We start from the raw sequence: 144,179 nt of genomic DNA on the forward strand, positions 1-144,179 counted from the left end.
GAAACATAATAAAAATCCAAAGGACATGAAAATAACACCAGTAGAACATATCCATACTCGCGTGCACAACTAAGGACGAGAGAGATGTTCTGGATTTTTAGATTAAATACCCTAACTCCGTTTGGTCTGAACGAGGTTTTAGAGAAATTTTGATATTTATTTTTTATTAGTAACTGTTAATTATTTTTTCCCATCACCATCTGTTTTATATTTTTAGAATGAAGTTTAAGGTATCTATCCCCCTCTTTTAGATAAGGTATTATGGTTGTATTTATTCTTTTATTGGCATCGGGCCCATTTTTAGGTGTTTCTTCTATTATTCCTTCTTGATTAATTGAATTAGTATTCACATTACTCATAATGTATTTTTTAATTAACAATAACATCATTTATAATATTTAATATTATTTATCATTGATGTATATATAGTTGGTTGTTTGAAGTAATATAATTTTACCATATAGTATTCTATCTTGGTATCAACATCCCCAATTAATCGATTTAGATCTAATTTTAGCATAATTAATTCGATATAATTGTACCATTCTCTTTGGAGGTCGGAGTCCCCTTCTTTTTGATATCAGATCGGGAGTTACACTTCGAGCGTGCCTTCCCTTCTAGAATTACGGAGTTTACGTTTAGTATCAGCGCACTTTTACGCTGGAACACCCTCTCCGTTACACAGCTATGACATCTAGATACCGCGCCAGAGCGACACGGTACGGAGGTGCGCGCCAAGCACCTGGAACTCTCACCTCCAAAAAGGTAAGACATGCTATTTAAATGTTGCACTTTAATCGCTTTGTATACTTGAGAAAGGCGTTTGTAGAACGCTGAAACGCGTTGTATAACTATCGCTGCAAGATTTTCACTTGCATGCAATCTTTTATTTGGAAATAAATTTATGATTAATTTATACAAATACTGTCCGCCACGACAGTTTATTTTGTCCAAAGAGGAGCTCCAGCAGGAGCGCGGAAAGAGCTTTTTCTATTTTTGAAGCTTGCTTGTGGCAGAGAAGAATGATTTGTCTTCTATATGTTCTCAATGGGGTCGGCGCTGCTGCCGCCGGCCCCATTGAGCGCATATAGAGAAGAGAACAGGAATCGCAGATCGCAGATAGGTGCGATCTGCGATTTCTGACTATGGCCTAAGAAGGACCGTTGGGGTTCTTGAAGCCTAAAATAACTCCTAACGCTCTCCCTATAGCAGCTCCGGCACCAGCAGCACTTTCCCTGAACTATGTCAGAATGCATCTGTGGCGAGCCGCGGGCGGGCAGATTTTAATACTCGGGTGACACCTGATCTCGCCAGCCACTCACTGCAGGGGGGTGGTATAGGGCTTGAACGTCGCAGTGGGAAGTTGTAATGCCTTCCCTGTCTTTCTATTGGCCAGAAAAGCGCGCTAACGTCTCAGAGATGAAAGTGAAAGTAACTCGAACATCGCGTGGTACTCGTTACGAGTAACGAGCATCTCGAACACCCTAATACTCGAACGAGTATCAAGCTCGGACGAGTACGCTCACTCATCTCTATTGGAAAATATCACAGCTCGCTCTGCTTAAACTATTAGAAGGCCTTCTGAGGATTTCTGTTGACTGAAGAATTTCTGCACAGCAGCGTATATTTTCCCGCACTTCGCCCGTGTGAATGGATGAGAAAATGCTATTTAAGCTTGCAGCTATCCTTCATTAATGCGATTTTACGGCACATGTGGGTGGCCATAAAAACGCACGTGCTCGTGTGAATGAGGCCCAACTGGGGATTTTGATGCAGAATTTCTGGGAGGATTAAGTTATTTTCAATTTCGGGTCAAAACCCACACCTTGGCAGAACGGATTTTGGGGCTAAATATTCTGCAGGACGGTATACTCTGCAATGTTGTTGCGGAATATTCTGTCCCACGTAAAAGCCCCTTAGAGTGCTTTCACCATTAGGCCCCCTTCATACAAGTGAGGCCTTAGTCAGACGGGCGGTTTTTGCCGCGATTTGCGCATGCGCATGTGTCCGGCGATTTTATAAAACCATTGCTTTGCAATGGTATCGGACACATGAGCGCTTTTTATGTGCTCGTCCGATAAATTATAGAACAGAAATCGCAGATCGCACCTATCTGCGATCTGCGATTCCTGTTCTCTTCTGTATATGCGCTCAATGGGGCCGGCGGCAGCAGCGCCGACCCCATTGAGAACATATAGAAGACAAATCATTCTTCTCTGCCACAGCTGTAACATCTGTGACAGAGAAGAACGATGTTTGCCCATTGAATTCAATGGAGCCGGCAATACAGCCGCTCCATTGAAAGCAATGGGCTGCCGGCGTGCGCGGGGTGAATTGTCGGGAAGGGCTTAAATATATAAGCCCTTCCCTGCAATTCATCCTAAAATGTGTTAAAATAAAAAAAAATTGTATACTCACCTTTCCGCTGCAGCCGGAATCCAGCCGCGGCCGCTGTCAGTTCTCCTGAACTGCTTCTCGGCACTATTCAGCCGGCGGGGCTTTAAAATCCCCGCCTGCTGAATGATCTGCCTCTGATTGGTCACAGCCCTGACCAATCAGAGGCAGGTTTCACTCACACACCCATTCATGAATTCATGAATGGGTGAGTGACTGCTGCCTCTCAGCGCTGAGCCAATCAGGGGCAGGTCTGACTCACATCCATTCATGAATTCATGAATGGGTGTGAGTGAGACATGCCTCTGATTGGCTCAGCGCTGAGCCAATCAGGGGGCAGGTCTGACTCACACCCCCTTCACACCCACTGCAGGACGGCCGCGCGGAGCTCCGGCTGCCGGGAGAAGGTGAGTATATATATATTTTTTATTTTTACACATTTTAGGATGAATTGCAGGGAAGGTCTTATATATTTAAGCCCTTCCCGACAATTCATCCCGGGCTCGCCCACAGCGCATTGCTTTAAATGGAGCCGGCTGTATTGCCGTCTCCATTGAATGCAATGCGCTGGACAGCTCCGGCCCGTTTCTAATGAAACGCGGCTAGGAGCAGATTTTCGGGCGATTTGCGGGCGACTTGCGCGCACCGGTCACGCGATTTGCGGATGCGCATCCGTCATGCGATCCGCAAATCGCGTGAAAAAACGCCCGTGGGACTAAGGCCTGAAGGTGTATTTGAGTGGTCCTGAGCGCTGCATGTTTGCAGAATGAACGATGCTTTTTGCGCACGCATCAGTATATTTTACTGTATTTTTTGCGCCTAAAAGCCATGTTCATTTGCTTGCGGCATCAATTGAAATGGCTAATTACTCTACTGAGATCCAGGTGTGTTCTTTTTCCTGCGCAAGTACACAATGTTTCAAGCCTCTCCTAGCGTGTTTTGTGCGCCTTTGCTTATCCCCATTGACTTCTATGCGGACCTTTCGTGCGCAAATGTGCAGAAAAATAGAGCATGCTGCGTTTTCTTTCACTACCAAAATGTGCGAGAAAATGACACATGTGAACAACCCCATAGTAATCAATGGGTTCTATTCGCTGAGTATTGTGTGTGCAAATTTCTTGTGCGCAAATATGACTGTGCGAAAGGGGCTTAGGGTGCTTTCACATGGGACACAATTTTTCAGTATTCTGCACCCAAATCCGCAGCTTATTCTGCTGCTGCGATTTCTGCATTTTTGATGCAGAATTGTAGGCTTGCTTAAACCATTTCAATTCCACATCATAATCCGCATAGAGACACGCAATGTTATGAGGAAATAAAAAAAAAACACCAGGGACTGCACTGATGTGAACAGTCCCCAATAGCGCAAAAAGCAAAGTAAAATGCGCATAAGGTTATGCTATCACATGCATTTTTGCGCATACGCAAACACCACTCTAAATCTGCAAGTTTCATTGTGGATTTTAGGCTTAATTGACGGCAGAAGTAGGCTATTTTCATTCTGCATTAAAATGTGTCCAGAGCCACTGCTTGCTGTGCGCAATTCAGAAAATTCTACCCGTGCGTAAGGGCCCTTACAGAACCACAGGAACCGTACTCCCTCCAAATTCCGGCGTGCAGTTGAAGATGTCAATTCTTTTTCTACACATTCTATATAAATATAATAAAATGAGATATGCAGCAAAGTACAATATGGGCCCATAACAGTCGTGTGCGACTGCTCTACTATGGATTTGTACAATATGGAGCTATACAACACGAATCATAGGAATATGATGTCAAATTGGGAAGAAACGGTCCAACATTTCGAGGCTTTGGCTTATATGTGTTTATGAACTAACAAATAAGACAAAAACAAGTCAATCTTCCAGCTAACTCTTGGAATCTGGAAGCTGCTTCACTTCTCGGTCTTCTTGGGGCGTCCGCCCTTTTGACAGTCTTGTATTCTATTGGCATGCAGTGATTTCAATTTCAACTTCAAAGATCCTGGCATGCTGGGATGGGGTCCTTACAGGGTCTGCAATGGATTTCCCTGTTTGGAATGTTGTTATTATACGTATTGCAAAATATTTAGCAATCTTAAGGAATGCAGTGGAATCATCGGCAATTACCAAGCCAACATCAACGAACACTAAAGCCTTAGACCGGCTTCACACGGGCGAGAAAGTTGTTCGATTTGCAGAATTATGAAACCAATGATTTTCAATTGTTTCCTTTAGGCCTCATGTCCACGGGGAAAATCAGGCTCGCTATGGATTCTCCATGGAGAATCCGCAGCGGGTCCCTCTTGCCCCGCGGACATGGGCTCTGAAAATAAGAATAAACTCACCTCTCGCATGCTCCAGATCTTCCCTTCTTCGCGGCTTCATCTTCTCTCCGTTGCGGCCGGATCTTCTTTCTTCGGCCCGGCGGATGTGCACAGCACGTCGGTTGCGTGCCCCGCGCATGCGCCGGCCCGAAGAAAAAAAATCCGGCCGCGACGGAGAGAAGATGAAGCCGCGAAGAAGGGAAGATCCGGAGCAGGTGAGTAAATTCCTATTTTGGTCTCCCGCGGATCCAGACGGCTTCTATAGGCCGCAATAGAAGCCCGCGGGAGCCGTCCCCGCAGGAGACCCGCACGAAAATGGAGCATGGTCCAGATTTTTTCATGCTCCATTTAAAAAAAAAAACACTTTTATTGACCATCCGCGGGTATTTATCTACCCGCGGGTGGTCAATGCATCCCTATGGGATGCGGATCCGCATGCGGGTGACCCACTGTGAATTCTAAATCCTATTTTGCCCGTGGACATGAAGCCTTACATTTGTGATTTTTTTTTCACTCATGCGATGTTGCAAGAAAAAACAATTGCGGCATGTTCTATCTTTTTGCGATATCAACCATTGTATTCAATGGGGCAAGCGGGCAGCAGCACCAGCCCCATTGAAAGCAATGGGAGAACTCCGTGATCCTCTGCCTTGGCTGTGACATTTGCTGCAAGGAAATCCCTACAGCAGTGTCTGGGGAAATCCCTTGAGCTACGGCTGGGGGAATTCCTCCAGTAGCATCTGAAGGAATTCCTTCAGCAGCGTTTGGGGGAATTCCTTCAGTGGCACTTGGGGGAATTTCTTCAATAGCGGCTGGGGGAATTTTTGCAGCGGCGGCTGGGGGAATTTTTGCAGCGGTGGCTGGGGGAATTCCTTCAGAGGCGGATGGGGGAATCCCTTCATCCCCGCCAGTATGAATTGATTCCCCATAGCCGTTGACCCTGCTTACCTGCTTTCTTCTTATTTTATCTGCACTGCGGATAGTCTGGCCATCACGCATGTGCAGTTTAGATTTTCCCGTGTCGTCACTAGGCGCTGCCGCAGGTCCCGCAACCTTTCCATGGAAGCAGTCCGTGCGGGGCCCGCAGAAAAATGACGCATGCTGCAATTTTTCCTCTGCAAGCAGAAATCACATTTGATTTCCGCATGTGGGTATGAAAAATCACCTTGCCATAGCATACTATGGCGGGTTATTGCTGCGGAACCCAGAGGCAGACGTCCGCCCCGGATTCTGCAGCAAAAATCCACCTGTGCGCATGAGACCTTAGACTGAAATCACACTGGCGTATATGTTTTTGCGCATGCACTTGCATCATGTTTTCGCATCACGGTCCCATAGATTGAAATGATTAATTAGTGTAATTAGCTTCATCCCATTTCCCTTCTTTAGAGGCACGCAAAAGACTCGCTCCTAACTGCTTGAAACAGCGCAGGATTTCCAGCTCTCAAGTCCTGAAGTGAAATTGCCCGTTCACATGATTGGAGGTGCGGGTTACCCAGCTCCCATAGGAGTCTATGGAAAGCACACACCAAGGAAAGGTCAGGTCCTATCTTTTCACGCACCGCGAACCTTAGTCACATGCCCTATATTTGTTTGGTGCGAGGATTTTGAGCACCTAAAATTCCTTCTTCTGAACATTTCTATGGGAAACCATTGGTTCTAATAAAAGCGCTTTCTTTGTGCGCCTCTAATGCGCTAAAAGCACACTCATCTAAACGAGGCCTAAGGGGGCTTTCATTCGGCAGTGTGCCACTACATGCAGCAGTAAAACTGCAGCAGTGTATTTCAGTGTTGTTTCATTAGACTTCATTTGCTATCGGGGTAAAATAACGCGTTGAATTTATTATATTGGCTACACCATATGTATGCCTATCATTGAAATAATGCTTTATACATTTGATATGCTAAGCATTCCTGGCAACACATCATGTGAAACTACGGCTCCCAGTATGACCTGAGCTATAGTATGAATATGCTGAGAGTCGTAGTTTCACAAACTAGAATGCTGCAGACCGCGCATGTGAACACAATAGTGATGTGGCGCCATCAAAGACAGCATACACAATGACCCTGAGTGACTCACAGATGACACTCTTTGGACTCCCTCCTTTTCTTCTCCACCTGCTCCAGACATTCATAACCTCTTCTGCTAATTCTTGCCTCTGGAGTTTGCAGCCCAGACTTTGAAAAATATAGCGCCACACGCTGTGTCACCTTAAACATAAGACTACTCACTGAGCCCCTGAAATTACAATACACTGCACCCCTAGAAATAAATTATAATACACTGTGCCCCCTGAAGTTAATATTATTTTCTTCTCTAGCCGGGTGCAGACTGCCAAGAAGACATCTTCCAGCCACAACTCGATAATCCTCTCAATATCTATGCACAGTAAGGCCGGGCTCAAACGGCTGTAAGCGTTTTACAGCTGTGGAGCCAACCTTGACCTTGCGTCTGGCGGCAAAATTGTACCGCGCATAACTGCGTACTCACGCAGGCAGTCATGTGCAGTATAACAGGTTTTTTTGCTTATATTTCTCACGCCGTCGCTTAGTGATGACATGAAAAATGCCTTCCATTGGCATTAAAAATGCACGTTGGCAAGCGTGATATCGGGTCGAGAAAATATCGCTCAGCCCTGTGTGAATATAGTCTTAGGCCTTAGTCACACGGGCGCATCGGCACCCGTACACCGGCGCCGATGCGCCCGTCTGACTGTCAGTGAGAAGACGGACGTACCTGCAGACGGCCGTCTCTCTGCAGCGGTGGAGGAAAGAACACATGACCGGCAATGGAGCCGGTCACATGTTCTTTCCTCCAGCGCTGCAGAGAGACGGCCGTCTGCAGGTACGTCCGTCTTCTCACTGACAGTCAGACGGGCGCATCGGCGCCGGTGTACGGGTGCCGATGCGCCCGTGTGACTAAGGCCTTAAGGCAAACTCATATGGGTATATGAATTTTTGTGCATGCCTCAGCACAACTTATTTGCACTATGGATGAGGCTTTTTTGCATTCGTATTGGCGTACATCACTGTACTCCATGTGCCCACAAGGCATGGGGTTTTTTTTGTGCATTGGACTCAACCACAGTTGTTCTTTTTTTCATGGAATTGCGCAGTGTTTCATGCATCTTGGTGTGCAAATGCACGCAAAAATAGAGCAGGTTCTTGTGCGTGCAAAAAAACTATCTTATGAATGAGCCTATTAAAATCAATGGGTTCTATTCTCTGCCTATTTCGTACACAAATTTCGAAGCCACCCTAAGAATGCTAAAAAAGTAGTGTATGTGTTTGTTTTCAATCCTTCAGAATCACAATTTAACTGCAGTTTGCTTTAATAATATATTTAGGGTGGTGGCATAGGAATATTTAGTGCCAGGGTGGTCAATAGTCAGAAGTTAAGAAAAAAAAAAAGTTCTGTCGAAGGACATGGATCCTTGTCTGCTGCTAGACTGTGTGAGCCAGAGGGATGTGCATTGCACCCCAGAATTGGATGTCACTGTCTGCCGTACACTGGAATAATTGATTGTTGAGGTAGCAGTCAATCTGCTGCTCTGCCAACAAGAGGTGCAGAGCTCCATCACATGGTATCTTTTACAATCCATAGAGGAAGCCTGTGACATGCAGCAGAAGCTAGCAGAATTGGCTGAAGTCCACTTTTCACTATTGGTAGCTACCAGCCTGCTGTCCCCATTGGTGAAAAGCCCATTATATCAGTGTCTTTCAATTGTCTGCAGGGGAGTTCCCCTATATCATTATCAGGCAAGGTGGTGAGTTATCCATCAATGGAAGTCTTCCAACAGAGGCTGGACAGACATCTGTCTGGGATGATTTAGTGAATCCTGCACTGAGCAGGGGGTTGGACCCGATGACCCTGGAAGTCCCTTCCAATTCTACGATTCTATGACGTTGAAGGTCCTTTCCAACTCTTTGATTCTATGACCTTGGAGGTCCCTTCCAACTCTACAATTCTATGACCTTGGAGGTCCCTTCCAACTCTACGATTCTATGACCCTGAATGTCCCTTCCAACTCTACAATTCTATGAACTTGGAGGTCCCTTCCAACTTTACGATTCTATAACTTTGGAGGTCCCTTCTAACTCTATGATTCTATGACCTTAAAGGTCCCTTCCAACACTACAATCCTATGAACTTGGAGGTCCCTTCCAACTCTACGATTCTATGACCTTAAAGGTCCCTTCCAACACTACAATCCTATGAACTTGGAGGTCCCTTCCAACTTTACGATTATATGACCCTTGAGGTCCTTTCCAACGCTACGATTCTATGACTCTATACTTACAGTCATATATTCTTTTTGCAAATGTAATTGTTCTCATTTTCTACCTGTAGATTATGGGAAATCCCTCCCCTAGATCCATCACTGCAAGAGCTCTGTAATACAGGATAGAAGTAATCTCTTTATCTCTGGCAGCACAGGATTCTCAACCACTGAGAGTCTTTAGCATGTATGTTTAATAGCAATGTTAGGAAAGTATAACAAGATGGAAATCTTTTAAACTTTGTTTAAATAAGTCTTCCAGCCCACCTCTTAGTGTTATGACTCGGTCTCTAGAGGGGAAGTGCCATTCAACTCAACATGAAGTTAAATCAATGGTGTAGGGTAGGGAAATGACTTTCTACCTTTCCAAACTTTTAAGGAAAACCCTTCACACTTCGTTCAGCTTGAGTGCACACATCAGCATTTTTCTCTGTGCTTTCAGATGAAGAATTGAGCAGCAATTGTGACACTTTGACAAAGAGAAGACCAGATGCAGTCTATTGTGCTATTGTTACATAAATGAATAATCCTAAAGTTACCTGGAGGACCTTGCGGCTGGAAGAACTGTGACAGTGCAAGAGCAAACTTTTTTTTTTAAACATTTTAATAGTAAATGTCAGCAATTATATAGACAGCAATCAAATAAATATACTTTTCTTGGGATGTATAGTCCAAGTTACAGGAATATGAAACATATGACTAGTGACAAGAAAATTGCACTCTATTAAATAGGAAATTAACCAGTAAAGCACTAAGCTCCCCCCCCCCCCCCCCCCTCTGGCCTAAGATCCAGCTAGGCAAAGGGAGGAACTGTCAGAGGGGCCGGGGGCATTTGTTACAAGCACCTCTCTCCTGCCAATGCAGCATTAGGGTGGGGAAGAGGTTAAAAGAGACACTATGGAGTGCTAGAAGAAAGCCTCCCACTCCCCCATGACATCTGGTACCACACACTGCCCCTTCCCAGCCTAGAAGCTGCTGGTAATTTCGGGGGGGGGGGGGGGGGGCAGCAGCAACCTAATAAAGGTCTGTGTTGCATCACAGGGCTGGTAGAGTGATGGCAGAAGTGGGCAGAGTAGAGCAGTGTGCAGCGCCAGAGGTCAGACAGCAGTACAACTGGCAGAGTCTTGGTGGTGGCTGCCATTGAGGAGGTGCTACACAGTGGATAGTTACCCATGCTGAGGAGCTACCCATTGAGAGAGTCCAAAGGACCCTGATGACCTAGAGGCTGAAGAGGCAAGCACAAAAGCGATGCCCAGTGGAGGAACAGATGGACCATCAGGGTGAAGGGCATGGAAGGCAAGAAAGTCTCCCACAGCACAATTTTCCGGATAACACTGCACAGTGAAACCAGAGGACGGCACTGCAGATGGCCATAAGAGTGACTGCTGCCTCTCATTGGCTCAGCGCAGGGACCAATCTGATTGGTCCCACTGAGCCAATGAGAGGCAGCAGTCACTCACTCATTCATAAATTCATGAATGGGTGTGTGAGTGAGAGCTGCCTCTGATTGGTCAGGCTGTGACCAATTAGAGGCAGCTCATTCAGCAGGCGGGGATTTTAAAGCCCCGGCTGCTGAATACTATAGAGAAGCAGTGCAGGAGAACTGCCGGCGGCCGCCGATGAACTCCGGCTGCAGCGGAAAGGTGGGTATACATTTTTTTTTTTTTTTACACATTTCTGGATGAATTGCAGGGAAGGGCTTATATATTTAAGCCCTTCCCGACAATTCATCCCTCGCTCGCCCGCAGCGCATTGCTTTCAATGGAGCCGGCTGTATTGCCGACTCCATTGAATTCAATGCGCCAGACAGCTCCGGCCCGTTTCTAATGAAACGTGGCTAGGAGCAGATTTTTCGGGCGATTTTTTATTTTTTTTGGCCCCGGTCACGCGATTTGCGGATGCGCATCCGTCATGCGATCCGCAAATCGCGCGAAAAAACGCCCGTGTGACTAAGGCCTGAATGTGAAGGTAGTCATGTGGAAAAAATGATAATTACCTGCATTTCTCCTAGAGGTGAAAAAGATGCCATACTAAGAACCATACAGAAAGCCTATAGGTCCATCATACAGACCTAGGACTCTGTATTCTGCCCTACTTTGTCAGAGTCCACATGGCCTTGCTGTGCATATGTGTCCTCATAAAAATGGAATCTAGGATGAATTCTTAATCACAAATTATAGAAATATTGTCATGTTGTACATAAACAGACTTCTCTTTGCCTACTTTTGTGCATGTTTGCTTTTAACTATGACAGCAAAATAACATATGCAGAGAACTCATACTTTAAAGGGCCATTTTGATGAAAAAGATTTTTCCATCACTGCCCCCCTTTACTGATTGCCTGTCACACTCTGGAGGTCTCCTCTGTGTATTTCAGTCACTTCCATGCAGTGTCTAATAAGCATCATCCTGATGGTGAGATTTTTTGGTTTCACTTTCACATCAATCCCATTATACATCAGCACAGCTTTCGCTAGAGGCTATAATATTTCCGCCTCTTGGGAGGACAGTTTAATTATCATTATCTTCTATATTTGCCTAAATAAGCTACAGACCATAAGTATACAGTCAAGAGGATGATCTCCTCTATTATAACTGTGTGACAGGAGTTGCATAATCATCATCAGTAACTGTGATAGGAGCATCTGTGTTCCCCTTTAGGAAATTTTGTGATAAGGTTCATGTAACAGCATCACTCAGACTGAGAAATTGACTAGTTTCCGACAGCATAACCCCAAGTAAATCTAAGCTGGTCAGAATTAAGATCACATGACCATCTGAGGAACCAAAGACCAGGAGTTTCAGGTAGAAAGAAATAAAACCGCATCCACACAGGCGACAGGATTTCAATGTGAGAAAAGCGCAGAGATATTGCATTGGTGGGATATCACTGTGCAACTTTGTAGCACCATGTGCTAAGATTTTGGTGTGGCTTGAAATATAAGCCCTTCTCCAAAAATAATACCTCACCTAAGAGGCGCTGTCATCTCTCCGCGCGTCTTCTCCTCTTCACCTCCGGCACTTGTCTTCAGTCCTCAGCCAACCCTTCCTGGTTTGGTAAATCAAAATCCCTACTTCCAGGAAGGGCTGGCTGTGATTAGTTCATGAGCACTGTGGCTCAGCCAATTAGAGCCGGCGCTTGATGAACCAATCACAGCCATCCATTGATTCATTAAATGGCTGTGATTGGTTCATCGAGCACTGACTCTGATTGGCTGAGCCTTAGGCTCTATTCACACAGCTGTCCTATGGTCTATTGGCAGCCCCAGCAGATTTCACTGGAATAATGGCACTTCATGAAGTTCTATTCTCTGGTCAAAATGACAGACGCCACAGTGAAATGCAAAGAACTCCATTGGTGGAGTATGCTCAATGATTCCAGCAAGGCCTTATAAATGGGACAACACATTGACAAGTAATAGTAAAAATACAACATTCTAATCTTTTTTCCCCCCCCAAAAATGGGATATTATTAGGGACATTTTTGGTTGCTCTTATACACATTAAATAGTCTCAGATCCTTTTATGATCCCCTCAAAAATGCTTTTATATCTGTGATGGGAATTCGGGGAGCAGGAAAGGGGAATCCCCTTACCAAAACTGTCCATCTTATGACGGAACCGAACAGTGCCAAGTAGACCCATTGACTATAATGGGGTCTTTTCGGTTTCCGTTCAGCTGCCCGGCATTTTACCGGAAGAAAAAGTGCTGCATGCAGAGCTATTTCCTCTGGCATTTTGTGCCAGATCTGCAACGGAAACTCCAAACGGGGGTTCCTGATGCAGATGTGAAGGCGGCCCAATGTTCTCCGCTGTATTGTAGCACTGGATAGATATCCTTAAATGTCTGTTGCACTGAATTCAAGACTGAGATGATGTCACGACAACCTGTTCTACCAGTAATAACCTTATTAATAAACTTCAAAAGCATACTTGTGACTCACAGATTTTAATTAAATACTTTATTATGGGTTGCTGAGGATGTACCAAATCTACAGGCATGTCAAATTTTGAAACCTAGGATTGTGTTCAAGACAAGTACAACAAGGTCCCTTTTGACATTTTTCAGTCTACTTGTTCTACTCTTAAAGCAGATCTGTCAACCTAATTTGCTTCCTCAAATACAATTCCAGCTACAGGTTCATATTCCTAAAGTGCCAAAACAGCACTTTGGCTTCTAGGAGCACTAAAAGAATTCAGAAGACTCAGGTATCAGTTCAGTGTATTTATAAGAAAAGTGTTTCCCATCTCCCCCACCCTCGCGGGGGCGTAGCTAAAGGCTCATGGGCCCAGGTGCAAAAGTGTATCTTGGGGCCCCCCAACTTCTCTTAACCCTTTAATGCGGAGGCATAACTTGAAGCTCCCGGGCGACAATACAAAATCTGTAACAGGGCCCTCAACTATAATGCTTTATTCATAGTACTGGGCTCCCTATATGGAGCAGATGGGCCTTATGGGCCCCCTAAGCTCCTGGGCCCAGGTGCAACAGCATTCCCTATAGTTACGCCAGTGCCTCAGGGTACTATGCGGATACAGCAAACAGGATTCAATGTGAAGAGATAGTCGTCTAGTCACTGTTTAATGTTTGTTACCCTCATAGGTATCACCCCTTGTAATTTTTTTCCTTAAAGGGAACCTGTGTCTCACTATAAGCGCCATAAAGATTCTTCATTCAGTTGCTGCAAGCATTTACACAGCCCGATCATCTTTCAGATTCGCATGATCTAGCAAGGATCTAAACGATGATCGGGCCGTGTAAAAAGGCCCTTAGTAATGTAAAATTAAGTAACCCGATAAGGAACATGCAACGTAAATTTTCGACGCTGGGATTTTATCTCACGCCATAGTAAAAATAGGGCATGGGATTAAAGTTCCTGCTCCTCAGTCTAGCAGGAGTAAGTCAGGTTCCTGGCTATTAGTCACAGGTGAGGACTAGGAGGAAAAGGCAGAAGTGTTTTTTAACCACTTCTGCCTTCTTTCTTGTGACCTACGGAGCTCTCAATGAGCACTATGTAGAAAATGGAGAAAGTGGAAGTAATCGCCAGCTGCAGAATCTTAGTAAACTAGAGTTGAGGGAACGTACTCTGGCGAGCTTGATGCTTGTTCGAGTATTAGCGTAGTCAATGGTGCTTGTTACCCGCAGTGACGTGCCTGTTTTGGCCCCTCCCCACCGCGACGCTGCGAGCGTCATTTGAAAATTTTTTAGTCTGGCGGGAAGGGGAAGGGGGGAGGGAGAGAGAGAAACATGAACCAAGGAAAAAACAAATCAAAAGCTCGGGACCCGGCGTTCCACATACAAAAATGCTTGCGTCTCCCATTGTAGTCAGTGGGGTTCGTTACTCGAGTAGAGCTCTGGAATTTTACGAAAAGCTCGATTCGAATAACGCGGACCTGAGCATTTGGGTGCTCGCTCATCTCTATAGTAAACTCAGACCGGCTCTGCCAGTGACTACTGTCACTACAAGGGGATGTTTTTTCCTGTAACTGGGGCTCCTAAGGATGACCCATTGACAGTAAAAAAGTGTAACATTTAAAAAAAAAAGACAATGAGAATGACCCCCAGAGTTTATTTTTTCCGTCATGGAGGACATAGATGCTAAACAATAAGTTACAAAAATAATCACAGAATAAAATGGGAAATAACTAATATATATATAAATATATATATATATATATATATATATATATATATATGTAAAAATGAACAACTATAAATTTAAATAAATATATATTTTTCAGCTTCTTTACCCCTATTAAAAAAAAATGGAAAAAAAAATCAGTGAAAAAAGATATTAAAAAATAACCCTATAGGTCACTGGAAAAAAAGTGCACCAAAAATAATTTTGGTAGTTGAAGAAAAAAAAGATAGGGCCATAAAAACCATCACATGAGTAAAATCCCTAAAAAGTATCTTGTCCTTTAGGACTGAAACACTATGGATCCTTAAGGGGTTAAAGATTATAACTAGTAAGTAATGTGAAGATAACAATTACCCAAATTTGTCCATAAACATGATTGACATAGTTACAGGAAGATAGTCTGTAGCAGTGCACACTGACACAGTGATGATGTAACTAGGAAGACAAGACATCTCAGCGTTTTCTGGGAAGGGACTTAGTAAAATGTACAGTATCCTTCGAATACAAACTTTGCTTTGTCGAAAACGTATTGGATCAAAGAATTTTTCTAACAGATTTTTCGTTGGCCCATTAGGAAAACATTATCTGTTTAATCTATTTAAATGCTGCAATTTGGGCTGGAGATAATTGAGAACAAATGTATATTTAAGATTTCAGCACTACCCCGGTATATACAATACATCTGCATTTTAGTAATTAGGCAGACATTTAGTGGACAAATCTGTGTCTGGAGGCCATAACTTGGTAGGCTCTTAATCTGTTCAGAATCTTACATTTCATGCCATTTTTTTCATCAAGTCAGTCAGTTAATCAAAGTCCAAGTATGGTCAAGCCGAAGTCATAAGACATTTAATGTTTGCCACTGGGCTTATCTGGGGAAATGGCTCTCTTTATTTAGATTAAGATTGCAATGTAATTAAAAATCATGTTTTGAACTAAGTCAGCACATATAATTGTAAGTGATTCAAATCAGCTTCAGGGTGTTCCTTGAATGACTTGCATTTCATTTTCATTTAGTGCTCTTAGTAAACAGTACTGTACTGCACATTTCACTAGACAGAGAATACAATGGTGGAATCCCCCTGCCTTCCTCCAGAAAATCCATGAATGTTCTCAGTCAAGAAGGATGTCAACAGGAATAGTCGTCGCACCCTCTGGGTCACAGTTAGGGAACTTGTCTCCTTATAATTAAAAAGTCGGTATTGGGTAATTAAAACTTTTTTTTTCTATTAATTAGATTTTTTTATTCAGTTTTTTTTTAGTTTAAAGAAAATAATACAGTAAAAAAAAAAGTAATAACCGTGAGGAAATGTGAGATTGGTGGGATCAAAGCAATAATCATCTTTTTCTTGAGTGCTCAACCTTCCTTGGTTCCTGACCATATTGTAGGATCCTGTTATTTGAAGGGGAGCAACACGCATGTACAGGAAGCCTGTTTGTGTTCTGGTAAATTAAAATAAAAGTGTAACATGTATCACAGAAGGGGAAATATAAAAAAAATTAAAAACAGTCATAGAAAATGGCCGTTACTTACTGAGTGAGGAGTACATATAGATGCATCCTCCTCTCACCATGCAGGTAGCTGACTACCAAATGGAGGAGCCAATAACACCTGTGCAGGACACTGATGAGACAGCCACTCACACTGCCTTCTGATAATGAGGGGGGTGGATGCTTGGTGTACACTCCCACACATAGTGGATACAAAGTGCCAGACCATTCTGATATATGTAGTGCACCATGCAGACCAGCAACCTATTAATGACGCCATGATAATTCAGCGGGTTGCCCTGCACTTCCATCAGCGAACCACATTGGTACTGCCACCCTGGGCTCCCCCTGGGGTCTTAAAGCCACGCTGCATGTGAAAGATAGATAATAAATGCAAGGCATTGGTTGGATTTTGGCCAAGATACATGAGCCCAGTAACCACTTCACGGTTCCTTGCGTTGTAGTGGGTCCCTACACTAATATAAATGCATCACAGAAGGGGAAATATAAAAAAAATTAAAAACAGTCACAGAAAACGGCCATTACTTACTGAGTAAGGAGTGCATATAGATGCATCCTCTCACCATGCAGGTAGCTGACTACCAAATGGGGGATCGAATTACAATGTGGTTCACTAATGGAAGTGCAGGGCAACCCGCCGAATTATCATGGCGTCATTAATAGGTTGCTGGTCTGCATGGTGAACTACATATATCAGAATGGTCTGGCACTTTGTATCCACTATGTGTGGGAGTATAATCCAAGCATCCACCCCCCTCATTATCAAGAGGCAGTGTGAGTGGCTGTCTCATCGGTGTCCTGCACAGGTGTAATTCGCTCCCCCATTTGGTAGTCAACTACCTGCATGGTGAGAGGATGCATCTATATGCACTACTTACTCAGTAAGTAACGGCCGTTTTCTGTGACTGTTTTTAAAATAAATGTTTACAACTATACACTGGAGCTGTAAGGAAGATAAAACTAAATGGTGACATGAGGCATTTAACTGGAAAAGCACTGCTCCCTTTTTGGGCTGTAAAAATGGGCAAATTCAACATTTGACATTTACGGCTTACAGCCACTTGGTCAGTTAAAGGCGTTGTTCCACAAAAAAATATTGCTTCTGGTTAAATCCAGCACCTAATTACAATTTTTTTTGTATTTACACTTATTAAAGAAATTGTTTATATTGTTTATCCTCAGTTATTCCAGGACTGATAGTGCCATCTGCTGTTTCTATTCAGTGTCCACCTCAGTAATTGCTCCAAGGTGGTCGCACATGCTCAGTCTTGCTTCTCTCTCTGCTCCACTGGATTTGAGGAGGCGTCCTTGATGTGGTGAAGCTTTAGTGTCTTTTCTGGTGTTAGAAAATCTGCCAAGCAATTACAATTGCAATAACAATGTCAAATGCTGCATCTAGACTAAAATTGTTCAATCAAACAAAACTGAATGATAATTGTTTAGTTTAAACGCAGCCACCGGCTCAATGATGAATGAGAAAATGCTCACTACACTAGGGATCCCTCCACACACCTAGTAGAACCAAGAGAGAAGCAAGACTGAGCATGTTTGCCTACCCTGGAACATTTACCCTGATGTACACAGTGTAGAAACACCAGGTGGCACTATTCTATATATATTAGCCCTGGAATATCTAGTAAATTATCTTTTTAATAAGTCTATATACAAATAGAAATCACAGTGGTATTTCAAATCTATATAATCATAGGACTGCCCTTCACAGATATAGATAAAATTAAAAATGAATCTTTTATTAATGAATTATTTAAAATTAGGGCCACATAAATCATATAACAAACACTAACGGACATGGACTAACAACATGGATCACTATGTGTGACTCAGTGACCAGATGGAGTGAGGGTCTTAGTACCGGCCGCTCACCATCAGAGCCGCAGGCACTATACCTCTTCTCCTCTCTTTCTCCCGCAACTTACCTCCCCTTACTTGTAGGGCTGCGCAGCCCTGTGCGGCATCTGGGGCAGCACTACCTACTCATTTTTTGGGCGCCTGGGAGGATTGATCTAACCCTATTTGACAATAATTTACAGGCTTAGGCCGCAATAGGGTATTGATCCAGGACCTATAGACTTGAGCATACGGGTCTATTCGTCTAGCTCTATATATCTTGGGGCTGGACGCATATTGCGCCTTTGAAGGAATTGTCCCCGGAGATTCCCTCTGTGAATGGGGAGCTGAGATATCTAATTTTCTCTTACTTGCCGTGAGACCTATATATGCTAATTGGTCTCAGTGCAATTAGTAAAACTGCTAGCCATATATCTATAGGCTACCATTGGTCCGTCTGCTATTGTACCTAGCAAAGTGACCTTTTACGCTAAGTCTCTGAACCGAGACGGGAGAAGCAATAGGAGGAGAACCTTGTCTTATTTCCTTTTTATAAAATCTGGGACTACAAACAAGGGTCTTATTTACTATAATAGGATTCATAGGGATTATTACACAGATTGTAGGGCTATCTTCAGCCCCGCTCCTGAAGAACCGCCCCGAATAGGGACGGAGAAACGCGTTGAGCCAACACCCTATCCCTATAGGAAATTAACTTCGCAATAGAGCTAACATCTGAACGAAGAGCCACCGTAGTGATCACTCACTTCTGAAGCGACTATCTCGCTACGTTCAGCTGATGAACGCTTAAGTGATCACTGAGTGACTATTCGAAATATGTACACTAAATACTTGAGCAGTCACTCACTGTGTGATATCAATACACAACTCTGAGCTAATACGTTAAAAAGTGTTGATACACCGAAAAACACCCCAGTAGCCACCTACCTGCTAATGAATGCTGGAGTGTGTACTTGACTACTCGGTTACTAACGTTGGAACACTTACATGAATATCTGAGTGTTTACTCACTGAGGGGAATTATTCCTCCAATATGAACGTTGAAATATACGTACCATGAGTGACGAGTCACTCACTGTGTGATATCAATACACAACTCTGAACTAATACGTTAAAAAGTGTTGAAACACCGAAAAACACTCCAGTAGCCACCTACCTGCTAATGAATGCTGGAGTGTGTACTTGACTACCCGGTTACTAACGTTGGAACACTTATATGAATATCTGAGTGTTTACTCACTGAGGGGAATTATTCCTCCAACATGAACGTTGAAATATACGTACCATGAGTGACGCTTTATCCAGTATGGTGTAACATATACCTATGATCAACCATATAATCCTTATTTAGCGATAATAATGGTCGAGGGGTTTCCAACTATGAAGTATTGACAGATACGTTTGACCTGAAACCTAAGATCTCTCTGACCTATTTCTTACTGTGACATTTTGCTATTAACCAGTGACCCAGTCCCCTAATTTTGTCAATAGGGGTTAACCCGACTGGACACTCGAGGGGTACTAAGACCCTCACTCCATCTGGTCACTGAGTCACACATAGTGATCCATGTTGTTAGTCCATGTCCGTTAGTGTTTGTTATATGATTTATGTGGCCCTAATTTTAAATAATTCATTAATAAAAGATTCATTTTTAATTTTATCTATATCTGTGAAGGGCAGTCTATATACAAATACATTTTTATAAATATGGTCAGGATGTAACAATAAACAAGATTTTTCAAGGGGCAACACCATTAAAAGAGCAAGTGATTTGATTGCCTAAATAAAGTGTATCATAGCTTTACTGTTCTTAAAGTGCCCTTAGCAGCTTCTAGGACATTAGAGCTCTGATTCAATACTTGATCATAGATTCAACAAATAGAAATGACAAGCAGACTGGTCAACTCACTATGGTCACACATCAGCATGTAGCTTTCTATTCTATATACTGTACACAGTAATTGTCTGATTGTCTCTGCTGGGTCTGTACCCAACATTTAGAAAACATAATATCTGTCACGATGAGGTGCAGGATTGGAGCCTCTTGTTGCAACCAGTATGGGCCAGTAGCATTGTCAGGGGGAAGCCAGAAGTCAGTATATGGATAGTCTCAGTTGCAGTTCAAAGGAGCAGACAGGTAGCGTAGTCAGGGTTGACAGTCGGTACATGGGTAGTATCAGTTGCAGTACAAAGGAGCAGACAGGTAGCATAGTCAGGGTGAAGCCAGTGGTCAGTATACAAGTAGTATCGGTTGCAGTACAAAGGAGCAGAGAGGTAGTGTAGTCAGGATGAAGCAAGAGGTTGGTACACAGGTAGTATCGATTGCAGTACAATAGGAGCAGACAGGTAGCATAGTCAGGGAAAACCAAAGGTCGGTACAGAAGTCTATCTGTTTGCAGTATGGAGAAGCAGGCAAGTGGTGGAGCTTGACTACAGGCTTGGGAGCACAACAATCATGCAAGGATGGGAGGTGCTAGACCAGATTATATAGGGTGTGCAATCAGGGAGACAGGGTGGAGCAATCAAGGAAACAGGGACTGGATTTAAAGCTAGGAACAAGGGACAAGAACAAGGGTTAGGAGGGGAGCTTGTTAGAGGGCTGGATGGCTCAACCACCTGGAACACAGGAGCTCCTGGGTTTGACCCCTGATAATGTCCATCCAGCCAAGTGCTGCATAGAAAGTTGTTGCATGTCCACATTGGATACAATATGCAATATTAATGGAGAAAGCATGCAGCAGCAAGTCCACTAATACAATAGTAAATGTTAAGGAAATAGAATAAGAAACATCAAACAAAAAGTGTTTTCGATTTACTATTCCTAAAGATCGAATATATAACTGACTAAAATGAAATTTTGTAAAATAATATTCACTCAGAACTCAGAGATTAAATTCTTTCTTTAATGACATTAAGTACCAAAAAATGCAATGTTCTGTAAGGGCTTGTTCAGATTTAGAGATGCTGCACCACATTTCAAAAACCCAGGTAACAATTGCATGATAGTAGCATTTCTTTCTTAAAGGGGTTGTCCCGCGCCGAAACGGGTTTTTTTTTTTCAATAGCCCCCCCCCCCTTCCCGTTCGGCGCGAGACAAACCCGATGCAGGGGTTTAAAAAAACCAAAACGGATAGTACTTACCCGAATCCCCGCGCTGCGGCGACTTCTTACTTACCTTACTAAGATGGCCGCCGGGACCTTCATCCACGATGCACCGCGGGTCTTCTCCCATGGTGCACCGTGGGCTCTGTGCGTTCCATTGCCGATTCCAGCCTCCTGATTGGCTGGAATCGGCACACGTGACGGGGCGGAGCTACGAGGAGCAGCTCTCTGGCACGAGCGGCCCCATTCAGAAGGGAGAAGACCGGACTGCGCAAGCGCGACTAATCGGGCGATTAGACGCTGAAAATTAGACGGCACCATGGAGACGAGGACGCCAGCAACGGAGCAGGTAAGTGAATAACTTCTGTATGGCTCATATTTAATGCACGATGTACGTTACAAAGTGCATTAATATGGCCATACAGAAGTGTATAACCCCACTTGCTTTCGCGAGACAACCCCTTTAAAGTAATAGTTCAACAAATGTTTGGGCAAACAATATAAAAGTGTGAAATGTAAAAAAAGATGTCTGCAGTATTTAGAAATGACTGTGGGAAACTGGAGGATATACTCTTCTATATAGCAGGGGCGAAGGAGGCGTTAGGCAGACAATGGAGTGTTAGCAAGATGATGACACTATTAATCCTTATTCACTGGTCTTCCCGGACGTGCGGGAGCTTGTATACAATATAATGTACTGTACAATGCAGCTGCAGGTGTGTGTCTTATCCTAATGACTCATTTAACGAGAGGAGTGGTTTGGAGTTATTGTGTATTGTGTATAGCGGCACACTATTTAACTGCTATGTGTTGATTAACAAGAGGTTATTTTTAATTAGATATATTAATTAGATAGGAGTGCTGCTAGCAGGATCTAGAAGGGTCCCATGCTGGCAGTGAGTGATTGGAAAAGCACAAAGAGACCGTGGATGATTTAAATTGCAAAAAAAAATCTACAACTACTCTAAAAATTCAATTAAAACATCAAAATATATAGTGGAAATACCATAGATTTGAGTGAAAGTTGGAAATCTAGCGAGTTTCTAATATTAATAGACTGTTGGGATACCACCTCCACTAATAGATCCAGCCGCTTCACTAATATAAAGACACATTCCAATGACAGAAGTTATACAGCATGGTGGAAATGGCTGCAGATGTAGTGATAACCTAATAGGGGGATTGGATTCTATACAGTTGCAATCAAAATTATTCAACCCCGAAACCTGCGAAAATCCAATCAAGCAGGAACAAGATAAATAGCTCAACGCGACTAATAGAACAAGGGATTTAACCGATTTCAATACAGCCAGATTCACATTTTTCCTTTTTTGTATTTAAAGACACATTAAAAAACACCTACAAAAACATCAACTATTTTCAAGGTATTTCTAAGACAATGTCAGTAACATTTTGTAAATGATGCCTTTTGCACAGAACATATGATTCTTGATGTCATTTATAAAGCATAGAAAGAAATTGATGCCGTTAACACTATCATTTCTCAAACATGCTATGAATGTTAGAAAAAATGCCCATAAAAGGATCTGAAAAATTCCCAATCTCCTGCCAAATTAGTCTACGGCTACAAGGCAACTTTGTCCACTGTCTGCATTTGGGTCCCAGTTCTATACACTAATTTTCAGAGGTCTATTACTTTTTTTTTTGCAATTTGGAGCTGATTATTTCAGATCCCTGACAATTCAGAAGCTAGATAGAGAAGCGATAAATAGATAGATAGATATGAGATAGATTGATATAGATAGATAGGAAATAGATGGATGGATGGATGGATAGATAGATAAATAGATAGGAAATAGATAAATAGATGGATAGATAGATAGATATGAGATAGATAGAGAGATAGATTGATATGCGAGATAGATAGATGAATATCAGATAGCTAGATATATATGAGATAGATAGACAGATATGAGATAAAAAGACATATATGATAAAGATAGATATGAGATAGATAGATAGATAAATAGATAGGAGACAGATAGATAGATAGATAGGAGACAGATAGATAGATATGAGATTGATAGATTGATATGCGAGATAGATATGAGACAGATGGAGAGATATGAGATAGATAATAGACAGATAGATATGAGATACATACATAGATAGATAGATAAATAGACATATATGAGATAGATAAATAGATAGATATGAGATAGATAGATAGATAGAGATATGAAATATAGTGATATGAGATAGATGAATAGATAGATAGATAGATAGATATGAGATAGATAGATAGATAGATTTATTTTATCTTTCATTTTTACTTGCTTTAGTATAATTTATTCCTAGGGCAGAATAGTTACATTGTCCTTTCTTCCTTAACCTTTAAAAAGCATTATTTTCAATTTACTGATTTATTTACTTTTAAACATATTTATTAAAGGGGTTGTGACACGAATCAGATTTTTATGCTTTAGCAGCCATTGTTCCCTGGTCTGCCTAATGGACACAGGGAATACGATTAATGGCATGCTAAAGCATAAAAACCTTATACTTACCATTTTTCCTGTTGTTGTTGTGCAGCGGGGTCATCTCCCAGCAGGCTCTTCTTCTTCCTCCGATGAGCCGCCACCCTCCGGTAATCCGCGCATGTGCAGAAGACAGGTGCCCTCTGACAGCAGTCAGGATGGGCCGCCTCTCCACTGCGCACGCGCAGAGCCCGGAGTTCAGCCAGGATGGACTGCTTGTGACGTGGCGCCCGTCCGTTCACCCCGGAAGTGGCTCACGGACGGAACAGAGCAGGAAGCAGTCATTTTGACTGCTCCAGCTCTGCTTCTAGAAGCCACAGAAGAAGATGCCCGACGGAGCGGACATGCCTGACGATTGGTCCTGGCCAGGCAAGGTAAGTAAAAAATGTTTTTTTTCATGTCAGAACCCCTTTAAGGTTTCATCCATTAAATCCAAGCAGTAGGACAAATACACATACTAAGAAGGAGTGACGCTTCCATCTAGAACGTCCAATAACCTTAGAACATTATACTCTACCAGTAATCTATCCTAAAATACTAAACTAAGGTAAATCCAATCAGAAGTCGCTGTCTTAGAATCACAAAGCACTTAACACTATTTAGTAAATAGCATGATTCTTCCCGTACACAGAGTTTCTGTCTGCCTTTCCTCACCTTAATTCCATTGTACTTACAAGGCACATAAAAGGTAAGTGAGGTTATGAAGAGGCATGCTGAGAAAGGATGATGCAGACTCCTCCAGACAGTGGAATTACTCATTTCTTGTCTTGTGTTCTAGAATGAAGAATGTCTCAACCAAACAACCACAAGGTTGTTTCCTTACAAAATCTTTCACCTTAAACAATCTGTTGAGTTACACACCCTGTTAAATCAGATCCATGAAATGACACCATCCCCAAGCACCTACTAGCTGCTACATGCGATAAGCCTACGAAGAGGCTTGTTTCCTTTATAAGACATAATTCATGAGATCGCCTCTGCCCAGACAAACTTGAAGTATCTTGTCAAGATCATGCGCAACATTGTTGTGGCATTAAGCAGGTGCTGTGTAATGTAGGCATTGTCTCGTTACATATACGGTGTGCTTTACTTTGATAATGTATCACTTAATTGGTGCAGCTTCTATTCTGACTTGTGTTTTTATTACTTTGTACTCCTATTTCATACTCCATGACGGGCAAAACTTACACCTTTGAATACGCTGTCATTGTTACGACGGCAGTGTTTAGATGTTGAGTTGGACTATTAATGGATTACAGCATTGTTTTATTTCATTCTTTGGAGATAATAATCTGTATTAGGCGGAATGAGTCATTCATAATGAGAAAGGGTTGCATTAGGCTTTTCAAACAATGGATGGGGGGGATGTGAACAGGTTCTGCGTGCACAAAAAGTACAGTACTATGCACCGATATGAATGCAAATCTACCTCATCAATTAGCGCCAATGCTTTGAACTGAAGCATGCTCAATTGCACATGTGTGTCTGAATCTGCACTCAGGGCTTAGTCATACGGGCGTCTTTTTGTGCGATTTTTTTTTTTTTTTTGTGCGCAAAACTGATGTGCACAAAAAATTGCGTGACCAAAGCCAGCGTCACGGCTGAAAAAAACGCTGCTAGCAGCATTTATCAGCCCAAAGGGCTCGGTCACATGGGCGCTGCCCGCTATCCTCTGCCACAGCTGTGCCATAGTTGTGGCAGAGGAGAACGATGTTTGCCCATTGAATTCAATGGAGCCGGCAATACAGCCGTGTCCATTGAAAGCAATGGGCTGCCGGCAAGCGCTGTATTCATTTTTGGGGAAGGGCTTCAAATATAAGCCCTTCCCTGAAAACCATCCACAAAAAGTATAAAAAATAAAAAAATATATATATATACTCACCTTTTTACAGCTGCAGCTGAATTCATGAATGGGTGAGTGAGAGCTGCCTCTGATTGGCTGAGGGCTGTGACCAATCAGAGTCAGCCCATTCAGCAGGCGGGGATTTTAAATCCCTGCTGCTGAATACTACAGAAAGCAGTTCAGGAGAAGAGCTGGCTGGATGCGGCTGATCTCCGGCAGCTGCAAAAAGGTGAGTATATATTTGGATGGTTTTCAGGGAAGGCCTTATATTTGAAGCCCTTCCCCGAAAATTAGTACAGCGCTTGCCGGCAGCCCATTGCTTTCAATGGAGCCGGCTGTATTGCCGACTCCATTGAATTCAATGGGAGAACACCGTTCTTCTCTGCCACAGCTGTTGCAGCTGTGGCAGAGGAGAACGATCTTTAGTATATGTTCTCAATGGGGTCGGCGCTGCTGCCGCCGGCCCCATTGAGCGCACATACAAGAACACCGATTTGCGCAGAACACAGTTACATGCTTTCTGTGAATCGTTGTGTTATATAACTTTTGGCACATCCGCATAAAAAACGGCCATGTGACCGACCCCATTGCAAAGCATTGGGTATATATATTTGCAGATCGCAAGCGCATCTGCAAATTGAGCAAAAAAACGCCCGTGTGACTGAGCCCTCAGGGTGTGATGTTGGGTGACTATTTTTTGAGTAGATAGGCACATGGCGACAGGCACACAGAAAATTCAACATTCAGAACCAGAGATAAACACAACTTTTTATAAGGCCTTCACACTCAATGAGTTGACTGCTGCTCTACAACTAAAGTGCAGTACGGGGATGGTTTCGATGGTGTAGAGGACCACATTGCCTTCCTTACTTTAGCAATCAGAATCTTATCCTGATTTTCTTCCAAACCCGCCACAAGGACAAAAAAACATTTCCCTAACATATATCTTCTGGTTATATTGGCCCAATAGCCGTCAGGGGCCCCCAAGCTAGAATCAGCATGTACATTTCCTAGTAAAACATCTGTGATTGGCCAATTACTTCTTCCTGCGCTTTCTTTCCATTTTCATATATCATTTTATTATGAAGCAGAAGTATTTCTTGTACAAACTTTATATGCTTCCTGCTATCTGATTAGCATCAACCATGGCAGAATAGCATAGCATGCATAGGTAGTCCTTTGTGTACCCGATAGAATAACTACCTGTGATACATACATATTAAAATGGGGATTACCTATACAAAAGATTGCAAATTGTTTTTCTATAAGTACTCCTTCTGGTTTTGAGCCTGGCTCTGGTCCTGACTATGTCTTTGCTTCACCAGCTGCCTTACCTGACACTTTACATTTCTATTTGTTTAGCCGAACTTCCAGGGTAAATAGTGGACCCCATGCAGAAAATACAGAAAAGTAGTGGAATCCATTGCAGATCATTAGCGTACAGTGAAAATATTAAATCTGGAATTTGATAAGTTCATATGGGCAACTGTTCTGTTGTCCAATTATCTAATGAAGGTGCTGGCAGTTATGTTCTGCCCATATTTTCCAAGATTGTGAGAGTCTAGAGGAGGTTAGTTGCAGTCTGGAGGGATCAACCCTATTCTCATTTGCACAAGAAAAGACTAGAAGCAATGGGATGAAACTGAAAGGGAGGAGACACAGATTAGATATTAGACAGTGAGGGGGATCAGTGAGTGGAAAAGGTTACCACAGGAGGTGGTGAGTTTTCCTTCAATGGAAGTCTTCAGTGGCTGGACAGACATCTGTCTGGGAGGATTTAGTGACTCCTGCACTGAGCAGGGGGTTGGACCCGATGACCCTGGAGGTCCCTTCCAACTCTACCACTCTAGGATTCAATCTGGGTTGGAGGTTGATGGTCTAGTTGCCCAGTTATTCATTGACATTTCACTCAAATGACTACAAACAGATAATAATTCACTCAATTTTAATAGCAAACATTTTTATAGTATAATAATACAAATGTCTGATATCCAGCACTTTTTTTCCAGTACTACACTATGATAATGTGAACTTTCACATGACGTGAATAGAGAACCCATTTGGGAGGTTATTATTAGAGATGAGCGAACGTACTCTGTCGAGCTTGATGCTCGTTCGAGTATTAGCGTACTCGATGGTGCTCGTTACTCGAACAAGCATCACACCGTGTTTGACCCCGCCCCAGTTTTTAGCTCCTCCCCTCTGTGATGTGCCTGTTTTGGCCCCTTCCTGCCGCGACGCAGCGTGCGTCATTGGTAATTTTTTTGTCTGGCAGGGAGGAGAGAGAGAGATATTTTTTTATCTTTCATTTTTACTTACTTTAGTATAATTTATTCCTAGGGCAGAATAGTTACATTGTCCGTTTTTCCTACTATCAGCCATAGCATAATTAATACTTCTTAACCTTTAAAAAGCATCATTTTCAATTTACTGATTTATTTACTTTTAAACACATTTATTAAAGGGGTTCTGACATGAATAATTTTTTTATGCTTTAGCAGCGATTGTTCCCTGGTCGGCCGAATGGACACAGGGAACCCACGATTAATGGCTGTTAAAGCATAAAAACTAATACTTACCTTTTTTCCTGTTGTTGTTTTTGTGCAGCGGGGGTCATCTACCAGGAGGCTCTTCTCTTCCTCCGACGAGCCGCCCGGAGAGGGGAACCTAGAAAAAAAAAAAGGTCGGGACCCAGCACCCCACATACAAAAATGCTCGAGTCTCCCATTGTAGTCAATGGGGTTCGTTACTCGAGTAGAGCTTGCTCATCTCTAGTTATTATCATTATTATTACTTTTTCTTTTTCAGCACTATTATTTACTAGGAGATTTGTGGTTTCAGCCTGAATTTCAGTTAGTTAGTTTCATATACATTTTTAATGGCTGTCTGAAAATCCACATATTTAATCATCTGGCACAAAGAGGCAAAAACTATATTCACACACGACGTCTGAGCTGCGGAAATTCTGCTGCAGAATTTCTGTTGCTTTTCTGCAGATGTCCGGAGTTAGTGTGCAGATTTTATTGTGGATTTTGTATATGTACTTGTGTTTTTATGTGCGGATTTTCTACTGTGGAATGTGTTGCTGTTTTGTGATTTGATAGTGGTAGTTCCTGTATTAAGTTCACACCGGCAAACTTTATTTTCAAACATCAACATATGCAGATTTCCAAGCAGATGCAGTGTACTTCCACAATGGAAATGCTTCAAAATCCGCAACAAAAGTCTATTTGCGTATAATGGTGCTTATTATATGTTCTCCATTGATCTCTATGGTGAAAATCGGCTGCATTTCCATGTAGTTTTCACAACATAGACAGACATACTGCGGATTACGAATCCACAGCGCTTTTCAAATTTTTGCATATCCGCAGTAGAAAATTTCCACTACATGTGAAGGAGATTTGTGAAATCTCATTGAAATGGAATTTACGGGACATTTGGGGGAATTTGTTTCTTGGAACTATTATTCCCAATGCATCAGTGCTTTATCCATTGAACTATTGTTCATAAGGGCGCATGTATTTGTGGGCTTGGCCTAATATTTCAGATAGGTGAATCCAGTTTAGATTGGTACAGACTTTTGTGATTGACATATGACTATAACAGTCTTTTATCTCCCAAGACTTTACTGACTTGGCCTTAATCCTGGTCCCAGATGATATTTAATGCTTCTGTTTCTCCCATTCACCATTAAGACTATTGCAGGGATTACTAGGGTCAGGTTGGTAACCAGGGTCACCCTTTTTAGGGCAGATGCTCCATCTAGGTAGGTTGACACTAGGGTGTTTGTAGGGTCATGTGTTAAACTAACTTATGGTGCTTATGGGTTAGGTGATGGGAAGTCCATAGACATGTGTTTCATACTCACTTGGATACCCGTTCTTGCCGTGTCTCCTAGCACAGTTAGCGCATGCACAGCAGTTTGACTCTTTTCGGAAGGCTGTACATGTACTACCATTCATCTCTGTGGAAGAACACATGCACAGCCCCCTGAAAAGAGTCAAGTTTCTGTGTGTGTGTGCCAACTTCAAAGAGGGACACTGCAAAAATGGGGATCGGATAAGTATGGGACACAGCTCCCCAGACCCCCATCACCTAAACTATCAGCACTAGAGATGAGCGAACACGTTCGGCCCCGCCCATTTTTCGCCCGAACACCGAACTTTGCGAACACCTCGGTGTTCGGGCGAAAAAGTTCGGGGGCCGCCGTGGCAGCGCGGGGGGGTGCGGCGGGGAGTGGGGGGGAGAGGGAGAGAGAGAGGGCTCCCCCCTGTTCCCCGCTACTGCCGCCCGCGCCGCCGCGCATCTCCCCGCCCCCCGGCGGCACCCGGACACTTACGCGCGAACACTGCAGTGTTCGCTAAAGCCGGTGTCCGGGTGCGGATGTGTCCGTAACGGACACGTTCGCTCATCTCTAATCAGCACCATATTTTAGTTTATGGTGCTTATAGTTGATGACAGGTTCCTTTTAAGACTACGAGGGAGTGTCAACAAATGTAGATTTTCTGTTGAGAGTTTTGAAGCTGCACAGATTAGCAAGAATAATAGCCACAGCCCTGACCACACCACAAGTCCTATCTGGTCACGTTTTCATGCATTGTTAATGATGCAACATATATTTTGCCATTGTAATACCTACTGTTGACAAACATCCTTTTTTTTCAATTTCTACTGGATCCCTAATTGGAATTTTGCATTACCAAAACCGTTTCACTGGTCAAAATCAGCAGTTATTGATGTGTTTACTTTTAGTTAAAAAAAAGTAGATCAAAAGGGAAAAATAAGTCTTTATATGTTTTTTCTCATGTTTGATTTACAGTAGTCCTGGAATTTCGGGAATCAAAGAAATTACATTAAAAACTGCATGCAAACTGTGCAAACACAGTCTTGGGAATTGAAAACCAAGCCAGAATCCAAGAGTATGGATTCTGGCTTGGTTTTTAATTCCCAATCATTTCTCTACAGATCAGTAGAAAGAGTCAAGCATTGATTTCACGGAATAGCTGCCATCCAATAGGTGGCGCTGCAGAGGTATTGTTTCATCTTCCTTATTTGCATATTACCCAGAGGAGCATGGATGACCTCAAGAGTCTCCTCACTCACCTTCTTGGTGCTTTCCCTGAGGCTTTGTTCCCACGAGCGCATATCGGCCGCCGTTTTTATGGCCGGCCGATATACGCTACATTGGGAGAGATAAAACCAGTAAACGGGCGCACAGATCAAACGTTTGTGCGCCCATTCAGACGGCATGGGTCCTGGTGCATATACGCTGCAACTACCATGCCGTCACCCCTTTTCCCTCCCTCCCCATCGCAGGCTCACCTCTGTTCTCCTCCCTGCTTGCTCTTTGCAATGGGAGGGGGCGGAGCTACACACTGACCCGTCCCGCCTCTTCAAATTGATGGCTATGGACAAGGGGCAGGGAGAGGGCAGGAGCTTAGCTCCATTCACATCCCATCCCTTGTACACAGCCAGAAATGGGAGGAGGCAGGATGGGCCATCGCTAAGCCCTGCCTCCTTCCCACCCCCTCCCATTGCAAAGAGCCAGTGGGGAGAAGAACAGAGGTGAGCCTGCACAGGGGGAGGAGGGCAGAGGGAGGGAGTTTAGCAGCCAAGCTGCTAAACTCCCTCCGACCTCCGACAGATGCCATGTGCCCCCATAGGAGCCCATGCAGCGGCCGATGTATTCCATCCAAAAGATAGTTCCAGGATATCTTTTGGGCCCGACGTAAAAATGCCCGACGCTATATTAGCTTGGCCGGGTGCTTTTACGTCCCAAGAATACGGCCATGTGATCTGATGCATTGGGATCCAATGCATCAGATCACAGCATATATCAGCCGGCCGTGAAAACGGCCGTCTGATATACATTCATGGGAAAGAGCCCTTAGGAGAAATGTTACCCCTCCTGAATACCTAACGTTACAGGCAAATTGGTAAAGAAAAATATTAGGCAGCTTTCACATGTGGTGGAAAATTAAGTCTGCACCAAAAACCGCACGTTCGGCATGCATACTGTGACACTGATATGCAGTGAAATTACTGCAAATTTCACCTTCAGCAAATCTCTTGCAAAATTTGCATGCAAATTTTGGTGCAAATTTGCTCATGGTGTAATTTTCCATCGCCCTTATAGTATTATTTTTCTGTCCGATTTTCGAGTTGAACAGGTAGAATAATATGATATTTCTTCCTTAGTTCCATTTGGTACTTAACTCTCATCAAATCAAATCACCAAACATGGATAACCATTAGGCATTGTATGAAATGCAGATATTCATTATCAATATGAACACTCCAGTTATTTCACTGAAATCATTAAAGGAAACTAGGCTTCCTTCCCTGATTATTGTTGGTTTCACTTAGCTTTTTTTTTGTACCTATGATTGCTTTCATACGGGCTTGATTTACAAAACCCATTTTATATCAAATGGGAGATTACAGAAAGTAGACGAGACAGGCTGCAATGCTCTCCAATTAAAATAATTACATTCACTGATCTGTTTTTATTTCCTTCCTCTTTAATTTTGTGTCATAATGTTAAAATTGGCCTTGCATGTTATCCTGTATGCGCTTCATCCTTTTATCCTTAGTTCTTATTCCATGATGTCAATTGTTGCTAACACAATATCTATTTAAGGACGTCGAGAAACACATCCTAACGGATTGAAATTTGCACTAATGGTGTATTATAATTCATTTTAATCCCGTTCAACAATAAAACATCAAAGTAATCAAAGTCATTCCAGAAATAAAGGCATGAGCACACAATGAAAGACTTGAGCAGATGTACTGAGTCTATTGCCATGCCACCCCATTAATAAAATGTGTGAGAGATTTAGAATATTTCCAAAGCTGGTTCTATATGAATAGAAATATATAATACAATGAATAGCTATCTGTTTCAGCAACAGAATTGGTGACTAATATTTCTATAAGTCATACATGGGTGGAAACGTATCTCATAAAAAAGCAAGAAAACAGAAATGTACATAGCACTAAAATATGATCTTTGAATGAAAAGAATAGGGACTGGTATATTAACATGTTACTGTCCACTAGCCAAATTATAGGTAAGAACTAGAGATGAGCGAACGTACTCGTCCGAGCTTGATATTCGTGCGAATATTAGGGTGTTCGGGATGCTCGTTACTCTAAACTCGGGTAACTTTCAGTTTCCTCTCTGAGACGTTAGCGCGCTTTTCTGGCCAATTGAAAGACAGGGAAGGCATTACAACTTCCCCCTGTGACGTTCAAGCCCTATACCACCCCCCTGCTGTGAGTGGCTGGGGAGATCAGATGTCACCCGAGTATAAAAGTCGGCCCCTCCCGCGGCTCGCCTCAGATGTCTTGTGAGTTAGCTGAGGGACAGTGCTGCTGGTGCCGGAGCTGCTGTAGGGAGAGTGTTAGTAGTGAGTGTAGGCTTCAAGAACCCCAACGGTCCTTCTCAGGGCCACATCTATCCGTGTGCAGTACTGTGGAGGGTGCTGTTAGCAGTGTTGCACAATTTTTTTTTTCCAAAATCGGCGGTCAGCAGAGCATTGCGCCTTGCAGTAATACTACCCAGACAGAAGTGGTGGTTAGGTAGGGAGAGTGTTAGGAGTGAGTGTAGGCTTCAAGAACCCCAACGGTCCTTCTTAGGGCCACATCTATCCGTGTGCAGTACTGTGCAGGCTGCTGTTAGCAGTGTTGCATATTTTTTTCTTTTCAAAATCGGCTGTCTGCAGAGCATTGCGCCTTCCAGTAATACTACAGGGAGAGAATTGTGTAGGCAGGGCCAGAAGACATATATTATTGATTGAATATAGTCAGTGGGCCCTCCGTTTCCAAAAAAGGGAAAAATTGTATTTGTCCTGCAGTCTTGCGCCAATTTATTTCCTGCCTGGGAAAAGTAACTGCTCTGCTGCACTTCATATAACTGCATTTCTGTGCAACACATATCTTATCTGATTGAATATAGTCAGTGGGCCCTCCGTTTCCCAAAAAGGGAAAAATTGTATTTGTCCTGCAGGCTTGCGCCAATTTATTTCCTGCCTGTGAAAAGTCTCCGCTCTGCTGCACTTCATATAACTGCATTTCTGTGCAACACATATCTTATCTGATTGAATATAGTCAGTGGGCCCTCCGTTTCCCAAAAAGGGAAAAATTGTATTTGTCCTGCAGGCTTGCGCCAATTTATTTGCTGCCTGTGAAAAGTCTCCGCTCTGCTGCACTTCATATAACTGCATTTCTGTGCAACACATATCTTATCTGATTGAATATAGTCAGTGGTCCCTCCGTTTCCAAAAAAGGGAAAAATTGTATTTGTCCTGCAGTCTTGCGCCAATTTATTTGCTGCCTGTGAAAAGTCTCCGCTCTGCTGCACTTCATATGACTGCATTTCTGTGCAACACATATCTTATCTGATTGAATATAGTCAGTGGGCCCTCCGTTTCCCAAAAAGGGAAAAATTGTATTTGTCCTGCAGGCTTGCGCCAATTTATTTGCTGCCTGTGAAAAGTCTCCGCTCTGCTGCACTTCATATAACTGCATTTCTGTGCAACACATATCTTATCTGATTGAATATAGTCAGTGGGCCCTCCGTTTCCCAAAAAGGGAAAAATTGTATTTGTCCTGCAGTCTTGCGCCAATTTATTTGCTGCCTGTGAAAAGTCTCCGCTCTGCTGCACTTCATATGACTGCATTTCTGTGCAACACATATCTTATCTGATTGAATATAGTCAGTGGGCCCTCCGTTTCCCAAAAAGGGAAAAATTGTATTTGTCCTGCAGGCTTGCGCCAATTTATTTGCTGCCTGTGAAAAGTCTCCGCTCTGCTGCACTTCATATGACTGCATTTCTGTGCAACACATATCTTATCTGATTGAATATAGTCAGTGGGTCCTCCGTTTCCCAAAAAGGGAAAAATTGTATTTGTCCTGCAGGCTTGCGCCAATTTATTTCCTGCCTGGGAAATCACTGGTAATACAGCATGCTGAGGGGTAGGGGTAAGCCTAGAGGACGTGGACGTGGCCGAGGACGCGTAGGCCCAAGTGAGGGTGTGGGCACAGGGCGAGCTCCTGATCAAGGTGTATCGCAGCCGACTGCTGCGCGATTAGGAGAGAGGCACGTTTCTGGCGTCCCCACATTCATCGCCCAATTAATGGGTCCACGCGGTAGACCTTTATTAGAAAATGAGCAGTGTGAGCAGGTCCTGTCGTGGATGGCAGAAAGTGCTTCGAGCAAGCTATCATCCATCCACAGTTCTGCGCCGTCCAGTGCTGCAAATCCAAATCCTCTGGCTGCTGCTCCTCCTTCCTCCCAGCCTCCTCACTCCACTACAATGACACATGCTCAGGAGCGGGCAGACTCCCAGGAACTGTTCTCGGGCCCCTGCTCAGATTGGGCAGCAGTGGTTCCTCTCCAAGCAGAGGAGTTTATCGTCACTGATGCCCAACCATTCGAAAGTTCCCGGGGTCCGGGGGATGAGGCTGGGGACTTCCGGCAACTGTCTCAAGACCTTTCAGTGGGTGAGGAGGACGATGACGATGAGACACAGTTGTCTTGCAGTGAGGTAGTAGTAAGGGCAGTAAGTCCGAGGGAGGAGCGCACAGAGGATTCGGAGGAAGAGCAGCAGGACGATGAGGTGACTGACCCCACCTGGTGTGCAACGCCTACACAGGACAGGTCTTCAGAGGGGGAGGCACGGGCAGCAGCAGGGCAGGTTGCAAGAGGCAGTGCGGTGTCCAGGGGTAGAGGCAGGGCCAGACCGAATAATCCACCAAGTGTTTCCCAAAGCACACCCTCGCGCCATGCCACCCTGCAGAGGCCGAGGTGCTCTAAGGTCTGGCAGTTTTTCACAGAGACGCCTGATGACCGACGAACAGTGGTGTGCAACCTTTGTCGCGCCAAGAGCAGCCGGGGAGCCACCACCAACAGCCTCACCACCACCAGCATGCGCAGACATATGATGGCCAAGCACCCCACAAGGTGGGACGAAGGCCGTTCACCGCCTCCGGTTTGCACCGCTGCCTCTCCCACTGTGCCCCAACCTGCCACTGAGATCCAACCCCGCTCTGAGGACACAGGCACTACCGTCTCCTGGCCTGCACCCACACCCTCACCTCCGCTATCCTCGGCCCCATCCACCAATGTCTCGCACCGCACCGTCCAGCCGTCGCTAGCGCAAGTGTTTGAGCGCAAGCGCAAGTACGCCGCCACGCACCCGCACGCTCAAGCGTTAACCGTCCACATAGCCAAATTTATCAGCCTTGAGATGCTGCCGTATAGGGTTGTGGAAACGGAGTCCTTCAAAAGTATGATGGAGGCGGCGGCCCCGCGCTACTCAGTTCCCAGTCGCCACTACTTTTCCCGATGTGCCGTCCCAGCCCTGCACGACCACGTCTCCCGCAACATTGTACGCACCCTCACCAACGCGGTTACTGCCAAGGTCCACTTAACAACGGACACGTGGACAAGCACAGGCGGCCAGGGCCACTACATCTCCCTGACGGCACATTGGGTGAATTTAGTGGAGGCTGGGACAGAGTCAGAGCCTGGGACCGCTCACGTCCTACCCACCCCCAGAATTGCGGGCCCCAGCTCGGTGCTGGTATCTGCGGCGGTGTATGCTTCCTCCACTAAAGCACCCTCCTCCTCCTCCTCCTCCTCCTCCGCAACCTCTGTCTCGCAATCAAGATGTGTCAGCAGCAGCAGCACATCGCCAGCAGTCGGTGTCGCGCGGCGTGGCAGCACAGCGGTGGGCAAGCGTCAGCAGGCCCTGCTGAAACTACTCAGCTTAGGAGATAAGAGGCACACGGCTCACGAACTGCTGCAGGGTCTGACAGAGCAGCCCGACCGCTGGCTTGCGCCGCTGAGCCTCCAACCGGGCATGGTCGTGTGTGACAACGGCCGTAACCTGGTGGCGGCTCTGCAGCTCGGCAGCCTCACGCACGTGCCATGCCTGGCCCACGTCTTTAATTTGGTGGTTCAGCGCTTTCTGAAAAGCTACCCACGCTTGTCAGACCTGCTCGTAAAGGTGCGCCGGCTCTGCGCACATTTCCGCAAGTCCCACATGGACGCTGCCACCCTGCGCACCCTGCAACATCGCTTTAATCTGCCAGTGCACCGACTGCTGTGCGACGTGCCCACACGGTGGAACTCTACGCTCCACATGTTGGCCAGGCTCTATGAGCAGCGTAGAGCTATAGTGGAATACCAACTCCAACATGGGCGGCGCAGTGGGAGTCAGCCTCCTCAATTATTTTCAGAAGAGTGGGCCTGGTTGGCAGACATCTGCCAGGTCCTTGGAAACTTTGAGCAGTCTACCCAGGTGGTGAGCGGCGATGCTGCAATCATTAGCGTCACCATTCCTCTGCTATGCATCTTGAGAAGTTCCCTGCAAAGCATAAAGGCAGATGCTTTGCGCTCGGAAACGGAGGCGGGGGAAGACAGTATGTCGCTGGATAGTCAGAGCACCCTCCTGTCTATATCTCAGCGCATTCAGGAGGAGGAGGAGGAGGAGCATGAGGAGGATGAAGAGGAGGGGGGAGAGACAGCTTGGCCCACTGCTGACGGTGCCCCTGCTGCTTGCCTATCATCCTTTCAGCGTGTATGGCCTGAGGAGGAGGAGGAGGAGGAGGATCCTGAAAGTGATCTTCCTAGTGAAGACAGCCAAGTGTTGCGTACAGGTACCCTGGCACACATGGCTGACTTCATGTTAGGATGCCTTTCTCGTGACCCTCGCGTTACACGCATTCTGGCCACTACGGATTACTGGGTGTACACACTGCTCGACCCACGCTATAAGGAGAACCTTCCCACTCTCATTCCCGAAGAGGAAAGGGGTTCGAGAGTGTTGCTATACCACAGGACCCTGGCGGACAAGCTGATGGTAAAATTCCCATCCGACAGCGCTAGTGGCAGAAGGCGCAGTTCCGAGGGCCAGGTAGCAGGGGAGGTGCGGAGATCGAGCAGCATGTACAGCCCAGGCAGTGCAACAGTCTTTAAGGGCCTGGACAGCTTTATGGCTCCCCACCAAGACTGTGTCACCGCTCCCCAGTCAAGGCTGAGTCGGCGGGAGCACTGTAAAAGGATGGTGAGGGAGTACGTAGCCGATCGCACGACCGTCCTCCGTGACGCCTCTGCCACCTACAACTACTGGGTGTCGAAGCTGGACACGTGGCCTGAACTAGCGCTGTATGCCCTGGAGGTGCTTGCTTGTCCTGCGGCTAGCGTCTTGTCGGAGAGGGTGTTTAGTGCGGCTGGGGGAATCATCACAGATAAGCGTACCCGCCTGTCAACCGACAGTGCCGACAGGCTAACACTCATCAAGATGAACAAAGCCTGGATTTCCCCAGACTTCTCTTCTCCACCAGCGGACAGCAGCGATACCTAAGCAATACGTAGGCTGCACCCGCAGATGGAAGCATCGTTCTCTCTCACCATCCAAAACGGGGACATTTCTGCTTCATCAATCTGTGTATAATATTCCTCCTCCTCCTCCTGCTCCTCCTCCTGAAACCTCATGTAATCACGCTGAACGGGCAATTTTTCTTAGGGCCACAAGGCTCACTCATATAATTTTTCGAAAAAATTTTTATACGTTTCAATGCTCTTAAAAGCGTTGGAACTTTAACTTGAAACAATTTTTCGTTAAACTGGGCTGCCTCCAGGCCTAGTTACCACTTAAGCCACATTAACCAAAGCGATTAATGGGTTTCACCTGCCATCTTGGTTGGGCATGGCCAATTTTTACTGAGGTACATTAGTACTGTTGGTACACCAATTTTTTTGGGCCCTCACCTACAGTGTAATCATAGCAATTTCTATGTTCTTCGCCTGCACTCATGGTACAGAAAGGTGTGTGGGGTTGGCCTACACTTTAGCTACATAAATGTAACTTGGTCCTTGGCTATACTGCAGCTACTGAAATGGAACTAAGACTGCGCTCCCACTATACTGCTGCTTCGGAATTGTTCCTGGGGCCTGTGTAGGCTGCTACTATTACGTAAATGGAACTTAGACTATGCTCCTCCTATACTGCTGCTTCGGAATTGTTACTGGGGCCTGTCTTGAGTGCTACTATTACTGAAATGGAATGAAGACTGCGCTCCCACTATACTGCTGCTTCGGAATTGTTACTGGTGCCTGTCTTGAGTGCTACTATTACTGAAATGGAACGAAGACTGCGCTCCCACTATACTGCTGCTTCGGAATTGTTACTGGGGCCTGTCTTGAGTGCTACTATTACTGAAATGGAACTAATACTGTGCTCCCCCTATAATGCTGCTAGTGATATGTTAGTGGGGCCTGTCCTAATGCTACGGCTGAAATATTACGAATTATGGGCTCTGCCTATACCGCTGCTAATGGTATGTCTCTGGGGTGTGGAAACAGAGGCTTCCCAAAGACATGATGGCGGCGAGGCCATTTTCCACCAACGCGGTTACTGTTAAGGTGCATATAACCACGGACACGTGGAGAGGACACGTAGTGCCTCAAAAACATCCCCCTCCTCCTCCAACAATGAAAACATTCTTGGCAAATGCCTTTGCATTGGTTCGTCTGGTGGCAGTCCAAGAATTTCACCTTTACCGACACAACAAGAGAGCCCCCCCCACCATCCCCCCGCCACGGCCCACTTAATCCTGGCCACATTCCGAAAACCAACAAAATAAAACCGCGCTACTAGGTCCCCAGTCACCACCACATTACCACCAACGCGGTTACTGTTAAGGTGCATATAACCACGGACACGTGGAAAGTACACGTAGTGCCTCAAAAACATCCCCCGCCACGGCCAACTTAATCCTGGCCACATTCCGAAAACCAACAAAATACAACCGCGCTACTAGGTCCGCAGTCACCACCACATTACCACCAACGCGGTTACTGTTTAAGGTGCATATAACCACGGACACGTGGAGAGGACACGTAGTGCCTCAAAAAATCCCCCGCCACGGCCAACTTAATCCTGGCCACATTCCGAAAACCAACAAAATACAACCGCGCTACTAGGTCCGCAGTCACCACCACATTACCACCAACGCAGTTACTGTTAAGGTGCATATAACCACGGACACGTGGAGAGGACACGTAGTGCCTCAAAAACATCCCCCGCCACGGCCAACTTAATCCTGGCCACATTCCGAAAACCAACAAAATACAACCGCGCTACTAGGTCCGCAGTCACCACCACATTACCACCAACGCGGTTACTGTTAAGGTACATATTACCAGTCTGACTGGGGCATGCAGACACCTTGACAGAATGAATAGTGTGTGGCACATAGGTTCCCCATTGCTATGCCCACGTGTGCAGCTCCTGATGGCGGTGGCACAGGATTATATTTCTCATTGCTGCTGTACAGCATTGTGGGCTATCGCCCCCCCACTTTTAAAGAGGGTCGCTGCCTAGCCGTGCCAACCCTCTGCAGTGTGTGCCTGCAGTTCCTCCTCATGGCAGACGCACTTATAAATAGACATGAGGGTGGTGTGGCATGAGGGCAGCTGAAGGCTGTGCAGGGACAGTTTGGTGTGCGCTGTGGACACTGCGTCGTGCAGGGGGGAGGGGGGTTGGGCAGCATGTAACCCAGGAGAAGTGGCAGCAGAGTGTCATGCAGGCAGTGATTGTGCTTTGTTGTAGGTAGTGTGGTGCTTAGCTAAGGTATGCCATGCTAATGAGGGCTTTTCAGAAGTAAAAGTTGTTGGGAGGGGGGGGGGGCCCACTCTTGCCGGTATTGTGGCTTAATAGTGGGACCTGTGAACTTGAGATGCAGCCCAACATGTAGCCCCTTGCCTGCCCTATCCGTTGCTGTGTCGTTCCCATCACTTTCTTGAATTGCCCAGATTTTCACACATGGAAACCTTAGCGAGCATCGGCGAAATACAAAAATGCTCGGGTCGCCCATTGACTTCAATGGGGTTCGTTATTCGAAACGAACCCTCGAGCATTGCGAAAATTTCGTCCCGAGTAACGAGCACCCGAGCATTTTGGTGAAATAGGTAGAGGAACCTGGGAAGGGCGTTCATTTTAATCGTGTTAATCTTGCCAAACCATGACAGGTTGAGCGTTCGCCATCTCCCCAGGTCCCTCTTCAACGACGAGCAAAGGGGCCCGTGGTTGAGGATAAACAGATCCTCTAGTTTGGAGGGGATATGGACTCCCAGATATTTAATATGGTCAATTTTCCACCGCCGCCGGGGAGAGGGAGGGGATTGAGAGGAAGAGTAGGGAAATAGGCATAGCAGAGGTAGTAGGGTGACAGAATTATAGGAATCTGTCCGTCCAGGGGTAGAGTCCCAGACTATTACAAGTAGGTGCTTGCCTGGTGTGAACCAGAGATTAGACGGCACGTAGTGGCGTCTAGCCTACTGAGGGAAGTGGGTAGAGACTCGTCCGCGAGCCTCCCGCTTCATCCACCATGTAACTGAACTTAATTGAAATGCCCCCCCGTGGGGCAACTGTGTAGAACTCTTTACTAAAACAACTATTCAAACTGCAGACAGCCTTTTCATGACTTGTACAGTTTCAAGAGCTTTTCTCGGCTCGTTTGGTGTCGCTCCAATGTGGGTACCGGGCAGAGTGGAAGTATTTAGGTGGGGAGGGATGGCGGGAAAATGGAGATGGAGGGGGGGGGGGGGGGAGGAACACAAAAAAAAAGAAAAGGGAGAGGACAAGGGGGTGATGGATACAGGGGTGGGATGAGCGATTTGTTCATCATTTAGTGTCTTCACGTGTAGTCCAAGTCTTGTGGGGCGTCTTCCAGTGCTTCCGCGCTGCAACTGGCAGTGATGGTAAAGTGGGCCAGTCTGGTATCGACACCATAGGGAGCTCCAGAGTCCCCAGGAATCTTGGTAGGTCCACTGGATTTTTAAATGTAGCTGTTTTGCCATTCTTGGAGGCTGTCAGTTGGAATGGGTAGCCCCATCTGTATGGAATGCTTCGTTCTCGCAGAGCATTAAGGATTGGTCTCTTTGTCTTTTTTTTTATGTGGGGCGCCCAGAACTGAACACAGTATTCCAGATGAGGTCTGACTAAGGAAGAGTAGAGGGATAATTATTACCTCACGTTATCTAGACTCTGTGCTTCTCTTAATACATCCCAGAATTGTGTTTGCCTTTTTGTCTGCTGCATCACACTGTTGACTCCTGTTCAGTCTGTTATCTATTAATATATCCAAGTCTTTTTCACATGTGCTGCTGTTTAGCCCAATTCCTCCCATTCTGTATGTGCTTTTTTCATTTTTCTTGCCCAGATAAAGGACTTTGCATTTCTCCTTGTTAAATGCCATTCTGTTACTCTCTATCCATTGTTTACATTTGTCTAGATCCTCTCTCTCTCTTCTTTAGTGTTAGCTATCCCTCCTGGCTTTGTGTCGTTGGCAAACTTGAACAGTTTCTCCTTAATTCCCTCCTCTAGATCATTTATATAAATGTTGAACAACACTAGGCCTATGAGAGAGCCTTGTGGTACCCTACTTGAGACATTCTTCCATTTGCAGCCATTTATAACCACTCTTTGAGTATGATCACTCAGCCAGTTTATGGTCTATTAGTATAGCCAAGTCTTTTCCACTTGTGCTGCTGCTTAGCCCAATTTCTCCCATTCTATATGTGCTTTTTTCATTTTTCTTGCCCAGATGTAGGACTTTGTGTTTCTCCTTGTTAAATACCATTCTGTTAGTCACCGCCCACTGTTCAAGCTTTTCTAGATCTTTTTGGATACTCTCTCTCTTCCCTAGTGTTAGCCATCCCTCCTTACTTTGTGTCGTCTGCAAATTTGATCAGTTTCCCATCAGTTCCCTACTCCAGATCATTTATAAAAATGTTGAACAACACTGGGCTCAAGACAGAGCCTTGTGGTACCCCAAGTGATTCATTCTTCCACTTGGATGTGCAGCTATTTATGACCACTCTTTGAGTACAATCACTCAGCCAGTAGTGAATCCACCTAACAGTTGCCTTGTCAATCCCATATTTGGTCATTTTTTTAATAAGTATAGTATGAGATACTTTATCAAATGCTTTACTGAAGTCAAGATATGCTATATCCACTGCATTTCCCTGATCAACGCAGTCGGTGATTCTATCATAGAAGGAAATTAAATTATTATGGCATGACTTGTTTGTTACAAACCCATGCTGGCTCTGGTTAATTACTCCATTTTTATCCAAGTACTTGCATACATGCTGTTTAATAATTTGTTCAAAGATCTTTCCCGGTATAGAAGTCAGGCTCACAGGCCTGTAGTTTCCTGGGTACACTGTCTTCCTTTTTTTGCAGATAGGGACAGCATTTGCCCTTCTCTAATCTTCTGGGACTTCTCCTGTTCTCCAGGAATTTTCAAAGATGATGAGTGGTTCAGCAATTACATCTGCTGCTTCCTGTGATATCCTAGGAAGTAATTCACCTGGACCTGGAGACTTGAATTTATTTAAATTAGCTAAGTATTCCCTCTCGATATCTTTGCTTATAGATAGCATGCATTCTTTCATTCCTTCAGTAGCACACGGAAGATCAGTTGATGTTGCATCTACCTTCTGAGAGAAAACATATACAAAATAGGAATTTAAAAGTTCGACCTTCTTAACATCATTCTTAACCAATTCACCATTTTCATCCTGTAAACATCCTATAGCATCTTTGAATTTTCTTTTGCTTTTGACATACCCCAAAATCCTTTTTATTGATTTTGGCATTTGCAAGCCTCAATTCATTATTAGCTTTAGCTTTTCTGACACTTGTCCTACAGTTTCTGCAGACCACATTATATTCTTCTTTAGATATCCCCCCCCCTCTTTCCATTTGCTAAACATATTTTTCCTCCTTTTTAGCATGTATTTAAGTTTTGTGTTCATTTATCCTGATCTCTTTAAATGTTTTCCATTCTTTCTTCTTGTAGGGATGGTTAAAGATTGTGTTTTGAGAATCTCATTTCACAATATGTCCCAAGCTTCTTGGACTTTTATGTCCTTAAGAGCATCCAGCTATTGGATCCTTCCTACTCTCTATCTGAGTATAATAAAATCTGCCTTTCTGAAATCCAACCTTGACATTTTAATCTTCTCAGGTCTTCCTCCCCTTGTTATTCAAAATTTAATGATAGCATGATCATTGCCTCCTAAGGTCTCAGCCACATGTGCTTCCTTAATCATTCCCTTCCTGTTGGTAAGAATTAGGTCCAAGATAGCAGATCCCCTTGTTTTCTCTTCTACCTTTTTGGAAGATAAAATTGTCAGCAAAAGTGGAAAATAATTTGTTGGATCCATTACTTTTGCTTGAGAGAGATTCCCAACAAATGACTGGATAGTTAAACTCTTCCATGATCACTATGTCAGGCTTTTTTGACAACTTGGCCATCCATATCTTCTGCTTATCCAGGCAGCCTATAGTAAATGCCTACAATGATGTACTTTCTGTTGTTCTCTCCTTATACTCTCACCCGAACAGTTACTACAGAGCTACTATTCTCTAAAGCTTGAATCTCTGTGGAGATGTATGCTTTCCTAACATACAACACAACACCTCCTCCCCTTTTATTAAGTTTGTTACTTATAAATAAGTTGTTTCCTTCAAGCCTTGTAGTCCAATCATGTGCATCATCCCACCAAGTTTCCGTGATGCCTATGACATCATATTTCTCTTCCTGTGTTAGGAGCCCTAATTCTCCTTGTTTGCTTCCCATGCTCTGTGCATTTGTGTAAAAACTAGAGATGAGCGAGTACCAAAATGCTCGGGTGCTCGTTATTCGAGTCGAGCTTTTCGTAATATTTGAGAGGTCTATTCGAATAACGAACCCCATTGAAGTCAATGGGAGACTCGAGCATTTTTGTATTGGACCCGCCTGGTGCCGAGTTCTTTTCTTTTTCTTTCTCTCTCTTTCTCTCTCTCTTCCTCCACCCCCCCCCCCCCCCCCCCCCCCCCCCCGCCAGCCAGCCAGCCACATACTGCTGTGGACATATTGTTCTTGTTCAAGCTCTTATGATGAGTGTGGAAAGGCGCCTGCCAAATTAATGCTTACCTGTCTTTGTAAAGTACAACCCATCTTTAGCAAGGAGTCCATCATATAGGTAATTCACTCCATGGTCTAGAAATCCAAATCTTTGCTGACGGCTCCATTGACTTAGCCAGTTGTTCACCTCTAGAATCCTGTTCCATCCCCATATTTTATGGCCATCCACTGGAAGGATAAATGAGAAGACTAACTGCTCCTAGTTCATTGACTTTCCTGCCAAGGTCTTCAAAGTCTTTGCAGATAGTTGCAAGGTCCTTTTTTGCACTGTCATTTGTTCCTACATGTATCAGTAGCAATGGGTACTGGTCTGTAGAACTAAAGAGTGTGGATTGCCTTGATAGTCTTGATAGCCTCTCTCGATGGCTTTGTTTAATCTGTGGTGTAAACAGCCTACCTAGAACATTGGTGGAATCGTTGGTTTTAATTAAAGAAATACTGATGTGTCCTCCCCTAATGCTTCTCTTGACTTGACATATCCTAAGAAGACATAGGCTCCCATGCTTAATATAAAAAAATTATACCTGTGAGGCTACCATTTGCTCAGATAGCATTTTTGGCCTTCACTTAACAAGTATATGGGGATGAGCTCCTGACCTATATATGTTAAAAGGAGGTTTTAACAGGTGCCTAACAGTGGTATTAGTCACTTAATACTAAAATGTCATCCATTTAATATGTACGTCATGAGCAGGGGTAAATCTAGACTTTTCTACTGCCTGAGGTCAACTTTGAAATGCTGTCCCTTTCCACTAGATGAAACTTCACTATCACATGTCACACCGGATCAGATTTACATGGTGTAAAGGGGTTATCCAAAGTTCAAAGTGGAAAACCAAACATGTAAACTAGCAATGATTTATAGACTAAATACTAGTGTCATAAATTTCTTTGAGTGCTCTGTAGAGGCTGCATGGATTTCTTCCTATCTATGCTCTCTGATTGTCTACTCTGTTCCCTGTTTTCAGGTTGCTCATTGTGTCCTTCTCACAGTTCGCAGTATTTTCAGAAGCCACCCAGGGGCAGAAATTCTTACTAGAGCTATACATAGATTTAATTGCTTCTCCCTGTAGTGGTTCTACGTACATATAGCACACAATGAGCAGCAACTTCCTGAACTCCCCAGCACTGTTATGTGATTGCATGGGAGGTGCAGGGCACCGATATTCCAAACTATCTGCACCAAGAAGAGCCAAAGCATTGAACAGCAATGACTGTAAACTGAAGGGATGCTGTAGCGTTCTGAAGCATTGTTAAAGGAAAACTGTCATCAACTATAAGCACTAGAGATGAGCGAGCACCAAAATGCTCGGGTGCTCGTTGCTTGAGTCGAACTTCCTGCGATGCTCGAGGGTTCCTTTCGAGTAACGAACCCCATTGAAGTCAATGGGCGACTCGAGCATTTTTGTATATCGCCGATGCTCACTAAGGTTTTCATTTGTGAAAATCTGGGAAATTCCAGAAAGCGATGGGAACGACACAGAAACGGATAGGGCAGGTGAGGGGCTACATGGTGGGCTGCATCTCAAGTTCCCAGGTCCCACTATTAAGCCACAATAGCGGCAAGAGTACCCCCCCTCCAAACAATTTTTACTTCTGAAAAACCCTCATTAGCAAGGCATACCTTAGCTAAGCACCACACTAGCTCCAACAAAGCACAATCACTGCCTGCATGACACTCCGCTGCCACTTCTCCTGGGTTACATGCTGCCCAACCCCCCCCCCCCCCCGCACGACCCAGTGTCCACAGCGCACACCAAAGTGTCCCTGCGCTTCCTTCAGCTGCCCTTATGCCACACGCTGGCCTCATAGCCACACCACCCTCATGTCTATTTATAAGTGCGTCTGCCATGAGGAGGAACCAGAGGCACACACTGCAGAGGGTTGGCAGGGCCAGGCAGCGACCCTCTTTAAAAGGGGCGGGGCGATAGCCCACAATGCTGTACAGAAGCAATGAGAACTCCAATCCTGTGCCACCTCCGTCAGGAGCTGCAAACGTGGGCATAGCAATGGGAAATCCATGTGCCACACAGTATTCATTCTGTCAAGGTGTCGCATAGCTCAATCCACACTGCAAGGGGAAAGCCGGCTGCGCTCTGCCCCCTACCCAAGTCAGTCAGTGCCTTTGTGCCAGACAGGTCAAACACTGCAATGGGAACTAAGTTTGCACCAACAGCATAGGTGGGTCCTAGGAAACCCAAGACATGAACAAAAAATTGATCTGAGCGGCCAAACATGGCAGACTTGCACCGCGCCCACAGCATAGGCCTCGGCCCACAGATTCAGCAATCCTAGGCTGGAAGCGGACTTTCACTGCACCCAGGATATAGGCCTCTGCACAAACCCTCAGCATTCGCGTGCCTACAGCGGACTCCAATGCTAGCGTAGCTGTGCACGTCTCATTAGCGCTGTATTGCTCCTGTAGTTTGTCCCAATGCAGTGCCCCGGATAGTAGAGCTAACGTCATATTAAATACAGGTGGGCTTCGGCCCACACTGCATGCCCCAGTCAGACCGGGATTTTTTTAAAATACTCACAGGCAGGTACAACTCCGCAATGGGAATTCCGTGTGCACCCACAGCATGGGTGGCTCCCTGGAACCCACCGGCGGTACATAAACAAATCCCATTGCAGTGCCCAGCACAGCTGAGGTAACGTCAGGTTTAATGCAGGTGGGCTTCGGCCCACACTGCATGCCCCAGTCAGACTGGGGTTCTTTATAAGTAGACACATGCATTTACAACTCCGTGTGGACCGACAGCATAGGTTGGTCCCAGGAAGCCACCGGCGGTACATAAATAAATCCCATTGCAGTGCCCTGCACAGCTGAGCTAACGTCAGATAAAATACAGGTGGGCTTCGGCCCACACTGCATGCCCCAGTCAGACCGCGGTTTTTTATAAATAGTCACAGGCAGGTACAACTTTGCAATGGGAATTCCGTGTGCACCCACAGCATGGGTGGCTCCCTGGAACCCACCGGCGGTACATAAATAAATCCCATTGCATTGCCCAGCACAGCTGAGGTAACGTCCGATTAAATGCAGGTGGGCTTTGGCCCACACTGCATGCCCCAGTCTGACCGGGGTTTTTAATACATAGACACTGGCAGGTACAAATCCCTAATGTGAAGTCCCTGTGGACCTACAGCATGGGTGGCTCCCTGGAACCCATTGGCGGTACATAAATCTATCCCATTGCAGAGCCCTGCTCAGCAGAGCTAACGTCAGATACAATACAGGTGGGCTTCGGCCCACAGTGCATGCCCCAGTCAGACTGGTAATATGTACCTTAACAGTAACCGCGTTGGTGGGAATGTGGTGGCAACTGCGGACCTAGTAGCGCGGTTTTATTTAGTTGGTTTTCGGAATGTGGCCAGGATTAAGTGGGCCATGGCGGGGGGGGGGGGGGGGCTCTCTTGTTGTGTCATTAAAGGTGAAATTCTTGGACTGCCACCAGACGGACCAATGCAAAGGTATTTGCCAAGAATGTTTTCATTGTTGGAGGGGGATGTTTTTGAGGCACTACGTGTCCTCTCCACATGTCCGTGGTTATATGCACCTTAATAGTAACCACGTTGGTGGGAAATGGCCTCGCCGCCATCATGTCTTTAGGAAGCCTCCGTTTCCACACCCCAGTGACATAGCATTAGCAGCGGTATAGGCAGAGCCCAGAATTAGTAACATTTCAGCGGTAGCATTAGGGACAGGCCCCAGTAACATATCACTAGCAGCATTATAGGGGAGCACAGTATTAGTTCCATTTCAGTAATAGTAGCAGTCCAGACAGGCCCCAGTAACAATTCCGAAGCAGCAGTATAGGGGGAGCGCAGTCTTAGTTCCATTTCAGTAATAGTAGCACTCAAGACAGGCCCCAGTAACAATTCTGAAGCAGCAGTATAGGGGGAGCACAGTCTTAGTTCCATTTCAGTAATAGTAGCACTCAAGACAGGCCCCGGTCTACCATGTGGACCCAATAATTGTGAGATGAATCTGGGGACCCCAGAAACTTGCCTCTCTCCAAATCCCGCAGCAGTCGGCTGAGATACACCTGTATCAGGAGCTCGGCCTGTTGCCACACCCTGACTTGGGCCTCCGCGTCCTCGCCCCCGTCCACGTCCTCTAGGCCTACCCCTACCCCTCAGCATGGTGTATTACTAGATTAGCAGAAACAGAAAGCTGTAATTAAATGTGCCGCTTATTGGCCTGTGGTTGGAGGCTGACTTCGCGTACGGAACGCACAGCAGAGCCAGGAAACAATTATGCGCAAGGCTGGGTATTAATCACCAACTACTACCCCCAGCAGAGACGCAGTAAACTGAAGGCAGTGACAGGCAGGCCAAATATAGTATATTTTTAAACTTTTTGGGAACAACCACACTGCCTCTGATATACACTGTATTTCGATTTCCCTGTTGGAGGCTGACTTTGCGTACGGAACGCACAGCAGAGCCAGGAAACAATTATGAGCAAGGCTGGGTATTAATCACCAACTACTACCCCCAGCAGAGACGCAGTTAACTGAAGGCAGTGACAGGCAGGCCAAATATAGTATATTTTTAAACTTTTTGGGAACAACCACACTGCCTCTGATCTACACTGTATTTCGATTTCCCTGTTGGAGGCTGACATCGCGTACGGAACGCACAGCAGAGCCAGGAAACAATTATGCGCAAGGCTGGGTATTAATCACCAACTACTACCCCCAGCAGAGACGCAGTAAACTGACGGCAGTGACAGGCAGGCCAAATATAGTATATTTTTAAACTTTTTGGGAACAACCACACTGCCTCTGATATACACTGTATTTCGATTTCCCTGTTGGAGGCTGACTTCGCGTACGGAACGCACAGCAGAGCCAGGAAACAATTATGCGCAAGGCTGGGTATTAATCACCAACTACTACCCCCAGCAGAGACGCAGTAAACTGAAGGCAGTGACAGGCAGGCCAAATATAGTATATTTTTAAACTTTTTGGGAACGACCACACTACCTCTGATATACACTGTATTTTGATTTCCCTGTTGGAGGCTGACTTCGAGTACGGAACGCACAGCAGAGCCAGGAAACAATTATGCGCAAGGCTGGGTATTAATCACCAACTACTACCCCCAGCAGAGACGCAGTAAACTGAAGGCAGTGACAGGCAGGCCAAATATAGTATATTTTTAAACTTTGTGGGAACAACCACACTGCCTGTGATATACACTGTATTTCGATTTCCCTCTTGGAGGCTGACTTCGCGTACGGAACGCACAGCAGAGCCAGGAAACAATTATGCGCAAAGCTGGGTATTAATCCCCAACTACTACCCCCAGCAGAGACGCAGTAAACTGAAGGCAGTGACAGGCAGCCCAAATATAGTATATTTTTCCACTTTTGGGGAAAAAGACCACTGCCTATATAGCCTGTATACCTCTTTGCCTGCCTCATACTCTGTAAAATGACTGCAGACTGAGGACGCTATGGTCTGCACGCCCGATATACAAAAAAAACAAAATTGTGCAACACTGCTAAAAGCAGCCTCAACAGTACTGCACACGGTCAGATGTGGCCCTAAGAAGGACCGTTGGGGTTCTTGAAGATGAATATAACACCTAACGCTCTCCCTATAGCAACTACAGCAAGACAGCACTTTCCCTGATCTCTGTCAGCATGCATGTGTGGCGAGCCGCGGGCGGGGCAGATTTAAATACTCGGGTGTCATCTGATCTCCCCAGCCACTCACTGCAGGGGGGTGGGATAGGGCTGGAATGTCACAGGAGGAAGTTGTAATGCCTTCCCTGTCTTTCTTTTGGCCAGAAAAGCGCGCAAATTTCTCAGGGAACGAAATGTAATGGAGTCGAGCACCGCGTGGTACTCGTCTCGAGTAACGAGCATCTCGAACACCCTAATACTCGAACGAGTATCAAGCTCGGACGAGTATGCTTGCTCATCTCTAATAAGCACCATTACAAAGAATTTATTACGTTTTTCAAAAAAGGTGCAAAACACATCGATGTTACCTTATTGTAGACATAAGGTAACCAAAAATAGAAAAAAAGTACTGTGGGCTGTTTATCAGTATTTTGCACCTGCGCTACCTCTCCCATATAGCATTTTGCCTTTCTGCATGCTGCTAGGAACTGGTGTTTGTACTTGCCCATATACATTTGCATCAGTAAATATGGCATTTTCAGTGATTTCTTTATGTTCTACCACCCCATATAGCATTTTGCCTTTCTGCATGCTGCTGGGAATTGGTGCTTGTTTAGTTGTGTTTGTACCTACCTACCCTGTTTCCTTGAAAATAAGACATACGCTGAAAATACGAAATAGCACAATTTTCCAGAATTTGTGAGGATGCAAAATGATTTTTAGGCTTTTTGAGGATGCTTGAAATATAAGCCCTACTCCAAAATTAAGCCCTGCTAACAGTTAATTTAAAAAGTCTATTTAAATAGTGTCCAGGCAGCTATACATGTAAAAAAGTTAAACCTTTTTGAACAAAAATTAATATAAGACACTGTCTTATTTTCAGGGAAACGTAGTATGTACCTTTGTATCAGTAAGTACAGTTAGCTAGGTGTCCAGTAAGTATACACATGATCATGCACGACGTACAATGGTAAAAAAAAGAGCTTTGCCACTAGAAGTATAAATGAGGTCTTAATTCTTCCTCTGGACCCATACTAGTAAACATTTGGTGCAACTTGCGTGCAAGGAGAGGGGCATATTACCATGTGGCTATGAAGAGTATTTGATTTATTCGAGATTCTTTTTGCATTGTGGGTTGCAGATTCCTAAACATGACCTAATTTGTTTGGCTTTCTACCTAAAAATACTTGTCGGTATGTAAATCTGGAGTATCGCATTCAAATTGGGATGCACAAACTTCAGAGTTCTTTAGTGAGTTATTAAGGGTAAAAGTATGAAAATATAACCAAAATGTGTTTTTCTGGTTTGTGTTACAAGGCTGTTGTTTTGTTTTCAGCTCTTGGAACATAGAGTCACTGCAAGTTTTCAAGAATGTGCATGACGCATATAAATCTCTCGGTTGTCACTCAGCTAATGTTGACTTAATTGTTTCCAATGAGACCAGAGACAACCTGGAAATGTTACTGAGGACTTAAAACTAAGATGCAACGAAGACATTTTAGAACATTTTACAGTTTCTCCTGGATTTTTCTTTATAATTTCACTCTTCAAAACTCTATATAATTTTTTAGTACAGTAAAATACAAATTGAAACGAGAATTTGAAGTTACGAACAACATCACATTGTTGCTTTACAACCCCGTCTTTTTAAATAGTCTAAATTAAAGACTATAGTCCCCAGTGAGAGTACCATAAGATGATGCCTGTTACACTGATTACAGTGATTTATCTGCTGCATGTATCTGTGCAGTAGTTTGGGAGAAACTTGAATTTATTAGTAGCACCAAGACACAGAACTAGTCTTACATATTCATGAACTGCAGGCTAGCCACACCCACCCAGCCACCCCAAAATTAAAACCTAAATGGATTGGGATACCAGAATGTGTTGCATAGCACAAATAGTACCCTGCACCCCTGGCAAAAAGATGATTTTGAATGATGGAACAGTGGCCAGCCAGACATTTCCCTGAAATTTATTGGAATGTATAGATATATATATATTCACATTTCACAGCAATTAACATTGTGATGGAAATCTGTTGGGCTGAAACCTCAGGCTATAATCTTTTCATTGCTGGAAATGTGACATGTGTATCTCACACAGCAGTAAGGGCAATTTGGAGCTTAAGGGATATTCATTATAAATATTTGGGGGTCACTGAGCCCTGTAGCAGGTATAGCACATATAACAGCACTGTTGGGGGCACAATACATACTGAGCCCACAAAGGGATTTTCAATACAAGGCAGCTTAGAGGCTTTCTGCAGTGACAGGAAGAAGGCAGCACATTGTTTATTATTTGTAAATTCATTCTACAGGTGAGGGGGCCCTTGGTCCCTCCTAGCTTATGGACCCCACAATTGCGAACCTTGCAACCCCTATTACTTTGCCACTGCTCATGAAGGGTGCTGTAACCTGTCTGCACATTTGCACATTGGCAGATGCAGTCAGTGCCTCAGATTACTTGGGGGCCCCCTTGCAGATGGGCGCCCTGGGCAATTTCCCAGTTTGCCCCCTTAATGCTGGCCCTGCCACTTCATTCTAATTTACTGTTCACTGCTGTTGTCAAATGAAGTCTGTGTCTAATTGCAGAGATAATAAGATGGAACAGAGGAAATAAAGTAAGGTGTTGTATCATGCAGCCCAGAGACGTCTATGGAGACGAGAAACAGGGAGATAGAATCAGAGAGACTCATACATACATGATTGCTACAGACAATAGTGCATTAATCGTCCCATGTAAAAGCATGCAGAAACTGGGTGACTGGACGAGAATCGTCCAGTCATTCAGTTTTAAGCCTGTTTAAAATCCTGAAGAGTTTAGTACGGTGTTAGCCAGTGGAGCGAAGTGTGATTGTTCTCAGTAAGAGAAACCAAGTCATCTTGTAGATATGATACTGTTTAATGTCTAACACAATTACATGATGTTATTGCAAGCTTTTGAACCTACTTAGGGTTCTTCTTCAGGCATAATGGGACAAATCTACAGATGTATTTACATTAAAACATATACACATGATCCCATGGGAGGGTAAAGACATAATGAACTTAATTTGCACTGGATAAATACCAGAGATAGGATGAGAGGGCATTGTGAATAATAGCACTTAGATAAATATCAGGGAGGGATGAGCACAACAGTAAATATAATTAGTCCAGCAACAAGGAATGTGAAAATGTATAGTTGCTACATTGCTGTTAGGCCGCTGCTTACAGTGAATGGAGAGGTGCGGAAGGAGAGTGGAGAGAGAACTCTTCTTCAGCCGCCTCTCCTCCATGCTGGCCACGCTGTGAGCGATTCAACAACACTCGCTCCTGTGTAGCAGCACAGGAGCGAGTACACACAGGGACGAGTGTCGAGCATCGTTTACATTCCATGTGCCTTTAGTGTTTTACAGCTACTGAAATCATATATACACTAATTAGTACTGCTGTACAATATTCCTCCCTGATGATGTTATTTTTCTGTGTGTGATATAGAGATAGGGTGAAGAATCTGCTATTTATTTTCATATGAATTGTATGGAAACATCATAGCAGCAGTCTGCATCCCCGGCTGATAGACAAGGGGTCAAGAGTTGAAAAATTCCCCCTCCATTTGATAGCATTAATGAAAGTGGTAACAGAAGAACACGAGGGGCTGGAGGGGAAGACACATGGTTTGTGAATAATTTAGATAGAAATAAAGGAGTAACTAATAAGACTTCTTCAATAAAATTAAGTTCTCTGACAAGAGTGAAAACGTGGTCATCCTGGATCATGAAAAATACTTCAAAACATGTAGGGACCTATTGAAGGATAAAAAATGTTATGAGATCCTTGGATTGAATCCTACTAGCCATTCTTTGGAAAAGTTAGAAAATATTTTTGTTGAAGGCCTTGAGGAGAGGCTCATTTCTAGGGATGAGTTTTGATTTATGCTTAATAAAGAACCCTTATTATGTGCTTCCGAAAGTAAATAAGAGTATCTTCATTAAGAGATAGGTCAATTATCTCAGGTGTGGACATTGTGACACAAAACCCAAATATTTAAGTTGACAGATTCCATAGAAAGTTTGTGGCAGCTTTGCTTTGGTATGTCCTCAATTCATTGAGTTATTTGCAGAAATTGGAGGATATCTTGGTCAATGAGAGAGTCAAATTGGTATCAAAAGATGTCAATGCTCTATATAGTAATATCCCTAAATACTGGGGCCTTAGGTTTGCAGAATATTTTCTCAGTACTAGAGGGGTTCAATATTAAGAACACAATAAATTTGTGGTTCAACTGCTGGAATTTGTTTTCACCACAACTCCTTCCTGTTTGAGTCCACGTTTCATTACCAACTCAAGGCATGGTGATGGGGAGCCCATACCCCCTTACTTATGCCAATTTGCTTCTGGAATAATGGCAGGATGCTGTGGTATTTTGGAAAGAAAGCCATCAAGGGATGCTTGAGCTCTTATATTTGGGAAGATATATTGATTATGTACTCCGAGGAGATATCTGCAGCCTTTACAATCTTCCTCAATCAGAACCAACATTTTGTGATCATTTATTAATATAAGAAAGTCCTCACCTACCATGTCTCAAGGAAGGGATCCATTGAAGACTACATTGAGGATAACATATGTACATGAGGCACAGCTGTAGTTCTTTGACTGATTATTGCCATCAGGCAGGCAACCTTATGGATCATTTTCTGGAGAGAAGTGATATTCTTTACTTAATAAGGCACATAACTTTTCACTAATGGAAGAAAGGTCTAAACTACTGTCCAATACCGAGAAAAACAAAATAGCTTGGTTATTCCAACATACGATGACTGGTCTAAGACTATCTTTGACATTGGGGTAATTTGAGGAACAACCCTGAACTGAGGAATGTTCTCCTTAAGCATTCCCTAAGAATAGAGGGAATTGGGACAAAAAAAATCTTCAGAAAGAAATTGAGTTGATTCACTAGATAAAGTCTGTGACTCCCAATTGCCTAAATTAGATGTTTTTCTTTACTTGTTTTATCTGAAAATGCTTCTGGTCTCTGACTTTTACATACTAACTTATATTCATAAACAAGTCAGCCTATTAAATTACTGAAAATATTCGCAGACTTACCTCTTAACACCATGATCAGTTATATAATTAATTTCCTTTTTCGTATGGTAGGTACATGCTGTTTAGTGCATACCATCCACCCCTATTGCTTTAAGAGGCTTAGTTATATGTATATGTATCTATATAGTCTATTCTATCAATTTTCTCTTTATTTTTGTGTCAAATTTTGTGGAATATCTAATAAAGCTGTATTTTTTAGAAAGGAGTAATATTTTTATAGGGTTTTTGTCTCTGGGGCATAGGTATAAGCAAGGTAATCTTCTTTCCCTGATAGATTCTCTCTCATGTTCCTGGAAGCCCTTGTCGATCCGGTTGGCGAATGAGATTAGGTCATCCATATAGGAAGGAAGATCATTACCAGCTAGTTCATCCTTGACCCAACCCAAAAGACTCTCCCACAAAGTAGCGCTGAGGACCTCATTATTTCACTCCAATTTAGGGGCCATAATCTGGAACTGAATGGTATAGTGATTAACTGGCAAGGGATCCTGATGTAACTGTAAAAGTGAGAATTCTGCAGAAGAGACTCATCCAGGTTCTTTGAACACTTCACAAAGTGTAACCAGGTAGATCTGTAAGTTTCCAGTAACAGACCTTATTGCTTCTAGAGTGAGATCACCCACACTAAAGTCTCCACAGACAGTGGAAACACAACAGAGGCTACTCTAGCCCTATCCATAGGGAGCTGGAACTCTTTCAATTCAAAATAGATCAGGCAATGATTCACAAAGCCCTGGCATGTCTTTAAATTAACTTCATAATGTGGCAGTAATGGAAGACCCAATTTGGTTCCGCCCTAATGCAAACTAGGACCTAGCTGAAGAGTTGCCCGCACCAAGATCTGGATGTAAACTTGGGCTACAGTTTGAACTACAATTTGAGCTGCAGCTTGAGTTGCAAATTGGACTGTAGCAGCAGGATCCACTGCCTCCAGACGATTTGAGATCTGTTGCAGGATTTGATACATCTGGTCTTGTTACTAACGTTGACTTGGGGCTTTTCTGTCCACTTGTACATTCTTGGCTTGTGGATCTGCTGTGCCACAAAATCAATTTGGATAAGAATTAACTCTGAGGCCTCACTTGGGCTTCCTCAGTTTTCACTCTTTATCCCCACCAGTTGGGTTCTAGTCTTTCCTGTGAAGTAACACATTTTTATGACAAGGACTAGGTACAATTACATTAGTAAAGTTGCTACATTATTTTTCAACTTTAAATCAGTTCAGTTTGGTGAAGAGTGTTAAGGCAGCTGAAATGCGGTCCTAAGCTCTCGCTCACGACCTGAAGGTTGGGGGGTTCAATCCCCGCAAGGTTCAGGTAGCCAGCTCAAGGTTGACTCAGCCTTCCATCCTTCCAAGGTCGGTAAAATGAATGCCCAACTTGCTGGGGGGTAAAAAGATGACTGGGGAAGGCAATGGCAAAAACAGCCTGCCAAGAAAATGTCACAATGTGACATCACCCGAAGAATCAGTCATGACTCGGTGCTTGCACCAGGGGACTCTACCCTTACCTTACCTTCCCTTCCCTTCCCTTAAAAACAAAATATAGAAGACTAATAATTAAATATGTCTGGATGAAAAGTTATAAATCAAACTTGAAGTGGAAACTATTAGATTAAAACATGCAATTTTGCAACATTGAAGAACTATCTTGCAGTAAGAACAGGTTTGGTGACTCATGAGAACATTCCAGAATGATTTACTCTTTTCTCTACAAATGTTTAAAACATAATAATAAAAAGGTGCATCTTATGTTACCACAGGTGGCTGTGAAACGAGCTCTGCAGGAATGTCTCACATTCATCTGGCAGATGCAGAGGATGGATGCACATAGTGTATGTACAAATAATCACTCTACTACTATTCTCTTACCTCCACTTTTGTACTTGCTTTCTAATTAAAGTCATCTAGTGTAAATGAAGCCATTCCAAAATTAGCAAATATTTCAGTCGATTTAATTTGTTTTTTTAAGTGTTGGAATATTTTGAATGCTATGGGTTAAAAGATATTGAGTATATTGTGAAAAAAAGTATGACACAAATGAAATCTCCGAAATAGTTGACATTAAGGCTACTTACACATGCACTGCCAAAAAGTTGCACCCAATATTCTCGAAAGCAACTCTCATTGGACAGCATATCTCATCCGTGTGCTGTCCAATGTATGGGACCCCGCTCATGTAGATGTGCTATTTTCATCTGAGAATTGGTCAGAATAGGACATGCTGCAATTTTTTTTTACTCTGGCTTTCCATCCGAGTAAAAAAAAGCCCATGTGCATAAACCCATGCAAATGAATGGGTCCTATCTCTGTCTAAGTTTTGCACTAATTTTTCAGTCTTAAAACTGGACAGAGATATCTTCCATCTGTGTGGAGGACTCCCAAAAAAACGGACACAGAGCGATTCCTGGTGCAGGTTTTGAATGGGGAGATGCATGACTCTTATTCAGGCCCTGCACTTACATATAAAACTGGGGTACCTTCATAAAACATTTTACATCAGTTTCTGGTGTGAAGAAGTCACAAAATTTTGCATAAGGCATGCTTGCACAAAAGATTTCCAACTCTTGTCTCTCTGCGCCAGCATCCACCAATTTCCCTAAAAGAGGGCATGGCTTGTTGGGAGGGGGCATGGCTGCCCCGGACTGACATATTTTTGTATGATTTATACCAGAAACTAGCTTAACTGATACCAGAAATGTACGGGAGATCAGACCTGGCACATATTTCTAGTGCAGTAGATGCACGGAGGTCCTTAGATGCACCTAATATATGAAGAGGTAGTCGCCTCTTCATATATTAGGTGCATCATGCTCCAGGTGAAATAAATACATTTCCCCCAGACTGTATCAATTTTTTCTGAAGTGCTACTCTAATACCAACTTATAAACCAGAGAGTTTATAATGAACATGGAGACTCTATAATGATAAATCAAATTATCCAAAACTTTAATAATATAGCATAAGAGCAGAAATGTGTATGAAATAAGTTTGGCTGAATGATGAAGAGTTAATGAATGCTGTTAAACTTTATGATTTCATCTATTTCCGGGCAGGGGAACTGGCACTGGTAAATACCACAAATGGCAATAATTGTTTCCATGTACATTCATGTGGCTGCCATGTGGTGCTGTTATCTCAATGTGTCCTCTACTATTATGATGCATCCAACACATCTGCTCATTTCCGTTTCCCATGTGGTATGAGCAAAATCAACATCCATCTCAACTATTCATTCCGAAAATGTAGATTTATGAAATCCAGAACATTCTGTATGAGAGCATGGATTCTTCTCTGACAATTGTAACTTATGAAAACCATGATCTAGGCTTGTGCCTTGATAAGATTAGTTGAGACTTAGATACTTGGATAACTGCAAGGGATTACTGCTAACCAACAACATATTAACTTATCCTTCATCATACAGAATAAGATAATTATTAGCTCTTATTTTCAAAGGATTTCATTCTAGTTTACGTGTAAAAGTGCAGATGAACAAAAGTTACCAAAAGAAGACTAACGGATGGGAAGGCTGATCATCCCAGATACTAGGAGGCAACTATTAGATATAGACCGATTTTCCATATGAAATGCTGGACCTTTTCTAAGTCTCTAAGTCCTGCTTCATTGTTGACTAAATGACTAATAACAATCCTACCGATTCATTACATTTAATATGTCTAGACTAGTATTTACATATATTGTAGTATCAAACCATATCTGCCAATAATTATACCATCTGTATGTGTAAAAAATGCCGAATTAACGTAATACATAGGTAAAAGTTAATGCAATCGAAGTAAAGCAAACAACAAAAATTACAGCAAAATGCAAGGATGTTAAAACATAAACTAATCAGTTGACGGTAGAAAAATCTTGACTATCATGGCTGGGACTTTAAAAGATTAGATAATTCTTCATAAGGTAAAAATATTCTACAACAAATGATAACTAGTCTTAACCCTTTCCAATCCACTGTCTGACGTCTGAAGACATTATGATTTAAGGCTGTACAGCTCCGATGTTGGAAGACGCCCGTCGGGGTTCTCTTACTGTATATTGCCAGCCTCTCTGCTGTCGGAGCCTATCCAACGTGTCAGCTCATGCAGTACTGGCTTTAGCCAGCAGATAGTGCCGTTGTATAAAGGCAGAAAAAGAGTAAGCCCCCTAGGAAAACCAGGATACAAATTAGATTGGAAATGGTTAAAAGCAAAGTTTAAGAGCTTGTTCAAAAATATACATTTATTTCTACAACTTAGCATAATTTATAAACACACAAGTGGTGTTCACATAGCTTTTCCCAGGCATTTTTTCACAGTTTTTTTTTTCACAAAAAAAAAACATCTGGCCAGATATTAGCTGTAAGTCAATAGGCAAAGATAAAGTACGGAAGATAGCGTGACGGACGGCTTCCATTGACTGCGATGGAAGCCGTCCGCGCGTACACCCGCGGCAAATAGAGCATGCTGCGGGTGAGGATGGGTGATTTTATGGTGCGGAATTCCGCACCGTGAGCCCTGAGCTATTAGGTTCAATAGAACCGAATAGCTGCGGGCAACGCAGCGGATTTCCGCCGCGTATTACGAGGCGGAAATCCGTCCGTGAGAAGGAGCCCTTACACTGTCTTTTTCAACACCCTCTATATCCAGCTTCCTGGTTGTCTCCAGTAGTCGTTATACCATCACTAATTGGATGTGTGTTTAACATAATGTATGGTTCAGTAAGGGAAAGGGTACTCATCAGAATAATATCTTGGCCAATATAGTAAAGAAAAACAATGCCCCATATATTAATATTTCCTGTAAAACATCTAGAAAAACTAGAGAAATGTCTAACGCTGTTCCAAGCGCCTGACACTCGGCACACATGCACACTGTCACTTTTCCTTTAGATCTCATGGCTGCTGCAGCACACAGTGACATTTGTTTATGCTGGGTGCAGCCAATCATGAAAAAAAGAGAAGAACCTTGACAACTTCACAATACAAAGAGCTTCCAACTCACGAGGAAAAAATGGCCCATTGCGTATTTCTTAGTGGTATTTGATACGTTCAAAACCCTCAGCAGTTTGTTATTTTGTGATGTGAAATATATTCTGCCTGGCAATATTATCCAAATTCCACTGCTGGCCATGAAAACATTCTATGTGCTACACTTTACAGGGTTAGGCATGGCATGTTCACTATGTCAATGTCTAATTACGTATCAGATTTACAAGAAGGCTGATTGTGTTTTATCGAGGCAGCAGAAAAGTTCCTTAAACTTGGAGTGTATGAAATATTTCTGGAAGTTTTCATTGAGCTCCTGAGACAAAAATATTAAAATATAGTATCAATTACTTCATGTTCCAGCCGGGCTTTCAGTGCAAACTGAAACTTTATAAGCCAACTTATTTATTATTATTTATTATTGTCCAAAGAGGGGAGTATTTTTTTTTTTACACCAGATAGGAATGATTTTCAGGGAAGGGCTTATATTTAACGCCCTTCCCTGAAAATCACTGCAGGGGTGACGACATCCTATTGCTTTCAATGGGGCCACAGTACTGTCACAGTGTTCAGTGACAAAGGGACTCCCCATGGGGAGTATTGACACACACCAGGGACCTATGGTGCACGCACGTCCTATGTTTTGCAGGTACACATGTTTGCATGCCTGTACAACACAGACATGTGAACACACCATAGGGAACCCATGGTTCTAATAGATGCTCTGTCATTTAGAGGACTCAGTGACTGGTGATATTATGTCATGTGCCTTTAAACACAATAGTTGACTATGGCATTTTTTCACCTTAGGACTTTAACATTCTCTAAAATTATTTTATGTATTTGCAAAAAATGTCCCTTTTCTCCCCGTACTGCTAATTCTAGTACATATATCTTTGCTACTACTGTGCTTCCATTGATTGTGAACTCTTTTCAGTTATGTGTACAGACAGATGTTTCTACCATGTTCAGTATGACCTATTTATAGCATTATTTGCAGGATGGAGCATATGTGGGTCACTTGAGCAGCATGCACACATTTGTTTAGGACTTCACTACATGCCCACATTGATGTGTCACTTATTATCATGTTCCATTTCAATGATCCTGTATCACTTTAAAAACAAGTTGGTCTACTCTATAAAAAGAGAATGAAAGGAAATACTGAGTGTAATGCCTTGGGCTACTTTAGGTGGCCTTTTAATCAAAAAACAACTACCCAAACATTTTACATAATAGAAAATGAACATATTACCAGTCTGTTAAATAGACAGAAATTTTAGATTAAGAATAATAATTTTTGCTTCAGTTAACATGTTAGTGAATTGCTTGGCACAATCTTCACTGGAACTAAATTGAACCATTTGCCTTCATCTTGGCTTGAAAAGAACTTTCACGTGTTTGCTGTTCTAAGTCATCATAAAGCCATTGTCATGTTGTGCTCCTAGTACTATGGGTTTCCAGGAGCACACTGCTGCAGGTGTGGTTGATTTGGCTGGCTGATGGTGTGGAGTTCTCCAACCAGCCAATCACCATCTGACTTGTGCACATAAATACCAGCTCCTCCTGCTAGAGGGTGCTGGTCATTTACTCATTATTCCTTTCCCATTCAGTACTTGGTGTCATGCATATTGCTAGTTTTAGTTGCTTTCCTCACCTTTCTTGAAGATGGCCTGGACACCTGATATCCCTGTCTGCATGTTATGCAGGCCCTTCCCTACAGACATCTGATGCCCTGTATGTTGTCAAGTGGGTGATATCTGACAACATGTTCCTTTTATGTCAGATTAGTGTGCAAGCTCTTTCCCCTTTCTTGGTGTGTGGACACTTGAACTAGATCCCGTCTGTGAGGTGAGCAGACTTTAGCTGTGAACAGTCACTTGTTATTGTTCTGTGTATTTCTGAAGGTGAGGACTACACTAGGTGTGAATTATGTTTAGTCTGTGTATGTCTGATTGTATGGACTACACTTAGTGTGAACTGCGACTTGTTCAGTGTATGTTTGAAGGTGTGGACTAAACTCGGTATGAATTATGATTTGCTCTGTGTATGCCTGAAGGTATGGACTACACTAAGTGTGAACTATGACTTGTTCAGTCTATGTCTTGAAGGTGTGAACTACACTCCTATTGGGACAATCACCCTGCTTGTAGGCAGGGTTCCCTTTTTGTAGTTTTAGATGTCTAGTTAGAGTAGGGACACACAAGACAACAAGGACCCTTGACGTGAGCTTGTGAATTTACATATTCTGGCCAAAATACAAACCAATACCTCGTATTTACTTTTCGATATTTCTACCTGTCTGATAGTTTAGTACACTGGTAAGTATTTTGAGTGTGTGTTCTCTATATGGTTATTTGTGTCAGGTTGTGCTGAGGGGTTTGTTGTTCTACAGGGTTCCAGGTGCACACCTTCACAGATGAGGGATAATTGAGCTGGCTGCGTGTGGAGTTCCTCCTGCCAGCCAATCCCCATGGGTCTGCTGCATATATACACCAGCCCATCTGCAAGAGGAAGCTAGTATCCCTTCTCTCCAGGGTTTGTTGTCTTGCATACCTGTACACATAAGCAGATGTTATGGCTATAAAAGTACGAGGTATTGGTTCGTATATTGACCAAAATACTTAAGCCTGCAAGCCCCCCCTCAACAACAAAAGGCTTGGATGAGTCTGGCTGTACAAAAATAGTGCAGTCCCCCAGCCTATGAGGGGATAACTTATCCACCCCCTTTTTAGAAGACACATCAGCAAAATCCTCGATGTACTCAGGTAACTCCTGGGCTAGTGCCACAGCGAGGTTAACTAACATGCAGTTCTGTCTACACAAATGATTCCACTGAACTACGGCCAAAACTCTATATCAGACCCATGGACTGCCCGATACCTTTGTCAGCCATTGACTCAACTCCACTGTCCCAAAAGTGCTTACATTTTTTTGTTTCAGATGTTTGTCTAAAGATTGGGTTATTCCATACAGAGAAAATAATGTTGTTGGTCATGGAGTCTCTCCCTACACAGGTGGAGTTGGGTTTGCCATGGCTGAAGTTGTACAACCCAGTGGTTTACTGGGAAAAGGGAGGCGTACTTCAGTGGAATCCTATGTGCAGACAGAACTGCATGTCAGTTAACATTGCTGCGGTATTAACCGAGGAGTTACCTGAGTAAATCAAGGATTTTGCTGATGTGTCTTCTAAGGAGAGAGCGGATAACTTACCACCTCATAGGCTGGGGCACTGCACTATTCTTATACAGCCAGGCTCGCCCAAGCCTTTAGTTGTTGACGAGGGGCTTGCAGGCTTAAGTATTTTGGCCAATATACAAACCAATACCTTGTACTTTTATAGCCATAACATCTGCTTATGTGTACAGGTATGCATGGCGAGTGAGTGGTCGTCAGTCGGTTCCCTGCTTGTGTCGTCTGCCAGTACACCCGATCCGAAGTCTGTTTTTAGTCCCTTGGTCCCTAACCCCTTCTGAGTCACGTTCGTGTGGGCCCAGTTATTATTTGCCCACATAACATTTATGTATATTGTTGGTGTCCATTCGAGTGCATATTCTTTCCATTTCTCTTCCCTCCAGCCCTTTTTTGGCTCTCATTGTTTTCATGACTCGCACGGACATAACAGCCTTTCACAAAGAATCGATTATTACCAACCTGATAAGTTTGGACAATATTCAGGTCACCTATAATCATTGCACACACAAGTTAGTGACTGGTTTCATATTTTCAAATATTATACATGAATAGATGAAAATGTCATTTGCATCTATGTTTTATAATTTATGAATTCCCTCATGGCAAAGGTATTGCTTCTCCCTCACTACTCATTGTGATATAACATTTCTCTAGGTTTGGGTAGTTAGGGTTGCTCTGTAGTCATCTGACCTTTTCAGATTATTTTTTTACTTGTACTACTTTCATTTTGACTTATTTGTTGATTTTTCCATCTGTGTAGCTGTATGTGGTCTTGTATTTTGAATGACAAGTTGTATTTTTTTAATAGCATCATTTAATGGATCATATAGTGTATTGAAAACCATTAACCCTTTCCAATCCACTGTCTGACGTCTGAAGACATTCTGATTGAAGGCTGTACAGCTCCGATGTCAGAAGATGTCCGGCAGGGTATTCTTACTGTATATTACTGGCCGCTCTGTTGTCGGGGGCCTCTCCAGCATGTCCTATACTGCAGTACTGGCTCTAGCCAGCAGATGGCGCCATTGTATAATGGCAGAAAGAGAAAGCCCCCTAGGAAACTCTGATTCCAAAGGGTTAAAAATGTTTTTTTGTTGTTGAGGGGAATGGAAAAAACAACATTTTTAGAATTTGGGGGGGGGGGGGGGTTAGGTTCTTCAGAGCTTACTATGCGATAAAAGTAATATGCTGACTGAGTTGATTCTGCAGACCAGTTTGATGAGGGCGATACAAAATTTACATATTCTTTTTATATGTTTAACTACTCTTACAAAATCAAAAAACAGCTGAGCTCTATGAAGGTTTGCTTTTTATGTTTTTTTTATTGGTACTTTTAATCACTTTTTAATCTAATTAGGAGGCAAGGTAACCAAAACGAGCAATTTTGGCTTTGTGTATTTTTTTTTACCGCTGTTCACCTTAAGGGTTACGTATTGCGATAATTTAATTGTTTGAAATTTTGCAAACAATTAATCAGCATTAATCCTAATTAGAGATGAGCGAACACCAAAATGTTCGGGTGTTCGTTATTCGGAACGAACTTCCCGTGATGCTCGAGGGTTCGTTTCGAACAACGAACCCCATTGAAGTCAATGGGCGACCAGAACATTTTTGTATTTCGCCGATGCTCGCTAAGGTTTTCATGTGTGAAAATCTGGGCAATTCAGGAAAGTGATGGGAATAACACAGTGACGGATAGGGCAGGCGAGGGGCTACGTGTTGGGCTGCATCTCAAGTTCACAGGTCCCACTATTAAGCCACAATACCGGCAAGAGTGGGCCCCCCCCCCTCCCAACAACTTTTACTTCTGAAAAGCCCTCATTAGCATGGCATACCTTTGCTAAGCACCACACTACCTCCAACAAAGCACAATCACTGCCTGCATGACACTCCACTGACACTTCTCCTGGGTTACATGCTGCCCAACCGCCCCCCCTCCCCCCCCACAGCGCACACCAAAGTGTCCCTGGGCAGCCTTCAGCTGCCCTCATGCCACACCACGCTCATGTCTATTTAGAATTGCGTCTGCCATGACGAGGGACCGCAGGCACACACTGCAGAGGTTGGCACGGCCAGGCAGCGACCCTCTTTAAAAGTGGCGGAGCGATAGCCCACAATGCTGTACAGAAGCAATGAGAAATAGAATCCTGTGCCACCGCCATCAGGAGCTGCACACGTGGGCATAGCAATGGGGAACCTATGTGCCACACACTATTCATTCTGTCAAGGTGTCTGCATGCCCCAGTCAGACCGGGCTTTTTAATTCATAGACACAGGCAGGTACAACTCCCTATTGTGAAGTCCCTGTCGACCCACAGCATGGGTGGCTCCCTGGAACCCACCGGCGGTACACAGAAATATCCCATTGCATTGCCCAACACAGCTGAGGTAGTAATGTCGTGCTTAATGCAGGTGGGCTTCGGCCCACACTGCATGCCCCAGTCTGACTGGGGTTCTTTATAAGTGTACAGATGTAGTAAAAACTCCGTGTGCACCTACAGCATGGGTGGGTGCCAGGAAGCCACCGGCGGTACATAGAAATATCCCATTGCATTGCCCAACACAGCTGAGGTAGTAATGTTGTGCTTAACCCTTTCCAATCCAATTTGTATATGGTTTTCCTAGGGGGCTTACTCTTTTTCTGCTGTTATACAACGGCGCTATATGCTGGCTAAAGCCAGTACTGCATGAGCTGACACGTAGGATAGGCTCCGACAGCAGAGAGGCTGGCAATATACAGTAAGAGAACCCCGACGGACGTCTACCAACAACGGAGCTGTACAGCCTTAAACCCTAATGTCTTCACAGGTCACACAGTGGACTGGAAAGGGTTAATGCAGGTGGGTTTCGGCCCACACTGCATGCCCCAGTCAGACTGGGGTTCTTTACAAGTGGACACATGTAGGTTAAACTCCCTGTGGACCCACTGCCTGGGTGGGTGCCAGGAAGCCACCGGCGGTACATAGAAATATCCCATTGCATTGCCCAACACAGCTGAGGTAGTAATGTCGTGCGTAATACAGGTGGGCTTCGGCCCACACTGCATGCCCCAGTCAGACGGGTTCTTTAGAAGTGTACAGATGTATTAAAAACTCAGTGTGCACCTACAGCATGGGTGGCTCCCTGGAACCCACCGGCGGTACACAAAAATATCCCATTGCATTGCCCAACACAGCTGAGGTAACGTCAGCTGTAATGCAGGTGGCCTAAAAATTAATTTGATTACACTGTAGGCGAGGGCCCACAAAAATTGCTGTATCAACAGTACTAATGTACATCCCAAAAATTGGCCATGGCCAGCCAAGAGGGCAGGTGAAACCCATTAATCGCTTTGGTTAATGTGGCTTAAGTGGTAACTAGGCCTGGAGGCAGCCCAGTGTAACGAAAAATTGGTTCAAGTTAAAGTTCCAATGCTTTTAAGCGCATTGAAACTTATAAAAATTGTTCTGAAAAATTATTTGAGTGAGCCTTGTGGCCCTAAGAAAAATTGCCCGTTCAGCGTGATTACGTGAGGTTTCAGGAGGAGGAGCAGGAGGAGGAGGAGGAGGAATATTAGACACAGATTGATGAAGCAGAAATGTCCCCGTTTTGGATGGTGAGAGAGAACATAGCTTCCATCCGCGGGTGCAGCCTACATATTGCTTACGTATCGCTGCTGTCCGCTGGTGGAGAACAGAAGTCTGGGGAAATCCAGCCTTTGTTCATCTTGATGAGTGTTAGCCTGTCGGCACTGTCGGTTGACAAGCGGCTACGCTTATCTGTGATGATTCCCCCAGCCGCACTAAACACCCTCTCCGACAACACGCTAGCCGCAGGACAAGCAAGCACCTCCAGGGCATACAGCGCTAGTTCAGGCCACATGTCCAGCTTCGACACCCAGTAGTTGTAGGGGGCAGAGGCGTCACCAAGGATGGTCGTGCGATCCGCTACGTACTCCCTCACCATCCTTTTACAGTGCTCCCGCCGACTCAGCCGTGACTGGGGAGCGGTGACACAGTCTTGGTGGGGAGCCATAAAGCTGGCCAGGCCCTTAAAGACTGTTGCACTGCCTGGGATGTACATGCTGCTCGATCTACGCACATCCCCTGCTACCTTGCCCTCGGTACTGCGCCTTCTGCCACTAGCGCTGTCGGCTGGGAATTTTACCATCAGCTTGTCCGCAAGGGTCCTGTGGTATAGCAACACTCTCGAACCCCTTTCCTCTTCGGGAATCAGAGTGGGCAGGTTCTCCTTATACCGTGGATCGAGCAGTGTGTACACCCAGTAATCCGTCGTGGCCAGAATGCGTGCAACGCGAGGGTCACGAGAAAGGCATCCTAACATGAAGTCAGCCATGTGTGCCAGGGTACCTGTACGCAACACATGGCTGTCTTCACTAGGAAGATCACTTTCAGGATCCTCCTCCTCCTCCTCCTCCTCCTCCTCAGGCCATACACGCTGAAAGGATGACAGGCAATCAGCCGGTGTACCGTCAGCAGTGGCCCAAGCTGTCTCTTCCCCCTCCTCCTCATCCTCCTCATGCTCCTCCTCCTCCTCCTGTACGCGCTGAGAAATAGACAGGAGGGTGCCCTGACTATCCAGCGGCATACTGTCTTCCCCCGCCCCCGTTTCCGAGCGCAAAGCAGCTGCCTTTATGGTTTGCAGGGAATTTCTCAAGATGCATAGCAGAGGAATGGTGACGCTAATGATTGTAGCATCACCGCTCACCACCTGGGTAGACTCCTCAAAATTACCAAGGACATGGCAGATGTCTGCCAACCAGGCCCACTCTTCTGAAAGGAATTGAGGAGGCTGACTCCCACTGCGCCGCCCATGTTGGAGTTGGTATTCGACTATAGCTCTACGTTGTTCATAGAGCCTGGCCAACATGTGGAGCGTAGAGTTCCACCGTGTGGGCACGTCGCACAGCAGTCGGTGCACTGGCAGCTTAAAGTGATGTTGCAGGGTGCGCAGGGTGGCAGCGTCCGTGTGGGACTTGCGGAAATGTGCGCAGAGCCGGCGCGCCTTTACGAGCAGGTCTGACAAGCGTGGGTAGCTTTTCAGAAAGCGCTGAACCACCAAATTAAAGACGTGGGCGAGGCATGGCACGTGCGTGAGGCTGCCGAGCTGCAGAGCCGCCACCAGGTTACGGCCGTTGTCACACACGACCATGCCCGGTTGGAGGCTCAGCGGCGCAAGCCAGCGGTCGGTCTGCTGTGTCAGACCCTGCAGCAGTTCGTGGGCCGTGTGCCTCTTATCGCCTAAGCTGAGTAGTTTCAGCACGGCCTGCTGACGCTTGCCCACCGCTGTGCTGCCACACCGCGCGACACCGACTGCTGGCGACATGCTGCTGCTAACACATCTTGATTGCGAGACAGAGGAGGAGGAGGAGGAGGAGGAGGGTGCTTTAGTGGAGGAAGCATACACCTCCGCAGATACCACCACCGAGCTGGGGCCCGCAATTCTGGGGGTGGGTAGGACGTGAGCGGTCCCGGGCTCTGACTCTGTCCCAGCCTCCACTAAATTCACCCAATGTGCCGTCAGGGAGATGTAGTGGCCCTGCCCGCCTGTGCTTGTCCACGTGTCCGTAGTTAAGTGGACCGTGGCAGAAACCGCGTTGGTGAGGGCGCGCACAATGTTGCGGGAGACGTGGTCGTGCAGGGCTGGGACGGCACATCGGGAAAAGTAGTGGCGACTGGGAACTGAGTAGCGCGGGGCCGCCGCCTCCATGATACTTTTGAAGGACTCAGTTTCCACAACCCTATACGGCAGCATCTCAAGGCTGATGAATTTTGCTATGCGGACGGTTAACGTTTGAGCGTGCGGGTACGTGGCGGCGTACTTGCGCTTGCGCTCGAACACTTGCGCAAGCGACGGCTGAACGGTGCGCTGAACTACACTGCTGGATGGGGCCGAGGACAGCGGAGATGAGGGTGTGGGTGCAGGCCATGAGGCGGTAGTGCCTGTGTCCTGAGAGGGGGGTTGCATCTCAGTGGCAGGTTGGGGCACAGGGGGAGAGGCAGGGGTGCAAACCGGAGGCGGTGAACGGCCTTCGTCCCACCTTGTGGCGTGCTTGGCCATCATATGTCTGCGCATGGTGGTGGTGGTGAGGCTGTTGGTGTTGGCTCCCCGGCTGAGCTTTGCGCAACAAAGGTTGCACACCACTGTTCGTCGGTCGTCAGGCGTCTCTGTGAAAAACTGCCAGACCTTAGAGCACCTCGGCCTCTGCAGGGTGGCATGGCGCGAGGGGGCGCTTTGGGAAACACTTGGTGGATTATTCGGTCTGGCCCTGCCTCTACCCCTGGCCCTGGCCACCGCACTGCCTCTTGCAACCTGCCCTGCTGATGCCCTTGACTCCCCCTCTGAAGACCTGTCCTCCTGAGTAAGCGTTGCACACCAGGTGGGGTCAGTCACCTCATCGTCCTGCTGCTCTTCCTCCGAATCCTCTGTGCGCTGCTCCCTTGGACTTACTGCCCTTACTACTACCTCACTGCAAGACAACTGTGTCTGATCGTCATCGTCCTCCTCACCCACAGAAAGTTGTTGAGACAGTTGGCGGAAGTCCCCAGCCTCTTCCCTCGGACCCCGGGAACTTTCGAATGGTTGGGCATCAGTGACGATAAACTCCTCTGGTGGGAGAGGAACCGCTGCTGCCCAATCTAAGCAGGGGCCCGAGAACAGTTCCTGGGAGTGTTCCCGCTCCTGAGCAGGTGTCATTGTAGTGGAGTGAGGAGGCTGGGAGGAAGGAGGAGCAGCAGACAGAGGATTCGGATTTGCAGCAGTGGACGGCGCAGAACTGTGTGTTGACGATAGGTTGCTCGAAGCACTTTCTGCCATCCAGGACAGGACCTGCTCACACTGCTCATTTTCTAATAACCGTCTCCCGCGTGGACCCATTAATTGGGCGATGAATGTGGGGACGCCAGAAACGTGCCTCTCTCCTAATCGCGCAGCAGTCGGCTGCGACACACCGGGATCAGGAGCTCGGCCTGTGCCCACACCCTGACTTGGCCCTCCGCGTCCTCGGCCGCGTCCACGTCCTCTAGGCCTACCCCTACCCCTCAGCATGCTGTATTACCAGTGATTTGATTTCACAGGCAGGAAATAAATTGGCGCAAGACTGCAGGCCAAATATAATTTTTTCCCTTTTTGGAAAACGAAAGGCCCCACTGCCTCTAGTGAATGAATAATCTAAGTTTAATAACTGTGCTGTGTCCCTGCTAATGTGTCACAGAACGTGAGGGTAGCAGAGTTATTATAACTCTGGCAGAGCAGGTATTTTTTTTCCCAATTAAGGAAAGCAAATGGCGAAGCCAGCAGTAAAGCGTAGCTGGGTGCGTATGATTTAGCAATGTTTTTCACGCAGCTCACACGTGTCCACCGCCCGTAAGGACGGACAGAGGCTGGACAAATAGATTTGTTTTCACTTGTTTTTCCACCAAAAGGCAGCACTGCGTATATTCTATGAATAATAACTGTGTTGTGGCCCTGCCTATACAATTCTTTCCCTGCAGTATCAATGGAGGGTGGAATGCTCTGCAGAGGCGATTTTGAGAAGCCCAAAAAAAATGCAGCACAGCTAACAGCAGCCTGGACAGTACTGCACACGGATAAATATGGCCCTAGAAAGGACCGTTGAGGTTCTTGAAGGCTACACTCACTCCTAACACTCTCCCTGCCTATGCAGCACTTCTGTCCCTAATGCCAGGTGCAACGCTCTGCAGAGCCGATTTTGAGAAAAAAAAAATGCCACTGCTAACAGCAGCCAACACACAGCTATCAGTGGCCCTAATAAGGACCTTTGGGGGGTCTTGAAGCCTACACTAACTACCAATTCTTTCCCTACAGCAGCTCCAGTATAAACAGCACTGTCCCTCATCTAACTCACACGGCATCTGAGGCGAACCGCGGGAGGGGCCGACTTTTATATTAGGCGAACACCTGATCTTCCCAGCCACTCACTGCAGGGGGGTGGTATAGGGCTTAAACGTTGCAGGGGGAAGTTGTAATGCCTTCCCTGTCTTTCAATTGGCCAGAAAAGCGCGCTAACGTCTCAGGGAAGGAAGTGAAAGTAACCAGAACACCGCATGGTGTTCGTTACGAATAACGAACATCCCGAACACCCTAATATTCGCACGAATATCAAGCTCGGACGAATCCTAATGCTCGGACTAATCCTAATGCATTTTTCAGTTATGTGAACAATACTAATTTTCCACCATGTCAAGGTGGGCATATAGAAGTAAGCTAGCAGTCACGCTAATGGACTTGATGTTTTAGCTTGATTACGAGCTTATTGGCCCTGCTATCTGCAGATCATGGGTTTTGGCCCGCTGTACAGTACATTTCATTAATTCATCAACGCATGCGCAGTGTTTTCGTCCAGAATCATGTAGACCCTATATTATCAGGGCACTGTGACGCAATACAGTGATAGTACACCGAGTGCGCATGCGCAGATCTAGTGAGACTTTAGGTAGTCACGCGATAGTATGGCAGGGATCACTCGGCGTCCGTGACCGAGTGCTGATTGGTGCTGGTAAGTACGAGCCCCCCTGACTAGGAGGTGGAGCTATCCCTACATAAACGTAGGCAAGCTCCCTACCTACCAAGTCTGTCAGATTATGCTGGGATGTTGATCCCGGCGGATGTATGTGTGTGTGGCTGCGGCAGCATTTCTGGCTTAACATCAGAGCTAGTTGTGCACACATGGTCTAACTGGGGCATTGTATCCAGTGGCCTTATTTATGTGTTCGCGGCTGCATTAATAACATTCTAAGTATCTAGCTCAATACTAGGGCTTTCTATGGGCATATGGGACACTAAGCTAAATATTAGAGCTTGCTGTGGACATATGGTCCAATTTGAGGCATAGAATATAGCCGCCTTTCATATGTGTCTGTGGCTGCATTAAAGCATTTAGCTCATCATCAGGGCTTAATGCGGCCATATGACCCAATCTCCATCATCCTGATGAATCAGCTACAGTTCTTTAAGTAGCTGAAGAAACGCGTCGATGCTAGGAGTTAGAACTGAGCAAGCATGGCTCTTCTCAAGTAACCGCATTCTTGTCCGAGCAGGCTCGGGGGGCAGCAGGTGGTAACCGCTGGTTGGAGAGAGATCCTTTTGGACTAGATCCTATATTGGATGCAGAGCAATTGGTGTAACTGTACATTGGTCATGTGTATAGTTACAGCTCTAATTGAACTGATATCAACACAAGTATGATCAGCAAGCCATCAGTCCAATCTCGGACCTCAGTGACCTTATTGTCACGTGTTCTCTAGCAGTACGGATTTTAAGCACTTTAGTGGTCTATTCTATTAAACCTGGTGTTTCTCTATTAAACCGGGTTTCACCTTATTTATGTATGTTTTGTCTTTGTTTATAGTAGTGGGTCCCATATTTAAATTGAATAATAAAAGTTACATTTTAATTAGTAGCTTCTTTCCAGTAAATTCTTTGAAATTTTACAGATGCAGAAATGCATACATTTATATTTATTTTGTATTGTTCCCATAAGAAATTGGTAAAGGGGGTTTTGTTTTTTTGATATTTGGAATTTTTACATTTTTTCAGGCCCCATACATGACAGTCCGGGAGGCTATTGTTAGGCTTCAGGCTGCCATGACAACCATTAGGCACCCCACAATTGTGTCAGTATTGAGTTATCTCCAATTCCTGGTGTTGTAGGTGAGCTTCAGCTGTATAATGCCATTGGCACAAGCCATGTATGATGTAGGGTTAGTTCCTAAGCCTGTTCCATACTCTCCCTTGCGACATGTATGTAAAATATGGGGAAGGGGTTAAGAACAACTTGTCTGGGTGACATTTTGGCCTTACATTCCTATTATCACCACAGCAAATAACATACTGCAGATATACCTGCTATCTTAATGACTGTATTAAGCTCTGCAATAAATGTAATGTCTTATTTTGAGTGGATTGAAAAGGGACTAATAATATATAAAGAAAATGAAACACTGGAGAATCACCTTTTTCAGCATTCCTCTCCAAATAAAAACTAAACATAATGTATATGTAGCTGAACAATGGCTCCTCTTAAAATGTGTTCCGGAAAAAAAGAATGTATGGTTTTAAAAGGCTTTGATTGAAATTAAAATGTTTTGTTTGCATCTGATAAATATTAAAATTCAAAAAATATCCCCCCCCACCCAAAAAAAAACCTAAAAAAAAAATAATTCTATACCAATAAAAGATTATATTAGATGATAAGTACTGCTAAACTTCTCTATAGCACGGTAACTTTAACACAATGATTGATACCTACTTTGCCATAAGCTTCCTGTTTATGATAGATGATAAGAAAATAACATTTCCTTTGTTTCAGCACAAGTCTAATGAAAAGGTATCATCATGAAGAACGTCTGAGTTTCCACTCCCATTACATGGTTCACTGACATTTAATACATGGCAGGTAAAACGGAAGCATGTCAAAAGCAGCGAAAGAAAGCAGAAGGAAACAGATAAGGGATCACCCATTGATAGATGAGATTAAATCCACAGAAAAATGAAAACCCTATTGTACATTATATATTGTTGGGGAGTTCGGGAAACTTGGAAACATTTACAATACAGCAGCAGCCTATGAGGCACAACCACATTAGGGACCGGGAATGTTCACATTAAAAACCTCTTTCTTAATGTTAATACAATTGGGAATATCTTTCACCTAAAGCTAACGGCCTCCATTGTGTTATAGTGCACACTTTTCTAGTGTTCGTGTTGATATTGAAAAAAAAAATATATATATATATATAATATTCATGAAAATATATTTTTTAGAGATGAGCGAACGTGTTCGTCCGAACTTGATATCCGTGCGGATATTAGGGTGTTCGGGATGTTCGTTATTCGTAACGAACACCATGCGGTGTTCGGGTTACTTTCACTTCCTTCCCTGAGACGTTAGCGCGCTTTTCTGGCCAATTGAAAGACAGGGAAGGCATTACAACTTCCCCCTGCGTCGTTCAAGCCCTATACCACCCCCCTGCAGTGAGTGGCTGGGGAGATCAGGTGTCCGTCTAATATAAAAGTCGGCCCCTCCCGCGGCTCGCCTCAGATGCCTTGTGAGTTAGATGAGGGACAGTGCTGTTTGTACCGGAGCTGCTGTAGGGAAAGAATTGGTAGTTAGTGTAGGCTTCAAGACCCCCCAAAGGTCCTTATTAGGGCCACTGATAGCTGTGTGTTGGCTGCTGTTAGCAGTGGCAATTTTTTTTTTCTCAAAATCGGCTCTGCAGAGCGTTGCACCCGGCATTAGGGACAGAAGTGTTGCATAGGCAGGGAGAGTGTTAGGAGTGAGTGTAGCCTTCAAGAACCTCAACGGTCCTTTCTAGGGCCATATTTAACCGTGTGCAGTACTGTGCTGGCTGCTGTTAGCTGTGCTGCATATTTTTTTTCTTCTCAAAATCGCCTCTGCAGAGCATTGCACCCTCCATTGATACTGCAGGGAAAGAATTGTGTAGGCAGGGCCACAACACAGTTATTATTCATTGAATATATGCAGTGCGGCCTTTTGCTTGTAAAACAAGTGAAAAAAATTCTATTTGACCTGCCTCTGTCCGTCCTAAGGGCGGTGGACACGTGTCGGCTGCGTGTGCAACCTGTAAAAATCAGACGCACCCAGCTACGTTTTACTGCTGGCTTCGCCATTTGCTTTCCTTAATTGGGAAAAAAAATACCTGCTCTGCCAGAGTTATAATAACTCTGCTACCCTCAAGTTCTGTGACACATTAGCAGGGCCACAGCACAGTTATTAAACTTAGATTATTCATTCACTAGAGGCAGTGGGGCCTTTCGTTTTCAAAAAAGTGAAAAAATTATATTTGGCCTGCAGTCTTGCGCCAATTTATTTCCTGCCTGTGAAATCAAATCACTGGTAATACAGCATGCTGAGGGGTAGGGGTAGGCCTAGAGGACGTGGACGCGGCCGAGGACGCGGAGGGCCAAGTCAGGGTGTGGGCACAGGCCGAGCTCCTGATCCAGGTGTGTCGCAGCCGACTGCTGCGCGATTAGGAGAGAGGCACGTTTCTGGCGTCCCCACATTCATCGCCCAATTAATGGGTCCACGCGGGAGACGGTTATTAGAAAATGAGCAGTGTGAGCAGGTCCTGTCCTGGATGGCAGAAAGTGCTTCGAGCAACCTATCGTCAACCCGCAGTTCTGCGCCGTCCACTGCTGCAAATCCGAATCCTCTGTCTGCTGCTCCTCCTTCCTCCCAGCCTCCTCACTCCACTACAATGACACCTGCTCAGGAGCGGGAACACTCCCAGGAACTGTTCTCGGGCCCCTGCTTAGATTGGGCAGCAGCGGTTCCTCTCCCACCAGAGGAGTTTATCGTCACTGATGCCCAACCATTCGAAAGTTCCCGGGGTCCGGGGGAAGAGGCTGGGGACTTCCGCCAACTGTCTCAACAACTTTCTGTGGGTGAGGAGGACGATGACGATCAGACACAGTTGTCTTGCAGTGGGGTAGTAGTAAGGGCAGTAAGTCCAAGGGAGCAGCGCACAGAGGATTCGGAGGAAGAGCAGCAGGACGATGAGGTGACTGACCCCACCTGGTGTGCAACGCTTACTCAGGAGGACAGGTCTTCAGAGGGGGAGTCAAGGGCATCAGCAGGGCAGGTTGCAAGAGGCAGTGCGGTGGCCAGGGGTAGAGGCAGGGCCAGACCGAATAATCCACCAACTGTTTCCCAAAGCGCCCCCTCGCGCCATGCCACCCTGCAGAGGCCGAGGTGCTCTAAGGTCTGGCAGTTTTTCACAGAGACGCCTGACGACCGACGAACAGTGGTGTGCAACCTTTGTCGCGCAAAGCTCAGCCGGGGAGCCAACACCAACAGCCTCACCACCACCACCATGCGCAGACATATGATGGCCAAGCACCCCACAAGGTGGGACGAAGGCCGTTCAGCGCCTCCGGTTTGCACCCCTGCCTCTCCCCCTGTGCCCCAACCTGCCACTGAGATGCAACCCCCCTCTCAGGACACAGGCACTACCGCCTCATGGCCTGCACCCACACCCTCATCTCCGCTGTCCTCGGCCCCATCCAGCAGTGTAGTTCAGCGCACCGTCCAGCCGTCGCTTGCGCAACTGTTGGAGCGCAAGCGCAAGTACGCCACCACGCACCCGCACGCTCAAACGTTAACCGTCCGCATAGCAAAATTCATCAGCCTTGAGATGCTGCCGTATAGGGTTGTGGAAACGGAGTCCTTCAAAAGTATCATGGAGGCGGCGGCCCCGCGCTACTCAGTTCCCAGTCGCCACTACTTTTCCCGATGTGCCGTCCCAGCCCTGCACGACCACGTCTCCCGCAACATTGTACGCGCCCTCACCAACGCGGTTACTGCCACGGTCCACTTAACAACGGACACGTGGACAAGGACAGGCGGGCAGGGCCACTACATCTCCCTGACGGCACATTGGGTGAATTTAGTGGAGGCTGGGACAGAGTCAGAGCCTGGGACCGCTCACGTCCTACCCACCCCCAGAATTGCGGGCCCCAGCTCGGTGGTGGTATCTGCGGAGGTGTATGCTTCCTCCACTAAAGCACCCTCCTCCTCCTCCTCCTCTGTCTCGCAATCAAGATGTGTTAGCAGCAGCATGTCGCCAGCAGTCGGTGTCGCGCGGTGTGGCAGCACAGCGGTGGGCAAGCGTCAGCAGGCCGTGCTGAAACTACTCAGCTTAGGCGATAAGAGGCACACGGCCCACGAACTGCTGCAGGGTCTGACAGAGCAGACCGACCGCTGGCTTGCGCCGCTGAGCCTCCAACCAGGCATGGTCGTGTGTGACAACGGCCGTAACCTGGTGTGCTCTGCAGCTCGGCAGCCTCACGCACGTGCCATGCCTGGCCCACGTCTTTAATTTGGTGGTGCAGCGCTTTCTGAAAAGCTACCCACGCTTGTCAGACCTGCTCGTAAAGGCGCGCCGGCTCTGCGCACATTTCCGCAAGTCCAACACGGACGCTGCCACCCTGCGCACCCTGCAACATCACTTTCATCTGCCAGTGCACCGACTGCTGTGCGACGTGCCCACATGGTAGAACTCTACGCTCCACATGTTGGCCAGGCTCTATGAACAGCGTAGAGCTATAGTTGAATACCAACTCCAACATGGGCGGCGCAGTGGGAGTCAGCCTCCTCAATTCCTTTCAGAAGAGTGGGCCTGGTTGGCAGACATCTGCCATGTCCTTGGTAATTTTGAGGAGTCTACCCAGGTGGTGAGCGGCGATGCTACAATCATTAGCGTCACCATTCCTCTGCTATGCATCTTGAGAAATTCCCTGCAAACCATAAAGGCAGCTGCTTTGCGCTCGGAAACGGGGGCGGTGGAAGACAGTATGCCGCTGGATAGTCAGGGCACCCTCCTGTCTATTTCTTAGCGCGTACAGGAGGAGGAGGAGGAGCATTAGGAGCATGAGGAGGAGGGGGAAGAGACAGCTTGGCCCGCTGCTGACGGTACACCGGCTGATTGCCTGTCATCCTTTCAGCGTGTATGGCCTGAGGAGGAGGAGGAGGAGGAGGATCCTGGCAGTGATCTTCCTAGTGAAGACAGCCATGTGTTGCGTACAGGTACCCTGGCACACATGGCTGACTTCATGTTAGGATGCCTTTCTCGTGACCCTCGCGTTGCACGCATTCTGGCCACGACGGATTACTGGGTGTACACACTGCTCGACCCACGCTATAAGGAGAACCTGCCCACTCTCATTCCCGAAGAGGAAAGGGGTTCGAGAGTGTTGCTATACCACAGGACCCTTGCGGACAAGCTGATGGTAAAATTCCCACCCGACAGCGCTAGTGGCAGAAGGCGCAGTACCGAGGGCAAGGTAGCAGGGGAGGTGCGGAGATCGAGCAGCATGTACATCCCAGGCAGTGCAACAGTCTTTAAGGGCCTGGCCAGCTTTATGGCTCCCCACCAAGACTGTGTCACCGCTCCCCAGTCAAGGCTGAGTCGGCGGGAGCACTGTAAAAGGATGGTGAGGGAGTACGTAGCCGATCGCACGACCATCCTCGGTGACGCCTCTGCCCCCTACAACTACTGGGTGTCGAAGCTGGACACGTGGCCTGAACTAGCGCTGTATGCCCTGGAGGTGCTTGCTTGTCCTGCGGCTAGCGTCTTGTCGGAGAGGGTGTTTAGTGCGGCTGGGGGAATCATCACAGATAAGCGTAGCCGCTTGTCAACCGACAGTGCCGACAGGCTAACACTCATCAAGATGAACAAAGGCTGGATTTCCCCAGACTTCTGTTCTCCACCAGCGGACAGCAGCGATACGTAAGCAATACGTAGGCTGCACCCGCGGATGGAAGCTACGTTCTCTCTCACCATCCAAAACGGGGACATTTCTGCTTCATCAATCTGTGTCTAATATTCCTCCTCCTCCTCCTGCTCCTCCTCCTGAAACCTCACGTAATCACGCTGAACGGGCAATTTTTCTTAGGGCCACAAGGCTCACTCAAATAATTTTTCTGAACAATTTTTATAAGTTTCAATGCGCTTAAAAGCGTTGGAACTTTAACTTGAACCAATTTTTCGTTACACTGGGCTGCCTCCAGGCCTAGTTACCACTTAAGCCACATTAACCAAAGCGATTCACCTGCCATCTTGGTTGGGCATGGCCAATTTTTACTGAGGTACATTAGTACTGTTGGTACACCAATTTTCTGGGGCCCTCACCTACAGTGTAATCATAGCAATTTGTATGTTCTTCGCCTGCACTCATGGTACAGAAAGGTGTGTGGGGTTGGCCTACGCTTTAGCTACATAAATGTAACTTGGGCCTTGGCTATACTAAGGCTACTGGAATGGAACTAAGACTGCGCTCCCACTATACTGCTGCTTCAGAATTGTTACTGGGGTCTGTCTTGAGTGCTACTATTGCTGACATGGAACGAAGACTGCGCTCCCGCTATACTGCTGCTTCGGAATTGTTACTGGGGCCTGTCTTCAGTGCTACTATTGCTGACATGGAACGAAGACTGCGCTCCCGCTATACTGCTGCTTCGGAATTGTTACTGGGGCCTGTCTTGAGTGCTACTATTGCTGACATGGAACGAAGACTGCGCTCCCGCTATACTGCTGCTTCGGAATTGTTACTGGGGCCTGTCTTGAGTGCTACTATTGCTGACATGGAACGAAGACTGCGCTCCTCCTATAATGCTGCTACTGATATGTTAGTGGGGCCTGTCCTAATGCTACGGCTGAAATGTTACGAATTCTGGGCTCTGCCTATACCGCTGCTAATGGTATGTCTCTGGGGTGTGGAAACAGAGGCTTCCCAAAGACATGATGGCGGCGAGGCCATTTCCCACCAACGCGGTTACTGTTAAGGTGCATATAACCACGGACACGTGGAGAGGACACGTAGTGCCTCAAAAACATCCCCCTCCTCCTCCAACAGGGAAAACATTCTTGTCAAATGCCTTTGCATTGGTTCGTCTGGTGGCAGTCCAAGAATTTCACCTTTACCGACACAACAAGAGAGCCCCCACACCATCCCCCCGCCACGGCCCACTTAATCCTGGCCGCATTCCGAAAACCAACAAAATACAACCGTGCTACTAGGTCCGCAGTCACCACCACATTACCACCAACGCGGTTACTGTTAAGGTGCATATAACCACGGACACGTGGAGAGGACACGTAGTGCCTCAAAAACATCCCCCTCCTCCTCCAACAGGGAAAACATTCTTGGCAAATGCCTTTGCATTGGTTCGTCTGGTGGCAGTCCAAGAATTTCACCTTTACCGACACAACAAGAGAGCCCCCACACCATCCCCCCGCCACGGCCCACTTAATCCTGGCCGCATTCCGAAAACCAACAAAATACAACCGTGCTACTAGGTCCGCAGTCACCACCACATTACCACCAACGCGGTTACTGTTAAGGTGCATATAACCACGGACACGTAGTGCCTCAAAAACATCCCCCTCCTCCTCCAACAGGGAAAACATTCTTGTCAAATGCCTTTGCATTGGTTCGTCTGGTGGCAGTCCAAGAATTTCACCTTTACCGACACAACAAGAGAGCCCCCACACCATCCCCCCGCCACGGCCCACTTAATCCTGGCCGCATTCCGAAAACCAACAAAATACAACCGTGCTACTAGGTCCGCAGTCACCACCACATTACCACCAACGCGGTTACTGTTAAGGTGCATATAACCACGGACACGTGGAGAGGACACGTAGTGCCTCAAAAACATCCCCCTCCTCCTCCAACAGGGAAAACATTCTTGGCAAATGCCTTTGCATTGGTTCGTCTGGTGGCAGTCCAAGAATTTCACCTTTACCGACACAACAAGAGAGCCCCCACACCATCCCCCCGCCACGGCCCACTTAATCCTGGCCGCATTCCGAAAACCAACAAAATACAACCGTGCTACTAGGTCCGCAGTCACCACCACATTACCACCAACGCGGTTACTGTTAAGGTACATATTACCAGTCTGACTGGGGCATGCAGACACCTTGACAGAATGAATAGTGTGTGGCACATAGGTTCCCCATTGCTATGCCCACGTGTGCAGCTCCTGATGGCGGTGGCACAGGATTATATTTCTCATTGCTTCTGTACAGCATTGTGGGCTATCACCCCGCCCCTTTTAAAGAGGGTCGCTGCCTAGCCGTGCCAACCCTCTGCAGTGTGTGCCTGCGGTCCCTCGTCGTGGCAGACGCACTTCTAAATAGACATGAGGGTGGTGTGGCATGAGGGCAGCTGAAGGCTGCGCAGGGACACTTTGGTGTGCGCTGTGGGGGGGAGGGGAGGGGCGGTTGGTCAGCATGTAACCCAGGAGAAGTGGCAGCGCAGTGTCATCCAGGCAGTGAGTGTGCTTTGTTGTAGCTAGTGTGGTGCTTAGCAAAGGTATGCCATGCTAATGAGGGCTTTTCAGAAGTAAAAGTTGTTGGGAGGGGGGGGTGGGCCCACTCTTGCCGGTATTGTGGCTTAATAGTGGGACCTGTGAACTTGAGATGCAGCCCAACATGTAGCCCCTCGCCTGCCCTATCCGTTTCTGTGTCATTCCCATCACTTTCCTGAATTGCCCAGATTTTCACACATGAAAACCTTAGCGAGCATCGGCGAAATACAAAAATGCTCTGGTCGCCCATTGACTTCAATGGGGTTCGTTATTCGAAACGAACTCTCGAGCATCGCGAAAAGTTCGTCTTGAATAACGAACACCCGAACATTTTGGTGTTCGCTCATCTCTAATATTTTTCTATAGACTTCTGTTTACTGAAAATAACAATATCTCCACAAAAGTTCTAATGAATTATTTTTGTCATTATTTCAAATAGAACGGACACCATCCTTTTATTCTTTTACAGTCTGTTGTTAGAAAATAAATATGTCTGCTATAAAATATGCTTTTTATAATTCCTGCAAATCAATGTCAGACTCTTTAAACAAGTCTTTAAAAGAATGATTAGGAATTGAAAACTAAGCCAGAAGTCCATACACAGACAGCTGTTTCGGGGGTTTTGTCAATCATCAGTCTGCAGTAGGTTTCTGGCTTGGCTACTGCACTCTGATTGGAAAAGCAAAGAGTGGCTTGGCAGTATTTAAAGTGGTACCATTTTAGAGAACATAGGACTTTTTAATCATTTAATTAAAGGGGCTGGCTCCTGACAATCTAAGATGGACAGACTGCTTCCCTGGCGCATACTATGCACATGGGATGGAATTACACTGCAGGACGCAGCTAAATCCACAGCTGCAGAATTCCACACCAAAATCCGCAGGTCTAACTGCAGATTTGCCGACAAATTTTAAGCCATTTTCAATTCTGCATTAAAATCCGCAAGTATTTTATTGCAAATTTTGGTGTGGAATTTACCACGGCTTAAGATGCATTGTGCAGTCTATTCCACAAAAGGTCCCTAAGACACTACATCCTGCTTTGATTGGCCAATTAGAAAAGCATGTACAGGGGGTGGACAAAAATATGGAAACACTGTATGAAATGAATGCCTTAAAATCAGTTTTAAAGAAGTCTTATTGAAATATAGTATATAATCCCATGGGACTTAAGTGGAGCTAATATGAAGTGGATGCTGCCGGGCAGAAGAGTTGCTTTCAACCACGTCATTTCCCATCTTGGTTTGCCGTATCAAACTTTCTTCATACTAGCATCATGCTTTGGATCCGAACACCAAACCTAAAGTAGAAATGATTAGAGATGAGCGAACACCCAAATGCTCGGGTCCGCGTTATTCGAGTGGAGCTTTTCGCAAAATTCGAGAGCTCTACTCGAGTAACGAACCCAATTGACTACAATGGGAGACTCAAGCATTTTTGTATGTGGGACGTCGGGCGCCGAGCTTTTTTTTTTCTTACTAGGTTCCTCTCTCTCCCCTGCCTGCCAGACAAAAAAATTGCCATTGACGCGCTGCATCGTGGCGGGGCCAAAACAGGCACGTCACAGCGGGAAGGGGCCAAAAACTGGGGCGGGGTCAAACACAGCCTGATGCTCGTTCGAGTAACAGCACCATCGAGTATGTTCACTCAACTCTAGAAATGATCCTAATGAAAGGCAACGGTGTAAATTTTTTTGTTTTTATACACAGGCGGTAAACATTGTATGCAAATTGGAAATTAGTCAAATAACTCAGTAGGTAATTGTCGGGAAGTCCATTAAAATTCTCTGTTAAACCAGATCTGATGGAAACATACGACGGCTGAAAAACATGTTACATTGAAAAGTGGGCTTCAACGAAGAATATTAAAATATCCGTGGTTTGACTATTTGTCAGAGTGCCATAGTGCAAAGCGGAGTATAATCTCCCATCACTGCTGTAACAATTGTGCTGACAGATGTAGGCAGAATAGAGGAAAGAACACATGCTGACTTTGTTTCCATAAGAAGAAAATGCAGTTTCACCTGCTGAGCTAACGAGAAAGGTCTGGACCCCATCCAAACCAGCTCATGTTTATTAGATTATATGCATGCATGACTTGTAACCGACTTCCCATGTTTTCTGTCTAAGGTAGTATTGAGATTACAAAACACTATTATTCGAGTGCGGTGTCATGCCAGTGATTCTATTTAGCTAGTTCTTCGCTGCCAAATAGGCTTGCAGTCATATTTTTGCAGAGTTACAGGAAAGAGTTAAAGTTAAAATATACTGAATCTAGGATTCCAGGTGCGCATACAATGAATAAAAAATATACAGTATTTTGTTTTATGTAACTTAGCTTCTTCACGTGTGACTTCATTTTTTTAACTTCAATTTCACCCTGGTTGTTAACCCCTTAAGGACGCGGCCCTTTTTTCATTTTTGTTTTTTCCTCCCCGCTTTAAAAAAAAAAAAAAAAAAAAAAAATCGAAACTTTTTTATTTATCAATCAACCTAGATGTCTGAGGTTTTTTTTTTTTTTTTTGCAGAACGAGCTATATTTTTTTCAATAGTACTATGTAATGTACCATATAATGTATAAAAATGGTTTTTTTTTACATTCTCAGGGCTTATTTACATGTACGTATATCGGCCAGGTTTTCACGCCCGGTTGATATACGGTGTCCCTTTCTGCAGGGGGAGGAGGCGGGCTGGGCTGGGAGCAGTGCACTGAGCTCCAGCCCCCTCTCCGCCCCTTGCCACTGTTTACAATGGGAGGGGCGGGATGGGGGTGGAGCTAAGTTCTGCCCCATCCCACCCCATCCCATTACAAATAATGGCGATGGGTGGAGAGGGGGCGGAAGCTCTGTGCACTGCTCCGAGCCTGGCCCGCCTCCTCCCCCTGCAGAAAGAAACACCATATATCGGCCGGGCGTGAAAACCCGGCTGATATACGAACGTGTGAATAAGCCCTCAATGGAGTGAAATGGAAATAGAATGAAATTACGCCATCTTTGTGGGGGTCTTGTTTCTACAGTGCACACACCGCAGCAAAAATGACATGATACATTTATTCTATGGGTCAGTATGATTACTAAGATACCAAATTTATATAGTTGCAATGGAAATGCTGCCATTCAAGACATAGATGTCTTCTGTAATGTAATTCTTCATGCTAACCCACAGTACAACATGCCCAGCCATTTCCTTGCCCAAAAAGCCTTCTCTACTGTGCATCATCATGGGAGTTATAACAGCTCCATAGCGTTGCAAAACACCTTCAGTTGCAGGGTGCACCTGAACACAGACACATGGTCCAGCAAGCATGACCAGGGGTGTTAGATATCCTTAACCACACACTGGGTCAATATCATTCAGGTGGGGCATGAAACCAAAAGCGGTGGTCTATGTTTCATGGTACCTCTAAGAGTTGAAGGACATTAAAGGGGTTGTCCCGAGGCAGCAAGTGGGTCTATACACTTCTGTATGGCCATATTAATGCACTTTGTAATATACATTGTGCATTAATTATGAGCCATACAGAAGTTATAAAAAGTTTTATACTTACCTGCTCCGTTGCTGGCGTCCTCGTCTCCATGGTGCCGACTAATTTTCGCCCTCCGATGGCCAAATTAGCCGCGCTTGCGCAGTCCGGGTCTTCTTCTTTTATGAATGGGATCGCTCGTGCAGGATGCCGGCTCCGTGTAGCTCCGCCCCGTCACGTGCCGATTCCAGCCAATCAGGAGGCTGGAATCGGCAATGGACCGCACAGAAGCCCTGCAGTCCATGAAGACAGAGGATCCCGGCGGCCATCTTCAGCAGGTGAGTATGAAGACGCCGGACCGCCGGGATTCAGGTAAGCGCTGTGCGGGTGGTTTTTTTAACCCCTGCATCGGGGTTGTCTCGCGCCGAACGGGGGGGGTTTAAAAAAAAAAAAAACCCGTTTTGGCGCGGGACAACCCCTTTAATCCGTGTCTGTCCTTTCCTCATCCCCTCCTATTCCTTCTCTTCCTCTACTCCTTCGTACCACCTTTCAACACCCTGCATATCGGCAAAACTCGACCTCCATAAAGCATTGCACATAGTAAATGCTAATATGCTGCCCTAAAACTTATATGTCTAGGAGAGCACAACCAGATGGCTGAAAAGCAGTTGATGGTTCTGCAGACCCAGAATGTGATTGTTATCAGTAAGAGAAACCACGTAATCTTGTAGATATCATACCTTTTAATGGCTAACAAAAATACATGATGTTATAGCGAGCTTGCGGACCAACGCAGGGTTCTTCTTCAGGCTTAAATGGATTGGATCTGAAGAGGCATGGATAGTTATACACAATTATAACATACAGACTTTAAGCCTGAAGAAGAACCCTGCGTTGGTTCGGAAGCTCGCTGTAACATCATGTATTTTTGTTAGCCATTAAAAGGTATCATATCTACAAGATTACGTGGTTTCTCCTGTTGGGAACAATCACATTTTGCTCTACTAGTACCAAACCTTTGTTTTCATTATGCAGACCCAGGCTAACACAGGACTGACTCTGCACAAGCTGTCGTTTTGCAAGGTCATGTGTGACAATGGGTCAACCTGCTAGCAGCCCTTTGCCATGGCAATCTCACACATATTCTTTGACTGGCCTATTGCTTCCTAAACAATTACCCAGGTTGACATCCACTGCTGGAAAAGGCCAGGAAACTGTTCACACTTTTGGCGTTCACACCCAGCCACTTCGTTTATGGCAGAGATGCTGTGATATGCCTACACGGTGCAATTCCACATTGGAAATGTTGCGGAGGTTTAGCCTACAGCAGAGAGCGATCATGGAGTACCAAATGGTGTATGTCATTAGCAGATGCTGTATGGAGAAGGGCCACTTGTGAAGTGGCTGCAGATGAAGGAAATGTGTGCCATTTTAATCTGCTTTGAGGAGTGACCAAAATGGTCAGTTGTGATGATGCACTGAGCAGTGTGACCATCCCTGTTATCTGCCTGCTGGAAGAGACACTACAGGGCATGAGGGGCAATGATGTGTTGTTGTCAAAGGAGGAGGAATAGATACCAATCTCCCAACAGTCTGGCCAGTCTGCCATTACTCAACACTGCAGGAATGGTGGCTTTTGGCAAGAAAAGGTGGCGTCTTTCCAACACGTTTCTCCACCCATGGAATTATAGAGGAGGAAAAGCAGGAGAAAGAAGAGGAGGAAGAAGCAGAGGGGAGTAATATAAGTCCAGAGGCAGGGAAGTGGCCTCCACAACTTTTCTTCCGCTCATTAATAACCCTAGCTATTCTACGAGGATGCCGGAAACAGCCGGAGGACACTCTTAGGCCTGACCCCAAACAATGCTGGTTATCACCTTTAGACATTTTAAGGCATGTGAATGCTTTTATGCTGTAGGGCTTACAGAAGGACATTTACATAGCTCGCATCAAAACATGAGATCAATACTGGGTGGCCAACCTCCTTGATCCCTGCTACAAGGCCAAAATGACAAATCTCCTTCCAGCAGTGGAGAGGGACCTCCAAATGCAGCAGTATTAAAACAGAATGTTTAGCAGCTTGAGCAGAACATTTCTCCATGGCTGCTGGGATGCATCCACAATAGATCACAACTATGCAGCTCATGGTGTACGAGTAGGAAGCCGCTGCAGCACCACCACCAGTGTCAGGAGAATTCTAACACTGGTGTGGCATAGTTTTTTCAGCCTATTACAGCCTGCAGCAAAAGCACAGGGTAATGGACAGTCACAGGCAGCACTTATCCATGATGGTCCAAGAGTATGTCAACTCTCATGTGGATATACTCAGACATGGCATTGGCCCCTTTGGCTACTGAGTATCTTAAATGGATGAGTGGATAAAGCTTGCATGACATGCTTTAGAGGTTCTTGCCTGACCCACTGCCAGTGTGCTATCAGAAAGGGTATTGAGCACAGCTGTGGGTGTGATAACTAACAGATGCAACGTCACCTGACATTTATAAAAATGAACCGGGCATGGATTTCACCTGACTTTTGCACCCCTATGGCAGATTCCACTGATTAGTTAGCACTAGAGATGAGCGAGCACCCAAATGCTCGGGTCCACGTTGTTCGAGTCGAGCTGCTTCGCGCTGGGAAGGGGCCAAAACAGGCACGTCACAGCAGGGAGGAGCCAAAAGCTGGGGTGGGGTCGAACACGATTTGATGCTCGTTCGAATAACGAGCACCATCAAGTACGCTAATACTCAAACGAGCATCAAGCTCGACAGAGTACATTCGCTCAACTCTAGTTAGCACGCTAGAAATTGACGCTGAAATATCACTGAGCATAGATTTATTCCAAAGACCACATTGTGCCCTCAAGGTCGTGGTGGTAGTGGTGGTGCTGCTGTTGCTCTCTTTCTTCCACCATGTTTCCTCCTCCTACTTCCTCCCCATATGAATAATATGTCAATATGGAAATACAGAACTACAGCTCTCATGTTTCCATGAGGAGTGCTCTCTGTTCTCAAGGTGCTGTTGCTGGTAGAACTACTGCTGCTCTTCTTCTCCTGCTTCCGCCATTTTTCCTCCTCTTCTTCTTTCTCCCAAAACAAAAATTTTCTTAAGCACAAGGACCAGCTGCAGCTCTACAACTTTTTCTTGGAGAGGGTCCGTGCTTGGGTGTTCTGTTTGCCTGGTAGAATTTGTCCTTTGCAAACATTATGATCTTGCTTTTCAAACACGCCCTACACCTGCTGTCTTCCCTGGCTCAATTTCTGATCTTGGAGACCCTATGTGGGCCTTCTTTTGCTTTCAGTGATACCCCTATGGTATGATTGACCCCTACACCACTGTACACTATTTTGACCAATGTCTGGGAGGAGCACAGTATTCTCCAGATGTTTGTCTGTATTACCATGTAATTTGGGGGGCTTTGGCTGCAGTGAGGACCTTTTGGAGGGCAAATTAGTGAAACTAATTTTTACTTCCATTGACTTTTAATGGAAGCCCATATCTGACATCCTGATACACAATTATCTTTGTGAAATCAGCCTGATCCCAACATGAACAGATTATTCCACTAATTGCTCTTTATTACTTCTCATATGCCTGGTCCAGCTTGCCAGCCAAACTTTTACATGAAGATGAAAAGGCTTATGTATCACTGAAGAGAACTTGTTCCCAATGCTCCAGAGTCCAATGCATGCCTTACACTACTCCATCTGATGGCTATTATTGTGCATGATCATCTCAGGCCTGCATGTAGTCGTGTGGTTATAGTAACCCAAACTCTTGATAAACACTTTAATCTTTGTCATTAGCAAGGAATTTTGATTGCTAGTGACTGCTGAGCTTCCCATTTCAAGCATGGGGGGTTTGAGCATTGTGCCCGCATAAACATCTGGACATATATTAATAATGGCACTATGGCTGCCTCAAATGCGTAAGTGTAACTGTTACTTTTGTGATGGATTTCTCTAAGTAAAGCATGCAATATTTTCAACTATATGGATTCTAGAATCTTAACACACTAAACTGTTTAAAAACTTCTGATATATCACAGTGACATTTCAGAAGTTTTGCTCTGTCATGGCCCGGAAGCGGAGACACCCATTGATCGCTAAAATGAAAGGGCTGAAACGTTCCTTTGAGTGCTGATACTGTTTGTCTATTTCCCTCACTGTGTGGAACAGTGTAAGGGCACCGTAGAAAATCTATGGAGTCAGTACATCGTTTGCCATGACAGTGAAATGGGCACAGCACTCAGCTGAAAAGTTCTGTCCTTTTGTTTTAGCGATCGATGGGGATTTTTGATGTGCCACTATTAGCGTTGCTTGTCATGATCATCCTGGTGATGAGCCACCACACTTGCTCTTTTGTCTCCAGAGGAGAAGAAGCAGAAGAATAGACACAAAAAGAATAAAAAGTTCCATACAGATTTGCCACTGGTCAGATTTGAACTTAGAACTCAGAACTTCAGCACTGCAAGGAAACACTGCTAACAACTGAGCCGCCACACTTATTTTTTCTTTCTTCTCCAGAGTAGCAGAAAAATGAGAAGGAAAAAGAAGAATATACACAAAAAGAACATGCAAACTCCATGCAGATGTTGTTCATAGTCAGACGTGAATCTACTACCCCAGTACTACAAGACAACACTGCTAGCCACTGAACCACCAAGCTCCTTTCTCCTCCTGCTTCTTCCTTTTCCAGAGGAGGGGGAGGATAAGGAGACAATCTTGATTCTTCTCTTTCCCCTTCTCTGTAGAGGAAAGAACAAGTGTGGTGGCTCAGTTGTTAGCACTGCTGCTTTGCAGTGCTGGAGTTCTACGTTCAAATCGGACTAAGGGCAACATATATATGGAGTTTTTATGCTCTATTTGTGCCTATTATTCTGCGTCTTCTCCTCCTTTGGACAAGAAAGACCAAGAATGGCGGCTTTTCTATGTTCAAATCTGACCAAGGGCAATATCTGTATGAAGTTTTTTAAAATCCATGCAGGCGTTGTGCTTGATGAGGCTTGAACCTAGGCGCTTAGCACTGCGAGGTAACAGTGCTAACCACTGAGCCTGCGGAAGAGATAATATTTTTGAGAGATTAGACATGGCCGGTATTGCAGTAATATAGCTAATAGAGAAGAGCGAGCATACTCGCTAAGGGCAATTGCTCGAGCGAGCATTGCCCTTAGTGAGTACCTGCCCGCTCGAGACAAAAGGTTCGGGTGCCGGCGTCTGGGAGCGATGAGTAGTGGCAGTCAGCAGGGGGAAGCGGGGGGAGAGAGGGAGAGAGAGATCTCCCCTCCGTTCCTCCCCGCTCTCCCCCGCAGCTCCCTGCCCGCCGCTGGCACCCGAATTTTTTGTCTCGAGTGGGCAGGTACTCGCTAAGGGCAATGCTCGCTCGAGCAATTGCCCTTAGCGAGTATACTCACTCATCACTAATAGCTAATATTGCTAATACAGACATTTAACGTAAAAACATATGGCTAGCTTTTTTACAATGTATAACAATTCTAGGCAGGAAACGTTGCTGTAGAGCAATTAAGGTAATATTGTTTGTTCATTTAGTTCCTAAATATGTGAATTTAGGTTTAATGAGTATGTGTAACATTGAAGGAATTTTCCAGAATCATTAACACTGTTCTAAAAGTGAACATCCATGTAGGTTTCCAGTTTATTGCATTTGGATGTGTTACATTTAGATTTACATAGAAGTGACGGCAGTTCTGCTCAACAGCTTTTTATCATAGAAGAAGGTGTGATTGGAATCCATCCAAGTGAAAGGAATGTGTCCATTGCTCACATTACCCATTCTATTTATGACATATTTCTACTTTTCTTCATTTCGGAAACCAGGATTAGCAAGTGTGGGCAGTATCAATTCTTACGAAAAACAGAAAAATCTGGCCCATAATAGCAGACCTGGTTTTGATTACATCTAGTAATCAAAGTGTGTCGAGAATGGATTAACTTAATGTTTCAGAAAATGTTAATGCGGACATTAAAAAGCTCACTTTTTATAGTACTGATTTGCAACAAAGTACCAGGAATGAAATGGAATAATGCAGTACAGGACATGTTTCTTTCAAGGTATCAACCTTTTTTAAATAATTGACAATTCCTCTTCTACAAGAACATATTTGACAGTAGCTGGGTTTTATACTGGAGAGGGGAGTATTTCGGTTAACCCTGTCTCATTTTGATGATCACCTGGACACAAGGTAATCATACCTGGGAGAAACGGGGAATGAGAACCTAGAGTCCTATGGAGTTGATAGCTCTAAAAAGGTATTGTCCCAGTCAAGGAAACCCCTGTTAACGGGTCCCCCATGCATTAAAATAGCAAATCAGTGGGTACACTTCTCACTCCACTCCCTGCTTGTCCCCCGCCGCCGCTCTGCTCTCTGCTGTCTCTGTTTACAGGCTGCTATGATGTCCGGTAAACCTGCTGTAGCAGCCAATGACAACGATCAGCCATGATCATGGGGTGCTGTCATTGGCTGCTACAGCTTATTTGTTGACAGCCGCAGCCTGCAGAGTGATGTTACAGAGAGACTGGAGCTGGAGGCGGAGGATAAGCAGGGGAGCAGGAAAGGTCAATAACTGCTGATTTGTTATTTTAAGATATGGGGGACCCCAGTTTCCTTAACTTGGACAACCCCTTTAACTTTATGACACTTTACTTTTATGGCCAACATAATGGAAAAAACAGCGTGAAAATGTACAAATATCTCCCCTTCTTGTGGTTGGGACCGCACTGGGTACGATTGAGATAGCTCTGAGTAGGTTACAATGTATTAAAGTGTAATGAAAACCAAACATACAGTTTGTTAACTTAAAGGCTCTAAAATAACTTCAAATATGGAGAACAAGGGAAATGGGGATTAAACAAGAATTGGATGGAGAGTCACCAACCTGTCAAAAAGCGGTGTCCATTCCAAGTAAAGTGGTGAACGGGTGAGCTTTCAAATGTCGTGCTCTTATATAAGAATTTGCACCCGGCGCATGCGTACTACCTATAAGGGGACGCTGAACTGTCAAAAAAAACCAGTGGGGAATAGCACTCTGGACCATACATAAAGCTGCCTGGGACAGGTGAAATATAATGAATATATGTGGATAAAAAGTAACATTAAAGGAAAGATGTGGGGAAGATAACATAAAATTGAGCACCAATATGAGCCATACATGAAAGCAGAGAACAGAAATCTACATATAAAGAGTTACAATGTTTGGTGTTATGAACATATAAGGATATTATGAATAAAATGAGACAAATAACATTATATATGATATTAAAGAAAGCATGATATTAGGGTGATCATAATAAATGGGGGAGGGTGAAGCTAATACATCTGTCATGGATAAAAGGGGCACAACAGTACGGAGCATTACTCTGTACCAGGGAGTGGAGTTATAATGGGGATATAGCCAGGGAGTAGTGGGACACAAGGTATAATGTAGGATGGAGGGGGGGGGGGGGGGGAAATAATGATAATAGTAATAAATAAATGAAGAAGATGATATATGAATAATAGAATCTTAGAATGGTAGAGTTGGAAGGCATCTCCAGGGCCATCGGGTCCAATCCCCTGCTCAATGCAGTAACACTAAATCATCCCAGACAGATATTTGTCCAGTAGAGATGAGCGAGCACCAAAATGCTCGGGTGCTCGTTGCTCGAGTCGAACTGCTCGAGAGGTTGTTTCGAGAAACAAACCCCATTGAGGTCAATGGGCGACTCGAGCATTTTTGTATATGACCGATGCTCCGCATAGGTCTTCACTTGTGAAAAACCAGAAAACATCCGAAATCCATGGAAACACTACAGAAACGGATAGGGCAGGGGCAGCATGCAGGGCTGCATCTCAGGCTTGCAGGTCCCACTATGAAGCCACAATAGAGGCAAGAGTCTGCCCCCCCCTACCAATTTTTACTTCGGACAAACCCTCATTAGCAAGGCACACCTTAGCTAAGCACCATACTACCTGCAACCAAGCACAATCACTGCCTGCGGGTCACACCGCTGCCTCTTCTCCTGGGTTACATGCTGCCCAACCCCCCGCACGACGCTGCGTCCACAGCGCACACAAAAGTTTCCCTGCGCAGCCTTCAGCTGCCCTCATGCCACACGCCCGCTTCATAGCTAACCACCCTCATGTATATTTACAAGTGCGTCTGCGATGAGGAGGAACCGAAGGCACACAATGGAGAGGGTTGGCAGGGCCAGGCAGCGACCCTCTTTGGAAGGGGGGGCCGTAGTCCACAATGCTGTTGAGAATTGATGAGAAATTCACGTTCGATCTTCATTCCAACCCTGTGCCACCTCAGTCAGGAGCTGCAAACATGGGCATAAAGGGGACTCAGGTGCCAGCACTTCTACACATCTCCACAATGCAGCAATACTCTGTGTGGGAAGCACGTGAGCGGGCCCAGGGTCAAGCTTGTTCCCAGCCTCCACCTTGTGTGACCCAAGGTGCCACGAGTTACTTAGCAATAGGGAATACATGTGCCCACACACTATTCATTCTGTGTTGGTGTCGGATAGTTTAATCGACACCGCAAGGGGAAAGCCATCTGCACTCTGCCCCCTACCCAATTCAGTCAGTGTCTTTGTGCCAGACAGGTCAAACACCGCTATGGGAAGTCTGTGTGCACCCACAGCATAGGTGGGTCCTAGGCAACCCAAGAAATGAACCATGAAGAAATCAGAGTGCCCAAACATGGCAGACTTTCACTGCGGCGAGGACATAGGCCTCAGCCCACACCCTCAGCAATCGCTGGCATGAAGCGGACTTCGATGCTAGTGCAGCTGTGAACGTCTCATTAAATTAGTTACGTTTTCTTTCACCGCTCCAAAGACTGGATTAGCCAGGAAAAAGTTCCACAGGCCCAACGTGCCGCAGTTGCAGTTCCCCCGGGACATAGGCCTCAGCCCACACCTTCAGCAATTGCGAGCATGAAGTGGACTTCGATGCTAGTGCAGCTGTGAACGTCTCATTAAATTAGTTACGTTTTCTTTCACCGCTCCAAAGACTGGATTAGCCAGGAAAAAGTTCCACAGGCCCAACGTGGCGCAGTTGCAGTTCCCCCGCGACATAGGTCTCAGCCCACACCTTCAGCAATCGCGGGCATGAAGCGGACTTCAATGCTAGTACAGCTATGAAGGTCTCATAAGTGCAGTATCGCTCCTCTTGTTCGGCTCAAAGCAGTACCCCGGATAACTGGGGTAACACGAGAGAAAAAACATATTGGCCTCGGCCCACAATTCATGCCCTAGTCAGTCAGTGTTTTTAGGCCAGATAGGTAAAACACCACGATGGGAAGTCTGTGTGCTCCCATAGTATAAACAGACCCCTGTAACATTCCAGTAGAAAAGGTATAAGCAGACCCCAGTAACATTTTTTTTTTTTTTTCAAATAAATTTTTATTGGGTTTTACAAAATACAGTTGTGTTACAAGTCAATTCTTTTCTTTGAATTATAGATTGCTAAGAGACCATATTTCTTGAATGCAAGGTGTAGATCAGTTGTTATTTCCATAACAATGTAAATAGTAGATGATATGGCTATCAGTTTCTATTGACTTTACATAAACAGTATTTATAACGCCAAACAGAGTTATGAGAGAAAACCTTGGAACAGTTCAAAGTTATCTCAAAACATTAAACGGTCTTTCATATCACGTCCACAATTGACCATCAGTGAGATTTGTTGGATATCTATTTAGCAAGGGGTTCTTTGCATATATCTGATCCAGGGGTTCCAAGTGTGGAAAAAATTGGGCATAGAGTCTCCTGCTAAGGCAAGTATCTTTTCATACGAGCAGTGATCTGTCATAATATCCAACACTTCGGATATTGCCGGAGGGGTTATAGATCTCCATTTTCTGGTTATGGCCAGTTTCGCCACCATCAACAAGTGGCACACCAACTTTCGGTTACGTGGGGGTATATCGTTGCAGTTCAGTAGTAGTAGCGCGAGTTCTGGGGACTTAGGAACCGGGTGGCTCGAAACTCTCCGAACAATTTGGAAAATCTCTCTCCAGAAGGGTTGTATGAGTGTACAGTCCCAGAATAGATGTATTAAGGAGCCCGTTTGCAGCAACCCCTCCAGCAGTTTTTGTCGAAGTCTGGGATGTATCTTGCTAATTTAAAGGGTGTATAGTACCATCTGGTTAAGGTTTTGTAATATACCGGGAGTAGATCTGCAGACAGGGTAGATTTATTTGCCCAGGTAAAAGCTGTTAGCCATTGACCAGTAGAAAATGATTTTCTCAGGTCTAATTCCCAGTTCAATAGGTGCATCTTCTTTTTTGGGCCTAGTTCTCCTGCAAGTATATTGTAAAGTCTCCCTGTCAGCGATGACTTTGGCTGTTTTTGACCGGAAAATAGAGAGATTAATTTGATAGGTAGGGAACATTTTTCTAGATGAGATGTCAGGCAAGACCGTATCTGATAATATGTGTATAGCTCATTGGAAGGGATATTGTACTTGCCTTTTATTATTTGGAAGGAGAGAATTTTCCCCTCTGAATATAAATCTGAAATATATGTTATTCCTACTTTCGACCACCCCAGTAACATTTTGGTAGCAGTAGTATAGGCAGACCCCAGTACAATTTCTGTAGTAGAAGTATAGGCAGACCTCTGTAAAATTTCAGTAGCAGAAGTATAGGCAGACCCCTGTAACATTTCGGTAGCAGAAATATAGGCAGACCCCTGTAACATTTTTGTAGCAGAAGTATAGGCAGACCCCAGTAATATTTCTGTAGCAGAAGTATAGGCAGACCCCTGTAACATTTATGTGGCAGAAGTATAGGCAGACCCCTGTAACATTTACGTGGCAGAAGTATAGGCAACCCCTGTAACATTTCTGTAGCAGAAGAATAGGCAGACCCCTGTAAAATTTCTGTAGCATCAGTATAGGCAGACCCCTGTAACATTTACGTGGCAGAAGTATAGGCAGACCCCAGTAACATTTTTGTAGTAGAAGTACAGGCAGACCCCTGTAACATTTCTGTAGCAGAAGTATAGGCAGACCCCAGTACCATTTCTGTAGTAGAAGTATAGGCAGACCCCAGTAACATTTCTGTAGTAGAAGTATAAGCAGACCCCTGTAACATTTCGGTAGCAGAAGTATAGGCAGACCCTGTAACTTTTCTGTAGCAGATGTATAGGCAGACCCCTGTAACATTTCGGTAGCAGATGTATAGGCAGACCCCAGTAACATTTCTGTAGTAGAAGTATAGGCAGACCCCAGTAACATTTCTGTAGCAGAAGTATAGGCAGACCCCTGTAACATTTCTGTAGCAGTAGTATAGGCAGACCCCAGTAACATTTCTGTAGTAGACGTATAGGCAGACCCCAGTAACATTTCTGTAGTAGAAGTATCGGCAGACCCCTGTAACATTTCTGTAGTAGAAGTATAGGCAGACCCAAGTAACATTTCTGTAGTAGAGGTACAGGCAGACCCCTGTAACATTTTTGTAGCAGAAGTATACGCAGACCCCTGTAACATTTTTGTAGCAGAAGTATACGCAGACCCCTGTAACATTTATGTAGCAGCAGTATAGCAAATTCCTGTAACATTTTAGTAGCAGCAGTATAGGCAGACCCCAGTACCATTTCTGTAGTAGAAGTATAGGCAGACTCCAGTAACATTTCTGTAGCAGAAGTATAGGCAGACCCCAGTAACATTTCTGTAGCAGAAGTATAGGCAGACCCCTCTAACATTAATGTGGCAGAAGTGTAGGCAGGCAGATCCCAGTAAAATTTCTGTAGCAAGAGTATAGGCCAACCCCTTGAAACATTGGGGTACCATGAGTGTAGGCGAAGGCCGGAAAAATTAGTTGGCTAAGAGTATAGGCGAGGGCCAGAAAAATTAGTGTACCAACAGTACAAATGTCCCCCTGAAAAATTGCTCATTCGAGAGGGCAGGTGAAACCCATAAATATTTTTTAAAAGATACAGCTCACTGTTGCTTAATTTGTAACAGGGGCTGGCAGCAGCCCTGTTAAAAAAATTGGTTCATGTTCAAGTATCAATGCTTTTGAAACTTTGAACAATTGTAAAAAAATTGTTAGATGAGCCTTTTGGTCCGCAGAAAAATTGGCAGTTCAGCGTGATTACATGTTATTTCAGGAGGAGGAGTAGGAGGAGGAGGACTAATATCAGAGACAGATTGACAAAGCTAAATGCCCCATTTTTACGGTGATAGAAAAGAATGATTTTATCTGCGGTTGCAGCGAAAAGTATCTTTAGGTTCCGCTGCTCTCCGCCGATGGAGAAGAGAAGTCTGGGGAAATCCAAGCTTTGTTCATCTTTATGAGTGTAAGCATGTCTGCACTGGCAGTTGACAGGCGGGTACGCTTATCCGTGATGATTCCCCCAGCTACACTAAACACCCTCTCAGACAAGACGCTAGCGGCAGGGCAAGCCAGCACCTCCAGGGCTTACGGCGCAAGTTCGTGCCACGTGTCCAGCTTTGACACCCAATAGTTGTTTGGATCAGAGGCATCAGGGAGGACGGTGGTACGATTGGGTACGTACTCCCTCACCATCTTTTTACAGTGCTCCCTCCGACTCAGCCTTGACTGGGGAGTGGTGACGCAGTCTTGCTGGGGAGCCCTAAAGCTGGCAAAGGCCTTGGAGAGTGTTCCCCTGCTGCACTGAACATGCTGCCTGATCTCCACGCCTCCCCTGCTACTTGTCCCTTGGAACTGCGCCTTCTGCCGATAGCGCTGTCAGATGGGTAGTTTAGCATCACTTTGTCCACCGGGGCCCTGTGGTATTGCATCACTCTCGTACCCCTTTCCTCTTCGGGAATGAGAGTGGAAAGGTTCTCCTTGTACCGTGGGTCGAGAAGGGTGTACAGTGTACACCCAGTAATCCGTGTTGGTCAGAATGCGTCTAACGCGAGGGTCACGAGAAAGGCAGCCTAGCATGAAGTCAGCCATGTGTGCCAGTGTGCAAGTATGCAAGACATGGCTGTCCTCGCTAGGAAGATCACTTTCAGGATCCTCCTCCTCCACAGCCCATACACGCTGAACAGATGAGAGGCAAGCAGCATGGGTACCCTCTGCAGTGTGCCCAGCTGTCTCTTCCATCTTCTCCTGCTCCTCCGCCTCCAAAACTCGCTGAGTTATAGACATGAGGGTGGTCTGGCTATCAAGCGATATACTGTCATCCCCTGTCTCCTGTTCCAACCGCAAAGCATCGGCCTTTATGCCTTGCAGCGAACTTCTCAGCAGGCATAGCAGGGAGATGGTAACGCTAATGATTGCAGCGTCGCCGCTCACCATCTGGGTAGACTCCTCAAGGTTTCCGAGAACCTGGCAGATGTCTGCCATCCAGGCCCACTCCTCGGTAAAGAATTGGGGAGGCTGACTACCACTGCGCCGCCCATGTTGGAGTTGGTATTCCACTATTGCTCTACGCTGCTCATAGAGCCTGGCCAACATGTGCAGCGTAGAATTCCACCGCGTGGGCACGTCACACAGCAGTCAGTGCTCTGTCAGATTAAACCGATGTTGCAGGGTGCAAAGGGTGGCAGCGTCCGTGGTGGACTTCCGGAAATGTGCGCAGACGCGGCGCACCTTACCGAGCAGCTCAGATAAGTGCGGGTAGTTTTTCAGAAACCGCTGAACCACCAGATTAAAGACGTGGGCCAGGCATGGCACGTTTGTGAGGCTGCCAAGCTGCAGAGCCGCCACCAGGTTATGGCCATTGTCACACACGACCATGTCCGGTTGGAGGCTCAGCGGCAAAAGCCAGAGGTCGGTCTGCTCTGTCAGACCCTGCAACAGTTCGGGGGCCGTTTGTCTCTTGTCACCTAGGCTGAGTAGTTTCAGCACGGCCTGCTGACGCTTGCCCACCGCTGTGCTGCCGCGCAACACCGACTGCTGGCGACATGCTGCTCACACGTCTTAATTGAGAGGTAGAGGTTGCGTAGGAGGTGGAGGAGGGGAGGGCTTAGAGGAGGTGGCATAGACCGACGCAGATACCGAGGAAGGACTCGCTATTCTGGGTGTGGGTAGGACGTGAGCGGTCCCAGGCTCTGACTCGGTCCCAGCCTCCACCAAATTCACCCAATGTGCCATCAGGGAGACATAGTGGCCCTGCCCACCAGTACTTGTCCACGTGTCTGTGGTTAAGTGGACCTTCCCAGTAACCGCGTTGGTGAGGGCACGATTTATGTTGCAGGAGACGTGCTGGTGTAGGGCTGGGACGGCACACCGGGAAAAATAGTGGCGATTGGGGACCGAGTAGCGCAGGACCGCAACCGCCATCATGTTTCTGAAAGCCTCAGTTTCCACAAGCCTATACGGCAGCATCTACAGGCTGATTAATTTGGCAATGTGCATGTTTAAAGCTTGTGTGTGCGGGTGGGTGGCGGCGTATTTGCGCTTTCGCTCCAACGCTTGTGTTAGCGACAGCTGAACGCTGCGCTGAGAGACATTACTGGATGGGGTCGAGGACAGTGGAGGTGAGGGTGTGCGTGCAGACTGGGAGGTGCTTGTGCCTGTGTCCTGATAGGGAGGTTGGATCTGCGTGGCAAGTTGGGGCACAGGGGAAGAGGCAGTGATGTGACCCAGAGGTGGTGAACGGCCTTCGTCCCACCTTGTGGGGTGCTTGGCCATCATATGCCTGCGCATGCTGTTGGTGGTGAGGCTGGTAGTGGTGGCTCCCCGGCTGATCTTGGCGCGACACAGGTTGCACACCATTGTTCGTCGGTCGTCCACGCTCTCACTGAAAAACATCCACACCTGTGAACACCTAGGCCTCTGCACGGAGGCTTGACGCGAGGGTGTCCTTTGGGAAAGAGTTGGGGGATTCTTCGCTCTGGCCCTGCCTCTACCCCTGGTCACCCCACTGCCTCTTCCAACCTGTCCTGCTGCTGCATTTGGCTCCCCCACTGAAGACCTGTCCTGAGTAGGCTTAGCAAACCAGGTGGGGTCAGTCACCTCATCGTCCAGCGGCTCTTCCTCCGAATCCTCTGTGCGCTCCTCCCTCGGACTTACTGTCCTTACTACTACCTCACTGATAGACAACTGTGTCTCATCATCATCATCCTCCTCACCCACTGAAAGCTCTTGAGACAGTTGCCGGAAGTCCCCAGCCTCATCACCCGGACCCCGGGAACTTTCCAAAGGTTGGGCATCGGTCATGACAAACTCCTCAGGTGAGAGAGGAACCATTTTTTTCCACTCAAGGCAGGGACCCGAGAATAGTTTCTGGGAGTCTGCCTGCTGCTCAGAATATGTTATTTTCATGGAGTGAGGAGGCTGGGAGGAAGGAGGAGCAGCAGCGAGAGGATTCAGAGTTGCAGCAGTGGACGGCGTAGAAGACTGGGTGGCCGATACGTTGCTGGATGCATTTTCTGCCATTCACAACAGGACCTGCTCACACTGCTCTGTTTGTAATAAAGGTCTACCACGTAGACCCATAAATTGTGATATGAAGCTGGAGACTTCAGAAGCTTGCCTCTCTCCTAATCCCGCAGCAGCCGGCTGTGATTCACCTGGACCAGGAACTCGGCCGGCGCCCACACCCTCACTTGGACCTCCTCGTCCGCGTCCACGTCCTCGACCCCTACCCCTACCCCTCATCATGGCGGATTATGAAAAGAGCAGGGAGCAAATAAATTACCCCACTCTACAGCACTGACAACTGGGCCTTAATTCACCGCACACAGAGACTTGTAGATAGTGGAGGCTCTATGCTGTGACTAGGAAAAAGTAACCTGCTGTCGCGCCCTGATACCTTGGGGCAATTTACTGCTCGCAGAGACTTGTACATTATAGAGGAGTGTGTGGAGTGGGAGAAGACTCTAAAGCCAATGGATAGTGCTGGTAACTGCGGCGATCTCAACCCCACCAATGAAAATGGTATTGTACGACGCTCTGCACAGCGGCTGAGCTGAAATACTTAGCAGTGGCCCCGGTAATATTACAGTACTGTTTAGCGGTGAGACCACAGTGTAATTCACTGCAGACAGAGAACTGTATAAATAATTATAGAATTATTGGCGTACACTTTCACGCTGACAGCGGTATTGTAACGCAAACTGCAGCCAGAAAAAAATTATACGGAAGGCTGCAAACAGGCCTAGCTGCGTAATAGTGAAGCACTACAACTCCCAGCAGCCACCCAGTAAAATGCACACGGTCAGAGGTAGCCCTAAGAAGGACCGTTGGGGTTCTTGTAAACAGCATCCTACACTACCACTGTCCCTGTCTCAGTACCACTTTCCCTATACTCTGTATTACAGACTGCAGACTGAGAATGCTATAGCTGTAATAGCCTGCAGAGCCCGAGATGAAAAAAAAATTGGGGTGTAAAACTGCTCCCAGCAGCCACAACAGTAATGCACACAGTCAGATGTGGCCCTAAGAAGGACCGTTGGGGTTCTTGTAGACAGGATCCTACACTAACACTTTCCCTATAGCAGCAGCAGCACTCTCCCTGATCTCTCCCAGTGTGTGTCTGAGGCGAGCCGCCGGCGGGTCAGCTTTAAGTACTCAGCGGTCAATTGATCTCGCCAGCCACTCACTGCAGGGGGGTGGGATAGGACTGGCACGTCACAGGAGGAAGTGGTAATGCCTTCCCTGCATGTCTATTGGCTAGAAAATGGCGCTAAACATGCAGGAAAGGAAATGGAATTGACTCGAGTACCACGTGGTGCTCGTCTCGAGTAACGAGCATCTCGAGCACCCTAATACTTGAACGAGCATCAAGCTCGGACGAGTGTGCTCGCTCATCTCTATTGTCCAGCCTTTGTTTGAACACTTCCATTGAAGGAGAACTCAGCACCTCCCGTGGTAGCCTGTTCCACTCATTGAACACCCTCACTGTCAGAAAGTTTTTTCTAATATCTAATCTGTGTCTCCCCCCTTTCAGTTTCATCCCATTGCTTCTAGTCTTTCCTTGTGCAGATTAGAATAGGGCTGATCTCTCTGCACGGTGTCAGCCCTTCAGATATTTGTAGACAGCTATTAGGTCTCCTCCCAGCCTTCTTTTTTGCAAGGTGAACATTCCCAGATCCTGTCTTCGGTGCGTAATGGGCAGAAGTTTCCATTGACTTCTATGGGAGCAGGAGTTAATGGAAACTGCTGCGCAGAGAATAGCTTCTACGCTACTTACAGCAGGACATTTAAAAGGTGCTTCTGGCCAGAAGAATCTTTTAAATGTTCCGCTGTAAGTAGCGGGGTATTCCTCCTGCCCCCCTGCTTGGCAATTCCCCAGCAGCAGGGGGCAGTAGGGGACTCCCCCCACATGTCTCCACAAGGGATTTCCCTATAGCGGTGAGAAAGAGAGATGCGGGGTTACCGGGCTTCCCCTGATTGCGTGGGAGGAGGGGGTGGGGCTAAACGGATCACTCTTTAATCCTGCCTCTCTAGCCATGCGCATATGAAACATTGCCTGTTCACGTGAGCGGCACATATTTTTGCGTGTCTATAGGTGCGCACAAAACACTCTTGTCTGACCGAGGCCTTAAATGGGGAAAATTGGCTTCTACCTCACTGGGGGTTTTTTTTTTACCTTCATCTGGATCAACATTGGGGGGTAATAGGCTGGACTGGATGAACATGTCCTTTTTCAACCTTATATACTATGTTATCATATAAATTGGTGTGTTAATTTTTATTTTAGAGAATCATAGAGTTTACATTATACTAAGTGAGGCTTCATTCATACGAGCGTATGTCGGCTGCATTTTCAAAGCTGGCCGATATACCCTGCCCATCTGACGCATTGGTTTTAAATGCATGTATTTAGATGGGAGATTTCCTGCTGGTAAAAGTGCCCAGCCGGCCAAGATAGAGCATACGGTGCACATTACGGCCGGGGGCTTTTACGCTGGTTGGAAAAGATAGTTCTTGAACTATCTTTTCCAGCCGGAATACAGCTGCTGCCATAGACTCCTATGGGAGCCTATGACAGTTTCTGGAGAAGGGAGATGGGAGGGAGTTTAGTAGTGGGACTGCTGAACTCCCTCCCCCATCTCTTCCCCTCTCCGCCCCTTGTCAACTGCCTGCAATAGGAGGGGGCAAGACAGGGCAGAGGTTAGTGTGCTAAAGTCCCACCCCCTCCCCCTTGCTGGCAGCTCTCATAGGCTGGAGTGGAGAGGGGGCCGGACTAGCTCTGCTAAGCTCCTGCCCCCTCCCCTTGTCGTAAGCCGGGAAGGGGGTGGGAGTTTAGCACTTCGAGGCTGTGGCGTATATGCACTGCAGCCTCGGATGTCTGAACGGGAGTTTAAACGAGGGTTGCAGCAGTGACTCGGTCACAGCTGCCTCTTATTCACGCGATTTTCGGCCGCGCTGTGGCACGGCCGGTCAAAAATCGTCATGCCCGTGTGAATGAGGCCTAAGTATCATAAACTCTGCAGATATTACCAATGTTTCACTTTTGCAACATTATTCTGTTAGACCTGCTTTGCCTGTGCTCCCCTGCGCCTGCGTTAACAGTATTACTAATGCAAGCACTGCAGGGCTCAGCGTAGTGGGCTTTCTCTACTGTGCATGCGCTGGCATTCATGCAGTGTTGCTTCATGCTTGTTCGAGTATTAGCGTACTCGATGGTGATCGTTACTCGAACAAGCATCAAACCGTGTTCGACCCCGCCTCAGTTTTTGGCTACTCCCCGCTATGACGTGCCTGTTTTAGCCCCTCCCCACCGCAATGCAGCGGTCGTCATTGGCAAGGCAGGTGGGGAGGGGGGTGGGGAAGGGAGAGAGTCTTTTGACATCTTGCATGTATATGTACTTTTATCACTTTAAGTAAAGTTGATTAATATTTGGCCTGTGTGTATGTGAACCCATTTATTCTCACCGTGGAATCCGCCATAAAACAGTAATAAATCCAAGAAATATGTGAATCTCAATGTAGTCAATGGGATTCGTTACTCGAGTAGGGATCTCGAATTTTACGAAAAGCTCGACTCAAATAAAGCCGACCCGAGCATTTGGGAGCTCACTCATCTCTAGTTTTAACCTCTTAAGGGAATGGCCTATTTTGGCCCAAAGGACGCAACGATTTTTTAAAGATTTTCATTTCCACTTTTCAAAAGCTATAACCTTTTTTATTTTTCCGTCAACATGGCCGTATAAAGGCTTGTTTTCTTGTCTGGTGAACTGTAGTTCTTATTGGTACCATTTTTGGGTACAAATACTATATTTTAAAACTTTTATTAATATGTTTTGAGAGCAGGGAGAGAAAACACATCAATCCTGACATTGATTTATTTTTTTTACACTGTTAGGGCTCGGTCACACAAGCGTTTCTTTTTTCACCCATGTATAGGTACGATTTTAAATCGCATGTATATGGAACCAATGGTTTCCAATGGAAGCGGTCACATGTGCGATTTACTCGATTTACGTTCGCTCATCTCTAAATAGCATTCATAAGCAATGGCAAGCCATGACATCAGTATCTGGCATCCTGTTGCCATGACAACCCATCAGCCCTGTGCGATTACATTGCAGGGGTCTAATGATGTCACAGAGGGAGCTCCTTCCCTCTGTGAACCCTTAACCTTCTGTGATCCATGTAGATGGTGGCATGTAGGAGGTTAAAAGTGGAGCTCGATCTTTTCATTAATCTCGGGTGTTGCAGCAGGAGGCTGGCTATCGGTAACAGCCGGCTCCCACTGCAAGATGGCGCTATCCACATGACGTAACTTTATGGCTTAGTGCGTTAAGTACCATGCTGCCATGACATTAACTTATGTCATATAGTGTTAGGCCTCGGGTGGATTTCTGCTGCGGAATCTGGAGCGGGCAACCACCTCCTGATTCTGCAGCAATAACCTTCCGTAGCACGCTATGGGAAAATGATTCTACATGCACATGAGTGGAAACCAATTGTGGTTTCCACTCACGGATGAAAAATCACAGCATGCTTCATTTTCCTGCGGCTCCCGCACGTATGGTTTCCATTGAAGTCAATGGAAGCTGTTGGACCCGCGGCCCATCTGCAATTGACATTGTGGATGGGCCGCTGATTCCGCAGGAAAGTGGGAGATTAAAAAAAAAATCTGTACTGCGCATATCCGACGGCGAGCCATGCGGATCATCCGCAGTACAGAAAGAAGAAAATGAAAGCAGGTACATGCAGACGCTGCTGCTGCCAGGGCTGGATTCCGCTGCAGGATTCCGCATGTGGAATCCGCCCCGCCCATGTCCATACGGCCTTCACGGGTTTACTATACTAACCCTCCCAAGGCTTTATCGTATCAGGTTGCATATCATAAACCAAAATACAGAAATATGGGTGCAACATCAAATCCTAGCCTGTCCAGCACTAACTAAATGGTAATGTCCCTCTCTATCCACTGCAAAGCTTTTCCCTTCCAGCTTACGGAAAACAAGGCTTTTGCAACCTTACAATCCATCTCTCACACAGAGCAACATTTCCATTTCCCTCCGCTTGAGCAACTCCCTGTATTCTGAACTGCTCTTAACTATCCACCCACTAGATTAATGAGCCTGCAGGTGGATACTCCCTATTATCTCACATAGTGAGGAATAACATATATCTTTCATCATTGACCACACCTACAGGTTTGTCACAAGACATTCATGAAAACCGAAAAGACGTAGACAAGTATATCTGTTGCATCATACTTTATAATGGAAATAACTTAAAAAATCCCTTTAAACTCAATATTAGAAGAGCTCAGTGCTTATTCAGAGACTTGGCTTAAATTCCAATCACATTTCGGGTGTATTGCTGCTACTATGCAGATAAAATCTTCTGACCACTGGTATAACTATAGGAGATGCAGGGGATGCGGTTGCACCCAGGCCCAGGAGCCTTAGGGGGCCCATACGGCCTCTCTTCTCCATATAGGGAGCCCAGGACTATGAATAAAGCATTATAGTTGGGGGCCCTGTTACAGGTTTTGCATTGGGGCCCAGAAGCTCCAAGTTATGCCTCTGCGTTAAGGGGTTAAGAGACGTTGGGATGCCCCAAGATAAACTTTTGCACCCGGGCCCATGAGCCTTTAGCTACGCCATTGCTTCCGTCATATTGTATATACACCAATCAGCCATACTATTAAAAGCACTGACAGGGGAAGTGAATAACAATGGCACCTGTTAAGGGGTGGGGTATATTAGGCAGTCAATTCTTGAAGTATTGAAAGTGAAAAAATGTAAAAGCATAAGAATCTTAAAGACTTTGATAGGGGCAAATTGTGATGGGTAGACAACTGGGTCGGAGCAGGTCTTGAGGAAAGTTATTAGTATGCAATAATTAGTGCCTACAAGAAGTGGTCCAAAGAAGGACAACCAATCAATCAGCCGACTGGCTCTTGGGTAACCAAGGTACATTTATATGCATCGGAGTGAGGGTTAGTCGGTATAAGTCTTTTTTTTATTATTTTGTTGTTATGCCTAGTGGGATAGGTGCCGCCTATTGCCAACCATGTTAAGTGGGGTGTGGTAATTAGACTGAAGGAAACTATAAGAAAAATAGACATAAAAGGCGCAACTCCTAGAAAACACTAGAGTATTCCAATCAGTAATAAAGCTGGTTAGTCTTTATCAGATAATTAAAACAGACAATACTAACACGTTTCGGGAACATGGCCCCTTCTTCAGAAACAGCTGTGACAAGCGTGGGATTTAAACAAGGATTTCTTACTTGCCGCGTATGTCAGGGGACTTTTCACAGCCATTTCTGAAGAAGGGGCTAAGTCCCTGAAACGCGTTAATATTGGCTGTTTTTAATTATCTAATGAAAAATCAGGTTAATTACTCATTCGAATACTCTATCGTTTAAAGGAGTTGTGCCTTTTATGTCCATTTTTTATAGTTTCTTTCAGTCTAAGCTGTGAATTAGACCATGTTAATACTTGACCTTAACACTATCATATCCAAGCCATTTAATATTATGAATATCCATCCATAACCTCCCATCTTGTATGGAAGAGAACTAGAAGAAAAGTACCAAGATGGTATCCCGTTTTAATGTGTATCTACAATTAAGAGGTTCACTATATATATTATGGAGAGAGATCTCTCTCTCCCCCCCCCCCCCCCGCTCCTCGCCGCAACTCACCTGTCACCCGCGGCGGCCCCCGAATCTTTAGAGACAAGCGGGGAGATACTCGGCTAAGGCACTACTCACTCGAGTAATGTGCCTTAGCGAGTATACTCGCTCATCTCTATTAACTACTTGAATGTATATTTGCACAAAAAAATAACAAACAAAATCTCAAAGAAAAAAATGACCCAGAGGAAGCTGTACTTTCTCTTTAGCTTCTTGCAACATTCCTGATCAGCTGTAGTTATGATAATAACAGCCTATTAAAGGAATAGGAAGTTGTTAATGTTTATTTAATGAATGGTTGCCAGGAGAGGGCAGACCTGCCGCACAAAGCTGTCAGCTGCCACAGGAATCTATCTAACAATACCGGACGGTCAACTAGAAAGCAAACTTTTATCAACATTAGTTCAGGTCTTCCAATGTGTGATCTGTATTCAATGTTTTTTTAAAACAGTATTTACTTTGTTTGTTAAAGATGAGAACTAGTTTTTTTCTTCCTATTTTTTAGTTTTATTAAAGTAAAAATAAAAAAAATCATTTATTTAAATTTATAGTTGTTTGTTTATTTTGGACATTTTGATGTATAATTTGTATAGTCTTAGATTACAGGATGCATATGGGTATGGTTGAGGTTGGCGTCAGAGATTGGTCATTTATATATATATATATATTTTTTTTTAATTGTATTTAATTTTTTTGCAACTTATTTTAGTAACAAATTTTTTTACATCTATGTCCCCCAAGACATCATATAAAACCTCTGGGGGTCATTCACACTGTCTTTTTTTATTTCACACATTTCCACTGTAACTGGAGTATCTATAGGAGCTCCCTATGTAGTTACAGTAGTAAGTAACAGAGCTGATCTAGGTCTGCTAGGACCCTGCAGCTCTGCCTTGCACACCGCTGGGAGTCTAATTTTGTCTTCTTTTATATCATAAAATAAATTGGAAAAAAACATTCCTGGATTTAGCTTTAACCTTCTGGGATTTTAGTGCTGACCAGGATAAAAGAGAAGTTCCTTCGGGTTGAATGAACTCATCTACGAAGTAAGTGTCATTGACTTCCTATCTAATATTGGTTGTTACTTTGCATATTACATACCCACACGAATGTTCATACATTTGAGGTTATTCTACTACCTGGGGACCTCCCGTGGTGCTCTCTCTGTGGATCCAGACACCCATCAGGGATTCGTTGGTGGATTGTACCTAGGATTATATGTGAAGCACCTTTGGACCGGCAGTGTGGAGCACCTTTCAACTTACTCTTCATGATCGGAAAAATGCTTTAGGCTCCTTTTACACTGAACGATAAATGTCTAAACAACTACATGAGCACCGATGTCACCGCTAAGGTCATTGGCGCTGATGCAGAGCGTTTAGACAGAAGGACTTATTGCTGGATCACGTGCTTCTCGCTCAGAGCTTCACCTTCTATGTGACGCATTGAGCGGGAAGCATTTATAGATAACTAGAAGCCAGCGATCCAGTGATCGTCAAAGTCAACAATATTGACAAATGAACAAATAATGAGCGATTTATTTCATACTTACACTGCACGATGATTGCTCAAATTGGTTCATTTCAATGAATCCTATGGCGATAAACGTTATGTATAAATGACCCATTACACAATAGAAAGAAATAACTTGGTTTAGGCATAGATAGCATTTCTCCATTAGGCCGTTTTCACATGGGCGACAAAATCGCACGATTTTCTTGCAATGAGACAGTGCTGAAAATCGCATGTATGTGAAGCCCATGCTTTCCAATGGGTTTCTTCACATTAGCGATGTTTTGTAGGCTGCTAGAATACAAAATCGCATGTTCTATACAGTCACGATATCTGACGTTTTGTAGCCCATGTTTCCCTATTGTCCCTTTCCATGTGTCGCATTGCACGAAAATGTGGTTTTAGTGCAGTGCGAAGCAACTTTTACAGTAGGAAATCCTACTGTTTGAGCCCTGGAATAAGCTCTAGCTGTATAAAAAAAAAGCACAAGACATTACCAAACAGGCGCTGTCGGCTCATCCGCACTTCTTCTCGCAGGTCTCCGGTACACCAGCTTGTAGTTTTTCTCCAACGCTTCCAGGTCAGCGGTTCAAAAACCCCGCCTCCAGGAAGTGCTTGCTCTGATTAGTTCTTGAGCACCACAGCTCAGCCAATCACTGCATTGCTTGATGACCCAATCACAGCCATTGCATGTGGAACACCTGGATGCGAGGCGTTTTTATATGAAAACAGCCATGCATCACTGCGGGGAATCCCCTCATTCCATAGCTTTCAATGAAGCATCAGCAGCCTCTACGATGCAATCAAAGACATTTTGCCCAGTTAACAACTTTTAAGAGGGGTAGCATCATTTGAATGTGAGAAGCTGGATGGTCATATCAATGAATTGCCTGTCACCTGGGCCTTTCTGACCAGACTGTTAGGAGGAGTTGGGACCAGTGGATGTGTGAGGGCACACAAGACCTCCGGGCCCAGGATGCCCTCAACAGACCAGCAGTAGAGAGGATCGTCTGATTGTCCAGCAAGCACAAGCAGCTTCTCCTCTTTCATTGTCTGCCATACAAGAGACATGGGGTGCCATCGTTACAGGCCCGTGTATCTTTCAGAACCATTTCCAGGCGCTTGGCTGAAGGACTTTTGGTCTCTTGGCACTCATTAGATGTACTGCCATTGACACCTACCATTGCCTTCATTTGCAATGGTGTTGTGAACAATGAAACTGGATGCTACGGAGTGGAAGTGAGTTGTCTTCAGTGATGAATCCAGGTTTAGTTTGGACGCTGATGACAGCCGTGTTTGCATCTGGAGAGCTAGAGGTGAGCACCTCAATCCTGCCCTTGCTGTGGAGCGGCACACTGCCCCCTGCTAGTGTGATTATGTGGGGGGGCCATCGTATATGACAGTCAGTCCCCCCTAGTAGTGGTACGAGTGACAATGACAGCTCAGTGATATGTTCATGATGTTTTGCAGCCACATGTGTTCCTCTCATGGCGGCTTCCAAGAGGCATTTTCCAGGAGGATAATGCTCGGCCGCACACACAGGAATGTCTCCACAACATTGGCATACTTCCATGGCTGCCCAATATATGTACGGCACTCTCTGGGACGCCAACTTTGGCAGTCTACAAGTTTGCACAATGTAGAGTCTCAGTTATAACAAATGTGGACTGATGCCGCTGGATACATACACAACCTGTATGCACGCCAGGATCACATTTTGCATCCAAGCTAGAGGCGGTACAACAGGGTACTAGAACTTCCCTTCAGTGTGCAGTTTTCCGCCATAAATTCTCCTTTTGCTCTGATATTGTAATCATTTTCTTATATCAATATTACAAAAGTTTCATTCCAGCCCGATAACTCCTTCTAGGGGGTGTTTTGGTTTTTTTTTTGACAATGAGTTTAATAGGTTTTCATTAGGCAAGATATAGACATAATTAATATTGTATCACAAATATAGTTCCATTAAAATGGGGGGTTACAGTAGTTTGCATTAAGTTGATATGTGATATGCATACTTAATTTCAATCCATTTTACCCAGAACCTCTCATTTTACCAGTGCTGGGATTTTAAACAGATTATCGATTTGCATCGTCCACAATGTCTAAATACAATAGCCCAGGGCCTCCTAAAAATGCTCAATCATTTTATATTGATGGAAAGAAATTATTAACATGTGGCTTCATATCACACATCTGCAGCTAGTAGAGTTCAAATTGGCAAACTGAATACTGCCTAGTGAGCCACGAGAGACGAGGAGCCCGTCTAGAAAATATTTAACACACAGCAAATTGTTTTTGTGATACTCATTTTCCCTTCCTTATGTTAAAAAAAGAAATTCCTGGTTTCAGCAGTGCACACAGGAACATCTTATAAAATGGGCTCATTACTCTGTCTGATGAGCTAAAGAAATTTATATAGCATAAGGCCATGTTCAAACAGAGCAGTTTTACACGTTTTGGGGGAAATTAAAAAAAATGTCAAAAAAAGAAACGTTGTCTTTGTTGCCCCTAGCATTCTGTTCTTGAGAAATGAAAGCTGTGATTAGTTGCTATGGGCAACAAAGTTTCTCTTTTAGAAAGTTTTCTTAAGTCTCCCCTAGTTTTGTTTAAGTGCAGCCATAGCTCCTAAAAAGGAGTATTATGTACTTTTTCCCTCTTTTGGATTCAATCTTGGTTTTAGTTTATAAAAATGTATTGTGTGGTCAAAGCCTAACAGGCTAGGGCGCAAGTGTACAGGAGCCACGAATGGTAAGATCTCAGTTGGAGCCAAACTTGATAGCGAGTCATCTTCTATTCGTTTTCAGCCCTGCGACGCCAATTGAAATGAATAGGCAGAGGTTTCAGCGCTGCCGAAAACGCGGCACAACTTGGTGCCGCGTTTAGGGCAGCGCAAGATGCCCTAGCTACACTACCTGAAGGAAAAAAAATCCATACTCACCTGACAGGTGCCGCTGGGGACTCTCCTGACCTCATGCATGCTGCCAGGCACTTGTCAAGCCAGCAGAGGATCTTTTGCTAACGACGGAGATTAGAATCCGCCCTTCCAGCAAGAGATTGCTCTGATTGGCTGAGCGCTGCTGAGTGACAGCCCGCTCAACCAATCACAGCCAGCACTGAATGCTCCAACCTTGTATTAACCGTCTTCTTATTTTCATATATAGGTATCTATTCCTTTGTTTTTCACAAGGACAGCACTTTCTGTATAGGTGAAACCCCTTTTCATGGCTCCTTGGTACCACTATCTTCCTCCCCTCTTTTTGGCATCTGTCGTCCCCCTGCCCACCTCATCTTTCTCTTACTTCCCTGCATGGCACCCCTGCCTTTTCTACATAGAATTTAAATTTGCTGTTTGGTGAGTACTAAATATGGCCTTTATTTTACCTAGGGCTCCTTTCTCTCCCATGGATCATATTAGCTATAGATTCCTCTGGATTTTATATATTTTATAATTGTTTTACTTCCTTCTGTTAGCTTTATGTTCATATGCTCTCTTGCCTCCTAAAGGCCCATTTAGACGGAACGATGATTGCTCAAAATGTGCTCAAATGACAGTTTGATTGACAGTTTTGAGCCATCATTTTTGCATAACTTTAAGTAGCTAATTTGCTACTAAAGAGTTAATGCAGAAGCGGGATACCACCATAATAGCTCCAAGAACAATGCAGCTGTTTTGTATATGCAAACAGCTGCTTTGTTCTCAATGCTACCAGCTGAAAGAATGCTATCAGCACCGCCCGCTGAGATATCAGCATGCAGCGCTAGTAAGGCTCATCGCTCATTTCTAGCTTGCTAGAAATGAGCAGTGAGCGAACAGTGCATGAAAAGTGCACGATGGCTGCACGTTTAGATGGAATGGTTATTGTTCAAAAGACGGCTTTTGAGTGAATTTTGACAATGATTGTTGTGTCTAAATGGGCCTTTAGTCCTCCACCTTCTTCTGTTTTCTTTTCTTCATTTGCATACTCCGCCCTAGTATTGTTTGCTTTTCTATCACTGTTTACATAATCTCAATTACAATTGGCCCAACTTCTCCTTCCCCTTCCAATTTGCAGAAGCCGTCCTGTATGTCCTTATTGTATGCCCTGCTAACATACTTCCCATATGCGGAAACCGGCTTTGCCATGTGCAGGCGGCCTAACACAAGATAGTACATGAGCCGTTGTCTGAACGGTTAGTGCCCCATTTAAACAACATTGTATTGAGGTTTAAAAGCCTAATCCCAGCTGTGCCTGTCTGCAAGGACACCGCACGTGGTCTAGTGCACTTTTTGTCCAAGAATTGGACAATAATAGGACATGCTGCAGTGTATTTTGATCAGACTATCAAATGTTAATACACACATTCATTCATCCAAATTCGGACGGAAAAAGCGTTCATGTGCATGTACCTCTAGAAAGAACAATGGCATGATACATCGTCAATACTGATCTCACTGAGGTAGCCAGGAGAACACCTCATCACTGCGGTGATGACGGGACATGGGGCCATTGGCAAGGGAGCAGTGTGAGATTTCACAATCATGATGAACTTAAGATGCTTTTAGACGGAACAAGTATTTAAAAAAAAAATCATTCAAACGAATGAAAGTGAATGGTAATTGCTTGTTTTAAATATGAGCCAACAACTGAGCGATGAATGAGAATCATTCACTTTTCGTTTTACGGAGCCATGAAAATTATTGTTCACTTTTCATTCAGTTTAACCCCTTAATGACACGGCCCCTTTTTCTTTTTCCATTTTTGTTTTTTTGAAGGACCCCCTTCAAAAAAATCGTAACTCCTTTATTTATCCATCGACGTCGCTGTATGAGGGCTTGTTTTTTGCGGGACGAGTTGTATTTTTCAATGGTGCTATTTAAAGTACCATATAATGTATTGAAAAACTTTTAAAAAATTCTAAGTGGAGTAAAATGAAAAAAACAAAAACGACATTTCGCCATCTTTCAGTGTGTCTTGTTTCTACGGCACACAAACGGCAACAAAAGCGACATGATAACTTTATTCTATGGGTCGGTACGATTACTACGATACCAAACTTGTATAGGTTTTTTCTTACTATACTACTTTTTTTTTCAAAGACATTTAATTTTTTTCAACTATTTTCTGTGGTCATTTTGTGCGCGCAATAACTTTTTTATTTTTCCGTCGACGTAGTTGAGCGAGGGCTCATTTTTTGTGGAATGTCCTGTAGTTTCCCATGGTATTAATTTGGAATACATATGACTTTTTGATTGCTTTTTATTGCATTTTTTCTGGGAGACAGGGTAACTAAAAAAGTGCATTTCTGCGTTCTTAATTTTTTTTTTTGGACGGCGTTCACCGTGCGGGAAAAATAATGCACTATTTTGATAGATCGGACTTTTATGGATGCGGCGATACCAAATACATATTTTTATTTTATGATTTAGATTTTTTAATAATAGATATGGCAAAAGGGGGGTGATTTAAACTTTTATAACTTTTTTTTTTACAATTAAAAAAACTTTATTGACATTTATAAAACTTTACTTTGAAGTCCCCCTGGGGGACTTTAAAATGCGATACTTTGATCGCTCCTGCAGTATGACGTAATGCTATAGCATTACGTCATACTGCAATTTAACAGGCAGTCTATCAAGCCACCCCACGGGGATGGCTTGATAGGCAGTCTGGTAAGGCAGCCCTGGGGCCTTTCATTAGGCCCCCGGCTGCAATGATACCTGCACGGCTCCCCCGATCTCACCGCGGGGGGGCCGTGCAGGACTCCTGAACATTGTTTGGGGGATTTAAGTTCAATTCTGACAGCGGCATTTAAATGGTTAATAGCTGCGATCGGCCGAACGGCCAACAGTGGCTATTACTTGGGGGTGTCAGCTGTATTAAACAGCTGAATCCTGCACTATATGAAGAGAGGTTGCAACGCATCCATCTCATATCTATCTATCTGTTCTCTATCTATCTCATATCTATCTATCTCATATCTATCTCATATCTATCTATCTCATATCTATCTATCTATCTATCTATCTATCTATCTATCTATCTATCTATCTATCTATCTATATATCTCATATCTATCTATCTATCTATCTATCTATCTATCTATTTTTCTGTCTGTCTACAAAGAGAGAACCGGAGAGAGGAAGATGCGTTTTATCCCTTCTCAGCGCCTGTCAACACATATTCAGCACCTTTTGCACTTTTTCTATTTCCTTCCACAACTGGCTAAAGCCTTGTTAATCTATTTAGAACCTATCAGCTCTGTTCATCGGCTTATAAACTTATTACCTCGGAGGCAATGTGCTGAGGGACACAGGTGCCAGACCAGTGCACACAACCCAATTGAGTTATGTAGCAGACAGTAAGGGACACAGAATCATGAATCTGACTGCATGGGGAATTGCATGCTCTGTGTGGCAGCAGCCACTTTATTAAATATCGATTTAAATCACAGCCCTTAATCAAATCTGAAAGATTTTTCCACCTTTCTCTTTTCTCTTCCTTCCCTTTGTCTCATAATAGAGGCTCCCTGGAATGAATAGTTAGCAAATAGTTTAACTGCAAACCCTTATCAACTGTAATGAGGCATTTGTGATAATCGGGTGATGAAATGTAAATGGGCAGTAATGAGCACAATTATATCCACTGGGGAGCCATCAAAGCGGCTTCTTTCCTCACAGATAGATGAGCTCTTTCACTGTCATTGCCCATTGCTGACTTCAGCGAGAGCTCTTGATTTGGCGCTGGTGGGGGTGGGGGGTGTGGAGGAAACAGAGAGTGTCGTTGAGAACAAGCTCGTTGACAGTCGTCAGGTGAAAGTCTGGGTCCCTTTAATCCTACCTTTGATGATTATCCATTGCTCCATTTCCAGCTTCTTTCATGCTCTGCTGCCGTCTTCTTTAGGGATGATTTGATTTGTAGTAATGTTCAGAAACTGCCTCGTTGTGTTAACACGATTTCGATGACCCTCTGTGTTTTTGGAACACTGACAATATGCCGGGTGACCGGAGCCGGTGTGTAGAAAGTCATAACCTTGGAAAATGTTGGAGCTAAACAGAAGAATAAACGGTGGTATTAAAAGAGTCGAATTCCGAATGGATATTGGCTGCTTACTAATTTGTATGTGAAGTTCAATGTCCAGAGAACATCTTCTTGATCATGCAGACTTGATTTTTGAATCAAGGGATGACTTTCTAGACCACACATGTCAAGCACAAGGGACGCGGCCTGAATCCGGTACGCCGCCTCCTTTTATGTGGCCCGCTGGCCTTGCAATACATTTTAAAGGGGTTATCCAGGCAATGCCTGCCAGGATACACCGGGTTCGAAGCAGAGTGAGTCTCCTCTTATAACTGATTTCAATGAGAGCTGCACTTTCAATTACGATTGCCGGCAGCTGCACAGGAGTCGTAGAAGCGCCTCCACTTTCCTTAAGCCCTGTAAAGGAATTCTACTTACCATGGTGCAGCTCCAGTCTGGCTGTGCAGTGCAGAGTCTGTGACAATGGTGGGAGGTTAATGGTCACAGACTCAGTAGTGGCTGCGCTGCTTCCGCCACACTGGAGCTACAAGCTGGGTGAGTGTGCAGCCTGTAGGGATGCTGCCTGTCTAGAGGTCAATAGGGGGGTTGCTATTGGCTTCTGGCCGGGCCGCGTTCCTGGAACTACTATGGCGGTCTTTTACTACTGGGGCTGATATAGAGGACATCTTTACTACTGTGGCCACTACGCAGATCACTGCTTCTACTGGGGCCACTGTTAATTATAGGACCACTATGGGGGACACTGTTACTACTGTGGTCACCATGGGTGTCACTATTACTACTGGGACCACTATGAGTGTCATTATCACTACAGGGACTATTATGGGGGTCACTATCACTGCTGGGGCCACTATGGGGATACTGTTACTACTGGGACAACTATGAGGGTCATTATTACTACTGGGACCACTATAAGGGGTCACTATTAGAGATGAGCGAGCATACTCGCTAAGGACAATTACTCGATCGAGCATTGTCCTTAGCGAGGTTCGGCTGCCGGCACGGGTGAGAGGTGAGTTGCGACAGTGAGCAGGGGGGAGCGGGGGGGAGAGAGGGAGAGAGATCTCCCCTCCGTTCCTTCCCGCTCTCCCCTGGTTCAATGAGCAGACAGGCTGATTAAAATGGTACACAAATATGCAGTGAATGCGCAGATTCTCTGTGTATTCACTTTATATTTGCGCCTACCCTTTTACTTCTATGGCCTATTGCACTGCATAACATATATGTCATGTCGCATATTTTTTCACTCGATTGCACATCGCGTGAAAAAAATACGCTCGTGAACGAACCCATTTAAATCAACGGGTTCTATTCACTACGTATTACGCTGAGCAAATATGCTCTTGTGAACGAACCCATACTACACAATTACAATTGGCCCTATGAAGGCAACCATGAAGCTGATGTGGCCTTCGGTGAAAATGAGTTTGACACCCCTCTTCTAGACCGTAAGGTACGGATTAGTGATGTCACAGGACAGAAATACTGACATTCCCTGATATGAGATGTGCAGCTGCTTGAGCACAAGTGTCAAAAGTTAACTAGCAAAGTGCAATACAATCATCTCCACTGACAGCTCCTGAAGGCTAAGTAACACGTAGAAGAAGGGGCTTTAGGTGGTTTTTAATCACTAATTGATGGACCTGCTGAAGCTCATCCTGCTGTATATGTCAAGTGTAAAAGGGCGACAACACTTTACTTCAATAGTTTTTATTGAACTCCAATTGTATTACAAGTTACCAGCTGAGCTGATAATGGAGGAGGGGGGGGGGGGAGGTTTGAGCTCACTCAAAAGCATGGTGGTTTATTAGAAGTCCCAAAAATCTGTAAAAGTCGTAGGCAACAGTTTTAGGGCAGCACTTTTTAGCCTATGCCCACCTTTGTTTCTGATCAGGGTATGCCAGCACTCTCATCTTGGGTCACTGTGTTAGCAGCTTTTTCCTCTCTACTACCAACTGTCATCCTAGAATTCAACTGTCTCATCCTTGCTGGCTGATTGGCCATCGGCTCAGCATGATACATTCTTCACCTGGACTTTTTGAGTGCAGCCCCTTGCACTCACAGAGGTGAGTCAGGCATTACATTCTTTAACAGTCTTCCACTCTTGTAGAGTTGTCTTTTCCACTTTAGCTTTCTTTTGGAATGTCTCCACTTCAGTGATGTTTTGCGACGTCACTGCAGGCTGCACATCTTTTGACAATGAACTTTGTTGTTGGACAACTGGACAAGCATCAGGATAGGCAGATATGGTGCATAAGCCAAAAACCATAAGTACAAAGAATCATCATCAGTAATTTGATAGGAGTGTCTGCCCCCCTGTAAAGAGCCTGTGTGGTACAGTTCTGTCATGCTGGAATTCTGGTGTATAAAATAATGACTTCCTGAGAGAACAGTAAGACAAATAATTCCCAAGCAATCACGCAAATCCATACAAATACGCTTGTGTGAATCCAGCCTGAGGTCTCTTTCCCACGAGCGTATATCGGCCCACCGTTTTCACAGTCGGCTGATATACGCTGTGATCCGATGCACTGGTTTCCAATGCATCAGCTCATATGGCCATAATCCTGTGACGTAAAAGAGCCCGGCCGGCCAATATAGTGCTGGGTGTTTTTACGTTGGGAACTATCTTTTGAGCCGGAATACGCCGGCCGCTGCATGGGCTCTTATGGGAGCCAAGGACAGTGGCCAGAGAAGGGAGATGGGAGGGAGTTTAGCAGCATGACTGCTAAACTCCCTCTTTCTGCTCTCCTCCCCGCTCTCTCTTTGCAATGGAAGAGGGTGGGACGGGGGTGGATCTAAGTGTTGCCCCGTCTCGCTTCCTCCCATTGCTGTCTGTGGACATAGGGTGAGACAGGGGCGGAGCTAAGCTCCAGCCCCCTGTCCACAGCCAGCATTGGGAGGAGGCGACACCCCTCCCATTGCAATTAGCCAAAGTGAAAGAGAGAAGGTGAGCCAGCGAGGGGGAAAAAGGGGACGGGGCAACGGCATGGTGGCCTCAGCGTATATGCACTGGAGCCCATGCTATCTGAACAGGTGCACAAATGTTAAATTTGTGCGCCCGTTTACGAGCTTTTACTGCTCAGATCGTAGCATATATCGGCCAGCCGTGAAAACAGCGGCCAATATACGCTCGTGGGAACAATGCCTTAGGCTGATCAGTGCTAAATTGTTTTGTACAAAATTATTTTTACATCTTCTTTCTCCGTATTTGCTGTTCTGCTGACTGATAAAGCATAAATGAATGTTCGTACAGTGCGTTAGTTTAGGTTGAGTTGCGCTAGTAGATTATCTTTGTTATATTATATAGCATCTTTTTTTTGTTGTTTTTTTTTATAAAAAAGAATACTTTGAAGACTGTCATCAGTCTAGAGGAAACGGCATCCATGGGGATGATATTGCCGCTGTACATACAAGGTTTTTTGATACATATTAATGCCAGCAGCAACATTTGTAATGATAGCGAGTTCTGAGAATACTAAAGCAAATATGATTTTAATACAATAAATGTGTTAGGGCAGATAATAGAACGTTTTCAATTACTTGAGACAGCGGAATGCAAGTAATCTTCAGTCCTTCTAACAGCTGCTTTATTTTGTATATAAAGGGCTTATGTGAGCTCATGCGTAATAGTATGGAACAGTAGCAACAGAACAGTTAAGGACCTTTCACACAGGACGGAACAGGCTGCACGAGGCACAAAGAGCCGCAGTAAATTTTGCACTAGAGATGAGCGAGCATACTCGCTAAGGGCAATTACTCGATCGACCATTGCCCTTAGCGAGTACCTGGCTGCTCCGGAGCAAAGATTCGGCTGCCGCCGGCGGCGGGCGGGGAACGGCGGGGGAGAGCGGGGAGGAACGGAGGGGAGATCTCCTGCTACCCCTTGCTCTGCCACGCCCCCCCCCCCCGCCCCCCGGCGCCCCCCGAATCTTTTCACCCGAGTACGGAAGTACTCAAAAATCGCGGTGCTCAATCGAGTAATTACTCGAAACGAGTATATTTGCTCATCTCTACTAGTGATTCATATTAATGTATAATGAATTAAAGTTACAATAGCTCATGATATAAAAAAAAAACATCACAAGTGCAAGTACCATCAATAAAAGAAAAGAAGCAAAAGAAATCAGCAAAAGTTCATGCTACCAGTGGCGTGGCATGCTTAAACCTTCCATTACCAGGGTTTTCAGATAATTTGCCCCTCTGGTGGTCAGCACAGATTTCAGACTTTTAAAATGAACCTAGGGGAATATTTATTAAGACCGTCATTTTATAAACCGGTTTTAGACCTCGTTCTGACGAGCGTGGTTTACACGTTGCTACAGCCGCTTGTAAACCACACTTCTATAGCAATAGAAGCGCTCACATGGAGGTTTTTTACCAGCGCAGAATCTGCGTTGGTAAAAAAGATAGGACAGCGAGTGCCGACTCACCTGTCAGCTCTGTGCTGCGGCGCTGTCCATTGGTACTGACCACAGGCCCCTATGGGAGCCGCGGCAGCACGGATATATGAACGGGGTGCTCTGCGGAGCATGGAGCCGCTTGTTCACCAAAGAATTCCTGCATGTCAGCAGCGTGGTTTACACATTGATGTAGCAGCGTGTAAGCCACGTTCATCTGAACGAGGCCTCAATAGAACTTCCCTGGTGTATGATGCTCCTACTATAGGAACAGGCCCCCACCCTTTTCACATATTAGGCATGTTGTGACAGGCTGTTGTCAGATATGTTCACCTTTGGGATTTTTTTTATTGCAAAAGTCAATAGGACTTTCTAATGTTAAAATCACATCCCAACATGTATTTGTTGCGTTGCAATGCAATAAAAAGAAGCCTCCATAGGGGCACCTGGGAGATAAAAATTTACACATTGCAGAGAGATAGAACAAGACACGATTTTTTCAAGTCTGACAGCGGTATTTAAATCCCCCGAACGCTGTTTGGGGGTCCCGCAAGGCCCCCCCGCGGTGAGATCGGGGGAGCCGTGCAGGTGTCATGGCAACCGGGGGCCTAATGAATGGCCCCAGGGCTGCCTTAGCAGACTACCTATCAAGCCATCCACACAGGGTGGCTTGATAGACTGCCTGTAAAGAAGCAGCATTACGTCATATTGCAGGAGTGATAAAAGCATCGCATGTTAAAGTCCCCCAGGGGGACTTTAAAGTAAAGTAAGAAAAAAGATCAATAAAGTTTTTTAAATTGTAAAAAAAAAAGTTATAAAAGTTTAAATCACCCCCCTTTTGCCATATCAATTACTAAAAAATCTAAATCATAAAATAAAAACCAGTATGAAGAAAAAGACCCCCGCACTCTGGGACCAGGAAACTCCGTTACGTAAATTAAATAACTTTTATTATTGCGCAATAATACAAGTTATTTAATTTACGTAATGGAGTTTCCTGGTCCCGGAGCGCGGGGGTCTTTTTCTTTATACTGGTTTGGATGTTGGAAGCCTGGAAGGCTTTACACCCCAGGACGTCTCTCCTGCAGACACAGGATTGAGGACCAGGACTTTTCTGAAGGCAAACGTGGATATCGGGTGTCGGTGGCTCCTTTAATTAGGAGCGCACTGTGCACCAGGTGAGTTGTTACTCACCCTTTTCTACATTTATTAATTTTTTATACTTTGAGGCGCTGAGATATTATTACTTCTTTTCATAAATCATAAATAAAAAATATGTATTTGGTATCGCTGCATCTATAAAAATCCGATCTATCAAAGTAGTGCATTATTTTTCCCGCACGGTGAACGTCGTCTGAAAAAAAAAAAAAAGAATGCCAGAAATACACTTTTTTAGTTACCCTGTCTTCCAGAAAAAATGTAATAAAAAGCGATCAAAAAGTCGTATGTATTCCAAATTGATACTATCGGAAACTACAGGACATCCCGCAAAAATTGAGCCCTTGCACAACTACGTCGACAGAAAAATAAAAAAGTTATTGCGCGCACAAAATGACCGCAGAAAATAATTGAAAAAAATTAAATATCTTAAAAAAAATACAAGTACTACAGCAAAAAAAAAACTATATAAGTTTGATATCGTAGTAATCATACTGACCCATAGAATAAAAATATCAGGTCGTTTTTGTTGCAGTTTGTGCGCCGTAGAAACAGGACGCACCGAAAGATGGTGGAATGTCGTTTTTTTTTCCCATTTCTCTCCGCTAAGAATTTTTAAAAAGTTTTTCAGTACATTATATGGTACAATAAATAGTGGCATTGAAAAAATACAACTCGTCCCGCAAAAAACAAGCCCTCATACAACGACGTCGATGGATAAATAAAGGAGCTACGATTTTTTAAAAGGGAGTAGGAAAAAACAAAAATGGAAAAAAGTAAAAAAGCTCCATCACTAAGGGGTTAATAAACTGTCAATTTAGGTGAGGAAGGGTAATAAGATGAGCAAGTTCTCAAACCTTATCCGAAGGGGAAAAAAAGACCCCATGTGTGACAATCAGAGAGGAAGTATTTTCTCTGAATGATAAGGGAGGAGGGGGGTGGTAATGTGATAGTGAGCCAGGTGATGTATTTTTATATTCACCCGCTCCCGCAATCCAGTGGTGCCCCCCTCTAAAGTTAGCACGCGGCATGAAAATCTGACTATTTTCAAAGTCCCATGCGCATGCTCTCCTATGTAAGTCTATGGGAGAGAATACACGTTAGACTCTCAAAAGAGTACGACTTTATGCCACATGCTAACTTCAGAGGAGGACACCGCTGGATTGCGGAAGCGGGTGAGTAAGCACCATGACTTAGTTTATGCTGCCAGGTTACATGATAGGTTCCCTTTAAGGATTCTGAATCTGCAGCATTTACAGATCTATATCAATAATATATATTTGGATTCACATATAGCAGTTTGATTATGATTTCACCACATTTTTCTTGACGTGCGATCTTACTTCAAGGATATAAGTCTATGCGAAAATGATTCAACTGCACAATTGCAGGTGTAAAATAAAACCTATTAATTACGTTGAATGCTGTATGTTACTGTAACACAACGCAGAATGTCCCAGTCTGTCATTTCATAAGCTAAATGGTGATGGAAATTTTCATGATCTTTAAAAAAAATGCATTTGCATAATTTTTGATTACTCTATTTGGTATTAGAAAAATTAAAATTTGCATATATAACCAAATTTAATGTAACCTCATAACCCAATTTACAGATAATATGAAGTAATGAAATAAATTTGTAGGCCTTGTTAGTTAGAGGCCTCCCGAGATTAAATTATCAGGAAATTCTGTTCATTTTACATGGTACGATATTAAAGAAAACTGTCCTTTTTTAATTTATTATGCTGTAGATATGGAGCAGTTTTTATAAATGTCTTCATCCTGCAAACACATAGCTATAAGCATGCAATAGAGCTTAATGCATTGCAATAAGCTTAACACCTTCACAATCGCCTAATATAAATTCAAATCAGGTGGTCGTTAAGTATGTATGGAGTGAGCTCGAATCTGCTCCTTATGTTTCTGACAGCCTCCATTTACTGCCACGATCAGAGTAAGCTCTGTGCATCTAAGCAGTCTGCATGAGGAGGGATGCCTTCCTGCGGCTCACTGGCACCCCCCCCCCCCCAAAATGCGATGAGGGGTGACAATGGATGGTATGGCAGTCCAGGACCTATTGAAGGCTCCCAATGCAGCATTGATAGGCATCAACAAAAATCGCTATATACTGCAATACTGGAGTCTTGCAGTACATGGTACAAGCAATAACATGATTGTGAGTGTAAAAAAATGATTTTATGAAGTTTTTTTTACAGTAAAACTTTTTAAAAATCTTAAGTTCAACTCGCCCCCCTTTTGCTCTAAAAAATCTAAGCAATTCACACGTATTTGGTATTGCCGTATACGTAAAAATCCAAACTCTTAGAACATATATTTATCAAGTATGCTGAGGGCTGTTAAAAAGAAAAAGGACGGAATGCCAGAATTGTGCTGTTTTTTGGCATTCCGGCTCCCCCCAAAAATTGAATCAAATTTGCTTCCCAAAACTGTATTTAGCAAAACTACAGCTCACTCTGCAGAAAAAAAGCCCTAACACGATCGAATTGACGAAAAAATCAGGAAGTTACAGGTCTCAGAATATGGCGACAGAAAGCAATTTTTGTTTAAGGAAAAATTGTATTTATTTTTTAAAAGTAGAAAGACATTATAAAACTCTATAAATTTGATCTCACTGTAATCACACTGACTCATTGAACAAAGTTCATTTGCTATTTTTAAAAAGTTTTTTCGTATATTATATGGTGCATTAAAATTTACAACTTGTACTGCAAAAAAAACAAGCCCTCATACAGCTATGACAACAAAAAAATTAAAAAGCTAAGAAGGGCAGGACAAAAAATGAAAATAATAGAATAAGAGATAGGTAGTTAGATAGAAAGGTAGGTAGATAGGTAAATAGATACCGTGTTTCCACAAAGATAAGACCTACCCCAATAATAAGCCCTACCCATATTTTCAGTGGTGGTGGTGCTTGAAATATAACCCCTCCTCTGAAAATAAGCCCTAGCTTCACTACATGAAAAGAAATACTCACCTCGCAGGCACCGCCCGATCCCTCTCGCTGCTCTCCAGGCGCTCTGGCAGTCTTTTGTGTCATCCTTAGCACTGAAAGAGCATTCTCTTATTGGTAATGTGGGTTGAATACCACACCCCCAGCAAGAAGATGCCATGATTGGCTCAGGACCATGGCCTCAGTCAATCACAGCTGGCGCTCAATGAGCCAATCACAGCCATTCAATGAGGACGACACGGAAGACGGCTGGAGCAACTGGAGAGCAGTGAGAGGGATCGGGTTGGACCCTGTTAGGTAAGTATTAAGACAGCCCCCGAGAATAAGACACACTGCCTCTTTGGGGGCAAAAATTAATATAAGGCGGTTTCTTATTTTCAGGGAAACACAGTAGATAGACATGAGATAGTTATATAAATAGATAGATATGAGATAGGAAGATGTAAGATAGGTAGCTAGATGGATAGATATTAAACAGATAGATAGATAGATAGATAGATAGATAGATAGATAGATAGATAGATAGATAGATAGATAGATAGAAGATAGATAGAAGATAGATAGATATGGGCTAGAGAGATATGAGATAGATAGATAGATAGATGGATAGATATGAGAGGTAGATAGATAGATAGATAGATAGATATGAGATAGAGATAGATAGATAGATAGATATGAGAGGTAGATAGATATGAGATAGAGAAATATGAGATAGATAGATAGATAGATAGATAGATATGAGATAGATAGATAGATAGATAGATATGAGATAGATAGATAGATATGAGATAGATAGATAGATATGAGATAGATCGATAGATATGGGCTAGATAGATATGAGATATGAGATAGATAGATAGATAGATAGATAGATATGGGCTAGATAGATAGATAGATATGAGAGGTAGATAGATAGATAGATAGGATAGATATGAGATAGATAGATAGATAGATAGATAGATATATGAGATAGATAAATGGGTAGATAGATAGATAGATAGATAGATAGATAGATAGATATGAGAGGTAGATAGATAGATAGATAGATAGATAGATATGAGATAGAGATAGATAGGTAGATAGATATGAGATAGAGAAATATGAGATAGATAGATATGAGATAGATAGATAGATATGAGATAGATAGATAGATATGAGATAGATAGATAGATAGATAGATAGATAGATAGATAGATAGATAGATAGATAGATATGAGATAGATCGATAGATATGGGCTAGATAGATATGAGATATGAGATAGATAGATAGATAGATATGGGCTAGATAGATAGATAGATATGAGAGGTAGATAGATAGATAGATAGATAGATAGATAGATAGATAGATAGATAGATAGATAGATAGATAGATAGGATAGATATGAGATAGATATGAGATAGATAGATAGATAGATAGATAGATAGATAGATAGATAGATAGATAGATAGATAGATATATGAGATAGATAAATGGGTAGATAGATAGATAGATAGATAGATAGATAGATAGATATGAGAGGTAGATAGATAGATAGATAGGATAGATATGAGATAGATAGATAGATAGATAGATAGATAGATAGATAGATAGATAGATAGAATATATGTGAAGTAGCACATGCAGTTTGATAACACACACACCATGCACGCCCGAGGATACGGCCATCCAAGCTTTTAGAGAATCTAAGCAATAATGACCTTAACCTATTGTACAAGCTTTATGAGAACACTCTTCCTTTATTAATGACCTTACTGGATTACTTATATTCCCACGCCACTACAATTTCATACTGTACTTATAGTAGACATTTTTCTGTATTTGAACCTGGAACTGTGATCATTATCGTTATTTTTCAGATCATTTAAACATTAGTGAATAAGCTTTTGGATGAGACATTTGTGACCTCGAAGAACTGCATGGGTACGTGCTTGTGGGGAATATTACAGAAGAAGTCTTTACATTGTAAAATACACTATTTATTTTCTACACTTTAGCATGAATACCATTTTTTTAAAATCTGAATAGGTTCAAAAACGCGTGCCGATTATTTTTTAATGTATCTTTATACCAGTCAGAACTCTATTTTTGTAACACAGAACTCCAAATCCCCTGCATAGACATATATTTTATGGGGATGTACAGGGTTTTTATGCCCTTTAACCCCTAAGTGACAACCTCTGTACATGTATGGCAGAAGTGTATCAGGTTTGAGTGGAACAGGCTCGGGAGTCCAGCTCGTTCCATACACTGGGGGTGTTCGCTGCAAATACATCTGGCTGACGGACAACTCTGACCTGGTCATTTGCATGCCACGGGCAGCGCTGACAGCAGCATTTAACTGGCTTGACATATGAAAGGGGCCCTTTTTGTGCCCAAAATTCCTCTTCCCGTGCAACAAGATTGCAGGGTGCCATTTGATTTCCATAGCTGTCTGGGCCCTTTTTAATAGAATGCCTGGAAAAGTGCAATATACTTTAATACTCTAATATTTAAATTTTGTACAAGTGATTCAATGATCGCAAGTTCAAGGCTCATAGCAAGACTTAGGCCTCGTGCAGACGAGTGTGTACTTGTGTGTGCGTATGTGCGCACAAAACCGCAAGTTGACAGATGTGCCAATCAGACGCAGCCCTTTCAGGAGGCAGGGATTTTAAATCTCCGCCTGCTGAAAGAGCTTTAGCACAGTGCCAGCGAGCCAAGCGGCAAGATGCGCCGAGCCCCGACAGCGGTGGAGAGATGAGTATATATATTTTTTACACAAGCCAGGGATGAATTTTAAGAAAGGGCTTATATTTAAAGCTCTTCCCCAAAAATCATTGCAGGGGTTGCTGGCATCCCATTGCTTTCAATGGGGCCACCGTCAGCAGCAGGGGCCCCATTAAAAGCAATGGGAGAACATTGCGATCTTTTGCCACAGCTCCCCGCGGGGAGTGCCATCATCACGTTGTAGGAAAAGAACACACTGTACTATCATTGTGTTCATAAAAGTCTAATCTATTAAAATAATGGATTATTTATTTTTTATCCTGCAATGTGAACAGCTTTAAAAAAAAGAACTATGCCAGAATTTGCGATAAAAATAAATGTTAAAAAACTTTCCCACTTAGGTCCGCGCTGATTTTGCTCCAGAGGAGGACAGAGTATCAGCATTCTGATTTCCTACACCTGGATCCTTCTCTGTGGTGGTGGTGGTGGAGGGGGGGGGGGTATATTCCCATTAGACCCCATTAGTAAGTGTTACTCTTAGTTTTGTTAAAATAACATATTGCACTTTTGGCATGGACCTGAGTTTTGTATAATTTATTTTTATTCCCTTGCTATACCATTCTCTTGGATTTCAGATTCTCCCAGACATTCTCCCAGGTTGTGGATATCCTAAGTCTTCAAAGTGCTTTTACTATTTGGCATACAGGGACTAGAGGTGTGTAAGCTGGCCTTATACTGGGCTCAGCTATCAACACCAGTGAACCGTTTCCACTTTTTGCTTGACACTGCTTCATATTGTTTTACTTCTCCGAGGCGCTGTCCTACTCATTTTCCTTCTCTGGCAAAATTGAGCTCCTTTGGTCAGCCTGTCTCTAAGAAAAAATGTAATAAAAAGCAATCAAAAAGTTGAATGTATCTGAAAATAGTACCAATGTTACAAATAGAAACTACAGTGCAACGCCACAAAAAGAAGCCCTCATGCAGCCCCCTCGATAGAAAAACAAAGTTAGGCGTGTCAAAAAATGACAACGTAATTTTTTAAAGATATTTTATTTTGTAAAGCTAGTACAACAAAAAAAACTATATAAAATTGGTTTCACTGCAATTGTACTAACCCACAGAATAAAGTTAGCATGTCACTTTTACCACACCTTGTACACCATAAAAACAAATCCCTCAAAGTGGTGCAATTGTATTTTTTCATTTCACATCGCAGAGAATTTGTTAAAGTTTTTTTAATACATTGTATCCTACCTTAAAGGGGTTGTCCCGCAAAAGCAAGTGAAGTTAAACACTTCTGTATGGCCGTATAAATGCACTTTGTAATATACATCGTGCATTAAATATTGGCCATACAGAAGCTATTTACTTACCTACAGGGGGTCCCCCCCCCCTATGCTGGCGTCCCCGTTTCCATGGTGCCGACCAAAGTTCTCCTCTGGTCGCTTGCGCAGAGACGATTCCTCTTCTGGATGGTCCGTGCTCACGAGCTGCGTCCTGGCTCCTCCCTCGGCCGTCCTCTTCTCCGCGTCATCGCATTGCTCCACCTCCGTCACGTGGTGCCGATCAGCCAATGAGGTGGCTGGAATCGGGAGTGGACAGCAGACTACAGAAGAACATCCACGGTGCACCATGGGAGAAGACCCGCGGTGCACCATGGGAGAAGACCAGCGGCGCCATCTTGGACAGATGATTTTTCAAAGTTGCAGAACAGGGATCCAGGTAAGAGAATTAAAAAAAATAAAAAAATAACACATGGATGCGGTATTCCCTTTCAGTGTCTGGGGGACTGTGCAAAAAAAATTAATTATGTTTTGGCGCGGGACAACCCCTCTAAATGGCATAATAAAAAAACAACTTGTCCAACAGATAACAAGCCCTCACAAGGTGATAGGAAAATAAAAAAATATGATTTTTTTAAAGCCGGGAGGAAAAAATAAAAAATGGACATGTGTTCAAGGGATTAAATGTTCCACGTAGGAATCTACTGCATCCTATGATAAATCCACAGATATTAAAACTTGCATATGTAACCAGATACATTGATCTTTCTTTAATAATGGCTCCCTTTAATGATGGCTGCAGGCAGTCAAATGTTATCTTTGAAATCAATGTTTATTCAGGGGATTTAGAGCTCTGACTGCTATCAAGATATGTTAGGAAATTGATCATTGCAGGATTTTAGACCTAAAACCAACATGGTATTAAAAAGTCGGCATTTATTAACCAGCACTTTTCCTTCATGCAGATCTGTGAGACCTTTAAGGAAGCTCACAATCTACTTTTCCTATCTCAGGCACTCATTAGGTTCAATTTTATGGGAAGCCGATTGACATCTCAAAAGTTTTTGGAGTCCCTGGAGGAGACCCATGTGAACAAGAGGGGGAATGTACTCCATGCAGATTTTTTCCTCTTGTTAGATTCAATCTTTGTGTGCCGCTGTATAAAAATGTGGGACATGCGTAGGTACAGTAGCGCACCAAAGATGTCTGTGGTTGTTCTATTATGTATCTGTATATGTAGGAGAGGGTATACAGCCAAAATACAGTTGGGTTCATGAACCCTAACATACTTTTTTATTGAATAGGAATTGTCGAAACACTGTTATGAGAAACCACATTTTCTTTCAAACAAATTTTAAAGAGTTGTCTGTCAACTTAATTTTGAAAAAAAAAGTTTCTGAATGGGGTAAACAATAAAAGGGTAATACCTCAAAAACTCCTTCACCCTCCTGCTCTGAAGCTTCCTTGGGTCTCCAGTGGCCTCTTTTCTTCATAAGTAGATATGTAAGAATTGCAGTCAAGTGTTGGCCAAAGCAGTGACCAAGATGTCACCACTGTGGCTGCTGATTGGCTACAATTGGTTACATATCCACTTAGATTAATCAGAAAGAAAAGAGACTGTTGGGGCCTGGGAAAGTCTTGGAACGAGACCTTGTGTGGCACAGAATGTGAAGGCAGCAGAAATGCAGTCCTAAGCTCTTGCTCATGACCTGAAGGTTGCAAGTTCAATGCCCGCATGGTTCAGGAAGCTGACTCAAGGTTGACTCAGCCTGTCAAGGCTCGAACCCACAACCTCTTGTGTTCCTGTCGGTTTTGGACAGTTCCTTGCTAAAACCCAGCCTTGTTTTATGTTTCCTTGCTCCTGCTAAATCAACTTCCTGTTTCCCAGTTCTGGCTCTGCCCTGCTACTAATTAGGACTTCCTATATAAGCATAGCCCTTCAGTGTGTGATTATTGTGTTCCACCACCTTGATAAAGCTCTTCTTCCTCCGGCTACTCTACAAGCCTATCGATATCTCCTGCTGCTGACCTTTGGCTTTCATTGACTACGCTTCCATCTCATCTATTTGTACTGCATACCGATACCTCCTGCTGCTGATATTTGCCTTCCATTGACTTCGCTTCCATCTCATCCATTTGTACCGCATACCGTGACTTCCCAATAGCAACTCACAGCTATTCTGACTACTCTTCAGTGACCGGCTCGGCTACTACACCTGCGGCTCCAATCCAGTATCGGCAAGACACGACACAGCATTCCATCCTTCTGAGGTCGGTAAAATGAGTACCCAGCTTGGTGGGGGGTATTAAATTAAAAAAATTACCTGAAAGTGCTGCGGAATAAGTTGGCGCTATACAAATAACAAGATTTATTTTTATTTCATTTATTTATCAAGGGGTCAATGAGGTATTTTATCTCTTTTTATTTTGTATACCATTCTGAGCTGTTCGTTAAAAAAAATACGCGCCTTGACAACCCTTTATAAGTGCCTTTTGGGGTCATTTATTTTCATGTACAGTTTTCAAACTAAACTGTGCTACCTGATGTCTTTGCAAAGTTTTATTCCAGGGTTCTATCCAGTGACTGTGCCTGAAATATCTATTAGCAAATTCATCTTGCCGTAATCTTTCACAGGAGGAAATGACCCATACACAATTCTCTTTTGATCAAGAAGTTGTTAATTGCAATTACTTTTCTCCGATGATTTATACTCTTCGCAGTGACAAATTCACACGGCAAAACCACAAAGAACAAGAAAGTAGAAGGCATGCAACTTTTTGCCTCCAGCCAGCCCAACTTTGTTATTAACATATTCATGTCAAACATTAAGCATTATGTGGGAACATTAATAAAAGTTTTAAAATTCAATCATTGCTTTAAGATTTTTTTTTTCTCGCAGGAAATTGATAAATGTTTCTATTAACTAATAACCCGGGAATCAACAGCCTTATAATGCTGGTTTATTCTGCCTGGAAAATTAGGCAATCCATCATGACTGATTTGCTCTCATTTCCTTCAGCAAATAAGTGAGATGAAAACTTTTAAACCAATAAGATAATGCACTTAAGAAATTCAGCAGAGAGATGGATGTACTGGGTTGCCAATAGCATCAGCTCCAAGAATAAAGTACAAATGATATCAAAATCAATCAACGCAGTCAGTGTCTAGAAGAATCGCAGAATCAAAGGATGCTAGCTGGTGAAGCAGCTTCGTACAAATGTCAAGTATAACATTTGAGGATGCTTGCATAGTATATGGTTAAATAAGGAAATTGTTATACCATTGCCAATGGTCAACAATACAGAAGGGGTCAGTGTATTTCCAATGCCATTCAAAACCATGAAGTCCAAAAAGTACCATTAATAATTATAATCTTTTTACATGTCAAATTCCTGTTTTTGTAATACTTTAGCAATGGCATAACTAACATAGAGGCTTATGGTTGGAGGGGGACCCTTGTGACCCGCTTGTCCAGTTTGCCTTGATACTGTCATTTTGCTACCTACAAAAACTACTACAAAACAATATACAGTGAAACCTCTTTAAGCAAAAAATTGCATCGAAAAGTGTTCTTTAACCCCTTAATGACGCGGCCCTTTTTTCTTTTTCCATTTTCGTTTTTTCCTCCCCTCTTCAAAAAAATCGTAACTCCTTTATTTATCCATCGACGTCGCTGTATGAGGGCTTGTTTTTTGCGGGACGATTTGTATTTTTAAAGGATGCCATTTACTGTACCATATAATGTACTGAAAAACTTAAAAAAAATTCTAAGTGGAGTAAAATGAAAAAAGCGACATTCCGACATCTTTCAGTGCGTCTTGTTTCTACGGCGGACAAACTGCAACAAAAGCGACATGATAACGTTATTCTATGGGTCGGTACGATTACTATGATACCAAAGTTGTATAGTTTTTTTTTTTACTGTACTACTCTTTTTTTTTTCAAAGACATTTAATTATTTTCAATTATTTTCTGCAGTCATTTTGTGCGCGCAATAACTTTTTTTATTTTTCCGTCGACGTAGTTGAACGAGGGCTCATTTTTTGCGGGATGTCCTGTAGTTTCCGAAAGTACCAATTCGGAATACATACGACTTTTTGATTGCTTTTGATTGCATTTTTTCTGGCAGACAGGGTAACTAAAAAAGTGCATTTCTGGTGTTCCTTCTTTTGTTTTCGGACGACGTTCACCATGCGGGAAAAATAACACGTTATTTTGATAGATCGGACTTTTACGGACGCGGCAATACCAAATACTTTTTTTTATAATTTAGATTTTTTTAATAATAGATATGGCAAAAGGGGGGTGATTTAAACTTTTATAACTTTTTTTTTTTTTTTACAATTAATAAAACTTTATTGATTTTTTTTTACTTCACTTTAAAGTCCCCCTGGGGGACTACAACATGTGATACTTTGATCGCTCCTGCATTATGACGTAAAGCTATACCATTATGTCATACTGCTATTTGACAGGCAGTCTATCAAGCCACCCCACGGGGTTGGCTTGATAGGCAGTCTGCTACGGCAACTCTGGGGCTTTTCAGAAGGCCCCCGGCAGCCATGACACCTGCACGGCTCCCCCGATCTCACTACTGGGGGCCACTATGGGACCCCCGAAAATAGTTCTGGGGATTTAAATGCCGCTGTCAGAATTGACAGCGGCATTTAAAGGGTTAATAGCCGCGCTCAGCCGAATGGCCAATAGCGGCTATTGCCCACGGGTGTCAGCTGTAATAAACAGCTGACGCCTGCGCTGTATGTCTTCATACATACCCCGACGCTCCATGAGATACCCTTACGTCCTGGAGCTGAAAGGGGTTAAGAGCTCGTTCACACAAGCGTGCTGCATATTGTGTTAACATGAGCATATTTTTTCACACAATGTGCAAGTGCATAAAAAATATGTGGCATGCTTTATCTCAGTGTGTATTATGCACCATCAAAGCCCATTGCAATCCATGGGTGTGCATATACATGCGCGAAAACCATAAGAAGCCTGAGTATTCACTGCATATTTACACAAATCAATGCCAATTGCACATTCTTTTTTGCATGCACAAATATGCAGAGTATTTGCACTTAAAAATACGCCACAATGAGTGATTTTCGGTCGCATAAATAAATAGCATATCTGCGTGGCTGAAATACGCTTTAGCTCGTTTGAACGAAGCCTTGTGGTGGTGCTTTTCTCAAAGCAGATGGGCAGTACTGCATGCTGCAACTGAAAATCTGTCATAGAAATCTGCTCTGGACAAGGGAGTAGTCTCCGAAAAGAGGTTATTTATTGGAGAGGATTCACTGTAATTCTTATTGAGTTTAAAACTAGCTGTATAAATGCATATGCAGGTAGCTCCTCCTAGTGGTGACTGCATGCAGACAAAATGTAATAATTTATCAAGTGTTAAATACAGAGCTTGTCTATATAAATATTTATGGACTTAATCAACACGACATTTTGGACCTGAAAATAAAATTCCACACTGTAACAATCAGCAGGAATTTCTGCACTGTCTGTTTACTTGTTTGGGCAGTAAGTAAGTTATATTAGAGTGGGTCAACTAACTACTCTACGTAGCCCACTCCTGTTTGTGGAGGAGTCCTTATTAGCTAGCCTATCTTTAAATATTCTTGGCTTCTGCAGTGCGTTGCTGGTTATTGTGAAAACTATCTGCATTTAAAACCAGCATGCTTGGTTTACTTCTAGTATCTTGTTTTAGTCTACCTTACCCTTGCCAGTATAATCTTGCTTGTATGGTTATATATAGTCCACTCCTTACGTCCTAGCCTTGTGGTTTTTGTCTGCTTCTTCCCTGCTTGTATCTGCCTAGTCTAGTTTTACATGTCAATTTTGCTGTGTTTGGCCTTCTGGTCTCTGGGTCCTAGTGCCCTGTCATTGTTTCTCAATGTTTCAGATAGCACTGTCTTTCATGATATCTGAAGGTTACTAAGGGACATATTGTCTGGTGTTACGGTCAGTGTGAAGGGCAGATTAGGGAAATACCTTTGGAGAACTAATTTTAGGTTTAGGTGTTGACAGGTTATTTCTGTGTCCATCAATCATCTGCTCCGTTATCTGACTTTCATCATCATCATCAGATTGCCATCACCATTCTGTTTCTGTCATCTGTTGGTGAGTTCTTAGTCTTGCATTTGTGTTTTCTATTTCTGTTCAAATGTACTTCATATACTTGTTCTTATAACTGTCAAGTTGACTCTACTGTAGATCCTGGGAGTATCTGAATACTGGGAGACACCGTGACCAGGAAAAGTGACTGCTATATTTGAAGTCAAGTTCTGCCATCTAATGTCCAGCCAACATTGTTACACAGACATTAATTTAAAGAGTATGTTCACATGGTGGAATACACCTTAGAAAAATTCCACGTAAATCCTGCCTCTAAAAACCATGTCAAGATCTGTGTCTTTTCGATGCAGATTTTCATGCGGACGTGCAGTGAACAGGAGTTGACAGGCGGTAGATCGAGTGGGTGTGGCAACTGTCGCCTGGTCACAGTGGTGGTCACTGTACATCACCTCCCTCCTGTCCATACATCACCCAGCCTGTGCACTCCATTCCGCTAACACACTCAGACTCAATACCCCCCTAATCAGAACCTCTCATTCTTGCCTCCAGAACCTCTCCAGAGCAGCACCGGTCATCTAGAATGCACTAGCCGAAAACATCTGAAAGACACACGGACTTTCAGATGCACCCTGAAAACACACCTCTTCAAAGAAGCATACTAAATCCCCTGAACTACCTCCTCCCCTTTATCCACTACAACATCCCCCCTCCTCCCACCAACGCTTGGACTTTGATCTATCTATGGCACCCCACACTTCACTTTGCCTACTGTGTACATCTCCCACCCCTGTGCCTCCTTTATCACCCTCTGCATGTTCTATGTAAGCTCCTTGGAGCAGGCCACCCACTCCTTTTTATTCCTAATAACTGACCACTACTTATATTTGTTCTATCATTTCTGTTACCCTGTGTTTTGAAAGCACTGCGGAATAAGTTGGCGCTATACAAATTAAGTTTATTATTATTATTACTCGGCCTACGGAGATAGCTCGACCTACAGGTGGGATTGTAAAGAGGTTTTTGGCTAATGAAATTAGTGTCGATTTATTTTGTGATGCCAGTGCCCTATTATAATAAATTGCTTTGATGGAATAAGGAGATATGTCGGAAGGAAGTACAGTAAACCTGAAGGCACACAGTTTACTTAGACTTGGTACATGCTCAGGGCTCTGTCCTCCCCCGGCCCCAGGCCTCTGCATTCTCCAGCATTTGCTTCTCGCTTGACTTTCCTCCATGCACTGCTCACTTCCCTTCCCCTACTAGCTCAATTTCCCAGGCTCTCTCTTACTCCTTCCCCTCCACCAATCCCTGGGGCTCTAACTGTTTCTCTCCTAAGTCACCTGGCCTGTTTCCCTCAATAACATAAATCCTACTATAAAGAGGGGCTAACCAACCCCAAAAATTAGCTGCATGCAGACAATCACAAAGGACACTGTTGCTATGCAGATTCTATTTAAGCCTATTGACAGGGAAAACTCCTATATCCCCATAAGGGCTCATAGCAAGGTTCCTAGGACTTATGAACTATAAGACTGCCCTGTAAGACCCTCTGGGTCACTAAACATATTAGATTAATGTTGGCTGAACCCACAAACAGAATTTGCCCTGCTAATAGGCAAAATCTGCATGTGTAATTTTGATGTGACCTGTTACTTCTTGATGCGGAAATGCACATAAATAAGATTTTCTGTATTGAAAATCCACATTTGGTTTTTGCCCATTGATATAGCAAGTTACGCATGCGGATCAGCATGAAAATCCACATCAAAGGACAGGTATTTTGACATGGATTTTACAGACGTAATTCATGTGGAATGTTTCCATGGTGAATTTCACCATGTGGATATACCCTAAGGCTGCCTTCACATGAGACATATTCGCTGATGGCTTTCTATAGCAGAAAAGTAGCAGCAAATACACAAGGGGCCAAATCCTCACCTAAATGGTATGGATTTAGGGGTGGATTTGCCATGGGTTTCAACCTTTGCATTTCAAAGGTTGAAATCCACTGTCTTAATCGGCAGAATAAATCAACATGCTGCAGATTTAGAATCTACAGTGCATTTCAAATATGTAGTGGATTCTGCACTGATTTTTCCGCTCCATGTGGATGAGCCTTTTTAAATCTCATCCACATGGCTTGTACCGTAAATGCTGCATAGCTAATTCCACTGCAGAAATTCTGCAGCATTTATGTCCAAGGTGAAGGCACCCAACTAGAGATGAGCGAGTATACTCGCTAAGGGCAATTGCTTGAGCGAGCATTGCCCTTAGCGAGTACCTGCCTGCTCGAGACAAAAGGTTTGGGTGCCGGCGCGGGGGAGCGGTGAGTAGCGGCAGTCAGCAGGGGGGAGCGGGGAGGGGGGAGAGAGGGAGAGAGAGATCTCCCCTCCGTTCCTCCCCGCTCTCCCCCACAGCTCCCTGCCCGCCGCCGGCACCCGAACCTTTTGTCTCGAGCGGGAAGGTACTCGCTAAGGGCAATGCTCGCTCGAGCAATTGCCCTTAGCGAGTATACTCGCTCATCTCTACACCCAACAAATTAGCTGGGCAACCATGTGCTCTATGTATGCGTTGTCTGGCATCCTTACTAGCCTCGCTGCAAGACTCACTGTGGGCGCAGCAAGAGGGACAATGAGATGACATTGCTGCACTGATAAGTAAATACATTAGAATTTACATGGAAATGGAAGGCAATATGTGAACCAGACATTAGGATGTGAACCAACAAAGTTGGATTGAATTTTTGACTTCCCATTCCGATGAATGCTTTGTCTATTCAATTGCCAGGAAAGAACTGCATACATTTTTTACACATAAAATTTAATCATCTTCTGATATCTGGAAGAACTTTATATATCTTCAGATATTTATCTACATGGTCCCACTCTTATTTTGATCATGTTGTTGTCTGAAAAATTGGGCATTTTATAGTCCATTTTTATAATTGTTTGATCACTTCACTGTATGTCTTTATATTTTAAGTATTTTATTGTATTTTGTCAACATAATGGTTATCCATTCAGTCGTACCTGACCTTCGGTCACTCTATGGACCACCCTTCTCCATGCATTCCTTTCTTTCACCACTTCTTTCAGTTCCCCGATTGACATGTTCATGGTGGCCTTGATTGTATCTAGCCATCTTGTTCTTTGTCGTCCTGATTGTCTCTTCCGACTGACCTTGCCAGGCATCAGTACTGTTTCCAGTGAGTTAGCGCGCATCACGTGTCCAAAAAAAGAGAGCCGCTGTTTGATGATTTTTCCCTCTAGTGATATTTTCGGCTTGACGAGATCCAACACTACCTTGTTCGTTGTGATGACAATCCAAGGTATCCGTAGCATTCTCCTCCAGCAACAGAGTTCAAACGCATTAATTTTTCTTCTGTCTGTTTTCTTGAGCGTCCAACTTTCGCAACCATACGTTGTTATGGGAAAGACGATTGTATTGACCAGTCTGCTTATTGTTGCAATGCTGATGTCCTTGCTTTTCCAGATCTTTTCCATTCTTTACATTACAATCCTACCAAGTGTAATCCATCTATTGATCTAAGGTCCAGATTGCTCATTGCAATTGATTTTGGATCCGAGGAAGATGAAATCTTGGACCAACTCATCTTCTTTGTTGTTAATTTTTATGTTCACTGTACCGTTGCCTACCGTGATCATGACTGTCGTTTTCTTGCTGTTGAGGTCCAGTCCCATGCGTTCGCTTTCCTTTTGCACTCGTTGGATAAGGTATTCCAGGTCCCTCTCACTTTCCACAAGCAGGGTGGTGTCATCTGCATATTGAAGTTTGTTGACATTTCTACCACCGATTTTGACTCCGATTTCTAATTTGTCCAAAATACATCGCCTCATGATCGTTCCTGCAAACAGATTGAAAGGAACTAATGATAGAATGCAGCCTTACTGTACACCTTTCTTGAATCTGAACCAATCCATGTTCCCATAAGCTGTCCTAACTGTTGCTTCTTGGTTGCTCTAAAGTGACAATATAAGCTGTTCAATATGTTCTGGGATGCCCATTTGCTTCAGACTCTTCCAAAGCTTGTTATGTTCGACACAATCAAATGCCTTGCTGTAGTTGATGAAACACATGTACATGTCTTTTTGATACTCTAGGGTCTTCTCCATGATCCAGCGTACGTTTGCGATTTGGTCTCTGGTGCCACGACCTTTGCGGTAGCCAGCTTGAATGTCCGGCAGTTCACGCTCAACAATTGTCGCAATGCGTTTTTTTATGATCCTTAAAAGAATTTTGCTCGCCTGAGGTATGAGAGCGATGGGGCGGTAATTGGAACATTCTTGAGCATCACCTTTTTTTGGAAGTGTGACGAAGAAAGATTTTGTCCAGTTTTTGGGCCATGATTTGGAGCTCCAGATCTTTTGACATAGGTCGGTTAGGATCTTGACTGACACTGGTTTGAGCAGTTCGGCTGGTATATGATCAACGCCCAGAGCTTTCCTGTTTGGTAGTATTTTAAGGGCCCAGGTGACTTCTTCCTCCAGAATGCCCGATTCTTGTTCCGCTTGATATACCTGATCCAAAGGATTGTCTGTTTGATTGCCTGTATACACCTCTGCTGTATATTCTCACCACCTACCCTTGATTTGGTCTTCTTCTTGTAATAATTTGCCATCCCAGTCTCTGATAGTTGCTGCCTTGTCTGGTGCGAATGGTGCCTAAGTCTGCTTCAGATGGGCGGAGAGAGCTCGGGTGTGGCCTTACTGGTTTGCTTCTTCCAGTTTCACGCACTGGGCATTCCAATAGCTCCAGATCTTTTGATTTGGTCAGTTAGGATCTTGACTGACACTGGTTTAAGCAGTTCGGTTGGTATGTGATCAACGCCCAAAACTTTCCTGTTTGGTAGTATTTTCAGGGCCCATGTGACTTCTTCCTCCAGAATGCCCGGTTCTTGTTCTACTTGATGTACATGATCCAACGGGTTGTCTGTTTGGTTGCCTGCATACAGCTCTGCTGTATATTCCCACCACCTAACCTTGATTTAATCTTCTCGTAATAATTTGCCATCCCAGTATTTGATAGTTGCTGCCTTGTGTGGTACAAACGGTGCCTGGGTCTGCTTTCAAGGGGTGAAGAGAGCTCGGGTGTGGCCTACTGGTTTGCTTCTTCCAGTTTCATGCACTGGGTGTTCCAGTAGCGCTCCTTGTCTCTTCTGACTTTTCTTTGAAATTCCACATTTAGCTGTCTGAATTCAACAATGGTGCCCTCTGCTTTAGCTGCTCAGCACTTTTTGGAATTCTGATGGATTTATCCAATAGCCATTGCAGTCGTTTTGCTGATTTTTTGAAAGGGATCATTTGTTCAGCTGTATTGTATGTGATGGATTTGATTTCCTCCCACAATTCGTCAAGGTCTTTTCCAGTGATGCCGAGCTCTTCAAATCGGTTATTCACTTCGACTTTGTATCATGAAGGGATGTTGTCTACTTCGAAATGGAGTATTGCTGGTGACCTTTAGATGGTGCTGAATTTGAGCTTGATTTTTGCAGCTAGTATCTGAAGTTAAGAGCTGCAGTCTGCACCCGGAAATGTTCTCGCTGCCAGAATTGAGCTTTTCCAATGCGGTTGACATATGAAGTAGTCGATTTTGGGGCCATCCATGTGTACAAACGGCGTTTCGGCTGCTCAAACCATGTGTTCAACATAATGCATTGGATCTTTCTACAAAATGCAAACTAATCCTAAAAAGCCAGTACCTAGTCAGCATCTAAAAATCTCAGGATATGGAACGCCATTTTATGCATTATAGTCAAACCTGTGTTGATCACACCTTGCAAAAAAAATTACACAAACATGGCCATTAGTGGCAGAAGTATTGTTATTAGAGATGAGCGAACGTGCTCGTTCAATATAATTACTCGATCGAGCATCGCTTTTTTCGAGTAACTGCCTACTCGGCCGAAAAGATTCGGGGGGTGCCGGGTTGTGGGGGGCAGCGAGGGGGAGTGGGGGGTAGCAGGGGGGAACAGGGGGGAGCTCTTTCTCCCCCCCCCCCACTCACCCCCGGTGCCCCCCGAATCTTTTCGCCCGATTAGGCATTTACTCGAAAAAAGCGATGCTCAATGAAGTAATTGCTCTAAACGAGCACGTTCTCTAATTGTCATACATCTGCATACATTTGGCAGACTGTATCAAACTGTTTCAGCAAATCTAATATCTAAAAGTGTGAACTTAGCGGTATATATAACAGAACGCCCGATGCAGACATGAAAGCAGCCTAAATCGAATATTAGATTTGGTGAAACCAAATGGATTCTATTCCAGCTTGTTCTGAAAAATACATACGTAAGTGTAAACACCCCTTTAACATTTAAGGTAATTTGTAATCCAATACTACCTAGTGGTATGATATTTTGTAAAGTCTAATGGCTTGTTCTATAGCTAGATATGTAGATATTGACAATATGCACCAAACTCTATAAACATTTCAATATAAAATATTCGACTGCCTTACCTTCTAATTACATAAAGTATATAGTGCGTACAAGGAAATAATAGCGCCCCTCTTATTCTTTTTACGACTAACCTGTCTGTGTACGTTTTTACTCTTTGCAGCTGTTGTGGTTATGATTATGTTACCGTACGGATTTTAACAAACACAACAATTATTTTAACAAATTAAAGGTAAAAACTGAAGCTTAATAATGTTCCATAAATTCGGAATGTTCTTTGAGCTTTATTTTTATTACATGAATTCACTTGTCTTAAAAAAAATTATTAGTTTTCGTTTGGCAAGGCATTACATTATCTTTGGATTGCTTTTTTTTATAGTTTCTCATAAAAACGTTTCATCAATGCATATGGCACAAGACTTTATCAGAATATGAAAGCAAAGTTAGAGAATGGTTTTGTAGCTAGGTTTTCCTTCATTCATTGCAAAGTTTCAGTTTGTTGCCATTTCCTTGAATTAAAAAACACTTGTCAAGTCATAGTGGTTTATAGATGACACCCTGGAATCCAACATTTGGGGCCCATGCCCCACTCCACCCCCTGTATATTTACTTTTAGAATTTCAACTGCCTAACATCCTGCACCATAATAGTAAGTGGTGTATGCTATGCAATCACTGAAAGTGGTCACACTATAAGGCCTTAGTCAGACGGGCGTTTTTTCGCGCGATTTGCGGATCGCATGACGGATGCGCATCCGCAAATCGCGTGACCGGTGCGCGCAAGTCGCCTGCAAATCGCCCGAAAATCTGCTCCTAGCCGCGTTTCATTAGAAACGGGCCGGAGCTGTCCAGCGCATTGCATTCAATGGAGACGGCAATACAGCCGTCTCCATTGAAAGCAATGCGCTGCGGGCGAGCCCGGGATGAATTGTCGGTAAGGGCTTAAATATATAAGCCCTTCCCTGCAATTCATCCTAAAATGTGTTAAAATACAAAAAAATTGTATACTCACCTTCTCCTGGCAGCCGGAGCTCCGCGCAGCCGTCCTGCAGTGGGTGTGAAGGGGGTGTGAGTCAGACCTGCCCCCTGATTGGCTCAGCGCTGAGCCAATCAGAGGCATGCCTCTCTTACACCCATTCATGAATTCATGAATGGATGTGAGTCAGACCTGCCCCTGATTGGCTCAGCGCTGAGAGGCAGCAGTCACTCACCCATTCATGAATTCATGAATATGTGTGTGAGTGTTTTCAGCCTCTGATTGGTCAGGGCTGTGACCAATCAGAGGCAGATCATTCAGCAGGCGGGGATTTTAAAGCCCCACCGGCTGAATAGTGCCAAGAAGCAGTTCAGGAGAACTGACAGCGGCCGCGGCTGGACTCCGGCTGCAGCGGAAAGGTGAGTATACAATTTTTTTTTATTTTAACACATTTAGGATGAATTGCAGGGAAGGGCTTATATATTTAACCCCTTCCCGACAATTCACCCCGCGCACGCCGGCAGCCTATTGCTTTCAATGGAGCGGCTGTATTGCCGCTCCATTGAATTCAATGGGCAAACATCGTTCTTCTCTGCCACAGCTGTTACAGCTGTGGCAGAGAAGAATGATTTGTCTTCTATATGTTCTCAATGGGGTCGGCGCTGCTGCCGCCGGCCCCATTGAGCGCATATACAGAAGAGAACAGGAATCGCAGATCGCAGATAAGTGCGATCTGCGATTTTTTGTTCTATAATTTATCGGACGAGTGCATAAAAAGCGCTCATGTGTCCGATACCATTGCAAAGCAATGGTTTTAAAAAATCGCCGGACGCATGCGCATGCGCAAATCGCGGCTAAAAACGCCCGTCTGACTAAGGCCTTAGGCCTCGCTCAGACGGGTGTTTTTTCGCGCGATTTGTGCATGCGATCTGCGCATAAATAGAACCATTGCTTCACAATGGCATCGGACACATGGCCACTTTTTATGCGAATGACCGATGAATTATAGGACACGAGGAATCGCAGATCGCGCCTATCTGCGATCTGCGATTCCTTGTGTTCTATTATATGCGCTCAATGGGGCCGGCGGCAGCAGCGCCGACCTTATTGAGAACATATACTACAAAGATCATTCTCCTCTGCCACAGCGTAACAGCTGTGGCAGAGAAGAACGATGTTCGCCCATTGAATTCAATGGAGCCGGCAATACAGTAAATGCAATGGGCTGCCGGCGAGCGCGGGATGAATTTTCGGGAAGGGCTTAAAGATATAAGCCCTTCCCTGAAAATTATCCAAAAATGTGTAAAAATAAAAAAAATATATACTCACTAGAGATGAGCGAACACCAAAATGTTCGGGTGTTCGTTATTCGGAACGAACTTCCCGTGATGCTCGAGGGTTCGTTTCGAACAACGAACCCCATTGAAGTCAATGGGCGACCAGAACATTTTTGTATTTCGCCGATGCTCGCTAAGGTTTTCATGTGTGAAAATCTGGGCAATTCAGGAAAGTGATGGGAATGACACAGTGACGGATAGGGCAGGCGAGGGGCTACATGGTGGGCTGCATCTCAAGTTCACAGGTCCCACTATTAAGCCACAATAGCGGCAAGAGTGCCCCCCCCCCCCACTGTCAGCATAAAGATCGTTCTCCTCTGCCACAGCTGTAACAGCTGTAGCAGAGAAGAACGATGTTTGCCCATTGAATTCAATGGAGCCAGCAATACAGCAGGTTCCACTGAATGCAATGGGCTGCCCGCGATCGCAGGATGAATGGTCGGAAAGGGGTTAAATATATAACCCCTTTCCTGCAATTCATCCAGAAATGTGTTACACTAAAAATATATACCGGCGTATAAGGCGACCGGGCGTATAAGACGACCCCCCAACTGTCACCTTATACGCCGGTAATACAGTGGAGCAAAGAATAAAAAGCATTACTCACTTTTTCAGATGATCTGCGGCGCTCCTGCAGGCTGTCGCTCCTTCCTGGTTCCCGGCAGACTATTCCTTTCTCCACGAAAGGCTTTAAATCCCTGCCTCCAGAAACACATGTGCCTTCAGCCAATCACAGCCAATGACAATGATGTCATTGAATGGCTGTGATTGGCTGTGTTTCTGGAGGCGGGGATTTCAAGCCAATCACAGCCATTCAATGACATCATTGTCATTGGCTGTGATTGGCTGTGTTTTTGGAGGCGGGGATTTCAAGCCTTTCGTGCAGAAAGGAATACTCTGCCGTGGATTAGGAGGGAGCGACAGCCTGCAGGAGCGCCGCAGATCATCTGAAAAAGTGAGTAATGCTTTTTATTCTTTGCTCCACTGTATTACCGGCGTATAAGGTGACAGTTGGGGGGTCGTCTTATACGCCCGGTCGCCTTATACGCCGGTATATATTTTTAGTGTAACACATTTCTGGATGAATTGCAGGAAAGGGGTTATATATTTAACCCCTTTCCGACCATTCATCCTGCGATCGCCGGCAGCCCATTGCATTCAGTGGAACATGCTGTATTGCTGGCTCCATTGAATTCAATGGGCAAACATCGTTCTTCTCTGCTACAGCTGTTACAGCTGTGCCAGAGAAGAAGGATTTCTCTTCTATATGTTCTCAATGGGGTCAGCGCTGCTGCCGCCGGCCCCATTGAGCGCATATAGAGAAGATTTATGGCCCTAAGAAGGACCGTTGGGGTTCTTGACACCTAAAATACTCCTAACACTCTCCCTATAGCAGCTCCAACACGATAGCGCTTTCCCTAAACTCATGTCAGAATGCATCCATAGCGAGCCGCGGGAGGGGCAGATTTCAATACTGGGGTGACACCTTATCTCCCCAGCCACTCACAGCAGGGGGGTGGTATAGGGCTTAAACGTTGCAGGGGGAAGTTGTAATGCCTTCCCTGTCTTTATATTGGCCAAAGAAAAGCGCTAACGTCTCAGGGAA

This window comes from Eleutherodactylus coqui, chromosome 9, assembly GCF_035609145.1.
Source record: "Eleutherodactylus coqui strain aEleCoq1 chromosome 9, aEleCoq1.hap1, whole genome shotgun sequence".
In the NCBI taxonomy this organism is placed as follows: Eukaryota; Metazoa; Chordata; class Amphibia; order Anura; family Eleutherodactylidae; genus Eleutherodactylus; species Eleutherodactylus coqui.